Raw genomic sequence first — 121,896 nt, forward strand, 5'->3', positions numbered from 1 at the left:
TTTTTCTGTTGGAAAATTAGAGGGATTCAGTGGCTTCTAAGGTTTCCTTCCCCAGCTCTATATCTCAATCTCTCTGAGACAATTGAGGTGAGAGGCAGACTTAAAACTTTTTGGCAGTGATCTAGTATATACTGTGCTCAGTCAGATGCAGCAGAAACAGATAATATCCAGGGTCATGTGCTTCCAGTTGTTCCCTCTCTGTGTCCTTGGGAAGAGAAAGTGCCATAAAACACTAGATCAAATTTTCTTTTAATCCTGTAAGTAATGAAGTGGGTAAAAGTTTCTGATAGTGGAAAACTCTGATTATTCAATAAATTGAAATAAATCTGTCTCTAGACTTGGAAATTCAAGCTTTGCTTGCTCAGATTGCTACAAAAGTAAAAAGGTTTCCATGCTATGCACCATTTTTCTAACTTCCCCCACTTGATTGTGATTTAGAGTAATTTTACCCACTCACACCTTCTGTTACCCAACTGTTAATATTCATGGACTGAATGATAAAACAGATCGTAAGAGGAACCCTAGTTAATCCCAGTAAATAGCTCATTTCTACTAATTTTGAATGGGTCCATTATATCTGGGTAGTAACTGCAATTCAGGATATCAGAATATACCCGCATTTAGGCCAATATATATTTTATTCCTTAGAAACTGAGGATACAAAAGACTTTGTCATCTTGTCCTTGATTCATTTCCATGAGAGGGTTTTAACCCACTTATCTGAGTGGGGGGAATAATTTTAGGACAATAGAAGCTTTTCCATCACTTATTTAGTTGTAGATACTCACTACAAGGGAGTATATTAATAAGAATATACATAAAAGTACATAAGATAGCTTAGTGTTGATTCTGCACTGACATTAACTACCTCCACATATTAGGATTAAGTTTACTAAAAACAAAACTTTAGAACAAGACAAAACAATCTGGTGGTTTTCCTCCCATTATAGATTTGCTGCTTACAAAAGCTTTGCAAATTATACAAAAGCAGAAGGAAGAAAAGGATGACCACTATTACTATTTTGGTGTAGTTGCTTCCCATTTTTAGAAGAAATTATTTTACATTTTGAGAAGTTTTAAAAATACAGGAAACTACAAAGAATGACAACAGAAAACCCACACCCACATTCTCAGCATTAACTGAGAAATAATCATTAACATTTTGTAATATTTACTAACATTCTTTGTTTTGTTTGTTTCTTTATTTTAAAAAAGAAATATTGATGATAAAGCTAAACATTGATTTAACTACTGTCCCCTATCATGAGGTTGGGATTTTCCCTTCTAGTTCATATGTATGTGGAGAGATATATACATTTCATACACACACACACACACACGAACACACACACGAACACACACACACACAGATTTTATATATAACAAAACACATCAGTGGGGTTTAAACTTTTTTATTATAATAGTATTTTTTTTATGTTTGCTAACACTGATACTATATCAACTGTTTTTCATTTTAAAATTCCTCTTGAGAAATGGGAATCTTGGACAGAAAAGGACAATAAAACCTCAGTTCCTTCATCTGTAAAATGGGAACAGTAATAGTACCTACCTCATAGAATGGATATGATGATTAAATGAGATTGAATGATAAAATGAATGTTGAGAACTCTATGCCTGACACATGTGCTTCCTCCCATTTCCCTCCAGCACAGGCTGCTTGCTTTGCTTCTGATTCCAATTACTTTTTTAAAAAAAATTTATTTATTTTTAGGGAGAGGGGAAGGGCGAAAGAGAGGGGGAGAAACATCAATGTATAGGTGCCTCTCACACATCCCCAACTGGGGACCTGGCCAGCAACCCAGGCATGTGCTCTGACTGGGAATTGAATAAGTTACCCTTTGGTTCGCAGGCCAGTGCTCAATCAACTGAGCCACACCAGCCAGGGCCCCAAACTAGTTCTTATGTGATCTTGGGCCACATACCTGACCCTTTTGAACCTCACTTTTCTCATATTTATGATGCACATAATAATAGCAATAATACATATCTCTAGGTTGTAACACATATAACCAAAAAATGGATTTGTATCCAGAATATATTAAAGATGCTAAGAAAAGACAAACAACTCAAGTGAAAAAGTGGGCAAAGGAAACTAACAGAAGAAGTTAAATGGTCAATAAATACCTGAAAGGATGTTCAAACTCACTAGTAGTAGGAAACTGTGAATTCAAACAATGAGTACATGTTGTAAAAGTACAAAAACAAGCATGGGATGACACACTTCATCAATTACAATTACTGGTAATGTTTGTGTTACACTATTATACTTTACAAAGTACTTTCTCACAATTTAGCTCATTTTCTCCATATAACTCTATGAATGACATTTTGCTGAGGAGACTGAGGTTTCAGAGTGATTAAGAGATTTATACATTTAATAAGTGGCAGAGCAGACTCTCAGAATGAAATATTCTGCTTTTACACCTGCCCTAGAAGCTTGTCAGCTCCAACAAACTAGATAATGCCAACCTTTTTCCAGTTTAGAGTAGAAAAATAATTAACAGGCCAAACTTTCTCAATTATAATTTTTCTCTGCTGTGTTTTTCTTAAATGGATCCCTCCTGCCAGTCAGTACTAGATGCTGGAATAGGATAGTATCTGATGTAGCATGAAGTTATATGTTCTGTGACTTTAAGTTTCTGTATCAGCATTTCTACAGTGTTCTGCAGAGAGCTTGGATTTCCAGGTGTTGTGCCATGGGACTATGTTTTTAAATTGTTGCATTATGTTATGCTGAGTAAGTCCTGGAACCTGCAAGCCAAACACATTTTAGGTCCTAAAATAATGGCAAAAAGCTACTATGCACTTGCTTCACTCTCTGCTGTTAAAAACATTGTTTCTCCTTAATGCTCAGCAACTGTAAAACTTACTGAAGGCTGTATCCAAAGGAAATAATTAAGAAAAGGCTATAAGCACAGACTAGCTACAAGGATGTTCCTCTCAGTGGTATATACAAAGGTTTTCAAAAAAGAAAATAAATGCCAAAAGCAGGGGATTGGCTAATAAAATATATTATGTAATGAAATACTCCTCTGCTTTTACACATTATAAAAAATATTTATTGATGTGTGCTGACGTTCACAGTTGCATCAAGAATGCAGGATAATAATATACATAGCATACCCAATTTTTACATAGGTAATGCAAATATACATAGACAAATTCCAGAATGATATATATAGTAAACGGTCTTTTCTATGTGGTGGTTTATGAATTAAAAAAAATAATTCTTATTTATTAACTTCATATTTATATTTTCAGCTATTTTTAGTTTTTACAATGAACATAATGCTTTGTAGTATAAAATCCCCACATAATTTATTTTTTATTTCAAAAATCCTCTACTCAGGCCTTCATAAAACATTAGTAAACATGTTACCTGCTGTGTTCTTTCAAAGTAGAGAGCAAAGGAAGAGGAAATGGCATGTACAGAATTTAATTTAAACATAAGAATTTCCTGAAGGTAAAACCTTTAATCTGTTAAAATGGGAGGGGGCTTAGGTGAAACAATTAGATGAAGGGAGGTGGTCAGGGTGCTGAGCTGAATGTACAACAGTGGAGAGGATTTAAAGGTAGAAAATAAAAGGCTTTCCAAAGCTGGCTTCCTGGGATATAAATTGCCTTGGTAATGATTCTGAGATGCAGTCAGTTAACAAGCATACATTGAGGACAGAGTTCTGAGGAGATGAAAAAAATAGAAATTCAGATTTTAATTATTTATTCATTCCTTCATTCTTTGATCAATCATTATTGATTGCTCATTCCAAATCCAGCATTTTGCCAAGTGTTGGGCTCTGCTCTTTACAAGTTTACAATTTAGTTGGCAAGATAAAAGAAGAGGATATGAAATAATTTGAGAAGGACTGGAAACTAGAAGAAAAAGCTAGGTAAATTAGTTCGATTAAGAGTTCTTAATAATCAGAATAGTTGTGATTAGTAAGAATAGGCTTCTAGAAGATTGGAATTAAAAAGTGTAAGAAAGTTTCAGGGAAGAGATAATAAATACAAAGATCTTTTGATTAATAATATGATATCTCACATGTACCAGTTGCCATTTCATTTATGAGATACACCTCTGCTTCTCAAAATTTAGGATATTAAAAATGTGTTCCTGCCCTGGCTTGTGTGGCTCAGTGGACTGAACGATGGCCTGTGAACCAAGAGGTCACTGGTTTGATTCCCGGTCTGGGCACATGCCTGGGTTGCGGGTGGGGTTCCCAGTTGGGGGCGTGCAAGAGGCAACCAGTCGATGTATCTCATACATATTGACGTTTCTCTTCTCCCTTTCCACAAAATATTTAGCTCTTTTCCATTAAGAAAGGATTAGGTAACTCACTGTCTGGGGCAGCTCAGTTCAAGTGTCATCCTGATAAGGTTGCTGGTTCGATCCCTGGTCAGGGCAAATACTAGAATCAATCAATGAATGTATCAAGTAGAACAACAAACTAATGTTCTCTCTCTCCCCCCCCACCCCCTTCCTTCCTCTCCTTCCTCTCTCGCTCTCAAATTAATAAATTTTTTAAAAGTAAAAAAAGAAAGAAAGAAAGAATTAGGTAAAAAAGGTTAGAATTTGAAAAAAGTTTAGAATTATAGAACTTCAGCGAGGGAGGTCACCTTTGCTATTTTTGAGTTAGTGGTAGATACTGGAATTGTCTACCCAACATCTGTTCTCCTCCTCTTCCTTGCCAAGTGACCCCCAATTGTGTTCAGAGCATCAATGTACTCTTAAAAAAACACCCACACATTTCCCAACCTTCCTTTCAGATGGAGTGACCATGTGACACAATCCTGGCCAATGAGATTTAAGTAGAAAGCACCATGTGGGTCTTCCAGGGACCAGAGTTGTCCCTTAGACCATTTAGCCTTCCTTCCTCCTTGTGCCTAGAATGCAGACAGGATGCCTAGAGGTGACAGCCGTCTTCTAAGCATGAGACCAAAAGCCACTTGGAAAGCTGGCAGAGGGAAAAGCAGTGTGCCTGTTGGCATCATGGGACTGCAGACTTGTCCTGGATTGCCTAATCTAAACTTCTCGCATGGGAAAAACAAAACCTCTAAGCCACTGGTGTTTGTTACTAGCAGCCAAACACAATGCCTGTCTGATAAATAATCTAACCCACTTATTTCACAGAAGGGAGGCAGAGGCCCAAGAAAGTTCCACAAACCTGGGCAGATTGTATCAAATTAAATCTTTCTCACTTTGCAGTAACAGAAAATCCAAACCCAAACATCTTAAGCAAAAAAAAAAAAAAAAAACATGGGGACACTTATCAATTCAGATAATTTAAGTAGTCAGGTGTGGCTTTCTTCAGAGACTCCAATGATTTTTTTTTTCAGGTTCTGATTTTTCTCTCTCCCCATCTCTAGGCAATGCTTCCTTTGCTCCCTCCACATCAGATAGGCTCTTTTCCCTTTGTGGCAAGGTGGTACCAGCCTCACCCCACCCAGGATTAAGTCCAGAGGGAAAGCAGAAACCCCTTCCTGGAGGGAAGTCCCACTGCTCAGGAAAAAGTATGACTTCCTGCTGGGCATTCCAAAAATGGACATCCTTGAACTAGAACTGGTTCCAAATCAGTTCAGGTTCTACTTCATCAAATAGCTTCTGTTAGACTTAATATGAGTATACGTGACATTCATGAAAAATACCTGTCAGATATTTCCTTGGATCATGTGAATGATTACATGCCCCTTTGGAAGCTTTTGACCCCTGGGGTATGTGAATACTGTAGAGAAAATACAAGGTCTATCTAGAAGAAAGTAGAATGCATTGGGCACATATCTAAAGATGGTCCCCAACACTGAAGACCAAGTCACATTTGGGTCTTGGAGTTGACTGCTCATGAGCAGTGATGCAGATTACATTTTTCTCTCTCCCTCTGAGGGAAACCTACTGGAGCAACTCTTCATGGGCTTGCACCCAAGAAAGGTATTTATTTAATAAGTACAAAAGGCAACTACAAAGGGCAGATGATCTCCTTGTTTCTTACGACTCCAGTTCAGGTTATCAAGGCTGAGCTCAGAGTTCCTTCAGCCTGTTTTGTACCTTTAAAAAAAAAAAAAAGATTTTATTTATTTATTTTTAGAGAGAGAGGACAGGAGGGAGAAAGACAGAGAGAGAAACATCCACTTGCGAGAGAAACATCAATTGGTTTCCTCTCACATGCCCCCAACTGGGGACCGGGCCTGCAACTTAGGCATGTGCCCTGACCAGGAACTGAAGTGGCGCCTTTTGATTCGCAGGCTGGCACTCAATCCACTGAGCCACATTGGGGCTGTACCTGGTTTTTAAATGCTCTGGTCTTTGGTTCAAGCCTGAGAGAGTAAACCTTAGGGCCATTACTACCTAAGTCTTTCATGAGTGGAAGGTTTAAAGAATTGATCCTCTTTAAAGACATTATGGCTGCTCTTTCTTTCTTGCAGCCCTTTTGCTTTTTGTGAAGAATTGTTGTCCTTTAACATTCTTGAAATTCTTCCATGTTTAGTTACTAGGAAAGTGAACTTTTATAGGCTTACAGGTTAATGCTCAAGTTTGGAGTAAAAACTGGAAATGTGTGTTCATGTAGATTCATTTCTTATCAATTTACTCTCTACTGAGTTTCATCAAGTTCTGTTTTCTTGGATTTCCTATTGGTAAAAAGTAAATCTAGGCTAACATCTTTTTGGTCAGAGATTTTGCTCTTCCAGGTAACAAAGTATAGTCTCTTGGGTGATTCATGTTTAGTGGTGTTTGTTTCTCTATTAGATATTTTTGGTAGGTTAAGCTATTGGATTCCAAGGATAAAGACCCAATTGGTGGATGTTTCAAATATTTGTCCCACTATCTCCTTTTCTTGAATATTCCCAGACTTTTCTCTCTCCCTCACTCAACATTTAAGCAGTTTTTGAGTTCTTTTGATTCTACTTCCACAATGTCTTATGTATATAATTCCTTCCTTACATTTTTTCCAAGCTCCACTCTTCAGGGCCCCTTTCTAGGCTCTTAGCTGCCCATGTACTCTCCACATTATTGCCTCGGTTACCATCTTTAAAACACATCTCTGGGCAGGTCATTTCCCTCCTCAAAATAACAACAACAACAATGACAAAACCTTCAATGGCTCTCCAGTGTCGATAGGATAAAGAACAAATCCTTAGCACAATGTTTGAGTCCTTTCACCTCTGCCCTTTACTTACCTTTCCAGTTTCTTCTTGCATTCTATTAATTTCTTACCTAATGTTGAATTCCTATTAAGATAGCAACAAATGGCTTTAAAGAGTTTATTTCTTGCTGCCTAGGTGAATTTATGTGCTCACAATTAATTATAAGCTATTTAAGGCAAGGATGTGTACAGAGACTATACAACCAAGTGTTTACAATATATTAGAGAGAGACCATGAACAGTAATTCACTGTGATGATTGCTGTACCAATAGTTTGGACAAAATGCTACAGAATCCCAGAGGAGAGGACAATTAATATTGCTTGGAAAGGTTTGGGATGAATTCACAGATGAAGTATTATCTGAACTACACTTTGAAGGATATAAATAGAATTTTTGCAGGTAGAGGAACTGAATGAGTAAATAAATGAATGTTCTCTCTAAGCCTCACGTTTTATAATTAGATTCTAACACCTGTGGGCAGATCCCTTGCATGCCTCTTCCCTGTTTGGAGCAGTCCACATTTCCTTATTCAGCTGAAACAAATGCTTCTCAGGTGGAATACTTTATTTCTAAAGTCAGTCTAGTTTATCCAATAACTTCAATTTAGCCTTTCAGTTCTAGCGCTTAGTTGTGGATAACCAATTCAACTATTTTTTTTTTTTTTATCATTGCATACTTAGCCTAAGTATTCAGCCATAATCCTCAGCAAAGCTGTAAAAAGGACACTCAGTGTTTCTTTGACCACCCACTGACAAAGTCCAGTGAAGCTCAGGTATTTCTTGGGATATTTGTATCAACACATAATAGCTGTGATGCATCACAATGTAAACATTTGTATGTCAGGACTTTGCCCTGCAACTGTCCAGTCCCTTTTAATCACTGTAGGAGATTGGAGTCGCAGTGAAGAGATATTAGCTATGGGGACAGTGGGTGGAGAAGAAAGAGTGATGTGTGTTCACAGCTCATTGAGAAAGCAAAAGGATGATTTACTTCTAGATACCTGTACAGAACTCTAGCATAGCACCTGTCACAATCTATGTGTTTGCTTACAAGTTATTTCCTCTGTCAGGCTGAGAGTTGACATCTTATATTCATTTTTGTAATATCTTCGTATTTCCTGCATCTACTGCAGTTTCTAGAGCCCATTTGTGGAAAGAGGGAAGAATTGATTTGATTCATATAGAATTGGTTTATGGATCTTTTTCCCCCCAAAATCTTATGAAAGTTAAAGACATTCATTCCAAGGAAAAAGATGTATGTACAGCAGTCCCTCTCTATATCGCGGTTCACTTATTGTGGCCTCACTGTATTGCGGGATTTTTAAAAATATTTTATTTAATTATTTATTGCAGATTTTTTGCCATATTGTGGGATTCTGTGGTACTGTATATGTATGTTGTTAAAGTTACGTAGGTTTAAGAGTGTAGAATATGTTTAAGAACATAAATAGTGTTTATAAAAGTGTGGAAAAGGTTAAGGGAATGGGAAAGGTTAATAAGGGACTGGGAACGGTTTATAAATGTGTGGGAAGGATATATAAGGTGTTAAAATATATATAAATACTAAAATAAATGTAAGGTTCCTACTTCGCGGATTTTCACCTATCGCAGGGGCGTCTAGAATGTAATACCTTCGATAAGTGAGGGAATACTGTAGGTGGAAGCTTGCAAAAGTTGTATACGTGTTTACAAATCCATGGACCTCAGGTTAAAATTCCCTGAATTAAGAGAGTAATAAAAAATTGTAAAATAATTTCTCATTCATATTTTTCATCAAACTAAGATCACAGCTGAGGTGAGGCTACTAGACTCAGTAAGTATTATGATTAGATGTGGAAAGAACATCTTATAAACCTAAGGCGTTGGCACCAAGGCCAGTGTGAATAGGGACTTGCATGCAGTTTACATAAGTCTAAACTGCCTACTGTTGGGATGACCCAGAGATATCCTTCTTCCTTTCTTGATTTAATGGGTTTAGTGGTTTCTATTGTCCCATTAAATTTTCTCCTCCCTAATCCACCCTTTCAGTTTTTCAGGCATTTACCTCCTTTCTCACTCCTTAATTAGTTCTCCAGATTCAAGCTGATTACACCCTATTGCAGGACTTGCAATTACTCTAGATCTTGAGAGACAGAACTGGTCTCTGGAAGACTTCAGATGAGAACTCTGACTCAGACCAAGTTATAAAGTACAGGAGTACTTCATCAAAATGAGTGAGGTGACTGACAATCAGATTAAGACACTTGGAAAGACATAAAGAGTGAGAATGTTCTAAATGCGATGGCAAAATGATCGAAACTAATTTCTCATTCAGAAATATTTGCTAGAACATGTTCTAAGGGTAAAAATTGACACACAGTCAAATAAGACTTCGGTTATAATTTCAGCACAAATTCAGTCACTGTGATTTCCCACCACTATCAATTCTCCATTATTATTGAGTACTCCCAAGGTGGGGCAAAGATAATTTGCAGTCTAAACATTTTTTTTTTTTTTTTTTGGGTCCATGACTTGAATCTCTCTGGAAATTTTCCTTTCAGATTTTGTGTTTGTTTAGCAGGTTCTTTACAATATATGTGTGACTAAAATTATTTTAATAGCCTTAACTGTATTACAATGACAAAGATTGTGTAGATCTTGTGACAGCACATTCCTCTGTTCTGTATGAGTTTATTTAATTCCTTTACAATGGTTGATATTTGAAACTCTTTCATTTGGAGTAGATCGAGCAACACTATTCACTAAGTGCCTAAACAGGTCCAGGAGAGGTTAAAGAACACACCGCCAATATAAAATCTGCCAATCTGTTGTGTAATCTACACAACCTTGTGGTTGAATCTGGGTTCTTGTGAAATTATAATCAAGTAACTTTAGGAATGTAATATGACGATTGGTAAGTAATATGAAGAAATTCTAAAAACTACTAAATTTGCTTTACATTTTGTTTCATAATCCTATTGTAGTTCCCAAGAGAGGAAATTTCCAAATTTTATGGCTAAGTGTTACTTTTTATTTTGCACAGAGAAAGTTTTATGAAGGTATATGTCTGGGTGATGGGGTGATTTTTAAAATAGGTGAGACTATTCCAAATATCAAATAAAAGGGGAAGTGACCTGAGACATTAATGACTATAGAGGGAAATAATGTTGGAACTTGGGGTAGAATGTAATTACCTGAAGATACAATGGTCAGATAGTTATTTTTGATAACCCTAAATATCATGTAGGTCACATCATATTTTGTGATCAGAGCTGAGCAAACATTGTTTATTAATTAATGTGTGTTTTTAGTCACTGAAGTATTAAGGACAAAATGAAAATCTAGGTCTTTATGCTATTGCAGAACATGGCCATGAAAACTATCCATCTAAGTGGTTTCTGAAAAATGTGTCTCTGTAAAAGGGCATGGGGGATGAGAGTCACTGAATTTTCAAATATCTACTTAGATATAATCACTGCTTGTTGTAGGACCGATGGGGTGGGGCCTGAACCCAAAGAATCGGTATAGGAGAACTCACAGTCCAGGTTAAGTCACACTTTGGGATACCCCTCTTCATGTTCCTCTTAGCTAAGTAGGGGAAATCTGATTAACATATACAATAAAGTACTTGTACTAGGAAACAAAGAGGAAGAAGCCTTGCCAATTTGTGACTTAATTAGGGTCAGGACAGTTTCTGGGGATTTCCTATACCCTAAGTTTGTTGAATGATTACATAGACGTGGGGAAAAGGAATATGCTCAGAATAGTTCACCTAGTGTTGACTAACGGAAGGGGTAGGTCTCCAACAGGTGTTGCCTCCTACTTGGCTTCAAAAGCCTTGGCCAGTTGGGCAATGTGGGATTTAAGTCTTCCTCTCCCAAGTAGGTCTCTGACCAGTTATGAAGGGACTTCTCTTGGGTTTTATTACAACAACATACCATGGGGACAGGTATTTGAAGGTAGCTTTCCATTCTGTTTTGCTTATCTTGGGGTGGCTCTAAAAAGCTTTTTTACCTCTGACAGTAAGAAAATGTTGACAGGGTTGGTTAATTACTATACAGAATGCAGTGAAGATAATTGGGCAACCTGAATCAGATGTTCAAATAGAAAGACAGGTAGACTGTGATGACCCAAGTTTAAATTCTAGGTCTGTAGGTAAAGCTTTGCGAAGGGCCTCAGCCCAGAGACACCTGCACTGGGGCCATCTTTGTTAAGTTTCTTTCCCAATCCCAGCACTCCGAGATCAGATGAATTGCCTGAATTTCTGGGGAAAAGGCTCTCTCTCTCTCAATCAGAGTGTGTGTGTGTATTACAACAGGCTTTCTTTGTGATTTGTAACTATCTTTTGCAGATAATATAATAAAATAAAAAACAACTCAAATATCTTAAAAAACTTTGCCCAGGTGGCTGCTGGCATCAATATTCTACACAAGGTTAAAATTATTTGCCAACATGCATACCCTGCACTCCAATGGGTACCTTAATAGCTTGATTAAAAATTTCTCAGAAATCTATTACTCAGGAAACAGTCTGCGGTGTAGGTGAGGATTTTCAGTTTTTGCAATGGAAACTTTTGGCCCCATGAACGGAATGGAATAGCAAAAACTCAATTAAATGTGCTCTTCCTCCATCCTTGCCTAGTCCAAAGGTGAAAAATGAATAACTGCATGGAAGAGTGATGTTTAGGGTTTTTTTCCCCCCCTTTCCCCCCTCTAGAACAGCCAGGTGGATTCATATGATCCCATTTTTGTCTTGTATCTCCTACTCTGAATAAACTGGGCCACCGTGAAGAATCAATTAAAAAAATTTTTCAGCCTCTAAAGGACGTCGGACAGGGTGGAGTGGGGGAAGGGTAAGGAAAGGAGAAAGGAGAGAAGGTCCTTTAATTAAAAAGCAACCAATAACTCGAGGTCTTTAGAATATGGTATTCCATTTCCTAATTAAGAAATGAGCTTGACAGTCCTTTGGCCAACTCAATTTAGACATTGCTATGAAAACCCCAAAGGGCTGGTGGCTGTCCAAACAACGAAACTCTTCTCCTACGAGATTCCAAGCCACCCGCCCCAGCCGCGCTGGCTCTGGGGTCCTTTCTGTCTTTGCGCAGACACCTCGGCTCCTCAGGTCTGTCTGTAGCGCTCAGCTCCGCGTAGCGCTGGCCGCCTCAGGCTCGCCGCCATCAGGTCGGTGCAAATACCTTTTCCTTCCCCCGGACCCCAGGCGAGGTCACCTCCCGTCCTCCCCCCTCCCCCGTGCCTCCTCCCTCCCAGCCGGCCCGACCGATTCCCGGCTGAGGAACAGCATCCCGGGTAGCCAGCGACGCGATGGCAGGAAGCGAAGCCCCTGTTGATGCTGTTCCACGGCGCGCCTTCCCGCCCTCCGGTGGCCGCCGCGGCTCTTCCCCTCTTTGGGACGCCCCCTCCGCGCCTGCGCAGTGCCTGGGCAGGAGGCGGAGCTCAGATTCCTGTCAGCAGCGGCGGTGGCGGCGACCGTCAGTTTTCTCTCAGGAGAAGCTCGAAACGGACCCGTTGGCTCTTCACCCGCTCTTTCCCCGCCCTGAACCCCGCTCCTGGCTCGCCAGGATTCAGTCCCTGTGGAGTTTACCCTCCACCTCGTCGCCTCGGTCCTCGACCGGTGGGAGTCACTGCCCTCGAGGAGGAGGCAGCGGCAGCCACCCTCACCCTCGCCTCGACGCCCCCGGTTCGGTGCCCGTGGTCTCGGAGAGGAGGTGCCGCCACCGCCGCCCCCCTCCCGCTGCCCTCGGGCCGGGCTGGGTCGAGCTGCGATGCCCTCGGACTTCATCTCATTGCTCAGCGCGGACCTAGACCTGGAATCGCCCAAGTCCCTGTACTCGCGAGGTGCGTCAGGCTGGGGGCAGCGGCGTGGGGGCGGGGAGGCAGGGCCCGGAGAAACGGAGGGGTCCCCGTGCGGAGGGACAGCCGCGCTTGGGCCGGGATGGCCTGTCCTGGGGGATGGGGAGAGTCCGATGGGGGCTGGAGACCTTGGAAGCGGCCCCTCCCCTGCGGAGGCGCCTGCGCTGGGGGCCCAAGTGCCGTCGGCCCCGTCTCGGAGGCACCCGTCGCTTGGAGCGCCCCTCGGCCTGGCCGGCCCGCCCCGCTCCTCGGGCAGTCAGCGCTGGCCTCCCCTGCTCGGGGATCGCCCCAGACTGGGCCCCGCGCCGGGGCCGCCGCGATGCGTGGGGCCGCAGCTCCGCTTACCGGGGCCATCCTCCCCATTAAAGTTGCCCCCGCACAGGCGGCGGGGCCTGGAGCTGGTTCTGGGTGCGGGGTCACCATGATCCCCACCCCCAGGTCGTTTGTGCGTCGTCGTTTTACCCCACTCTCCCTCCGGCCTAGTCCGCTCCCGCCCCTGGTTGGGACGGCCCCCCTTGACCAGGCGCTCTGCCTTTCCTCGTCATCTTATTGCTGGAAGGGCCCGAATTTTCTGTCTTCTCCCTCGGCACCTCTGTGGCATTCTTCCTTCTCCCTCTTTTACAAAGACAGGGGTGCTCTGTGTGTGTTAGTTTTATTCCTCTCCCGTCCCAGGGGTGCCAGCTCAGGCACAGACGATGTCCTTTGAGAATTTTCTGTTTCATTGCTGTTCAAGGGCTCGGGGCGGGGAGGGGGCATTGCCAGAGATCCCCATTTAAAACCTGCTTTGGCTAAAGCCCGAACGGGGTTCCCAGGATCTGAAATGCTAATACTTGAGCTGATCTCTCTACAGGGGTTAAATTCCTATACTGGACACCACAAGAATGTTTTAGAACAGGTTCCCTCTGCAAGGGGCACCCCACCAAAATGCGCTCACTGCACTCTTCACCACTTTTTAGACTCCTGGGAGGGGGCATAACTGGGTTATTAATGATTGGTTTCATCATATTAAAAAAATTGTGTGCCATTATGAACCTCGTTCCTGAGAAATTCAGCGTTTCTTCAGTTTTTGGCTTGATGTATCCCTCTGCTGATTTCACCCCCTTCAAAGAGGGGGACTTGAGCTTCACATTCGTATATTTAAATGGTTTAAGTGGATCCGAGTGAGATGGTTTACCTTGGAAGGTACTGGACCTGATAGACTGACGACTGAGTTTGTACACAGAGTTCTACTTAGTAACTGTAGCCATTGTCTGTTGCTCTGATGACTTTAGTTGGCAGCCACCATCCTGTAAGATGATTTTTGGGCAATGTTACCTGAAGTAGTTTGGAAATAACTGTAGCTTTGAGTGTCAGAAGAAGCTATCAAGAGATGATTCTTAGAGGAGGCAAATGTGGTACAATTGGGTACTAAAAATAGTCAACACATTAACACCATTTGTGCAGCAATCATCAGATAATTTTCCATGAAACAAATGCTTTATGAAAATCCAAGTTTAGCATAGAGACCATTGTAGAGGCAATTCAGCCTTCTTTTGCAGAGAATATATCCACAAATAAGAGCTTAACTCGTAAGACTACATGACAGTTATATAAGAGATGTAAGCTGTCCTTGGCTTTTTAAAAATTTAAAAAAAATCATTCAGCATAAAAAGTACTTAATGCTTTTTGTGTTTTTCAGATTCTCTGAAGTTACACCCATCACAGAATTTTCATAGAGCTGGACTATTGGAAGGTCAGCAGAGTGCCATTTTAAAGCATATTGTGTGAGTATGCAAAGGCTTTCTCTGAAATGGAGTTTAAAGGAGAAAGTGTGAAACTTTGCAAACTCATACAATGTAGTTTTCTCCTAAAAAGCCTGATCCTTCTTTTAGAGCAGCTGAATGTTTCAGTGGATTTTGTTGCTGTGTTTGTGGTACTTGTTAGTTATTGTGTATGCTTTGAGTAGCCTTGAACCCCCCCACTTTACCCCCCCCCCAAATCATTGAAAAACTATGTGTTGGGTGTTCTACCTTAGAATTCCAGATTTTAATAAATAGCTTTTTACAAACAAACCGAATATTTAAAGGCTCAAACAAGATCATAACTATAACTAAATGACACCAAACACATATGTAGTTTGAAAATTCACAACTTTTATATGCTAAGCATTTCAAAATGATATATTAATAATTTATTACAAAAGCATTGATGTCATTACTTTTGCATTGTTTTTAAAGATGAGGAAAGCCAAGTAATAGAGATGATGATTGAGCTATGCTTAGAAAAAAGGGTTTTAGAAAGTTCTGGAAATGTTAAGAGTGTGTAGAATAATTCAAAGAACTTAATTATTTCAGAAAACTTTATTTCGTATTGTTTTTAGCATTTTAAGACAAAAAGTCTATGTTGGCTTTATAATTTGAAAGTGATTTCACATAGATTATTTTTGAATCTTAGAATCCAAGGATATTCATTTCCCTATTGTAAAGATGAGTAACCTGAGGTTAAAATTAAGAGACTTGGGGGAGGGGAAGTCACACATTAGCAGAAACAATGATTTTTGTGTTTTCGTTAGTGCTCTTTACCCAAAGCCAAGCTGCCACTGTAAAACATATAGGTAGCCAGTGCCCTGTGATGGGCGGGGCTCAGATTCTTAAACATTTTGTTGTCCACCTAAAAAAAAATCCTAAATATTTGTTTGATTTGAATGTAGGTGTTTGCTTTCTATAAGGTACTCTGGTATAGTGGAGAAAAATGTGGGTTTTGTAATTGAGCTTAAATTTGAATATCAGTTTAGCTACTTTTTAGCTCTGTGACCTTGGCAAGTAATTTTACCTCTTTAAACTTTAATAGTCTTACTATAAAAATGTATATAATCTCTTAAATTTAGTGAGCTAATGTGTATGAAAATGTCTGGCTTAATAAATGGTTTTTTCTTTTAGTATCAGCTGAATTGTTTTAACTATAATTTAGAGCATATAAAAGCTTCTCAAATTATTGATTATATTTATACTTACAAGATGGTCATAGATATATATTAGTATGAAAAGAAACTACAATCTTAGATTGAGGAATTATTAGGAGTGTTTCTTAGTGAAACAGATTTCTGATTTTTATTCATGTTGTTCAATTTGTGACCATGTCGTGGAGTCATATTTGTGTGTATAAACCCATCCATTCTCTGGCCCAAAAACCAGAGAGTGTCATCATAATCATAGAGGTTATTAGGCAGGAGAAAGATGAAAAAAAGTGTTGATTATTTAAGCGAATATTCTTAATATGCAGGTGGAAATGCAGGCAACCATTTATTATGTATATTTACATGTTTGTTCCTAAATACTTTCATTAATTTTTCATTTTGGTTGAGAGGATACTCAAATATTTAAAGTAAGACCACCCTTTTACAGATGATATATAAAATATATAAGTGATTTATAAAATGTGTAAGTATCAAATATGTCCTTTTATATATTTGATACAGGGTATTGTAAGAAAGGTGTTTGCTTCTGTACTGAAAATATTCAATCTATGCAACCAATTTCTATTTTTAACTTTTTATTATGGGCATTTCAAAGAATATATAAAAATAGAGATTATTAAATAATGAACCCCCATATATCCATCACCAAGCTTCAACAGTTATCAATGGATCTCTAATCTTGTTCCTATTATCCTCTCCCCTTTCCCAAGCTATAGTATTTTACTACAAATATCAGACATCATTTCATACATAAATACTTCTGTATTATAGTGACATTTCTTTTTATTAAAAAAATAATTTGTTTATTTATTTTAGAGAGAGGGAAAAGGAGAAAGAGAGGGAGAGAAACATCACTGTGCGGTTGCCTCTCACTCACGCCCCCAACTGGGGACCTGACATGCAACCTAGTCATGTGCCCTGACTGGGAATCGAACCAGCGACACTTGGCTCACAGGCTGACGCTCAATCCACTGAGCCACAGCAGCCAGGGGCTATAGTGACGTTTCTTATATTAATTTTTATAATATTCTTTTATTCCAGGAAATACTTCTATTCTAATTTATTTTAACACAGTCTCTTAATGTCTCCTCTGCCCCCTTTTCAAGATACAGTACAACAGAAGGCTACTGCTTGTGGTGAATAGTATAATTTCTAATCTATGTTGAAAGTGTAGGCCATGCAGTCAGATTTGGGTTAAAATCCCTGTTCCAACATTTGTGTGAGTCCTCAGCTTAGTCATTTTATTTATCTTTTTGTGTTTTAGTCTTCTTATCTTTAAATGGGGGCATAAATAGTATCTTCATCATAGGTTGTTGTTGAGGCAAATTCATGTAAAGCATTTAACCCAGCGCATAGTAAGTGCTCAATAAATGTTAGCTGAATTAAAACATTTTTAACAACAAACATCCATATCCATAATGCATACTTTTTCCAAATTTAAGTTCTTTCTTTAGGAAATGAAGTAGGAAAATCTGCAGTTGGGTGTTATTAAGCTTTAAAAAATAGATTTAAAGTCTCTTTACCATTTAATTAAGTATCCCACATATTAGCGCCAGTTCTTCCTGCTACTACCTCCTTTCTTATTTTTTTTTTAAGGTGGAAATTAGTTTTTATTAATTGAGGTATAGTTTACATATAACATTGTATTTAAGGTATTCAATGTAATGATTAGATATTTGTATATATTGGGAACTGATCACCACAATAAGTCTAGTTAACTATATCACCATACATAGTTCTGCTACTGCTTTTTAAATTTAATGTGATAATTGCCTAACAATGGGAAAAGGAAGGATCTAGCTATTTAATGACAATCAAAATAGCCATTAAAATAGTGTTTCTAAAGACCCTATAATTATACATGAAACTTAATAAAGTAATAAATAAAAGAGATACTGTTGAAATTATTTTAAAAATAACTTGCAAAAAAATCTTGGACAAAAGTATACGCTACAAATGTTTACTTTTTTAATTCTATTTTTACATTTTCCCTACTTTTAAAGAAGATAGTTTATATATTTTTTTAAAAAGTAAGATGGTTTACAGTTAGATTTTAAGGCTAGTATTCTTCGGAGTACCTAGAGAAAAAGTTCAACTACAGAGAAAAAGATACCATTTCTTAAACTTTCTGTATTGAAAAATACTGATTATGACATATATTGTTTGCCATATGAAAAACTGAGATAAAAATTAAACCATGTAAAAGTATACAAATAAGATTAACAGGTCATTCTAGAAATATAGAGATGTAAGATAAGATGGTAGAAAATCAGATAAAACAGGAAAAATAAGCAAATTGGAAAAATTGAGTAATAAAAAATGGATTAAATTTTTAAAATGCTTTTAATAGTATGAGTTAGGTTATATGATGGATCAAATTTAAGAACTGGTTAAATAAGAACTAAACACCTACATGAGTTAAATATTTAAGATTGGAAATTTTAAAAAGAAAATAAATATTACAGTGAGTTAAGGGAAATAACTTTTTTTTATTGCCATCAGTCTGTTAGATATGGTATCATGCATAATTATATTTTATAGTTCACAAATGGAAATCCTAAAAATAGTAGCAATGTCTTACTTGACTTGATGGAATATTTCTGAATTGTCATTAGGCCTGAGTTAATTCTCTTCCTAGGGTCTATGTTAGTAAGGTAGTTAGACTATTAACTCTTACATAATGAAATGCGTAAAGATGTCTTATTGAAAAGATTTAACGTTAAAAATAATCTGTTAGATTCTTGTTTAGTATCAATTTCTATTGATCCATACCTAATGAACTGAAAATATCATTATGGAAATAATTATGAAAGTGAAGTTTAAATATGTGACAAAAGTCATAGCTAGTTCACCTCAACTTCTTGCTTCTAGGATCCAGCTCTCTTTAATTCCTACCATTTGTTTTTGTGTCTCTTCCTAAAGTCTGCTTTCATGACTTTTCTTTAATCCTAGAATTCCATTGTTTATTACAGTAAGGGGATAGAAATTCATATTTAATCAGATGGTTCTTGGCATGCTTTTAATTGACTCTTGACTATACTGTAATTATTCCAGGAGTCTCCCAGAACGTGAAAGTGCTAGTACAGAAAAACATTTCTTATTGTAATCAATATAATATACAGGGTGGGACAAAGTAGGTTTACAGTTGTTTATATGGAAAATAATACAATAATTAATAGTTTACTTGCCCCACCCTGTATAAAAAGCTACTTTTATTAGAAAAATTAACTCCTCAGATTGTTTTCTATTAAGAATTAACAGGTAATTAGAAAAAAGAAAAGATCAAATAAATCTAAGACATCAGCTGGGCCTGATTATGTAATGACGGAGGGTAGTCCTGTTAGCTTTAGAGCGGTAAAAGGCATCTTTCAATAGAGATGTTGCTTATTAAACTTACTGTCTTTTCTTGTCGCTAAGATTTTATTTCAGGGTATGTAAAAAGATTTATGTCTATTTTATTTGCTCTTTTAATAAAAATCAAGGTCATAAAAGGTGTAAAAGGTATATATCAATTATAAACATGTACTTGAATAAAAAGGTAGATATTTTCTTTATGGATTAACTATTGATAATAATTTCAGCTTTCATCTATTAATAAAACCTGATGTTGTGATAAAGGGTCTATATTTTTTGTGATTTGAACTGAAGATGTGATTTTTCAGTTACTTTTATTTGTAATAACTTGAAAAATAGATTTTTTATCTTGCTTTTAATACCGTAGTCTTCCCTTATCCGCGGTTTCGCTTTCTGTGGTTTAGATACCTATAGTCAGCTGTGGTCTGAAAATATTAAATGGAAAATTCCAAAAATAAACAACTCAAACTATATTTTGAGAGAGACCACATCCACACAACTTATTACAATATATTGTTATAATTGTTCTATTTTATTTTTAGTTATTGTTGATCTCTTACTTTGCCTAATTTATAAATTAAACTTTATCATATGTATGAATATATAGGAAAAAACCTAGTATATATATATAGTGTTTAGGACTCTCTGAGGTGTCAGGCATCCACTGGAGGCCTTGAAATGCATCCCCCTTGGATAAGAGGGGAATACTGTATTTACTTGGTAAATAAGTGATGGTTATTACTGCTGACCAGCCATGAACGTTTATAGTGTCTTCCCTATTCAGAAGCGTTGTGGTTAGTCTTTTAGTATGTGTGGTACTTAGTTTTGAAGGTGAGACAAGAACAGAAAAGCTTCTAATAGTGAGCTAATAAATTGTTGATTTTTCTTATCTTTATAAATTTAGCTTTAGTTTAAGAAATCTACTTAAACCAATCTTTGTAGGACATTTTGAAAGAAATAATGTTGGTAGTTAAAGAGAAGAAAGAATAATAAATTTAGTGTTAGTATAATTGAAAACATTTTTGAACAAATGTATGTATCAGCATTTTATAGATATTTTTTGCATTTAATTTTCAGAAAACTCCTATGAGATAGCATCAGTATCCCTACTTCATAAGTGACCATACTCAGGTACAGGGGATTCATTAATTTTCCCAAGGTCATATAGCTAGTGGAGGAGGCTGGAATTTGAAACCTGACGATTTTACTGCAAAATTTTGAGCTTAGCCTGACTTTCTTAAAGGGTAAACATTATTATTATTATTATTATTATTATTATTATTTAAATGTATTGCCCTGGTTGGCGCAGCTCAGTGAATTGAGTGCTGGCCTGCGAACCAAAAGGTTGCCAGTTCAATTCCCAGTCAGGACCCATGTCTGGGTTACGGGCCAGGTCCCCAGTTGGGGACATGCAAGAGGCAGCCAATTTATGTGTCTGTTGCACATAGATGTTTCTCTCCCTCTCTTTCTCCCTCCCCTTTCCTCTCTCTAAAAATAAAATAAATAAAATATTTTAAAAAAATGATTGATTGGTTGATTGATATTATAAACAGAAATGAATGGTTTTACTTATTGAATGATTGATTTTAGAGCCAGAAAGGGAAGGAGAGAGAGAAACATCAGTTTGTGTTCCACTTATTTACACATTCATTGGTTGATTCTTGTATGTGCCCTGACTGGGATTTTTTGGCGTATTGGGACAATGATCTAACCAACTGAGCTACCTAGCCAGGGCACAGTACAAACATTTTTTAATTGGCATTTACACTTTGGGCCCTACTAAATTTCTACCACTGTCCAGATGGTATAAAAGGAGTGCTTTGTATAGGATTCTTTAGCTAAACAGCTTCTGTAAAATAATGGGAAATTCTATAAGCCACACATAAAAATCAGTAAAGAATATGACGATAACCCTTTTGGGAAATATTTTAACACTCAATATTAGCAAATCATTGCCTGACTTTGATGGATGTCTTTAAGATTTAGCTGCAGCACATCTCTGGTTGAACCATCTGTCTTAACACGTTGCATACGGGTGGCGAGAATTCTCGTCATTTCTAAAAGGCATGTAAATACCCCAGTATGCAACGTGTTAACTGATGATGGTACTCGTAAGTGAAAAGTAAGGCAAGGGTAAGCAAGCCACTGTCTAAGGAGAATTACTTTAGAAATGGAGGATGCCACGGGACTCTTGATTTCTTTGGCAGTAGTTTTATGGAAGCATAGTAATCATTTCACCCTATTCTGCTGGTATGTTTCAGAGCCTAAGTTTGAGAAGAAATGAGCAACAGAAACAAAACTACTAATAGAACCTCAGGAGTTGGTTTTATTTCTTGATATGGTTGGTCTTTGCTTCTGAACTTCCTGAAATTATTGTGTTAGGTATTAAAAAAAAGAATTTTAATTCTAGTTTGGCCTTGAGACCTTGTGGAAACTCATGGAAGCATTCCTTTTCTTGTTACTGACTGAAAAAAAAAAAAAGAATCTAGAATGGTTAAATTAATAGATAATAGGGCCACCATGGATAATTGAGAAAGCCAGAGATGTGACCTTAGTCACATAAAAAAAATGTCTTGTGCCTTTATCAGAAAATATAATTTTTCCCAACAGGATTTTTTTTCTCTATGTTTGGGAGGATTTTCGGGGGAGAGGTAGATCTTAATTTTTAAGAAGGGTTTTCAAAAGTCTGTGCCCCACAGAACAGAATAACCAATTAGTATGAGGTGAATGTGAAACTGAAAATAGACCTATTTGCTCAATATCATCTCAAGTCTTTGACTAGATATACTTTCCCTGGGACTTTAGTACAGCGAAGTGGGGTATGTGTGTGGGTACATGTAAGGATCACTCCTGTCAAACCCCAGCCCACAACAACTATTAAATTAATCTTGTAATTTTTAACTGTCATATTCCAGGAACAAACTTCACTTTAAACACATAAGTCAATGGGGAGTAGGACTTATTTATAGATAGATTTTTAAATACCTGTATCTATCTGTTTCATGTGCAGAAACACTGCATGGAAATTTTTTAGCTTTCAATTTCTTCAGGGTCGTTGGAGCAGTATAGCATCTAAAACACTACCAAGCTTGTATTATTTTACTACTTTTGGAATAATTGTGTTAAGAGTTAAGAATACTTTTTAAACATTTTTTTTTCTGTTAGAGATTAGTCTTCGAATTATGAGATTTTTAAGTCCAGAAGAATTGGGGTTTTTGTTTGTGATTTTAAAAAATCATTTACTCCTATGATTAATATTCTTTTTAAAATTAAAACATTTTTGAGATATAATTGACATATTAACATTGTATTAGTCTTAGATATATAATATAATGATTAGATATATCTACATATTGGGCATGATTACCACAATAGCTTTAGTTAACATCCATCACCACACATAGTAACAATATTTTTTCTTGTGATAAGAACTTTAAACATATACTCTTTTAGCAGTTTTCAGATATACAATACAGTATTGATAAGTATAGTCACCATGCTGTACATTACATTCCCAGAATTTATTTATCTTATAACTGGAAGTTTGTACCATTGACCACCTTCATTTATTTGGTCACCCTCTTCTGCCTGTGCCTCCTACCCCCTGCTTCTGGCAACTACCAATCTGTTCTCTATCTGTGAGTTTAGTTCTTTGTCTTTTGGTTTTTTAGATTACACATATAAGTGAGATCATACAGTATTTGTCTGACTTAGCTCCTTATGTGGTATATCCATTTAATAGAAGAATATTCAGCCATAAAGTGGAACAAATTACTACTGATACATGCTACCACGTGGATGAACCTTGAAAACATGCTAAGTGAAAGAAGCCAATCACAAAAGACTACATATTATATAATTCTATTCATATGAAATGTACAGGGTAGGCAAATCTAGAGGTAGAAAGTAGATTGGTGGTTCTTGGAGGTGCATTGAGGGTTGGGGAATTAGAGGGATGATAGTTAAGGGTTTGAGGTTTTTTGGGGGGGAGAGGGGTCATAAAAATATTCTAAAATTTATTGTTGTTATTGCACAACTCTGAATGTATTAAAGCCAAGTGTCTAAATACTTAGTGAAATATTGTTCCCCCTTAAAAAGGAATGAAATTCTGATACATCTTACAACATGAATGAACTTTGAAAACATACAGTAAATGAAATAAGCCAGAACGCAGAAGGGAAAATATTATATGATTCCATAACTCCATGAGGTAGGAATCTGGAACCGAGACAGAAAGTAGAATATTGGTGACCAAGGGAAATGGGGAAAGGGCAATAGAGAGTTATTTTTTAGTGGGTCCAGAGTTTATGTTTTAGATGATGAAGTAGTTCTGGAAATGGATAGTGGTAATCGTTGTACAACGTTGTAAATGAAGTTAATGCCATTGAATTGTATAATTTAAAAAATGGACACTGCCTTGGCTGGTGTGGCTCAATGGATTGAGTACTGACCTATATGAGCCAAAAGGTCTCTGGTTTGATTGCCAGTCAAGGTACATGCCTGGGTTGTGGGCCAGGTCTCCAGCTGGGGGTGTGCGAGAGGCAACTGATTGTTTTTCTCACACATTGATGTTTCTCTCCCTCTCTTTCTCCCTCCCTTCCCCTCTTCCTAAAAATAAATGAAATCTTTAAAAAAATGGATATAATGGTAAATGTTATGTTCTGTATATTTTTATCACAAAAATATATGTTAAAAATTTATAAAGTTAATTTTAAGAGTCTGACATATACAAAGTGTATTGTAAAGTTAGTGAAACAGATAATTGTGTGGTGGCACATGGAAAGGAGACTATTTTCATTTTTCCCATTTCAGAATATATTTTAGTTGTTTTATGTTTAGTCATTCATTTTGTGATTTTCTTATATTTTTGTGAAGTGTGAATTTCTCTTGCTTTCTACATGGGATCCAAAATCTTTAGCTTTAAATGTAACTTAAACAGCACTAAGTGTGCAACATCTTGGATAATCAAAACAAATTTTTGATGAGCCAGACTAGACTACAGATGACTTTGTGAAAACGTATGAAGTAGACACATTAGCCTCATTTAGATTGGAAATTTTTTGACTATTAATATACATGGTTGATTCATTTTGTTGATTTCTGGAAAGCAAATGTTTATAGTATTTAATAGTAGCAAGAGGATTGCAGTTTTCCAATAAATGTCACAGAATTGTGGCAGTGAGCCAGGAAGAAGAAAAGCTGTGTTAGTGAAGTGAGACAGACTTCTGTAGCTATGGAAACTATAAAACCTACTAAGTCTCAAAAAGATATTTTCTTTGTATTTATATTATTAATTAGACGTTAGTAGAGGTTAATGAGTACCCTAGATAACTGCTAGATTAAATATATGTATAATTGTACTCATCACAAGACCTGGGTAAGAAGCATTGTTGGGCAGTTTAGCATTTGTTTGTGTGAACATCAAAGTATTTAATTTACTTCTCTTTAATTTGATTTATTATGGTCCTCAGCTACTAGAATACTTTCTATATAAAGGGATGTTTTTCTAGATTATTGCCACAGCTCAAGTTTTAAGTTTATTTTAGAATAAATGAGAGGATATGAACATAATTCAATTTAGTAAAATTAAATTAATCTCAACTGGTACTTGTATGTTTATTGGTAAACATACAATAAATGCATATTAATCTGTGCACAAGTAAGTTTAATGAATAAATACTGTTTTAGGTATAATTGGCATGCTGGTAATTTACAATAATTTTTGTATTGTAGAACAACTAGTGCTTTTACCAAGTAATACTTTCCTGATTGATACCCTGGCTGGCCTGTAAGCTTAGTATTCCCCCTAATTATGGAAACCAACTTACTCCTAAGCATATTTAAGATTAGGTGTGTAATCAGGGTGGCCTGTACTCATTTGGTGGAATTATAATGGGCTGCTTGAGGTGGCAAGCTTCAAAAGGGAGATGGTGGCTAATTCTAAAAATAGAAAGGTAACCTAGAGCTGAAACATAGCTGTAGAGTAATTATGTTCTCAGCATCCTTGTTTGCTTATTTGTGTGTAAATCCAGAAGTGGATTTTCTCTTAAATTTAATTGTGTTTTGTTCTCTTATATGCCTATACTAGGAAGTATTCCTTCAGTTCGCTAGTCCGCTTCATAAACAGTAAGTGTCAACCAAACATAGAAGCAAATTATGTTTTGTAATCTCTCAAGTCAAATAGATTTAGAAGTAAAATTTAGCAGTCCTTTCTTGTATGAGGAAAATAAAACAGAAAAGCTCTTCTGGAAAAATCATTTAAGGTTGGAACCTATCATACTGCCCAGAAAAGACAACCCCATCCATTTGGAAATGCCAAATTAGTGGAGAAAAGTTTCTAGGATTTCTTCCATTAAGAACTATCTTAATTTTCATCACTCTACTTCTGGAACAAAGATTGACCTGAGCATTGGAGAGTCCTTTGTGTGTTGGACCTCTCCTTTTCTTACTTCCTTTTTGGTAGGACTTTGTTCATCTGCTTGTCCATTAATTGCATATTGAAGAAATCATGGGTTATAGTAAATATAGCTCTTCATAAAGGGACCGGATGGTGAGAAGAGGACCATTTTAGTAACCAAATGTGGATGTGCTGTACTAGGACAGATGAGCACTCCTCATTTGGATTGCTAAAAATTTTAGAGGTAGATAAAACTTAAACTCAGAAATTGAAAGGATAAAATTTGATAAAAATGAGAGTAAAAAAAGTTTCATCAGTTAAAACAGTCAGGAATAGACAAAGCAAAAGCAATATCCCTAATTTTGGTTAGAAATTTTAGGTCTTGAGTCTGTACCTCAGCATGATTCAAATCACCCCTTTGAGTCTTCAGAGTAAGGCTTTTGCAGGAAGTTGTTTTTCATGGTATTTTGTTCCTTTGTTTTTCATTATTCCTTCATTGTATATTTTGTCTTTCATTATAGATGGCTTTGTCACCCCAGGTTATCTAAAAAGCTCCTTACTTTGGCATTTGTAGGACTTCTCTGTACCATTTTTAATGAATGCTCAGTATCAGGTGCCTAAACACAAGTATTCTGAATGAACCAGTAAATTGCCAAATTTTGTTTCGGGCAGTTGGGCTATGGTATACAATAAAGTGGTTTCCTAATAATTTTAGATTTGAGCACTTATTTAAAAAAACTATTAGTCAAAGTTCAGTATTTCTCAGGGAAATGTTTGTTATGGGACAGAACAGTACTATTTCTTCTTTGTATTGTTAAAACTTAGTTGAATTTCAATTTGTAAATATGGGAAAATTATCATTGACAGCTAACTTTGTCTCTGGTTAGAACATTGTACAGAGAAAATAAATTCTAAATTGGTTTAGATAAAAATATGTTTTAAGTTTAATGTCCTATAAATTTCAGGTTGTGTTCTATATCTTTTTCTGGCTTGTTTGTCCCTTGGCCTGACAGGATACAAAAATTTGTCTCACATAATTATTTTTCAGTTTTGTTAAACATTTTTTAATTGGCTAACTTTGGGCCAAGGGTAAAAAGACATTGAGTCTCTCTACCCTCAAAGGTGAATTGTTTTCTAAAATTGCTCTCTATTGCCTCAGTCAATTACGCTTATTGAATAGGGTCGCTAAGAATTTATGTTGTGGGACCCTATTCTCTGTTTTATAGCAGATTCAATTTCAAGGTTTAAGGTCCAACTATATAGGAACATTTACTATGCCACTTTGTGGAGCCTTGGAGCAAGACTGCCTGGGTTCAGGTTCTGGTTATATTTTTCACTAGTTGTGTGACAGCTTGGAAAAGTTAATTGACTTCTCCATGCCTCAGTTTCCTCATCTGTAAAATGCTGTTGATAATAAAATTTACATGCTGGGGTTGTGAGAATTAAATGAGTTAATAGAAGTTAAATGCTTAGAATGGTGCCTAGCATAAGCTACATAAGTTGCTGCTGTTATTATAATATCGTTTCTACATTTTTTTAAGGTTGAAAAAACATACTTTTCTTCTAGATCATTAGCTCCAAATTAAAAGTAGAAAACATCACATTTTGAATAAACATTAGTATTAGTCTTTTTGGCATTCTGTGTTTGTGGCCATTTTCCTTTGGGTGGGTTTTCTTTCTTATTTTTTTTTTAAGATTTTATTTATTGTTAGAGAGGGGAAGGGAGAGAGAAAGGGAGAGAAATGTCAATATGTGAGAGAAACATTGATCAGTTGCATCTTGCATGCACCCTAATGGGGGACCTGGCTCACCACCCCGGCATGTGCCCTGACCAGGACTCAAACCGTCTACCTTTTCCTTTGCGGGATGACTCCCAACCCAATAAACCACATCAGTCAGGGCCTTTGAGTGGTTTCTTGATTGTAGGAATAATAACAGTGCCGAAGTTTCTCTGGGTTTAAAAACAACAATTTGTGCCAGTGTGAGAGCAACTAATGCAGTCAGCCATCTCTTTTGTACTGACAAGGACGTCTGGTTATTAAGACTGTTTTCTTACTCTGGGGGAATAAGATGAAGTAAAAAAGCTTTAGATAGTTGATTCCAGGCTGACCACCATGGAAAAATTACTTTCTATTATACCTTACTTGAAATTCAGTTAATCTAGAGGAACTTGTGTAGTAGGGGAAAAAAGTACAGAATTTGTAGTCAGAAAACATATATTTAAATATCAGTTTCACATTTTGCTAGTTGTATTTGTTTTCATCCTTTTTCTCTCATTTTCTCTCTAACAGGGTTATTATGAAGTTTATATGAAATAATGTTTTTCATTATTTTAAACAATATCTGAATGTAAATTTCTAATTTGCTTTGGATAGTTTAGAAAAAGTAGAATATGTATTTCAAGGAAAGGAAGTTAATTTTCCCAGACAAGTCATTCTTTTTGGGTGTTTAAAATATTTTTAATAATTTTTTTTCAAAAGTTGAAAGTTAATTTTTCAGATATAATAAAATTATACTTTATTACAAAAAAGTTGGGCCATTATGAAAAGTATAAAGTATATAAACTAGAAGAGGAAAATAATATATAATCCTGCCACTAAGAGACAGCTACTGTTCACATTTTGACATACACTATGGCATTCTGTAACTTCTATCTTTTCTGTGTATATATGAACATTTCATATTTATTTATTTTTTCTAAAATAGAATCATATTGTGAATTTTATAACCTGCTTTTTTTCTTAGTATAATTTAAACAACACTCTAGGTTTATAAATAGAGCATAACTTAGGTTTATTTTTATTATAAAAACTTTAAGTAATATCAAGAATATAAGCATAAAGTAAAAATCACAAGATCCCATCTCAGATAATAATTATTATATTTCCATGCATATGTGTTTTACATAAATGGAATTATATTTATATGATTTTAAACTGTGTATGGACTTCTTCCTTCAACAATATGTTCTATTTTCTATAATTCAAGTACATCTATGTCTTTATTTTTCATATTTATATTGTATTTCCTAATATGGATATGCCATCATTACCATCATTTATTTAATATCTTCTATTAATGACACTTAAGATGTTTGTAGTTTTGCTTTTATAAACATGCTGTATACAGCATTCTTACATATGCATGTCTGTTTACTTAACTTTTTTTTAACTTTAACTTACAGAAGTATGATTACTGGGAAAAAGAAAATGCACATTTCAAAGAATTTTGATACCTAATGCCTCCAAAAAGTTTTTACCAGTTTATATTCAGTAGTAATATCAATTTTTCTGAATTTTTGTCAGTACCAAGTATTATCTTTAAAAAATTATTACAGTTTCATATTCTATGCTACCTATTCTTTTAATTAGCCATTACAATGGAATATTTTTGTTTATATATTGGCCATTTGTATATCTTTTTGAATTGTCTGTTCTTATCCTTTACCAGTCATTTTCTGCTCAATTGATTTAAAAGTTCCCTAAAAAGGGAAGTGATAACTATGTTCTTATGAGTAATATGTGTTACTCTCTTGTCATTGATGTTTTCTATCAAAAATTATTATAGTATCTATAAGCTTTTAATCATTTTAAACTCCAGTGGTCCATAGTTCTTGAGTAGTTTCATGTACTTTACAAGATTAAGATTAACTTGAAGTTGTTTTAGTTCCTTATAACGTTACTTAGCTTAAAGTGTTAAGGGGCGTTAATACTTACAAAGTTGACAATTTTATATCTTTTAATCACTTTCCTCAATTCATCCTTCTTAAAAAATGCATTCTAGTTAAAAAGATAAAATTGTTCCTTTTTAATAACAATATATTGATGCTTTGTTTATTGTGTAACTAAGGGCTATAGATACTCTATCCCTTTAAGCAAATAATATATTTGATTAACATATTATAAAATGGAAGTCTTCAGCTATTGTGATATTAAAGATTAATTACTTGGAATTAAAAAAAAAGATTTTATTTATTTTTAGAGAGAGCGGAGGGGAGGGAGAGAAACATTGATTAATTACTTGCCTCTTGCAAGCCCTCAGCTGGGTACCTGGCCCACAACCCAGGCTTGTGCCCTGACTGGGAATCTAATCCATGACCTTTTAGTTTGTAGGACAATGCCCAAAGCACTTGGCCACACCAGTTAGGGCGATTATTTGGAATTTTTGAAAATCTGTGCTTCTCTCTTTTTTAAGGTATACATCACGGGTAGAGTGAATTTTCTTTAGTTGTCAGTGATTTTGTGATTACGATAGATTACATCTTTGTTAGCCTCAGAGTTAGATGCTTGCTATTTCAGAGATAGACTGAAGTACTTGTGGTAAAATATTAATAATTTCAACAATACCGTATGTCATAATTTTAGTGTATTAAATGATTAATTAATTTAAACCCCAAAGCTTAAATACCTGTGCTGATATAAGTCTACTATTAAGTTGTTGCTTTCTTTATAATGTTTATTTAGATTGATCTCTGAAATTTTTAAGTAGAATAATTTACTTTTGTAGTATAGTTAGTGTTTATACTTGGGAGTTTGAAACTTGGTACATAGGCATGTATATAAGAAATTCACATCCATTTCCTGCTTGGGTAATTTAGGACTGTAATCCTTTTTAAAATTCAAAACTAATGATAATTTCATTTTATTTTTTGAAGAATCATGAAAAAGCCAGGTTTAATAAGATATTTTTTCCTGGTGCCAAAAATGAATAAACTAGTTTTAGGTTTCCAGTGTGTTTTTAGTATTATAAATATGCATGTGATTACTAAATATGAATAAATAAATTAAACAACAAAATCTTAGGCAGAGTTTTATTTTAACTGGTTAAATTTTAAAGTGTGACTTTTACTGAGTTTCTGTATCTATCTTTCTAGAAGATGTTATTGTGAAATATCTAAGAAGGACATTGGAATGGCATTTGCCTTTGGAATAACTTTAATTCACTGCTAGTATTGCAGTACAGTTACATTTTTAACAAAGGAATTTTAAGAATACCAGTAAAAAAGGTTATAATTCTAAAACAGGTGGGTGTATAGAATAGGGTAAAGAAAAGGAAGTAAATTAAAGGAGGAAAATGGTAGACTGAATTTTCGAGTTTATTATTTTAAGAAAGTATGCTATTTTTGTACAGTATAAAGATATATCAGAAGTGTTTAAATATAAAAATTTGTATTTTAACCTGCTTTCATGTTAGAATATTTTTCCAGGTGCTATTTTCAGCTGTCGCTGTTAATGGGCTGGATTTATCCCAGTCTTCATAGTTGTTCATTAACCTGTTAGCACTTGACTACTTTCATAGGTTAGGGGAAATCTACTACATGTTAGTTGGAACTGCCAAGAGCTGGAATTAGAACTATTCTACTTCTAGTATATATTCCAACTTGATTTTATTGGGAGGAAATTAACTTTAATAACTTTTTAATAGACTGACATTACATGTTATGATAAACAAGTAGGCTTATTTATATTATAGGACAGGGGGCAAGTAGATAGCTTATACTAGTGTTATATTATTCTTTGCATACTACCTTGTAGAGCACTTTGATATATATTATTTCACTTTATCTTTTTGACACCTGGGAGGTACAGTTATCATCCCCATCTCATAGATAATAAAACCAAAACCCCAAATAATTAAGAGACTTGCCCAAGTTGACACTGTTAATCAGTAGAAGAGTTGGTATTTTTAAAGTATATATTCTAACTTCTGAGTATTCCTTTTTTTAAAAAAACCTTAACCAAGATCAAAAATGTGATTCCTTACCCTAAGTTTACCCTCTACTTGTGGAAACAGACTAATAGATAATCAGTTGAAAATAACATGCTAAGAGCTCCGAAAAGGGAAGTACAGATTAATGAGATGTGGAAGATGCTGATGTGCCAGGGAATCAGAAGACTTTTGATCGAAGGTGATATCCAAACTCAGTCCTGAAATCATAAAAATTAGTCAAGTAAAAGGTGAAGGGGCTGCATTGGAGGAAGAATGTCCCAGGCAGAGGGGAAGATACATTGGAAGATTTGGAGGTGAACTAGAACTTAGTATGCTGGAGAATTGAAAGAAATTTAGTACCAGACATCCAGTCAAGATGGCGGTGTAAACAGACATGGCCCGCTTCTTCGCACTACCTCATCAAAATTACAACTAAAATACAGAACAACCATCACTCAGAACTGTCAGAAATCTAGTTGAATAGAAGTCTGACAACTACAGAATTAAGGAAACCACATCCATCCTGACTGAGCCAACAAGCCACAGAGCCGAAAGCTGGTGCCATATCTGAGATTGCATCAACCTGGCTAACACTGTTTGACCCGCCTTGGAGATCCCCAGAGATTCTGCCCCACCCAATTTAGGGATTCCCCAAGCTGCTTTTCCATATGAATAGCTGGTCTTGGCTATGCTGCACAATTTCCTAAATCCTGTCAAACAAGCAACAGTTGGCCTCAGTGAGCTCCAGGCCTGGCACCAGCAGCAGCCAGCCTAGATTCACAACTTGGCTTCACCTGGGAATCCCTAAGCCCAGCACAAGTAGCAGCCATCTCAGATTGCTTTAGAGCTCAGGCAAGGTGGCCCCTGGCATAACACGGGTGGGGGCTGACCTTGACCTGCACCACCCAGGAACCCCAGGGCCAGCGCACCCAGTGGAGAGAGCCTACAGACCACGTGAGAGCACCACTGCCCTGCCCTGGCACAGCTGATTCTCCACGAAGGGCGTATGTATGTTAGTGGTAAGTGGTCACAGCCAATCCTTGCACCTGACTGGCCTGGGTAAATCCCTCACATTGATCTACCAACAGCAACCAAGACTCAACTACAAGAGGAGGGTGTACTCAGCCCATATGAAGGGTGTACTTTGAGTACCAAACTTGGGTGATAGGGGAATCTGTGCCACTGATCGATCCCTACAGGACACCTGCTACATTGGGCCACACTACCAAGACATGGAGTCAAAGCAGGTCTCCCTAATACATAGGAACAAACATAGGGAGGCTGCCAAGGTGAAGAGACAAATGAAAAAACAGATCAAAACTCAAGAAAAAGAGCTAAACAAAAGGGAGATAAGCAATCTATGAGATCCAGAGTTCAAAACGCTGGTTATAAGGATGCTCAAGAAACTTAGTGAGGACTTCAACAACATAAAGAAGATCCAATCAGAAATGAAGGATACACTACTTGAAATAAAGAAAAATTTACAGGAAAACATAGTAGAATGGATGAAGCTGAGAATCAAATCAATGATGTGAAACATAAGAAAGCAAAAACAACCAATCCCAACAACAAGAAGAAAAAAGAATCCAAAAAAAGGAGGATAGCATAAGCAGCCTCTGGGACAACTTCAAAAGGTTCAATATTCCCATCATGAGAGTGCCAGAAGGAGAATAAAAACAGCAAGAAATTCGAAACCTATTTGAAAAAATAATGAGAGAAAACTTTCCTAATTTGGTGAAGGAAATAGACATGCAAGTCCAGGAAACACAGAGTCCCCAACAAGATGGATGCAAAGAGACCCATGCCAACACACATCATAATTAAAATGCCAAAGGTTAAAGATAAAGAGAGAATCTTACAGCAGCAAGAGAAAAGCAGAGAGTTACCTACAGGGGAGTTCCCATAAAACTGTGAGCTGATTTCTCAAAAGAAACTTTACAGGCTAGAAGGGATTGATTCAAAGTCATGAAAAGCAGGGACCTACAGCCAAGATTACCCAGCAAAGCTATCATTTAGAACTGAACGTCAGATAAAGAGCTCCCCAGACAAGAAAAAGCTAGGGAGTTCATCATCACCAAACCATTTTTAAATGAAATGTTAAAGGGACTTACTTAAGAAAAGAAAATCAAAACTATGAACAACAAAACGGCAAAAATACATATCTATCAACAATTGAATCTAAAAACTAAACTAAACAAATAAGAAGAACAGAGACAGAATCATGGATACGGAGAGCATTTTGATGGTTGTCAGATGGGAGGGGTTTTAGGGGAATGAGTGAAGAAGTGAGGGGATTAGAGAATACAGATAGGAGTTACAGAATAGCCACAGTGATGTAAAGTACAATATAGGAAGTGAAGTAGTCAAAGAACGCATACACGTGGCATGGGGACTGTGGGGTGTTAGGTGGTCAGAACGGGAAAAATCAGTACAACTGTAATAGCATTATCAATGAAATATAATTAATAAATAAATATGAAAAAATCAGTATGGCCAGATCATAAAGCTAGAAATTGAGGAAGGAAGGGGAAGGTAAGAGAGGGAAAAGGTATAACCATGAAAGATATGGTAAACCATACCAGGGCTGGATATGATAGGAGCCTGAATTAGTAACTCAGGGATATAAGAACCTGAATTAGCAGTAGTAGAGAAGAGAACCTCAGGTATCACAGAAAGCTGAATTGATGTGATAGAAATATTATATATAGTCAACAAATGATACTTTATACAGTTATTTCATGTCTTATGTTTTCTTTATACAATAAAGGGCATATGATGTTAATAGTTAAAAAGATGACTCTGCTATTCACTATGGTAAATCTTGGAGACTGGCTTTAGCTATTAGATTTTTTTTTTGCTACAGTTTCTAGCCTGGGAGCAGAGGGAATACCCTGGTATGTCTAGGTTAATCTTCCTCCAAGGTATTCTAAAGTGGGTCTTGGACATAAAGTTAACAGAGAATAGATAAGTGAGGCTTACCTTTGCTAGAGTTTTACCTCTGTTGTCTAGTAAAGAAGGTTTTAGGAAAAAGCCAGGGAGAAAGTAGGGATGGAGGGATAGAAGTTATGATTTGTTGCTATAATGGTATTTAGTTATTAACTTAATATCTAAGCATAAATTTAAGTCACTAATACACAGAATATTAAGATATTTGGGAAGGTGGCCACTTATCATTTGTTCAATATATTTTGTTCCCAGTGCTTAAAGTATAAAGAGGCTCAGCATTGTTAATAGGGCAGACAGTCACACAGTCTGTAAGTGCTACTTTAAAATAATTGTTTCATGCTAAAAATAAGGCAGCAGAAGATAATGAGTTCAGTTTTGTATATGTTGAAATGAAGATGTTTGTGGAATAGTGATCATCTGCTATGCACCAAGCACTAATCTAGATTCTGGGGATACAGAAGTAAAGAAAATAAAGCCCCTGCCCTCACCAGTTTATGTTCTGGTGGTTGGAAACAGGCAGACAAATAATTATCAAATGTAAGAGGTTGATAATAGTAATCCATAGAGACAGAAAGTAAATTAGTGGTTGCCAGGGACTCAAGGGATAAGGGAGTTGGGAATGGCTGCTAATGGGTATGGGTTTTTTGGGAGGGTAGTTATAAAAATTTCTAGAATTAGGTAGTGGTGATGACTGCAAACTTCTGTAAATGTTCTCAGACCACCTAATTGTACAATTTAAAAGAGTGACCTTTATGTTATATGAAGTATATCTCAGTAAAAAAATATAATTTTGAGAGTCAAAAAAACAAAGCAGGGTTAGGAGAAGGTAGGAAAGTGATAGGGGATGCTATTTTATGTAGGATAGTCAGAGTCCCTCAAAGAAGTCACACTTCATTTATACAGTAATCTGAAGGAACTGAAGGAGTACATTATGGGATTATCTAGGGGAAGAATTTTCTAGATGGAGGAATGGCAAGTACAGAGGATTTGGGATTGGAAAGGTGCTTGGCACGTTCAAGAAACAATAAGGCCAGGGTGGCTAGAGCAGAGTGGATAGGAGGAGAGTTCTAGCAGATAAAGCGAAAGAGGTGTTAGGGTTCTTAAATCATGTAAGGACTTTGGGTTTTACTCTGAGATGGAAACTCAGGAGTGATGTCTTTTGAATTAGGTTTTAAATGGATTATATTCAGGTTACTATAGGAATGAGATAGTAAATCAGTCGAGGTAGTTGGCATTAGTCCAGGTGAGACAGAATAGGATGGTAGTAGTGGAGGTAGCAAGAAGTGGTAGAATTCTGGATGTATTTTGTAGGAAGAAGAGTAGACAGGATTTGCTTGTGGATTGGATGTAAAATGTGAGAGAAAATGTTGAGTGAAAAATGATACCAAATATTTTGAATTGAGTGGCTGGAAGAATGGGGTTCTCATTTAATGAGATGGCAAAGACTGATGGGTGGGTAGGTGAGTAAACCAAGAGATTGGTTTTAGACATATTAAGGATGAAATGTCTATGTAAGTATTTGTATCTAGAAATCTGGAACTAGAGGCAAACATTCATTGTCATCAATTTATGGATAACATTGAAGTTATGGTTGAAGTTGAAATTAACAGTCAGAAGAGAAGAATGAGAAAGAAGGTTGAGGATTCATCTCCCTGAGGGGAAAAAACAAAATATTTAAGGGGCATGCAAAAAAGAGTAGACTAAAGAGGAGTCAGTGAGGGAAGAAAAAAAAAAAAACCCAGAAGATAGTGGAGAGAAGAGTTTTCCAGAAAGCAGTAGTCACTAGTGTCAAAAGTGCAAGTAAGTCAATTAGGAGTTTATTGGTAACAGAAATTTTAATGGAGTAGTGGAACAGAAGCCAAGTAGCAGTTGGCTGGGTAATAAATGTGAATAGAGGAAGTGGTGGTAACTAACAAGAACAACTTCTGTTGTGTTAAGTGTGGTTGTGAAGTGAACAGAAGGTGAAAATTAGGAAGATACAATAGGAATAGGAATCTTGTAGAGTGAGGGAGTTGGAGATAAAGGACAGTAAAGAAAGTTTTGAAGGAGCACAGAAGGAAAGGGTATCAAGTACTCAGGGTTACTTCTTTACTTGAGTCTAAAGAGAGGGGTGAGGATAATTTGTATCTGGGAAATTTATGCCTGTGTTCTCACTGGAGAAATAAATAGTCGTTTGCCAAGCATGATGGATATAGGTTGTAAGAAGTGCGTATGAGGAGAGGGGAGGCGGGGGGTGCTGAGGAAGAATACTTATAAGAAAAAAAAAGGTTCCCTGAACTACTTTGAGGAAGATCATGAATTTATAGTGATACTCATTTGTGTGTTTTTCTCCATAAAAACTTGGAAGTGATGCTATTTATGATGCCAGGATGGTACTAGAAATAACGACGGGGTGGGGGGGAACACTTTGTAAAGTATGTTTGTCTAACCACTATGCTGTACACCAGAAACTAATACCAAATAATATTGAATGTAAACTGTAGTTGAAAAAGTAAAAACAAAAAACAAAAAAACCTTAGAAGCTATGGTTCAGGAATGTCAAAGATTGAGGACTGGGCATGATTAACATGGTAAATGAATATGATAGAAAAATGGGGTGAGGTAAATGAATTATTGAAGAAACAGCCTCATTTTTCCATTGAAGTTATCCTTCATTGGTCTTTTTCTTTTTCATTTTGTCCTTTTCTTTGCTAATGCTGCCTTATGTTTGATTTATTAGAAATATAAATTTGTACCTTGAATTTTTAAAATATGGAAAAGGCCTTGGCTGGTGTGGCTCAGTGGATTGAGTACCAGCCTGCACACCAAAAGGTTGCTGGTTCAATTCCCAGTTAGGGCACCTGCCTGGGTTGCTGGCCAGGTCCCCGGTTATGGGCGTGCGAAAGGCAACCAATTGATGTTACTCTTACACATCAATGTTTCTCTCCTTCTCTTTCTCCCTCCCTTCTGCTCTCAAAATAAATAAATAAAATCTTTAAAAAATAAAAAATAAAAATAATGGAAGAGTACAAAACAAGGACATATCACATGAAAAAGCCTGTTATATCTATAATATGACCATTGTTAATATGTTGGTGGTTGTACTTCCACACATTTCTATATATGTATACACATCTACATACATTTTTGAATTTTCCTTTTTATTTTTTAAATTACATTTACATTTAATATCATTTTGTGTTAGTTTCAGATGTGTACAGCATAGTAATTTAGACAGTCATACAAGTATACTTTACAGAGTGTTCCCCCTGATATTTCCAGTACCCACCGGGCACCATACATAGTTGTTACAGTATTATTTACTATATTTCCTATGCTGTACTTTACATCTTTATGACTATGTTGTATCTACCAATCTTCTGAATTCCTTTATCTTTTTCACCCAGTCCCCAACCCCAGCTCCCTACCCTACTCCCCTCTGGCAATCATCAATTTGTTCTCTTTATAAGTCTGTTTTTGTTTTGTTTGTTCATTTATATTGTTCTTTACATTACATATATAAGTGAAATCATATGGTATTTGTCTTTTTCTGACTGACTTCCTTCACTTGGCGTAATACCTTCTAGGTCCAGTCATACTGTCACAAATGATAAGATTTTAAATTTTGTTCTTTTTTAAAAAAATCCTCATTTGAGGATATGTTTATTAATTTTTAGAGAGAGAGACAGAGAGACAGAGACATTGATGTGAAAGAGAAACATTAATTGGTTACCTTTAGTACGAGCCCTGATTGGAGATCAAACCCACAACCTAGGTATGTGCCCTGACCAGGAACTGAACCCACAACTTCTTGGTGTATGGAATGGTGCTCCAACTAGTCAAGCCACCTGGAAAGGGCAAGATTTTGTTCTTTTTTTTATGGGCAAGTAACATTCCATTGTATATATGTACCACAACTTTTTTTATCCATCTTTTGATGGGCGCTTGGGTTGCTTCCATAATTTGGCTATTGTAAATAATACTGCAATGAACATAGGAGTGCATATATTCTTTCAAATTAGTGTTTTGAGTTTCTTCGTATATATACCCTGAAGTGAGTCATAAGGTAGTTCCATTTTAAATTTTTTTAGTAATCTTCATACTGTTTTCCATAGTGGCTACACCAGCCTGTATCCTCACCAACAGTGCACAAAGGTTCCCTTTTCTTCATTTGTTGATTTATTGATAATAGCCATTCTGACAGGTGTCACGTGTTACCTCATAGTGGTTTTAATTTGCATTTCCCTGATAATTAGTCATACAATTTTGTATGTACAAATGTATTTGTACATTTATGCATAAATGAGATTATATCGTGTTTTCTTATCTGCTTACTGATAGTAAATACAGGATGGGATAAAAGTAGGTTTACAGTTATGAGTATTCAAAACAGTTTATTCTTGTATTATTATTTATTAATTATTATAGTATTTTCATAAAATAACTGTAAACCTATCTTTGCCCTACCCTGTATAGACCTGTTATAATTATTTGTAATGGCTGTCAGATATTCTATAGTTTAAATAACAAAATAAACTTAAATCAGTTAATTCTTTGATGATGGAATATTATTTTATTTTTTAATTCTTAATAAATATCATTGTAACAAACACAGTTTTTTTACTGTTGTGAATATTTCTAATGAGTAATAATAGCTAATATTTATGTAGCATTTTCTCTACAGTAAGCACTGTTCTAAGCACTTAAATTTATGTTTTTTATTTCTAAATTTCAACTTGAATCCTTCAGACTTGCATCTTTCAGCTTTATCTTGAGAATGGAGTAACTAAATAAGACTACTTGATGTAATTAGATAAGACCACAACTAAACCATTCTGTAATATATAGTATCATGGTTAAGTGCTTAGGCTTTGTAGTTGGAAGGGATCTGGATTCAAATTCTTGTTCTGCTACTTATTTTAGTTGTAGGACTCTAAACTTCAGTTTTCTCATTTGTTAAATGAAAGGCATTTAAAATATAAGACCTTTTTTCATTGAGAAAATTTTATAACTAAGATGAAATAATTGCTAAAATATTTTAAACTAATTAAAATCCTTTTAATGTTATTTTCCTCTTCTAGGTTAAGGGAAACTAGAGAAATCTTGGTTATCATTTTTGTTTAATAAATGTTCATACGTGAAATCTATGCTATTATTATAAATCATGTATCAAAGAATATTTAATGATGGAAGGAAATGTTCATTATGATTGTTAACTTTTTAAAAAGGAAGATATAAAATTGTGGTCCTGGTTTTATTTTTTAAAAAGACTAGTAAGAAATAAATTAAAATATTAGAATTATGACCTTTGAGAATTGGGATATGAAGTGACTTTATTTTCTTCTTTGCCTATCACTTTTATAACATAATAAAGCATAAAGTTATTAAAATAGGGATCTTCATATTTTAGAACATTCTTTTAAAATTATTTTTAAAAATTTAATGGGGTAACATTGGTTAATAAAATTATATAGGTTTCAGGTGTACAATTCTGTAATACATTATGTGTATATTGTATTGTGTGTTCACCACCCCAAGTCAAGTCTCTTTCCAGCACCATTTATCCCCGCTTTATCGTCTTCTACCTCACCCCAGCCCCTCTCCATCTGGAAATCACCATAGTGTTGTCTGTGTCTATGAGTTGGTTTTCTTTTTGTTGTTGTTTTTTTGCTTAATCCCTTCACCTTTTTTCATCCAGCCCCCCGAAACCCTACCCTCTGACAATTGTCAGTCTGTTCTCTATATCTATGAGTGAGTCTGCTTCTGTTTATTTTTGTTCATTAGATTCCACATATGAGTGGCATCATATGATACTTGTCTTTCTTGATTGACTTCTTTCACTTAGCATAATGTTCTCCAGGTCCATCCATATTGTTGTAAGAGGTAAGATTTCGTTCTTTTCTATGGCTGAGTAGTATTCCATTGTCTAAATGTACCACAGTTTTTTGTTTTTGTTTTTTGAAGATTTTATTTATTTATTTTTAGAGAGAGGGGAAGGGAAAGAGAAAGAGAGGGAGAAACATTGATGTGCAAGAGAAACAATCGGTTGCCTCTCGCACACCCGCAACTGGGGACCTGGCTTGCAACCCAAACCAGGCATGCACCCTGACCAGGAATTGAACAGGTGACCTTTTGGTTTGCAGGCTGACATCAATCCACTGAGCCACAACAGCCAGGGCTTATCACAGCTTTTTTATACACTCACCTACTGATGGTCACTTGGGTTGCTTCATAATCTTGGCTATTTTAAATTATACAGCAATAAACATAAGGTTGCATATATTCTTTTGAATTAGTGTTTTGGGTTTCTTCAGTTATATTTCTAGAAGTGGAATTGCTGGGTTATGAGACAATTTCATTTCTAATTTTAAAAATAACTCCATACTGCTTTCTACAGTGGCTGCCCCAATCTGCGTTCCCGTCAACAACAGTGTATGAGGGTTCCCTTTTCCCCACATCCTTGTCAACACTTGTTTGTTGCTTTATTGATGATAGCCATTTTGACAGATGTGAGGTGATATCTAATTGGGTTTTAATTTTCATTTCTCTGATGATTAGTGATGTTGAACATCTTTTTATATGGATAGTGGCCATCAGTATGTCCTCTTTGAAGACAGGTCTGTTCAGGTCTTTTGCCCATTTTTTAACTGGGTTTTTTTTTTTTGGTGTTGAGTTTTATAAATTCTTTCTAAATTTTGTATACTAACTTCTTAACATGTATAATTGATGAATATGTTCTCCTATTCAGTGTGTTGTCTTTTCATTTTGTTGATGGTTTCTTTTTAGTTTGGTGTAGTCCTATTTGTCTGAGGAGATATATCAGAAAAAAATACTGCTATGAGAAATGTCAGAGGCTTTATTGCCTATGTTTTCTTCTAAGAGTTTTAGGGTTTGAATCTAAGATTTTAAGTCTTTAATCCAGTTAGAGTTTATTTTTGTGTGTGGTATAAGAAGGTTGTCCAGTTTCATTTTTTTGCATGTATCTGTCCAATTTTTTCAGTGTCATTTATTGAATTGACTGTCTTTATCCAATTGTATGTTCTTGCCTCCTTTATCAATATTAATTGACTATAAAGCATGGGCTTATTTCTAGGTTCTTTATTCTGTTCCATTGATCTATATGTCTGTTTTCATCCAAGTACCATGCTGTTTTGGCTACTGTGGCCTTGTATAGTTTGATATCAGGTAGCTTGATTTTTCCAACTTTATTCTTGTTTCTCAAGATTAGCTATTGAGGTCTTTTGTGGTTCCAAATAAAAATTTTGGGATATTCTAGTTCTGCGAATTGCACCATTGGTATCTTGATAGGAATTGCATTGATTCTGTAGATTGCTTTGGGTACTATAGACATTTTAATGATATTCTTCCTATCCATGAACATGGTATATGCTTTCATTTATTTGTCTCTTCTTCAGTTTCTTTCTTTGGTGTGTTATAATTTTCTGAGTATAAGTCTTTTACATCCTTGGTTAAATTTATCCCAATGTATTTTACTTTTTATAATGGGGTTGTTTTTTAGTTTCCCTTTCTGATAGTTGATTATTGGTATATTAAAATGCAACTGATTTTTGGATATTTATTTTGTATCCTGCTACTTTACTGAATTCATATCAGTTCTAGTAGCTTTTTGGTGGATCTTCACGATTCTCTATTTACAGTACCATGTCATTTGCAGATAATGACACTTCTACTTTTTTTTTTTTTTCAATTTGGATGCCTTTTATTTCTTCTTCTTGTCTGTTTGCTATGGCTAAGACTTCCAGTACTATGTTGAATAAGAGTGGTAAAAGTGGATATCCCTGTCTTTAAGGAAACATTTTTAGTTTTGACTATTGAGTATAATGTTGGCTGTAGGTTTATCATATATGGCCTTTATTACATTAAGGTATGTTCTCTATATTCCCACTTGGCTGAGAGTTTTTATCATAAATGGATACTGGATTTTATAAAATTATTTTTCTGCATGTATTGATATGATCATGTGGTTTTGGGCCTTCATTTTATGTGGTGAATCACATTTATTGATTTGCAAATGTTGTACCAACCTTGCATTCCTGGAGTAAATCCAGGAATGATGAAGTGGGCTTCATCATGGTGTATTATCTTTTTAATGCATTGCTGAACCCAGTTTCGTAATATTTTGTTGAGGATTTTAGCATCTATGTTCATCAGGGATATTGGCCTATAATTTTCTTCTTTTAGTGTCTTTATCTGGATAATGCTAGACTTGTAAAATGAAGTTGGGAATCTTCTTCCTCCTGAATGTTTTGGAACATTTTGAGAAGGATGTGGTAGTTCTTTTTTGAGTGTAAAACTCACCTGTGAATCCATTCGGTCCAAGACTTTTGTTTGTTGGGAGTTTTTGATTATTGCTTCAATTTCATTAGTTGTAGTTGGACTATTCAGATTTTCTGATGTTTTCTTATTCAGTTTTGGGAGATTGTATGTTTCTAGGAATTTAACCATTTCATCCAGATTGTTCAATTTGTTGGAATACAGTTGTGTGTAATATTTTCTTACAATCCTTTGTATTTCTTGGTGTCAGTTGTTACTTCTCTTTCATTTCTGATTTTGCTTATTTGGGTTCTCTCTTTTTCTTGATGAGTCTATTAAAGGTTTGTCAATCTTGTGTATAGTTTCAGAGAACCAGTTCTTGGTTTCATTGATCTTTTGTATTTTTTAGACTTTCATTTATTTCTGCTCTGATCTTTATTATTTCCTTTGTGCTACTCAGTCTGGACTTCGTTGTTCTTCTTCTAGTCCCTTTAAGTGTAAAATTAGATGGTTTATTTGAGATTTTTCTTCTTTCTTTAGCTAGACCTTAAAAGCTATGAGTTTCCCTCTCAGGACTGCTTTCACTGTTCCCCATAGATTTTGGGTGATTGTGTTCTCATTTTCATTTGTTTCAAAGTATCTTGATTTCTTTCTTGATCTCATAATTAACCCTTTCATTGTTTACTAACATGTATTTAGCCTCCATATCTGTGTGTTTTTCAGATTTTTTCCTGTGATTTATTTCCAGTTTTATACTGTTAAGGTCAGAGAAGATGCTTGATATGATTTCAGTCTTCTTAAATTTATTGAGATTTGTTTTGTGTCCTTACATGTAGTCTATACTAGAAAATGTTCTGTGTGCACTTGTAAAGAATATATATTCTGCAGAACATTCCAGCTCTGAAACTTTCATGATACCATCTTTTAATTTTTCCTCACAGATTTTCAGTATTTATATTTATTGCAGCCCTCTAAGTCCTCTTTAGGTTTTTCAGTTTATGTCATGCATTGCAGAACTTAGAACACATTTCTCTCTAAAGGTCTGATTTTGTCATATGTATGATTCTTGGATTATCATTTCTTCTATATATTCTAAATAAAAGGGAATAGAGGACTTCCAGTCAAGTGGTCACATAGGTAAACATAGCTCGCCTCCTTGCACAACCACGTCAAAATCACAACTAAATTATAGAACAACCATCACACAGAACCATCAGAAATTGAGTTGAATGGAAGTCTGACAACACAAAATTAAAGAAATCACATCCATCTAGACTGGTAGGAGGGGCAGAGATGCAGATGGGCTGGTCACCACATCCACATGTGGTGGGTAAAAACTTGGCAGGGATATCTCAGGAATGAGAGAAGTCCCAGCCCCACACCAGGCCTCCAGCCCAGGATCCCAGTGCCAGGAAGATAAGTTGCCATAACTTCTGCCAGCAAAACCAGCAGGAATTGAGTTGGTAGAAGAAACTGCTGGAGTCCCAAGCAGTTTCTCTTAAAGAACCCACGCACGGACTCACCTACTCAGACTTACTCCCTCTGAGCTCTAGCACCGGGGTAGCAGCTTGAAAGGCACCAATGGCATAGAGAGAGAATCTAAATCTGGCATCAAGGTGAGAGTTGGGAGACAGCTTTCTTCCAGACAGAAAGATAGACAGAGCCACAGAGCTGGCAGGCGGGTACCATATCTGGGCCTCTATCAACCTGGCTAACACTGTTTGCCCCTTTGCTCTGGAGATTCCCTGAGGCTCCATCCTGCACAACTTATAGCTTTTCCAGAGGAATGGCTGGTCTTGGCTCAGACTTCACAACTTCCTAAATCCTTTCTAAATAAAAGAACTTATTAAGGTTTGAACAATGTCCTTGTCAGTACTATCATATACATACAGCTTTTGGTAATGGGGAGACCTACAAGTTACACATTTCCAATGGCATTACTGTTAATTAATGATATTGGCAATATTATATTAATGACAGTTATATCATTAATATTAATAGCTAAATTTTGTTTAATTCTTTCTAAAGGCCTAGGCCATTGGATTCTTGGATTATCACACTTAATCCTCAGAACAACCCTATGAAGTATATAGATAGCATCATCACTCCTTTTTTACAGAGGAAAACAGACTAAATGCACTTGTCCAGGAGTACATAGTAGCAAACAGTGAAACTGGGATTCAAATAATAATTAATTTATGCCCTGGCTGGTGTGGGTCAGTGGGTTGAGTGCCAGTCTGCAAACCAAAAGGTCGCAGCTTTGATTCCCGGTCATTGCACGTTGCCTGGGTTGAGGACAGGTCCCCAGGTGGGGGTGTGTGAGAGGCAACACATTGATGTTTCTCTCTCCCTCTCCTCTCTTAAAAAAAAAAAAGAACTACTCAATTTGATACCAGACCATCTTGCTTCCCCCAACCCTGTGATAAATTTCTGTTTCCCAATTGTTGTGTGTTTTCCTGAGATAATTTATATATAAATATCTATTATTGCAGTTTAAATGGTTTTTCTTTTCCTAATAGGAAGAGCAATTGTTTTGTATTAGGTGATGTCATCCACCTGTTGGTCAAATAAGGAATTGTTCTCAACATTTTCTTAATTGAGGTGAAATTCACATAAATTAACCTTTAAAATGAACAATTCACAGTATTATGTAACCACCACCTCTATCTATCTGGTTCAAAAAAATCACCCCAAAAGGAAACCTTGTACCCAAAAAACAGTTGTTCCTCATCTCCCTCTCTCCCCAGCCCCTTCAAACCACTGATCTGTGTTCTACTCTATAGATTTACCTATTCTGGATATTTTATATAAGTGGAATCGTAAGAATATGTGACCTTTTGTGTCTGGCTTCTTTCACTTAGCATAATGTTTTCAAGATTTATCCAGTTGTAGCATCTGTGAATACTTCATTCCTTCTAAAGAGTGAATTCTGTTCCATTGTATGGACACCACAATTTGCTTATCCATTCATTTTCTGATGGACATTTGGGTTCTTTCCACCTTTTGACTATTCTAAATAATGCTGCTAGTCACATGCTATGAACATGCATGTACATGTATTTAAGTACCACCTTTCAATTCTTTTGGGTATTGTGAGTTTTTGTTTTTTTAAAGTGGACTTTATTGAATTCTTTAAGATTCTATAAAAATATTAATAAAATAAAATGGAAAAGCACTATATTGTAAAAGGTAAATATTTGTATCCATATCATCTTGTGTGGAGCCTTACACATATTAGATGCTTAGCAAATATTAAATTGAACTGTTGTTTTTTGAGAAACTACTTTCCAATTCTGATTTTGTTGTTAAGTAACTGATTTTGGGCAAATTCTTCATCGCTGGTCCTATATAGCTATAGTTTCTATATCTGTGAACTGTATATATATAGTTTCTATATATATTATGTAAGGAAATAGACTAAATAGACTAGGTAAACTCTTTAAAAGTCAGATTTTAAGTTCTGTGAAAGTGCCTAACCTTTTTTTTAATAGGGAGTGTTTTGGTACTACATATTTATTTCACCCTCTGGAAGATCAGGTACTTACCAGCCCTAAACTATTTTATACAGATTCTTTTTCATTTAATTTACTTTTGGAGAGGGATCAAGAAAGTTATGATCTTTATGATCAAGAAAGTTGAGGGCACTGTTCTAGTCTTTAAGCTCTTGCAAAGTTTCTATAGTGTAGAAATTGGAAACTCAGATGCCTACAAGGACTCAGTGTAATATAAGTCAGTAAATTGGCTGAATCGCACTTGCAGTAACTGAAAAGGACACTAAAAGAGGCAGCTTCAGTTTTCCTGGTGGCAATATATACTTAATGTTGCCAGATCCTGTGATTCATCAAGAGAAGCCAGAATCTGGATTTTTATCTAAAATCCCATTATTAAATGTTGACATTCAATTCAAAATATTTTAGAACACTATTCAGACCAAACAGAGCACTACTTTTTTTCCTGTTTATTTGAATATCTTTATTATACAAATTTTTGATCTTGCTGAAATGAACAAATCTTGGGTCTACAGTTTAAAACACAATACTCATTCTTTTATTATACTGATTAGAGCTAAATAAAAAGGATATTATTTGCTTTCTTAAATTTATCTTAAACATATATTCATTCCTAGGACAATAAGCTGTTGGTTTGATTGCTGCCTGAAAATAGCTATTAGGATTAAACAAGTGTTTGTATTTTTTAATTGAATTTATTGGGGTGAAATTGGTTAATAAACTTATATAGGTTTCAGGTATACAGTTCTGTACACATCATCTGTATATTGTATTCTGTGTTCGCCACCCCAAGTCAAGTCTCCTTCCATCACCCTTTATCCCCCGCATACCCTCTTCTACCTGCCTCTCTGGTAGTCACCCAGCCCTGCAATTCCCCCGCCTCTCCTGATGGCTGTCAGTGTATTCTCTATCTGTGAGTCTGTTTCTTTTTCAAACAGAACACCTCTGCAGTCCAGATATGTATTGTAGAAAGTTTAAGACCTACGGAAAGGAAAATGTATTTTGAAGTGAAATTAGAGTCATCTTGAAATGAGCATGAGATATTCACTTGATTGCCTTTTGAATAAAAGAAATAACGCTCATGGAATATCGCAATACCTCCTCATTGCTTGCACTTTTGAGGGCAGGAATTATGACTTTTATTTTAATTAGTAGCTCCAATAAATATATTTATAACTCAGTGATTCCTAGTAACCCCTACCTGAATGATATAATTTAAGCAGATGTGGCTCCATCCCTAACATAGCTAATAGGTTTATGATAGAGACAGTCATAGGTTATAATCATTTTACATATAAACTTATGGAATGTTTTAGGTTGGGGAAACAGCTGCACTACTGTGTTGTTATGTTTTGTGTTTATGTTATTTTATGTTATGTGTTTATGTTATGTTATGTGTTATGTGTTTAGCTCTTGATTACCCTCCCATCTATATTTTCAGTCTTCCCAAGACTAATAACTATGGTATTTTTTTACTTTGTTTCCTTTCTCTAAAACGTGAACGAATTTGAATAATTAGAACTTAATTGTTTTTGGTTCTTAACACATTAGAAATTCCTCTTCACATCATAAGAAAGTCCTCTTCTGAGTCCTTTTGTATGAATTGTTTCATGCATCCATTCATCTGTCCATCCATTCAATAAATGTTTTTTTAGCCTTATCAAAGGTGCCAAGACCCTGAATGATCTGCTTTCTCCCCACTAGCCTTATCTTATGATAGCAAAAGGAATCTCTTGATTACTATATTTTATTTATTTATTTACTTATTATTTTTTAAAAAATATTTATTTTAAAAGAAGGGGGAAGGGAGAGAGAAACATCAATGTGAGAGAGAAACATCAATTGGCTGCCTCTTGCATACTCCCAACAGGGATCTGGCCCGCAACCCCGGCATGTGCCCTGACTGGGGATCAAACCAGTGACCTTTCAGTTCACAGGCCAGTGCTCAATCCACTGAGCCACACCTTCCAGGGCTGATTACTGTATTTTAGCTACACTAAATATGCTGTATGTTTTTTCTGCATAAGGACTTTTGCACATGCTCTTGACTCCGACTGTCTTGCTTCTTTCTCCTCTTGAATTGCTGTTCTTTCTTATCCTTAGGAACCTCTCAGAGAGCCTTCCCTGACTTTTTTCTCTTAAAGTAGTTTTTATATTACAGTATTCTTTATTACAAATTCCTGTTTGTTTTCTTCACAGCATTCATCCCACTTCAAATTTTTAAAAATTATTTCCTTGTTTTTCTGTTTCTGTCATTACAGGAAAACTCCTTAAGGACAAAGACCATTTTGTCTTACTTAATTTTGTATTTTTGCTCACGGTAAATTACTTTTGAATGAATTAATCATCAACATAATAATCATAGTGTATTGCCTACACTATGCTGGACAGTGCATTTGTGGTGTATTGTATATTTTATTGCTAGCACTTCCAACTCGACAACGTAGATAGATATTACTGCCATTTATATCTGAGACAACTAAAACAGGCTTAGTGTGGTAACTTGCCCAAAGTCAGACAGAAAATAAATGATGGAAGTATAATGAAAGCCCAGGTCTCACTACCTTTGCTCTTCTATTATGATATGCTATCTACCTCTTATTTATTGTAAACAATGTAGGTATTCTGACAGATCTGTTGAAATAGGTCTGTACAGTGACTATAGACATTTCTAAGGAAACTTGTGGCTTTCTCCCTTATCCCCCTTCATGCAAAAAAGATTACAGTAATAATTGAGATGCTTATGAATCATCTGTTATATATATATAGTACATCATAATTTTGACTGTCTGATCAAGCCAAATGAGAAATCATGCACCTTCTATCTAGTATTAGAACTCTTATCCTAGTCTTAATTCCTTCATTCTTCTGTTGATATAACTGGCCCTTTAAATATGAGTAGGTATAGAGGAGTTTCTTACCTGCCTCTTAATTATCTGCTTCAGAGCACAATCACAGACAAATGGAAATAATTGAATTCTCTTCTAGAGTACTTTGAAGCAATCTCACTGAAGTCCCTCAATATTTTACCTCTTCACCTCAAAAATTTGTTTGTGTCTTCTCACTTTCTATTTTTATATGTCTTTCATGTCAGAGGAAGAAATACCCAATCTTTTTCTAAGGCACCCTCAGTCTCTTAGACTTGATTCCATGACATACTTTACTTTGCCTAAATATTTTCTAACTCCTTTCTTATTATTTTCTTTCATGGTATAGTTTCCTCATGGCAGTAGTTTTCAAACTGTATTTAGGTATGTTTTTTATGGAGATACCTTTGCATGTGGTATCATTGCAAAAGAAATTATACTTAAAAAGAAAGTTAGAAACTGAGTTCCGTATAGTATAATATAGTATAACAATGCCCTAGAAAACTATCGTATTATATTTATCGGTATACTAATCTCAACCTCTTCACCATTCAGTTGTCCCTTAATCCTTTGTTAGCATGTAAGCATTCTCTAGGAAGTTCAGTTGTGATTTCATATTGCCATATTTAACTGTGTTTTAAATTTAAATCTATTCTGTATGTCCTCTCTCAGATCTTCAAGCTTTTTCATTACTGAATATTTTCATTATTCTGTCAAACATACACAATTTTTTCTTCCACACAGTAAAGTAAAATTTGTACTTGGCCTTATCTTCTCAAGTATTTGTTTCTTTCACTTTGAAAGGACTTTGTGAAGTAGTAGTCTTTATTTGTTCTTTCACTGCATTTACTTTCTCATTTCTTTTTGGTCTTCAACTTTGTGTCTCTGGCTCTGTCCCCATCACTCCCTTGATACTTCTTTGGCAAAAGTGTCAAGAAGTACCTCTTGACACATCAAATATATGCACTCCTTCAAGTTTTTCCTTAGTTGAACTAAATGAGGCATTTTCATTTTTGTCAGTCCACTCCCAAGACTTCTTTTTTTGACATGCTACTCACCAGGCTCTTCTTCTCTGACTCTTCTCTAGCTTCTTTCCTCATTCTGATTCTTCTGCCTCTTCATTCTTTATACGATGTGTCAGCAATCTTATGTATTCCCACAGCTTCTTTTCTTGCTCATTCACACATACATTGAACAAATGCCTTTTTGTGTTAGGCACTGTGTAATTGCTGAGGAGACACAGCAAATGAGACTGTCAATGTTTTTATGATGGGTGTAGTCTAACGGGAAATACGGATTGATAAACTGGCAATTATGGAACAGTGCGTGACAAGTATTCTGGTAGAGGAAATACATAGGAGGGTTACCTAACTGAGACTGGAGTGGTCAGAAAATGTTTCTTGGGAATAATAACAATTGAAAGGGGCTTTGGGAAGGTCAATATTTCAGACAGAAGTCATAGCATTTTCAAAGAACTAAAGGTGAGAGAGTAAATATATGGCTAAAGAATTGAAAGGCATCAAATCTTGAGAGTATGTAGGGAAAGAGGAGCGTGGGGAGGGATAAGGCTGCAGGGTCATAAAATAGACACATAAATATTCATTCAGCAGATACTTAATTAGTGCTTTGTTGTTATTTTTTATTGCCACATAATTATGCAGTTTAATAGTTCAGTTTGCACTCTTGCTGCAATGATCAGTCAAAAGTAGGTTTTATGAGATATCTAAATCTGTGATGATTGCTTATTGTTATGGACTAGTGTTTGATAGGTTTGTACTGGTTGTATAACTATATCTGATTCAATAGATTCAAAGACTTTTACTGATTAATCAAGACCGTAGCATCTTGTCTCTGGTCTTGAATTATAATCATTGTCAATAATTTATTGTATAACCTATTCATGTTCTCTAAATGTTTAATATGTATTGCCCAATTCCAACTAGATTTTCAGTTCTTTGAGGGCATAGACTATTGTGTCTTTAGTTTACATCCTCTTTTGTGCCTAGAGTACAAAGGGTACACTTGTATGTGTCTTTGTGTAGAGATTATTTTTGTACTTTTACAAGATTAAGACTCATTTTTTAAACCTTGAGATACTTAACCCAGTGTCTTTTACATAGGACACATACAATATTTATCAAATATTTAATTAAGTAAACTGAAAAGTCTTTAAATCTATTGAAGATTGTGAAATATAGAACATAGTGATATTAGTTCTTCCTCTTCTCTGAGCAAAAACATATAAATATGGGTTAAAATTATTATAGAATAACTTACTTTTAGCCAAGATAGAGTAACAGGGGTAGATATACTATTCTTGTTAAAACATCTAAAAAGCCAGATGAAATATATGAAACAATGGTTCTCTTTACATTTAATATCAGGCAATGAAGGATAGAGATCATGGAGGAAAAAGGAGACCAATGAGATAAGCCCTTCCAGTGTTCTGTCCCAGTCCTTGGAGAAAATGTCTAGTCTGTGATGCAGAAATGTGGAGTCCAAGTAGAGCCCAGTGGTCTCCCTTGAATTATGGAGGTACAGCAAGGTGTCCAGGAAAGTCAAGATAGCTAGAGTTCTTAGGAAAGAATATTGGAAAGGAGGGAAATATACACAGAGAACTGTAAAGATCTGCAGAGGATCTCCTCTGAGTATTCAGTCGAATGGTGATCATTACATGCATGCAAGAAAACTACCCAAGACCCAGGAAAAAATACCTACCTGAAAGGATTAGAAGGAACAGTACTGAGACCTCACAGAAGACTAGGTATGATGCCTCTTTGCACCAGCCAGGTAGAAACCTTGTAATTGAGGGGACATTCAGTAGTATTAAGAAAGGTCTTGCCTTAGTAGTAAGGAAAAATTAACCCTGGACCAAACATGCTCTGGATTATGCCTAACAAAACTTTGGATAGCAAGAACCAAAAGGATCCAACAATTTCCAAGTGACTTAACCATATGCCAGAACAAAGCCCAAGATTATTTATAGGAATATAAAATATTCAGCATACAACAAGGTAAAGTCCTTAGATGGATATTTGCTTGTTTGTTTTGTTTCCCTCACTAAGATTATGGGTATAGAAACAAGAATATTTTGGAATTGTTTGGGTAGAATCAATTACAGTAAATAATTTGCTCATTCATTCACATTTTATTCATTAAGCACATCGTTGAAGTGCTGTTTATGTGCCAGACACAATAATATAGCAAATAAAATAGAGGGAGTTCCTAACTTCAGTGTTCCAATGGCACAGTCAGGAAAGCTGGGGAAATAATTTATCTTTCAGACAGCTGTTCTGCTCAGGACCCAGCTTTACCAGTCTTAGATATGCTAAGCAAGTCATAACCTAATCCGACCGTAATTTCTTCTCTGTAAAAACTGAGATTCATGCTGAATACTTCACCACTTCTATCTCTAAAATCTTATGCTCTTTAAAAATCCTCATCTGAGGACAAGCCTATTGGTTTTAGAGGGAGGGGAAGGGACAGAGAGATGGGGAAAGAAACATTGATCAGTTGCCTCCCACACACGCCTCATCCAGGGAACAAACCTACTACCTAGTACAACACACAACCCTTAGGTCTACAGGATGTCACTACAGCTAACTGAGCAACCCAGCCAGGGCTAAAATTCTATGCTTTTTATGTGAATTTTAGATTAATCTCATAAACTACATTCATTCCATTCATACAATTCTTGCCTTGCCCATTTTTATATTTATTCTCTTCTTTTTTTGCACATAACCTCTGTATCTTGCTACTGATTCCATTGGTTTTTATATGCTTGCAGTCTACCTCATTAGACTGTAAGCTAATTGAAAACAGATACTCAGGACTTCCGGTCAAGATGACAACATAGGTAAACACAGCTCACCACTACGCACAACCATGTCAAAATTACAACTAAATTATAGAATAACCATCACATAGAACTGTCAAAAATTGAGTTTAATGGAAGTTTGGCAACTAAGGAGTTGAAGAAACCACATTCATCCAGACTGGGAAACTGCAGAGCCTGCATACCCAGTGAACACCTACAGACCACATGGGACACCACCACCTTGCCCCTGTACAGCTGATCCTCCACAGAGGGCAGAGGTTGGTGGTCAGTGGTCACAGCCAGTCGTTGGCAGCAGACAGGCCTGGGTAAAACCCTCCTATTGACTTGCCAATAGCCTCCAAGGCTCAACTGCAAGACGAGGCTGTATTCGGCCCACATGAAGTATGTACCTCAAGTACCCAGCTTGGGTGATAGGGGAGGCTGTGCCACTGGACTCTACACGGCACCTGCTACATCAGGCCACTCTACCAACACAGGGAATCATAGCAGCTCTACCTAATACATAGAAACAAGCACAGGGAGGCTGCCAAAATGAGGAGACAAAGAACCATGGCCCAAATGAAAGAATAGATCATAACTCCAGAAAAAAAACTAAGCAAAACAGAGATGAGCAATCTTATCAGATCCAGAGTTCAAAACACTGGTTGTAAGGATGCTCAAGTAACTTAGTGAGGACCTCAACAGCATAAAAAAGATCCAGTCAGAAACGAAGGGTTCACCAATTTTGAAATTAAGAACAATTTACAGGGAAACAACAATAGAGTGAATAAAGCCAACAATCAAATCAAGACTTGGAACATACAGAAGCAAAAAACAACCAGTCACAACAACAAGAAGAAAAAAGAATTAAAAAAACAAGGTAGTGCAAGCAGCCTCTGGGACAACTTCAAGCGTTCCAACATCCGCATCATACGGGTGCCAGAAGGGGAAGAGAAAGAGCAAGAAATTGGAAGTCTACTTGAAAGACTACTGAAAGAAAACCTCCCTAATTTGGTGAACAAACTAGACGTGCAAGTCCAGGAAGTACAGAGAGTCCCAAACAAGATGGATGCAAAGCGGCCCACTCCACGACACATCATAATCAAAATGCCAAAGGTTAAAGAAAGAGAGAATCTTAAAAGCAGCAAGAGAAAAAGAAAAGCAGTTAGTTACCCACAGGGGAGTTCCCATAAGACTGTCAGCTGATTTTTCAAAAAAAACTTTGTAAACTAGAAGGGATTGGCAAGAAGTATTCAAAGTCATGAAAAGCAAGGGCCTGCAACCTAGATTACTCTACCCAGCAAAGATGTCATTTAGAATCAAAGAGCAGACAAAGAGCTTCCCAGACAAGAAAAAGCTAAGGAAGTTCGCCACCACCAAACCATTATTATATGAAATGTTAAAGGGACTTATTTAAGTAAAGAATATCAAAACTATGAACAATAAAATGGCGATAAATACACACTTGTCAACAATTAAATCTAAGAAAACTAAGCGAACACAACAAGCAGAGACAGAATCATGGATACGGAGGAGGTTTTGATGGTTGCTAGGTGGAGGGCGGTGTGAGGGAAAGGGTGAAGAGGTGACGGGTTAAAAAGTACAAATAGGTAGTTTCAGAATTGCCACGGGGATGTAAAGTACAGTATAGGAAGTGGAGTAGACCAAAGAACTTAGACGCATGACCCATGGAAATAAACAAAGGTGTGGGGATTGCCTGAGGGAGAGGGGTTCGTGGCAGCAAAGCGGGAGAAACTAGGACAACTGCAGTAGCATAATCAATAAAATATAATAAAAATTAAAAATAAATGAGTTGACTGGCTGGCTTGGTCATCAGTAAGCTCGGTTTAAGTCACTATTTCTGGGTCAATTTGGTCCTTTATTCTTCAACACTGGCTAGGAGGGGGTGAGAGTCTCACTATAGTGCATCACATTCAAAGTCAACAGAAATCCTCCCCTAAGTGTGGGCACCAGGCAGTGAAAGAGAAGGGAAAAATTGGTAACTTAATTGTGCAGATTTTTCCCCTTTCTCATGTGGGAACTCTGTTCCCTAACTGCTGGTTACCCACATCCCATTTTCTACTGTTTCATACTTCTTGTTACTCTATTCCACGAAAAGATGAAAAGACCTCAAATACCCATATTCCTTCACTTTCCCCCAGAAGAATTCAGATAGAGAAAACAGATAAGAAAAGTGTGCTTTTCTTGTTCTTTCTCAGCAAAGTTACATTAACAATACAATTATAGCTACCATTTATTGAGCATCTGGGTTGGAGACAAGTACCATGTAAAACTCATAATATACATAGTCTGACTTAATTTCAAAACAATACTATGAGGTATGTTTTATCAGTAAAGAATTTCAGGTTCAAGTAAGAGTAAAATAGGAGAAATTCATGTGACAAAACAAAAGAAGAGCATGATAAATATAAAGTTTGGACACTGGTTTCCTTTGATGGGGAGATAAGAAGATAAGATAGAGAGGCAGCAGAAATAAGCTGGGCTAACAGTGGGTTCACAGTTAATCTTTTTACTAAAATACCTAATCTAATCAATCAATACAATAAAAGTTAAAGTTATACGTGGACAGTAGATAGCCTCAAGAGTTGCTTGCTATAATGCTTAAATAAAAACAATCTGTTAAAAAGAACTCTGTAAATTATTTTTTCTTTCTGTTACTTCTCAGACTATTTACTTTCAGATAACAAAATAAATAAAAGTTGTACACAACTAACACTACAGATTTAACTCTGTAAATAAAATGTTTCTGTTCAATTATCAAGAAAGCAGCTAAATGAAAATATTTGTGATAAAAAAATGATACTTTATGTCAGGAATGTTGTAAGTTAACAAAAAGTTAGTATCAGCACAGATATTAGTTATTAAAATAATGAATGCTCCCTGATATAAAATGCAAACAGTATAATACTGAAAAGTCCATTTATAAATGTTTGTATCTTGTTTTTAAAAAGGGATTTCACATCTTTTTTTTTACTTTAAATACAAAGCTACTTTTAGCACCCAAAAAGTTCTTAAAACTTTCAAAAAGTCCTTGCCAACGGTTTGAGAACTAATTGCCTTACTCTTGTATCTATTAATTCTCTCAATAAGTTCGGGAATCCGAAGGCTGTGATTTCACATTAGACATTCTAAAACAAAATATCTGGCACATCCACAGTGCCAACATAATTCTGCATTGAAGAGAGACAGCATTCATTCTGTTAAAAACACTTCAGGCTTCACAGTCATCATACTTGGCATCTCCACTGGAAAAATGGACTGGCTGCAGGTCTACTGGATATTTGGTTTCTAAAAGGTTATGAAGTCCAAGAATAACTGGTAGGTGATGCTCTGCTTTAACAAATTTTTCTAAGTTTAAGTCAATTTAGTACTTTGCTGTCACATATTTACTTAATCATATCTCTTCCTCCTGAATTTCTTTTATTATTTTCTAAAACAATCTAGTGTTCTAAAGTAATTATGAATAATATACAGCAGCATAAATTATATCAATCTGGGGAGTAAGAAAAATAACTTGAGCTCCACGATCATTTTAATATAGCAAACCATATATTTTTAATGGTATTACTTTTCACTTAAACACTTCACATTTCTTTTCTAAGTAACTTCTTAGCACTTATGAAATACAGAATTGAGTATACTATTGAATTAACCATTCTGATTATCTACATTCTTAACTTATATTATTTTCTGAAGAAACTAATTAAGGGTGTTCTAGAAGGAAGAAGACTTTCTAGTCATTTCTATGACATAAACTACTGAGTAAAACATTTATGGCTTATTTATAATTTTCAAAGATCTTACAACAATACTTCTTGCAATAGAGCTGTGAGAACTGTAGAGTTTTGACAGAGTCCAAGAGGGGTAAGGAGGATCCAGGACTGAGTATCAGAAACCTAGTGGCATTAGGAAGGTATGAAGTGTGATGAGGAATGAGATAGTTATCTGATTTCAAAGTATAACTCCACGAAATACTTACTAATTATGAAGGAGAAATAATGAGAAGTCTGACAGATGCCATCTTAATCAAGTAATCAAAGTTAGTATTATCAGTGATGACACAAATCAAAATTGTATGCCAACTGAGAGGATGCAATAAGAATACATCATTATTTCTGTGATATTCTTGTCAAAGGTGCATAATTTGAAGGTAACCATAAGGAAGCATACCATCCCAAACATAGAAAAAGCATTTCATAAAATAACTAAATTCTAATCTAATAAAGTATCAAAACCAAAATCGGGGACTTTTGGCTAAGATGAAGGCCTAGACAGACATGCTGCGTCTCCCTCCACAACTAAGAAGGAATACAGCTACCTCAAAACTAGAGACAACCAGAAGTTCCAGAAAATCGAGCTGCATGAAAGTCCAACAAACAAAGATATAAAGAAGAAATATTCATCCAGACAGGTAGGAGGGACAGAGCCGTGGTGGAGAGGACACGGTGTGGTGGTGGCAGTGGCAGGCTGGCAGAGAGCACAGTCACCCATTTTAAAAAGTAGGGAGGGGACACCTGGGGAGCACTCCCATCACCAGACCAGACTGCACAGCTCACAGTTCCAGTGCCTAGGAAAATAAAGTCTCATTGCTTCTGACTGTGAAAACCAGAGGGGGTTGGGGCAGAGGAAGAAACTACTGGTCTCTCAGTAGAGTCCGCTTGTTTAAAGGGCCACCACGGTCCTAGAACGTCCACAGACCCACCCACTCTGGGAATGCCAGCCAGGGCAACATCTAGAGAGGAGCCAGTCACATACAGAAGTGGGAGAAGTGCCTGGAAAAGGGGTGAGCGTCGAGCAAAAGGCATTGTTCCCTCTCAGACCCCTCCCCCACATACAGCACCAAAATGTGGTGAAATGGGCTGCCCACACTGATGAATACCTAAGGCTCCGCTCCTTACAATGTAACAAGTGCGACAGCTCTACCTAAGACACAGAGGCAAACAAACACAGGAGCCTGTCAAGATGAGGAGACAGAGAAGTACGGCCCAAAACAGGGAATGGACCAAAGTTCCAGTGGGAAAACTAAACGACAAGGAGATAGCCAACCTAACAAACAATGAGCTAACCAACCTAACAGATGAAGAGTTCAAAACACTGGTGAAAAAGATGCTCACAGGCTTGACAGATATGCTTAGTATGGCAAACGCATAAGGGAAGAAGTGAAGGCTAGCTAAATGAAACGAAGAAAAATCCACACAAAACCAATGGTGAAGGGAAGGAAATGGGGGTTCAAATCAATGATTTGGAACATAAGGAAGAAAAAAAGTCAACCAGTACAGAATGAGGAAACCAGAATTGAAAAAAATGGGAAGAGGCTTAGGAACCTCTGGGACAACTTTAAACATACCAACATCCAAATCATAAGGGTGCTAGAAGGAAAAAAGGAAGTAAAAGAAATTGAAAGCTTATGTGAAAAAATAATGCTGGTTCGATTCCCAGTCAGGGCACATTACTAGGTTGCATGTAGGGTCCCCAGTTGGGGGCGCGAGTGAGAGGCAACCACACAATGATGTTTCTCTCCCTCTCTTTCTCCATCCCCCTCTCTCTAAAAATAAAACAAATAAATTATTTAAAAATAATAATAATAATAATGAAGAAAAACTTCCCAAATTTGGCAAAGGAAATAGACATACAAGTCCAGGAAGCACAGAGAGGAAGCACAGTCTCCGAAATAAGCTAGACCCAAAGAGGACCACACCAAGACACATCATAATTAAAATGCCAAAGCTTCAGGATAAAGAGAGAATCTTAAGAGCAGCAAGAGAAAAGAAGAGAGTTACCTACAAAAGGGTGCCTGTAAGACTATCATGTGATTTCTCAAAAGAAACTTTGCAGGCAAGAAGGGACTGGCAACAAGTATTCAACGTGATGAAAAGCAAGGACCTACAACCAAGACTACTCTATCCAGCAAAGCTATTATTTAGAATGGAAGGGCAGATAAAGTGCTTCCCAGACAAGGTAAAGCTGAAGGAGGAGTTCATCATCCCCAAGCCATTATTATATGAAATATTAAAGAGACTTATTTAAGTAAAAGATCAAAACTATGAACATTAAAATGACAACAAACTCATAACTATCAACAACTGAATCTAAAAAAATATCAACAAAATCCAACTAAGCAAACCAGAATAGGAACAGAATCATAGGCATGGGGATCATTTGGAGGGTTAGCAGCTGGGAGCGGGAAGGGGGAGAAATGGGGAAATGGTGTAGGGATTAAGAAGCATAATTGGTTGGTACAAAATAGACAGGGGAAAGGTAAGAATTATACAGAAAAGGGTGAAACCAAAGAACTTATATGCACGACCCACGGACATGAACTAAGGGGGGTGGGATTGCTGGAGGGAAGGGTGGTACTGGGTAGAAGGGAGGAAAGGGGAAAAAATTGGGACTACTGTAACAACATAATCAATAAAATATACTTTAAAAGAAAATGAAAAAGGAAGTATCAAAACCATGAACATCCAGGAAAGGCCAAGGACCTATTTTAGACCAAAGGAATAATAGAACATGACAATGAAATGGACATGTAATTCTAAACCAGATCCTTGTACTATACAGGAAATTACTGGGACAACTGAAGAAACTTAAATGGGGGCTGAGGATTAGATGAAGGAAAAATCTACTGATGTTATTTTTCTGAAGATTATTTATTTACTTTTAGAGAGAGGGAAAGGGAAGGAGAAAGAGAGGGAGAGAAACATGGACCAGGTGCCTCTCATACACCTCCAACCGGGGACCCAGCCCACAACCCATGCATGTGCCCTAAGTGGGAATCGAATTTGTGACCTTTTGGTTCACAGGTTGGCACTCAATCCACTGAGCCACACCAGCCAGGGCTACTGATGCTATTTTTAAAAGTTGTGATTATGTTGGCGAATATCCTTGTTTGTTAGAATACTAAATTACTCAGAGGCAATGGTACATCATGTCAGCAACTTCCTCTAAAATAATTTAGAAAATCTTTGCACTGCACTTACAACTCTTTTATAAGCTTGAGACTGTTCCAAAAGAGGCATACGTGCACATTTCACTAAAATGTATTGTTTAATTATTACATAATGAAAAATTCAGCTCTATAACTAGTATTTTTTTAATTACAATTTCCGAAGAAATGAACATATCAAAGAAAACAAGCTTATTTAGTGTCTTCATATATGAATATCTGGCCATCAAAAAATGATCTACATTGTCCTTCCTCTCATTTTTGCTACTATTTCTTATTAAAATCAATGAAACAAACAAAACAAAACACTTTGGTAGCATAGTGAGGATGGCAAATATAATAGGAATTTAAACATGTTTAGGAAACTGATGGAAAGCGCTCTAGCAACTGATGCTGCTGGGCACACAGACTGCTTTATTTTTGTTTTGTATATAAAATCTGTCCCAGAACTGAAATAAAAAATTATTAATTTACTTAAAATATTACTTGCTTTTAAAATAAGAGATATGAAAGAAATAAAAATTAAATTTCCCTATGACTTCACCATCCAAAGATAAATATTAAAACACTATATATTTATATTTCCTTTTCATATTCTTCTATGCATGTTTTTAAAAGATGAATAATAATATGCATAAAGTTAACATCATACTGAATGTAATATTAATTTTTCGTATGTACTGTATCTTTGACATCCTCATATTGCTCTGTGTCATCTTCATGTCTATTTTTTATCTCTCCAGTTGAAAATTCTTCAAAGGCAGAAACTATGGCATGTCTTCTTTGAATGACTAAAATTTAGCAGTACCTTACTTAAATAGGCACTCAATATTGGCTGATGAGGTTATCAAATACTAAGGGAAGTTACAGGGTAATAATTCTAATTGTGAATTAAGCTTCAGGAAATGTTCATATTATTTTAGAAACACTGCTAATTAATATAAGAAGTAATAAATAACATATCAGTGGTAAGATAAAAACATTATACCTGCTACATAATGAAGCACAGTAAAAATAACATCCTCATTCAAGTATTCATGTACTTATTCACTTAACAAATACATACTTACTGCCTAATGGATACCAAGCATGTCCTAGGTCTTGGAAATATAAGAGTGACAAAACAGACAAAATTCTGAGTCACAGACATTCCATTTAATTGACTTAAATTATGGTGACTGCTTGCTTGCTAAGGAGAGAAGGAGGCTCTAGTGTCCTACAATTTTGTACCCTTACTAAACTCACATTTAATTGTAGTATCACTAAAATAAGTTCATTTCTGGAACACAAGCAGTAGAAAATTCTCCACGTGTATTTATTTTAAACTTCTACAGTACACACTTAATATAATGAACACACACCTATAATTTAGTTGAATGTTTACAAAACCAATACTGAATAGAGTTCTGTTCCACTGCTCAACAGTTAACTATATTATATAACTATATATTTAATAGTCATTTATTTTTAAACTAAAATAACTATGTACTTATAAGTGTATGAATATTCTATCAATGAAAATAAGTATAATTAATATTATTTTATGCATACTAATTTGGTTTTCATCTTGAAAAGATAGTTAATAAGTAATGATTTGCTCATTTATTAAGCACATTATTGAAGTGTCCATTATGTGCCAGGCACAATAATACAGTAAAAAAAGATGGAATTCTTATTTTCAGTGTTATTTTATTTCATATACCATGCATTACAAGATAGCTCAGGAATTTATTTTCTAAAAGAAGAAAAATCTAACTTTGTCACCACTAATTCATTCTGTATGCATATGTGCAGAAAATAAAGTAACCTGTATCAGTTGTTTTTTAATTATATTTTATTGATTATGCTACTGCAGTTGTCCTAGTTTCTCCCGCTTTGCTGCCACGAACCCCTCTCCCTCAGGCAATCCCCACACCTTTGTTTATTTCCATGGGTCATGCGTCTAAGTTCTTTGGTCTACTCCACTTCCTATACTGTACTTTACATCCCCGTGGCAATTCTGAAACTACCTATTTGTACTTTTTAACCCGTCACCTCTTCACCCTTTCCCTCACACCGCCCTCCACCTAGCAACCATCAAAACCTCCTCCGTATCCATGATTCTGTCTCTGCTTGTTGTGTTCGCTTAGTTTTCTTAGATTTAATTGTTGACAAGTGTGTATTTATCGCCATTTTATTGTTCATAGTTTTGATATTCTTTACTTAAATAAGTCCCTTTAACATTTCATATAATAATGGTTTGGTGGTGGCGAACTTCCTTAGCTTTTTCTTGTCTGGGAAGCTCTTTGTCTGCTCTTTGATTCTAAATGACATCTTTGCTGGGTAGAGTAATCTAGGTTGCAGGCCCTTGCTTTTCATGACTTTGAATACTTCTTGCCAATCCCTTCTAGTTTACAAAGTTTTTTTTGAAAAATCAGCTGACAGTCTTATGGGAACTCCCCTGTGGGTAACTAACTGCTTTTCTTTTTCTCTTGCTGCTTTTAAGATTCTCTCTTTCTTTAACCTTTGGCATTTTGATTATGATGTGTCGTGGAGTGGGCCGCTTTGCATCCATCTTGTTTGGGACTCTCTGTACTTCCTGGACTTGCACGTCTAGTTTGTTCACCAAATTAGGGAGGTTTTCTTTCAGTAGTCTTTCAAGTAGACTTCCAATTTCTTGCTCTTTCTCTTCCCCTTCTGGCACCCGTATGATGCGGATGTTGGAACGCTTGAAGTTGTCCCAGAGGCTGCTTGCACTACCTTGTTTTTTTAATTCTTTTTTCTTCTTGTTGTTGTGACTGGTTGTTTTTTGCTTCTGTATGTTCCAAGTCTTGATTTGATTGTTGGCTTTATTCACTCTATTGTTGTTTCCCTGTAAATTGTTCTTAATTTCAAAATTGGTGAACCCTTCGTTTCTGACTGGATCTTTTTTATGCTGTTGAGGTCCTCACTAAGTTACTTGAGCATCCTTACAACCAGTGTTTTGAACTCTGGATCTGATAAGATTGCTCATCTCTGTTTTGCTTAGTTTTTTTTCTGGAGTTATGATCTATTCTTTCATTTGGGCCATGGTTCTTTGTCTCCTCATTTTGGCAGCCTCCCTGTGCTTGTTTCTATGTATTAGGTAGAGCTGCTATGATTCCCTGTGTTGGTAGAGTGGCCTGATGTAGCAGGTGCCGTGTAGAGTCCAGTGGCACAGCCTCCCCTATCACCCAAGCTGGGTACTTGAGGTACATACTTCATGTGGGCCGAATACAGCCTCGTCTTGCAGTTGAGCCTTGGAGGCTATTGGCAAGTCAATAGGAGGGTTTTACCCAGGCCTGTCTGCTGCCAACGACTGGCTGTGACCACTGACCACCAACCTCTGCCCTCTGTCAGTCAGCCCATTTTTACATTGCTTCTCCTTCCCACTGAACCATCAGAAGCATTAGTTCACTTTCAATATCTGAAAAATGATTTCATTCCTTCATTTCTTTTTTTCTCCTAATTGCCCTGGGCTCTGTGTCATTGCACCAATATTAGACAAATTCTTGCTCTTCTGAGCTTGTTCTCTTTTTTCCTCTAATTTCTTTTATCATTCACTTATGTTAATAATTTACGTTAACAGAGTTATTTATTATAGCATACATGCCCCAATTCTACTATATGGATACTTAAGCAGTTGTATTGGGATTTTGGTTAACTAATACTCATATTGAGCCATTAAATAAGTTGATTAAACATTATTATTGCATAAATTATTAGCAACATTAATAGAAAAAATATATCTCTAAAACAATAGTTACTTAATCTTGGCAGACCAATGACAGAATTTCTTAGAAAATGAAAGTAAAATCGTTTCTAAATTAAAAGAAAAGTGAGTGCATTTAACAGCTACCTTGCAGAAGATTATTTTTACCAGCTGTTACATTAATCCTTATTAGATTAATAATAATAATCCTTATTGAGCAAATATTCTAACTTTTCATGATCTGTGATGGTTATGACATACAATATATCCTTAAGCCTATGTCATGCGCAAATTCCATACTTTTGTTCAAAGTTATCAATAGTGTATAGTAATTACCTCCCTCCAAGTTGAACCCCTGTATTTTGGGTGCTGAGTCATCTATTTTATTGTTTACATTTCTTCGTCTTGTTCCTAAGAACTTTAAAAGCTTTTCATCAGACAGTTTACTAATTTAGGATAAGTATGTCTGTAGAATTTTCCTGATCCTCTAGTAGAAGAGCTTTAAAAAACGAGTTAGCGTTGGCCTGAGAACCAAGTGTCGCTGGTTCGATTCTCAGTCAGGGCACATGACTAGGTTGCACGCCAGGTCCTCATTTGGGGGTGTGTGAGAGGCAACCACACATTGATGTTTCTCTCTTTCTCCTTTCCTCTCTCTCTAAAAAACAGATAAATAAAATTATATTAATAAATTAAAAAAACGAGTTAGATTCATTTGTAGCTTGGCCATCTTCATAATTTCACTTTTCACAAATAGAAGCTATGTCCAGCCCTGGCTGGTGTGGCGCAGTGGAATGAGCACCTGCCTGTGAACCGGAAGGTTCGATTCCCAGCCAGGGCACATGCCTGTGTTGCGGGCCAGGTCCTCTGTTGGGGGCGTGGGAGCTGCAACCAATCTATGTTTCTCTCACACATTGATGTTTCTCTCACTCTCTTTCTCCTGTCCTTCCCCTCTCTCTAAAAATAAATAAAATTTAAAAAATTAAAAATATTTATTAAAAACAGAAGCCATGTCCATGTCTATTTATGACTACTTGTTCAGGATATTTTTGTTGTTGTTGGCTAGTGGAGACTGTGAAACTGTTTAATTTGGATTTGAGACTAAATGATAATTGCATTAACAGCATAATATATATTCCTTAAATCTTGCATTTTATGAGAAGCAGATTGAAGAATAAGGCCAGTGGATGTGGTTGAGTTTTACAGTTACAACTTAGAAGGAATATCTTTAAGATAATGGAGTGAAAGAAGAATTTAAATGAGGATTTAAAGTCTTAGATTGTTTAAAGTAACAGACCCAACCCAGTTCTGTCTGAAGTCAGAGCCTGTGATAGAAATGACTATATTAACTGCTGCTGTCTTTGGATAGATAAAATTTTTGACATCTTTAATTTCCAAACAGTGAGTCGGTTAGTAAGAAAATACCTTTGATGATTAAATGAATCCAGTGTTTCCATACTGTCCACTTGACCTTTCAAGTTACTTCATTTATTTTAGAGGGGAGGCTATGGGAGGAGCTGAGATATAAGTTCTGTGTTTAGTTACTTTCCAATATATTGTTATTAACATTGCGTTTATACTTCTAATGTAGACTCAATTTATACCCTTCGTTAGAAAAGGTAGAGTGTTTTAGTCTACAAGACTTTGTTTTGATTTTATTTCTTTGTTTTAATAATTAGAGGAGTGGAGAAATAGTTCCAACCAGTGACGCGCTGTTAGCGTTGGGGCTATTACTAGGATAAGTTTTTTCCCCTTAATAAATGTATTCTCTTTTCTTCTATGCTAATTTTTCTTTTTAATTTTCTGTTTGTTTGGAAAGGAAATGACTTGACTGTGTTTTTCTTTTATGTATAAGAACTCTTGTTTTCAACATGGATTGAGAATAATAACTGTATTAAAATCAATATTTGATGATATGGCATAGGTTTTCCCTATATTTTTTGAAAGATGGAAGTAATTTACTTAAGGCTTCAGCAACATTTTAAACAAGCTGAAAACTTTCTGCCAGGGCATATTATAATCAGACAGATGTCAAATTTGCCAAATGCTTTGAAGATACAAATTTTAAATGTTTAGGTAATAGGGTTTTTCAAAAGAAACTTTTAAGTTGATTCTTTACTGAGAATAAAGACTATTTAATAGTATGACTTCTAATTCTAGCTTTACTTCACAACCTTTCTTATCCCTATCCACATCAAAGTTAATATACATACTTTATTGGGTAACTGGGAGGATCAAAGTATTTATGAATTTAGTAATTAGTTAACAAACAGTATTGTTTGTTACCAAGACTAAAATGTCTTACATGGCTACCTGTGGTATTTTAATCACTGATACAGATAATTAATAATCTTCTTTAATTGTTGGAATGTTGGGTTTCTTGGAATATTAAGCAAGTCCCTTAAATTCTGTGTTGTCGTTATTTGGAAACTGGGCATATGATTCAAATTGGTTTTTTGAAGTTCTTCCAACATTGATTCTACTATCTTTAGAGGATATGTTGAGAATTATGTCTGTCTAAACCCATTTAATAAAAACTATAAAATAATTTTTAAACAGTAGATATAAATTTAATTTTTTGTATAATTAGAGTATTATAAAATACATTTAAAATAAATAGTGTTCTTTAATCCGGGATACAAGAGTAATAATTATCTAATATAGGCAATAATGCTCTCTGAGTTAGGAGTATTCTATTCTTGTACCTTTTTTTAAAGTATATTTTATTGATTATGCTGTTAACAGTTGTCCCAATTTTTTCCCTTTGCTTCCCTCCACCCAGTATCCCCCTTCCCTCCAGCAGTCCCACCCCCCCTTAGTTCCTATCCATGGGTCATGCCTGTATGTTCTTTGGCTTCTCCCTTTCCTGTACTATTCTTAACATCCCCCTGTCTATTTTGTTTCTTAATCCCTGCACCTTTTCCCTATTTCTCCCCCTTCCTCCTCCCATCTGATAAGGCTCTAAATGATCCCCATACCTATGATTCTGTTCCTATTATGTTTGTTTGCTTATTAGTTTGTTTTTGTTTTTATTCTTTAGATTCTGTTGTTGGTAGTTCTGAGTTTGTTGTCATTTTAATGTTCATAGTTTTGGTCTTCCTCTTTTTCTTAAATTAGTCCCTTCAACATTTCAGATAATGCTTGATGATGATGAACTCTTTTAATTTTACCTTGTCTGGGAAGCACTTGATCTGCACTTGTATTCTAAATGATAGCTTTGCTGAATAGAGTAATCTTGGTTGTAGGTCCTTGCTTTTCATCACTTTGAATATTTCCTGCCAGTCCCTTCTTGCCTGCCAAGTTTCTTTTGAGAAATCAGCTGATAGTCTCATAGGCACTTCTTTGTAGGTAATTCTTTTCTCTTGCTGCTTTTAAGATTCTGTATCTTAAACTTTTGGCATTGTAATGATGATGTGTCTTGGTGTAGTCATCTTTGGGTCTAGCTTGTTTAGGACTCTCTGTGCTTCTTGGACTTGTATGTCTATTTCCTTCACCAAATTTGGGAAGTTTTCCTTCATTATTTTTTCACATAAGCTTTCAACTTCTTGCTCTTCCTCTTCTCCTTCTGGCACCCCTATGAGTCAGATGTTTGTATGTTGCAAGTTGTCCCAGAGGTTCCTAAGCCTCACCTCATTATTTTTTCAATTCTTGTTTCTTTATTCTGTACTGGTTGATTGTTTATATCTTCCTTATGTTCCAAGTCATGGATTTGAACCTCGGCTTCCTCTCCTTCACCACTGGTTTTGTGTGGATTTTCCTTCGTTTCACTTAGCCTAGCCTTCACTTCTTCCCATACTCAATCATATCTGTCAAGTCTGTGAGCATCATTATCACCAGTGTTTTGAACTCTGCATATGTCAGGTTGGCTATCTTCTTATCACTTACTTCTTCCACTGGAACTTTGATCTGCTCCCTCTCTTGGGCCATACTTCTCTGCCTCATTAAGTTTGACCACCTCCTGTATTTGCCTGTGTTGTAGGTAGAGCTGTCGCTCCTGTTACGTTGTAAGGGTGGAGCCTTAGGTATTAGTCAGTGTGGGGCGACCTGTGTCACCACAGTGTGGCACTGTATGTGGGGAAGTGGTCTGAGAGGGAACAATGCTTCTTGCTCAGCACTCACCCCTTTTCCAGGCACTTCTCTCTTTTCCGGTATGGGACTGACACCCTCTAGCTGTTGCCCTGGTTGTGAGTGAGTGAGTTTGCAGATGTTCTAGTACCACGCGGGCCCTATAAACAAACAGACTCTGTTTTCACAGTCAGAAGCAATGAGGCTTTATTTTCCCCAGCGCTGGAGCCGTGAACTGCATGGCCTGGAGTGGGGTTGGGATCCCTCCCCAGGTGTCCCTTCTGACTTTTATAATATGTCACTGCTCTTTCTGCTGGCCGGCAACAGTCACTGCCTTGCTGCTGTTGCCACCACCACACCGTGTCCTCTCCACCCCTTCTCTGCCCCTCCTACCTGTTAGGATGAGTATTGCTTCTTTATTTCTTTGTTTGGTGGACTTCCATGTAGTTCAACTTTCTGGTAGTTCTGGTTGTCTTTAGTTTTGAAGTAGTTGTATTTCTTATTGTTGTGGAGGGTGGCAAAGTGTGTCTACCTATGCCCCTATCTTGGCCAGAAGTCCTATTCTTGTACCTTTCTAGAATTGGGGATTTCTCAGAGTAAGAACTATTTCCTTAAGCCATGACATTCAATTTTTAGCTTCATTAGAAGGGAAAAATGCATTATTATAGCAAATTAAAATATTAACTAAAAGATACTCTGTAAAATGACAGGACTAACTAATGGTCTAATTGGAGAAGGCAGTTTGAAGCTGATATATTATCTAATATAGTTATCCCAGTATGTGAAGGATGGTAAGTTACACTCATTATTATACAGGGAAATATTGGAACATCTTGGGTTATTTTAACATTCTTGTATTCTGTCTAGTTTTATCCAGTTTTAAAATTCAATAACTTTTTCTGGAGACCATCTTAAGCATATGGGATAAAACCCAGAAGAAAGCAGGGGGAAGAACTTTTGGAAAATTTAGTCTTTGGTTCAATAGTATTATATAATAAAAGAAAAAATATTTGCTAGTAATTTTTATAGCAGTAATTTTGTAGAGTTTGTGTGTGTGAGTGTGAGTGAATAATATAGTTCTCCTTATGAGTGAAAAAGACATACTTGTGCTTATATATTAGGGTATTCACTTATACTCTTCACATTTTTTCCTCTCTCCCTCACCCACAGAATCTGTATATGATCTTCTCCCAAAGGAGTTACAGTTACCTCCATCTAGAGAAACATCTGTAGCATCAATGAGTCAAACAAGTGGTGGTGAGGCAGGCTCGCCTCCTCCAGCTGTAGTTGCTGCTGGTATGCATTTCATTTTACTTTATTAAAGAAAACTAGGGTATTATCTGGCCAACATGAACAGTGCTGGTAAAGTTTATGTCAAAAAGAGTGTGATTTGAGGCTTTGTTTTAGGAGGTTTTATTTTATTTTTTTAAGATTTTATTTATTTATTTATTTTTAGAGAGAGTTGAGATCAGTTGCCTCTCATACACCGCCAACTGGGGACCTGGGCCACAACCCAGGCATGTACCCTGATTGGGAATCGAACTGGCAACCTTTTGGTTCGCAGTCTGGTGCTCAATCCACTGAGCCACACCAGCCAGGGTGGATGTTTTAAACTATATATACTTTTAAAACTAAAGTTTTTTAATATAATTTTATTGATATAATTATTTTTTCTTAAAATTTCACATTGGCACATCTACAAATGCCATCTCCTAAAATGGACTTTATCTTCAACTATGAAAATGAGTTTAAAGCTCTTTTGTTGGCTGCACATGAGAAGGTTAAATACCAAGCCATGGACAGATGCTGTATTTGTTAAATTATATTTAACAGTTATTTTAAAAAATTTGCTTAAAGATGGAAAAAAATTTTACTTTGTATAATCTGAAAAAGGACTCAAGTCTCTTTTTTATTTGTTTGTAGCATGTTTTTATAACCTTTTCCCTACATTTAAAAATATATGTGACTTTATGCTTTTTTGTAAACTCAGATGAAAGTAATGGAAGATTTGAACGTAATATTTATATAAAGATATTTTTATATTAATTAAAAACATGGAAATTAATGTTAGAAATTTATTAAGCTTATTTTTACTCAGCTCTCAAATCATACACTTTGTATAATTATAATTACATAAAACTGGTTCAAATTTTGATTGAATTAGAATAAAAGATTGACAAACTAACAGAAAAAATCTTGATTAGTGATAAATTAATAAGAATGCTTTCAAAAATATTACATTGCCCAACTGCGTTCCTATTTTGGTTGGGTTTATAGACTGCTAAGTGTGTTTGGTTTAAAAAAAAGGAAAGAAAATTATATACTTTCAAGTTTTATCTATCCTAGTAATTAGAGGTTTCTTGTCAAATATGATACCTCTAACCTTTTCAAATGGTCCTAAAGTCCATTAGAACATTGTCTTCAGTACATTCTTTTTGTTCCAAAAGAACAGTGAAGTGGAAGGTTCTGACTTAAATGAGGATATTGGTACTATAGTAGGACTTCAGATATTTTTCTTGTATGTGTTAACCTATGTACCATTAACCTTGTGTACCAATCTTCCCCCTGAACTGTCTAGTGCAGTTTGCCGCCTTCCTAGTTGAAGGCAGGAAAACTTTAAACATGGCAAAGAAACTTATCAGCCCTGCTCACTGTTCATGTGTTGCCAGACATTTTCTAACAGATTCTGTGGATTTAATTGTGAACTTTTTAGTAATGAAATTGGTAAGATGACCTAGTTTCACTTTGTATCCACTGGGTTCCAAAATGTCCCTAAATATTTTTCTGGAATTTAAAGTTTTAATCTAGTTGAAAAATTTTATCTGATAATAAAATATGAAAAAAGATTTTTAATGAAATATTTCACTTTAAATCCACAGGTAGAAATTGACTAACTGATTTCTTTTATAGCTTTTGAGATTGTTTTTTAAAGACATGTTGAATTTGTATAGAACTAAAAGTCTGTTTCTTCTGTGCTTTTTAACATCTGTTGACAGTAGATCCAGGTTTTTGTTTTGTTTTTGTTTTTTTTTAAGCTGAAAAAATGTTAGCTAGGTTTGGGAAAAGAACACTTTCTTTTAAATAACACCAAACTGAATTCCAGAAGTTTTTATATATAAATATTGAAAATTCCTGAATTCGGATCCCTAATGGAATGTTGATCCTCTCTTCCTCCCTCTGTCCCTCTCTCCATGTATTTGAGAATGCCCTCTACAGATAAATTAGATTGAAAACTATTAGTTGAAAAATCCGGAAAATAAGAGAATTAACCCAGAAAGTATTCTGAAGTAATATATTTGTACTATATTGAGAAGTTATTGACTTTGTAATGATGATGAAGAGAGTAAGAAAGCAATCTTGACAGTTTTCTTATATTCACACACAGAAAGTTGCTGTGATCTAAAACCAAGTCATTTGAGATTTTTAAAATATAAATTTAGTTTTAGTAACCAACATAGTCTTATTCCAAGATTCTAATGTCTTATTGGTAGAGTAGTCTTTGTCATATAACATTATAGGTAAGAGAATTTAAATTACAAAATTACTATAGAGAGATTAATTATTATATATCATTAGAGTTGCTTTTCTTATTTGACCTATTAATATCCTTAGAGGCATAACTGTCAAGGAGAGATTTAGAGTAAATTACCAGTTACTCAGTGTTTCATAGCCAAAAACCTAGATTTCTTGAGAAAAGCGCATTAATTTAGACTTTTGTGAGGTTTTTTAAAATCTATAGCTTTTGCTGTTTAAGTATTAAATGCATAAAAATGATGACTCTTGATGTAGTTAATTCTTCAGAGTTTTGAAGGAGCCGGATTGGCTGCTATCAGTTATGAGGGCCTGGTGGGAACAGACTTCTAGTTCTGCCATAAAGGTTTGTGTTTCACAAGTTCTAAATCAATTTAAATTTTAAAATTTAAAGGTGGGCATGTAGGTGTTTATGTACATTCTTTATTATTTAATTATTAAAAATGTATTTCTCAGATTCACCAAACTAGATATTATCCCTTTACATATTACTAAGGGAATGAGTAAACATGGTGCTGCTAATCCACAATCCAGAATATTGGATAAAAGAATCTCCCTCAAATCTTTTCCTACCAACACACTATTTTCACTTTTACATACTCCCAGCCATAACATCTTTCTATCTGGTAAGTCCCAGGTTTGAGGGTGGGGGAAAGAGGACTTACTTCTCCTATACAACTTCTCCCCTTTCCATCGGGTCAGGTGTCAAAATTTTTACAACTCCCCATTTTTTAAAGACCTCTGTTTTTGTCCCACTGGAAAGGTAATTAAGAGTTCGAAGCTCAATATGTGAATGAATAAAAATTTTAGAAATGTAGACTTTCTGAACAGTATTATTATAAGTTCTGAGTAGTTAGGAGAGAGGCCATTTCCTAACACCAAAAAGTTATCCAAATGAATTGTTGCTATTTTTTGGCAAAATAAGTAGTTGATCGAAAAGAAATATAAATTGTGAAATGATTTTTTGTGTGTGTGATTCTTCTAGTATATGTTATAAAGAAATAAAATGTAAGTATTTAGGAGAAATAAAACAATTACTCCAGAATTTGTGGTTTTTGAAAAGAAACATGGCAGATATTTTTCTTAAATAACAGCTTTATTGAGGTATAGTGCACATACCATTTAAATTATTTTAAATCTACTTCTATGTTTACAGTTTTTATCCTTAGATGTACATAATTTATGTAAAATAGGAAGCGTTTGACATAAATAGACAATAAAGTTTGATCATTTTAAGAAATCAAATTATTTTCTTGTTCTATCCTAGACTTTGCCTTCATTTTGGAATATGGCATTATGTTTCTATCAAAATATGATTTTGCTAAGGTGACTGTTTCTTTAAATATTTTATTTTAATTTTTGAGTAGACAATGAATTAATGAAACGACACCTTGAAAAATTCAGCCAGAGAATCTTAAGAATAACTGGTTGGTAATTCTTTTGTTATTTTCATAAAGTTGTTATTTTACTTTTAGTAATTAAATATTAGTACTCTTTTTAGAAGTAATATATTTTCACTGCACTCATACTTTGTAGCACTTTTTAAAATGTGTAAGTATAGTCATAAAACATGTACAATACAAATCTCTGTTGAATATTTCCACTAGTTGGATTACTGGGGATTTTTAATAGTTTAATTTAAACTAATAACTTGACATGAAGTGATCCATATAATAAACTTTTCTGTTAGAAGAGACATTAAGTAATACTTTAAATTCTGTAACACAGCAATTAATAAATCTCAAATACATAACAGGTATTTTCTGTTCTGAAAGAACTTCCTTGAGCACACTAAAGAACTAAATTAATGTTCTGTACTCAAAGAACAGCTATGCTTTAATTCATTGCAGACATCTTAATCACCTAAATTAAAATTTTAGAAATTTCTAAACCATCCGTAACAACAAAACTGTACAAAAATTGAGTTGAAGAAAATGTAAGTTGTCATTTTTGAGTTCTTACTGTGTGATAGGAATTGTACCAGGCAGTTTGCATATCATCATATCTCAGTCCTTCCAAGCACAATCTTTCTTACTGGGTCTTAAGTTCTTTTCTCCTTGCCATCGTTATTTAGGGAATTTAGCATTGTGTGTTCTCACTTCAGTTAAGGAAACACAAACTCCTGGAAGGTACTATGTAGGATATTGAGCTGAAAAAGCTATACCCCTTCTCCTCAGCAAGTTTAAGGATCTACAAATGGGAATATGATTTCTAGAAGAATATTAATTTTTAATAGAAGGGATTTACAGCAACAAAATTATATAGCCCATTGAATTTCTTATAACTTATTAATAGTGTTCAAAAGTATTTACAGTTATATAATTTGATTTTCTTGAATTGACTTTGAGGAGTAAATTTACCTTTGATTCCTCTCCTGGGTTAATGAGGTTAACATATTTCAGAATTTTGGCCATTTATATGGTGTACTATTTTTAAGATTATATCCAAAATCTGTTGAGGGGAAACATCATTTCCCTTTGTAACCTATGTATTGATGTTGTGAGCTAAAATGTAAGTTGATCTTGATTACTCCATATGGCCATTTTTACTTTTCCTAGAAACCTGGACCATTTCCAGAAGAAAGTCAGATCCTAGTTATAAACATGTTACAATTAGGTTTAAAAATTCTATTCTTAATTCTGTGTTTTTACTGAAATTACAAAGTAAATCTAAATATACACATTTATACATATAGAAAAGCATGTATATAGATTTATGTTATATCTACCTTATTAGAGTGAAAAGTATAAGCAAACTTGGGCCATAACAGTTAATTCAGAAAGAACTACCAATTCAGGAGGCTATCTATATTATCAATTTTAACTTACAAAAAGTACACATGGCCTATTATTGATTTATTTCTTAAATTATCCCTTTTATTGCTCTAGTTTTTAGCAATAACTTTGTAAATATTGACTTACTCGGTTTCTGAAAGAATAAGCACGTCTTTATATTACTTGAGTCTGTAGAATAGCATTTTAAAACTGTTCACAGATTCTCAACCATTCATAGTCCAAATAAATATATAAAATTGACACAATTTCTATTTTTATGTTTTGTATATTTTGCATTATTAATGCACAAAAATGGACTTTTTAATATCACCAATAAGATTGATATTGTCACAAGAAAAAATATTACCATATAACTCAGGATTTTGAACCTTTTTCATCTCATGGTACACATGCATGTAAACTAATTACTAAAATTCTGTGGCACACAAAAAATATATTTTTACTTATCTAACAAAAAATAGGTATAACTTTGATTGATTTACCAAAAAATAATAATCACCTACCCTTTTGGCTCCAAAACAACTTTTGAAAAAATTGAGTGCCTGTATTTGTATATAGGGGATTTCTGGTACCAAGAATTAACCAATCAGATGCAACTTTATTATGTGATTTGACCAATAAGATGCAACTCTATTATATGACCTATATATTTATGATTCAAGACGGGGAAGGGAGGGAGAAAATGTGGGAGAGAAATATCAATTGCCCTTCGTAGCACCCTGACCAGGTATTGAACTCACATCGTGCCCTTCAGTTTGCAGGATGATGCCCAACCAACTGAGCCACACCAGCCAGGGCTGTTGTTATTTTTTTATTTGACAATGTAAGGGAAAAGAGGTCAGTGCCCCTGACTAAATAGTCAGGTATTGCATGTTTTAAAAATTCTGCGGCATACTGGTTGAAAATCACTTATAAAGTTGTATAAATAACACTCGAGCTGGGACAGAAGTGAGGGGAATACGAGGTCTGTTCAGAGGGTATCCAACCATGTAATATGAAAAATAGAGACATTTATTGAAGAAGATACAAGATACAAGAAACATTGTACATAGGACAATGACGACTCAGTCCCTACAAAGTAGGCACCTTGGGACATTACAGAGCTCTCCCAATCGCCGTCAGCTGCCCCGCCATATTTTCCTGAATCTCATCGATGGTCTGAAATCTCTTCCCTTTCAAAGGTGACCTTAGTTTTGGGAAAAGCCAGAAGTCGCAGGGCACCAAATCTGGGCTATAGGGGGGCTGAGTCATCTGAGTGATTGGATGTTTCACCAAAAAACTCTGCACAGGATTTGATGCATGAGCGGGAGTGTTGTTGTGATGAAGTGCCAATCACCAGTTACCCATAGCTGCAGCCTTCTGAGTCATTCAAATAGTTTCCACGGAGGACGGTTCAATCTTAATGCAAAATCTGATGCAGGTTTGTTGCTGTACTCAGGCATTTTGAATGCGATAGCCACACAGTACACATGCTCACTCAATGGCATCTACCACCCCACTGACTAGTACAGTGAAGGCATCATTGTTCACACATGCGCATTCCAGTCCACACTCCTGGGCTGCCAGATTACATCGATGTCACGCAAACCATTCTTGTTATATTAATAATGGCTGAACATTTTCCAGACAGACCTCTCATACATTAGGGTAGGATACAAAAAAAGACTTCACTTGTTTGTGACGTTTTTTCTCTTAAAAATAAAATCATGCATAGTAAAACGTTAGCATTTGTTAAATATGAGCAGAAGGTACATTGGTGTTTAGTTTTAAATGCTTCATAATTTAAAAAACACCAGGTGGAAATTGATTAAAATAATAAAAATGCCTAATGCACTATGTTTTTTAAAAGTAGCAATGGTGTGGCATATAATAGGTACAGGATGATTTTTTTTTTTTTGTATAAGTAAGGGTACCTTACCTTTTCATCTAAAAATACAAATATTTTATTTTTATTCATTAGCAGTGTTTACTTAGTACACTGATGTGAAATTCTTCCCATGTCACTCCTTTATAACAAGGTATTGTCAATTAAATTAAATCAGAAAACGAATGAGAAAGCACCTCAACATGCCAGGCCCATATGGCCATGATCTCGATTAAGTGCATACACATGCACACATGCACATACATAATATAGTTTTATTTCTATTTCTTTTTCAAACATATGAAATAAAATTAGCGTGGGCTTTAGAATTATAAAGACCTAATTTGAGTTTAATTACTATTATTATTTCTGTCAGTAGGAGGGGATATAAAAACAAATTCTAGCCCTGGCCAGCTGGCTCAGTTGGTTAGAACATCATCCCAATACACCAAGGTTGTGGGTTTGATTCCTGGTCAGGGCACATACAAGAAACAACTGCATAAGTAAGTAGAACAGTAAAGTGATGTTGTTCCTTCTCTCCCCCTGCCCCATTTCAAGTCTCTCTCTCTCCCTAAAAAATCAGTTAAAAATTTTTTTCAATTCTATAATGTGTGCCTAGTACATATTTTACATTGTGCTTAGATACTTTGGCTTGAATAGGACAAAAGATATATTTAAAACATTGCTCTAAGTGTTAGGACAGTTAAAAATTTTGTACGCATTTTTCAGAAAGCATTTTTTAATATGTGAATATATTAATGGCACACTGACAAAGGAAAGTAATTATTTTAGGAGAATTCACATGAAAAATGGGAGAGTAATTATTGGGTAATATTAGAACCGTGACTGGCAGTTTGATGGACTGGGGAAGAAAAAGACAGTCTCCAATAGATCAGTAAACAACTTTTCACCTTCAGTAATAGTGCTAATTATTTTTAAGAACAGAGCCTCTGGGATCAGACATGTTATACATAGTAGCAAATCTAATTTAAAAGTGTAAACTGGTAACTTTTTTGAGGGATGAGGAAGTATGTGGAAGTTGGCCTGAGAAATCAAAAGATTCTTTTGCTGTTAAAATGTAAATATTTCTTACTGTTTGAGTGTATCCTCTTCCTCTCTTTAAGGGTACTGTATTTGGGTAAGACCACAGGCTAAAACCACCTGTATGAGAGAATATTCTGGTTTATGGATTAGATTGCATTAGTAAATTGGAGAGCAATTTGGTGAATGTGAGTTAACAAAAATTTTGGGTAAGAGATCTCCCCATTTGCATATATTTGGATGTGAATAATTTAAATTTTTTTAAGTTTGTTTTAAAACACTGCTTATTGTAGCATGTAAACTTATGTTGGGTGGGAAAAGTACAAAATGGGAAATTGAAACTGTTTTAAACATAAATTAAATGATTGACCCTACAATTTTTGGGTTTTTTGTTTTTTGGGGGGTTTTTTGTAAAGTAATCTGGATTGCTTATTTTATATGCTGGGATGCTAGTTGTTTTTTCTATTAATACACTTAACTTGCATTCTAGCTTCGCCATTCAGAGACAGGCATCGTGTGGTGGGTTGTGTGACAGTGTCTGTCAATAGTGAAGACAAATAGTGCCAGAGACACTTAACCCATCCAATCTCACCCAGGGTATAGGTCGGTTTTCAGACTTCTTCATAAGTCTTGTTTTCTTTCTTTCTTCCTTCCTTCCTCTCTTTTTTTTGTTTTCTTTTTTTTCTCTTTTTTTTGTTTCTAAATAGTGGATTGATACTGATTGAAACTAAAACGTTTGGTAAAGTTTTAAACTTTACATTAATACTGTAAGAAGAAGAAAAGTAGAAAACGAAGGTTGGCATGTAAGGTGTTGACAAAGCAGGTTTGCAGCCACTTTGTGTATCCTAGATTTTTCAATCCCTTGGCAACATGAATGTTGGCCTTATAATTGTTTTCTCTCAATATCTTTCTTCTTTGGTGTGAAAATATATCCTTGTGTCTGGTGACTTTTATCAGACAAGATATTTAGATCTGAAGCTACTGTTACCAGAAAGAAAAATGAAATACTTAAAAACATTAACTTTGGTTGAACAGTGTTTTGGACCAGAAATTTTTTCTAAACATCCTGTGTTGTTTTTTATGATTATTTTTTGAGCACTCAATAGTTTACTCCTTCTCTGTTCCACTATTGGTTCACTTTTTTACACTGATGTTGAAAAGCTAGGGAACACATTTTTATCTTGGAAGTTAAATGTAATTTCTGTCATATATTTTAAATCAGTAAAAGGTAATTGTTTCTTCCAAGAACTTTAAAGAATGTTTCTAATTTCAAAGCTTTCTATGAAAAGTGTGGTTAGTTCCATATAAAATATCATCTCTTTTTTATGGTATTTTAAGCCCTAAAATGATACAGTAATTAAAATAATCTCTAGTTCACAGATCTAGAACTCATAATTTCTAATTCTAAAATGTAGTTTAAACAAAAAGTATGTAAGATCTACATGGGTTTCTATATGTAGTACCATTTAAAAATCCATTTTCTTTCTCCTAATCAAATTAATAGTACTTACAAATCCTGGGTTATGCATGTACGTATTATCTCTCACACTTTTTGTTCCAACTACTTTGACTATTCATAGTAAACCTTAATGATTCCATTTTCTTAAAAGAAGCCATATATTCAACTTGAGTTCACCATCATTACTAGCACTTTATCTGGTAATTGGCTACTCTTAATAATAGAATTATTAGAACAATATAGATATGATACTTTCCTTCAATTATAAATTTTAGAATTAATCTATTGTTTTGAGATTATAAATTTATATTAGTAAATTGTAGAAATGGTCTACTGGTTTTCCCTTTGGTTTGCTGTGCTGTCTGTTCACAGAATATACTGTAGAAAAATAAAAATTTTCTAGGTTCAAAGATAACTTTTCCATTAAAAAAACCCCAAATTTATTCACACATTACTTCGATAAAAGAATAAGTTTAAGAAAGAAGTTTTAAGAAAAACTTCAATCTTTAGGATTGGTAAGGGATTTTAAGAACAAATAAAATGATAAAGTTGTAAAATAGATACATTATAATTGCTTAGTGAGATGATACAAGCAGTTACTAAAACATTTTTGTTGAAGTTTTTATATTTTAATATGCAGCACAATTAAACTTAATCTCTACATTCCTTATAGATGAAAATGGAGACTCAAAGCCAAAAAAAGTGAGGGAGGGAGGTAGCATATTTTGTTTATAAGAACTTATAAATAGAAAAGAATATATACATGAAGCGGAATTGCATTAGCGTTTTTATTCTGTAGAATGTCAATTAAGTTTTTTTCTTGCTATTTAATGATATAGTAACCTTAAGTACATTTATAATATTTCCAGGAATGTACTTTAGTGCTTTTCTGGGAATGCTTAGAAATGATAAACAAGTGTTTAAAAATCTAAAATGTTCTTGATATTGTTGGTATGCATTTATTGTTAAGAGATAATAAGTATTTTTTATCTTAGAAACCTTATAGGTTAGTACACAAGTAGGTAATTTAGCTTATATATAGTTTCAAGAAAGTTATTAGAGTGCTTTTTGTAGAAATGATGAATAAGTACCTCTAAACTCTTAAGTTACTTTTAAACCTTTCCCAACTATTTGATAATGCTATTATAGTAGTATATTGTCTGAAGTATTTTGAGTATTAAATCTTTTTAATAAACCTGATGTGTCCATTATGGACACATTGGTACATTTATTTGCCAGTTTAATATAACTCGGCACCCATATCAAATATTGGATTCTCATAAATTAACTTAATAACAAATAAAATGCAAGACACTTGTAGGTGTTGGGAAGGTCCCAGATGAAAAGGTTATTGTCCATGCTTTCAAGGGGCTCATAGTCTTATCCTCTACCACCTCATCTGTCATTATTAATGCACTTAGGTGATGTCTTGCTAACCAGAATATAATATCTTTATGTGAAAGATTTTCAACACCATTGTAATCATCATCAGAGCAGCAATGATACTGTGGTAAAGAGTTTTATAGTTTTAAAAAATTGTCTCATTTTTATAGTCTCAACATGAGTAGAATCTTTGTAATTTAAGGTCAAACTGAGGTTGGCTTTAAAAAGTAATCCTAGTTTTTTACTAAAGGATGCTTACTACTACTGTCTTTTGGCAGAATTTATGTTTTCAGTTTCATAGTTTTGTGCTAACTTTTTTATTTAATAACTATATCCAGGAAACTACAGGTAAAATATAAAAATTGTGTATTAGGTGTCCAAGGAAAATGTGTAGAATATTTTCATTTATGTAGGATATGAGATCATAGTTTGGAATACCTGTCCCGGAACAGAAAGAATTTTATAAATGTGATTGTTTTGATAAGATTTGCAAGATAAACTCATATAGTAGGCCTCAAAGAGCAATACTAGGTTATATCTTGCAGATTAAATTTATAAACACCACATAACTTGCTTTTGAGTGTGTAATTGCTTTTTACCTGTACTTTCCATCTGTCAAGGACAGGGATCCCTGCGATGTTCATATTCTGCATTCTCATGTGCATGGTACTTAGATTCAAAAAGCATGGGTAGAGGAAAGCTCTTTATAGAAATACAAGTTCACAGTATTCATGCTGCATGCTTTGTGTGTTCCACTACAAATACTGCATGCTGCATATTTGTATTTCTTTGAAAATAAAGAACATGGGCTCAGACACACATAAGAATTTAGTTTCATTTTTGCCAATAGTTGGAACAGATGGAGGAATGTTAGATATAATACCTTTTCTATTTTTTTCTAAAATGAATTCTGTTGTATTTTTTAAAAAACAAGGAAAAAACTTGTTATTTAAACCCAAAGTGGCTACAAATCAGCTCCTAAAAACTGTCACTGACATTAGTATCTAGATTTTGTAGTTTTTATAAATCTTTTAAAATATTTATTTATTAAGAAAACATTGCATTAATGCATGATACAAAATTGATAAATTTTTCTTTAAATTGGAATGCAGTTTAAAGTGACTGAATTTTCCAATTTCAGCTACTGAATTTGACAAGGATACAAACTGGAAAATGGAACTGGTATCTTCTAATTTGCTCTAGGTTCTTTGACTTGTGGTAGTTGAGAATAATCTCTCCATGTGGCATTATGTAGATCACATTATTGACGATAATACTAATTACTACACTCTTTAGCCTTAAAAGTAATGAAAAATTATGAGTGAATTTAGTTCTTTCGAATGATTTAAATATTTTGGTACATGTTTTCACTTAAGTAAATCTTTGGCACTTGGCATTCGGTTATTTAAACGTAGGCATTCTTATGTTTCCCTCTTTGTATTATAATTGATGTGAATGTTACAATTCAGATAATTGCATATCACAGTTTTAAGTTTCATCATACCAGTTTAAAACAGTGGCATACTTGGCTATAGATAAAAATTAATTTCAGATTTAAACATATCTTTTAGTTGTCTGTTATGTTACCTGTTCTGCCAGTTGCCACACATCTAAAAGGATCTACTTAAATCTTTTTCACTAAGCATAATAGATAAATGGTTTTATAAAAAGACCTTTTTATAGGAACTGATTCTGGTGCTCTCCAGAGACCTTTCCTGCTGAATTCTTTGTTGTTAGATTCCAGCCAATAAAATTTACTATTACTCATATTAGGAAATTCCTTTAATAGTTTAAATCAAGCAGGCCCTTTAAAGAGAGGAAATGGAGAGTACGTACTAACCAGTTGTTGAGCATAATCAAGTACATTGTACAAGAAATCCATCCAATAATCAGTCCTTATTCTGCTTTTCATTTTGCCATTTAGGATGGATTTATTTATTTTAGAGATCATGGTTTTGAACTGCCACTTCAACTTCTAGAGACCCTTAGTGGTTAACTGCTTGTCTTCTACAGCCCCGCATGTTCCAGATCAGACCTTTTTCACTTTTATTCTTCTAGATCATACTGACAAGAATCATAGTGATGGTACCAGTTCCATTTTGCCTCCAATTCAGTTGATTATATATATTTTTCTCTTTATTTCTCATTTTATAATTGATATCTGGAATAATCAGCAGCTCTTTTCTCATTTATTTTCTCATATTTTTATTCCAGGATTTGCCTCTGAAGCAGGGAGTGTCTGCATTAAAAATGACCTGTAGTTCTCTGCTTCATAGGTTAGAAACTTATTTTAATATTTTGTGGCTAAGCACAGTCCCACTTTTCAAATTCTATAATAAATTATTTAATTGGCATTGAATGTGGACACAAGCATATATTTTATAATGGGGTTTTCTTTATTTTAAGTGATTAAAATTCAACAGAACATTCAGCTGAGGCAATAAAGCTTTATTCTTGCTATACAGCTTAAAACATCAAATTAGATTTTTTAAAAAAAATCTATCAATTATAATACAAGTAACGTAATGCTATTTGGGCATTTTTAAAATAATGAATTTCTTAGGCCTTGTATTGCTTGAAGCATTTACATCTAAAACTTAACCAAATTCCAACTATTCATTTTGGGGAAAAACAATCAGTTCACAAATTACATTTTCAATGGGACTGCTAGCCATCATAGGTGAAAACATGTACAGTGTATTTACTTTTAAATTGTACACTGCAGATGCTTCTTCAGCTCCCTCCTCTTCCTCCATGGGCGGTGCTTGCAGCTCCTTTACCACCTCTTCCAGCCCTACCATTTATTCTACCTCAGTCACCGACAGCAAGGCTATGCAAGTGGAGAGCTGCTCCTCAGCCTTGGGGGTAAGTAACAGAGGGGTAAGTGAAAAGCAGTTAACCAGTAACACAGTTCAGCAGCATCCATCAACACCGAAGAGGCACACAGTCTTGTACATCTCACCACCACCTGAGGACTTGCTGGATAACAGTCGGATGTCCTGCCAGGATGAGGGGTGTGGATTGGAATCTGAGCAGAGCTGCAGTATGTGGATGGAGGATTCCCCCTCCAACTTCAGTAACATGAGCACCAGTTCCTACAATGATAACACTGAGGTACCTCGTAAATCACGAAAACGAAATCCAAAGCAGAGGCCGGGGGTCAAACGACGAGATTGTGAAGAATCTAACATGGATATATTTGATGCCGACAGTGCCAAAGCACCTCACTATGTGCTTTCTCAGCTTACCACGGACAACAAAGGCAACTCAAAAGCAGGAAATGGGTTGGTATTCACCTTTTTTTAAGTTCTATCACCATTATGCAAAACAAACAAAAAAATCATTCCCCACTTTTCTTAATTGCTCAGCTCAAGTTTGCATATAAAGCCAATTTTATCATTGAAATACCTGAAATTTTTAACTTAAAATTACCAAGTTTCACTAGAGAAAAAGTAAAATATCAATAGATTTTAGCAATAGGTATTTTATTATGGGTATGATTAAGTAGTATAAAATAAAACGATGTTTTGAAATAACTTAATTTCAAATAGATTTATTTAAAAAATAACCAGCATGTAATGACTAGCTAAAACAACTCAAAACGTTCACAAAGGATTAGTTTGTATTCACTTTCTTATCGTCTCCATACGGTTCAATCTATATCCATTTTTTGTGAGGACTTTAGACTTTTCTTTCATTTCATCAAAATAAGGAAAATCTAAATTGATGGCTTGATTTTCATCATTCAGATTTATGTATTTTAAGTTTTTTTTTGATACATTGCACTGATTAGGGATTTTAAAAAATACATCATTAATTTTTTTTTTCCCTGTGATTCTGGATTATATACTTGAAGGGTGATAGAATAGGATCATGGTACATGTTTGAGTTCTCATTCATTTCTGCCGGTGCACAACACTCACTAAATATATTTCTGTACCTATGTTACAGAATATTCACTGCTATGTAGTACAGAATACTGCGACGTATTTTTAACTTTTAATTCCTTTAGTATTTTTATTGTAATATTTAATTGCTAGACTTTTAATTAAAATTTCCTATAGTATATTAAACATAGTTTGATAAAATATAACACACTGAATTTTGAGACATATTTTTGGGGGAGGCAGGATATGGTCCTTTAGTTGACCCAAGTTCTACAATTCAGGTTGTCACAAAAAGTGGTGGAGAAGCTTTTCATTTGTTTATTACTTAATGATATCATTGATATCTTTTGAGTAGTATAGTATTTTTAATGTATATTAAACTTATCCTTAAATATTCTTTCAGTACATTTTTAAAGTAATACCTACCATTTAAGCAATAATTAATTACTCTATGCTACTTGCTTCTCTACTCTTATTTAAAACTTCTTTAGGGTAATGCAGTTAAGTAGAAATGCACATTTAACTTTTTTTTTTTTAGAAAACCCACATTAGGAAATTATCTAAAAGAAAACAAGGTATATACCCTTTCTTAAAATGTTTCCAGTAGCGGATTCAAAACTTCTAGAATATATTTGTAAAACTGTTACCTATACAAAAATGCTCTGAAACATAGTAGCACAGATCTAAAAGACTCATGTATATCTACCATTAAATACAAGTGTGTGTTTATTTGACCTTCAATGGAAAAAGGTGTGGTTTTTGTTTTTAATTCCAGAAGATAAGTTGTTGTTTTTATATTGAAATAAGTGTTAAAGTTTCAAATGAAAAACAAATAAAAACAAAATTTTTACTTAGAATTAGTCAATGCACATGGTTTTCAGTTGCTATTAAAGAGATATCTTGACCTACATTTTTTCTGCTTCTTTTATGTGATAGATATCTTTTGTATGATAGATCTTAGAAATGATTTGAGGTTACCCAGGGAGAGTATAATAACATTTGTCAAGACAAAATCTCTCATGAAATAATTCATGGAACAGAAACTCATCAAGCAGGAGAAGAAATGTCCAGCTTCTTAGGTAATGAAAATATTTGATTTTAGCATATGGAAATGATGGAAGAAGTTTAAATTTTGAACTATTAAGAACTATACCAAAGAAAGGATAAAAGCATACGTGACTATATAGAAAATAGGCCTCTGAAGACAGTTATTAAGAGGTTCTCAAGCCAAAATCCCAAATTCTTCAACAAGAGAAATGTTAGAAACATGAAAGATATTTAAAAATATTTTGAGAGATAAGGTATGAAGCCTTAAATCTAATGTGCCAAAAACTTACAATTTATATAATGCTAACTTACAGAAAATAGACTCTCAAAGACTCTCAAATATGTTCTAATACAACAGTTTATTGGTCTTCAAGATGGAAATAGCATTTTTGTATAATTAAAATGTTTGTAAAAGTTATTTATTAAGAAAACAAAACCTTTTTTAAAAAAAAACCTACTCAGCACTTAAACATTCCTAGCCAATCATTCTTATATTCTTCAACTAAATGTTCTGAGAATCAGTGACTCTGTATCTCTTTTGGTAGTCCTAGAAATTAAGATACTGTGTTATCTGGATATGAAACGTGTTTTAGGCATTTTGTAGTGAAAATTATTCTTGTACCATAAACAACCAGAAGTATATGTAGTGCAAAGGAATTAGAATGTAATTTTGAGACTTCTGAATAGAATATGCCAAGAGAGTGGATTTTTTTAGATGTCATTTAGAAGTAAAATCTGTACAATTAAACTGCTTCTTTCTTGTTTTTTTCTTAAACCATCATACCTTAAAAATTAGTAATTTGAATGACTAAGAATTAGTTGATGTTTTCAGTAGTTTTACATGTCTAGAGATCTAAATATGTATGCTATTTTTACATTTACACCTAGAGAATAAATATAATTTTAAGGGCTTTTTAAAGTAGCATTTCATAAAACGTTTAACTACCTGTGCTATTCTTCTTTAAGCCCTAATGTGTATGCTTTATCAATTCATTGAACAGTCTTCATCCAAAAGGAAATCTTTATTTTTACTTAAATAGTAAAATTCATTATCAGCCATTCTCATAAATATTAACTTAGCATAAGTGAATATAAAAACCATTATTTTGCCAAATTAGTTGATATGCTAAATTTTCCTTACATTTCAAACTAAAGCGTTCCTTTTTCTATCATAAAATTAATAGATATTAATTAAAAACATTTGGAAAATACAGAAATAGAAGAAAATAAATAACCCATAATCTAGTCACTCAGTACATTTGTCCCTTTTAGTGCATATTTGGTAGGTGGTTTTATATGAGTTCAGTAGGTGAATATTTTTGCTTTCATTTAAAAATGAGTACAAAACAATATCATTATAGAATTTCGTAAGAATGCACATTGCATTCAGAGCATATGTTTGCATTTCTACCCAAAATAATGAAAAGAAAAACAGATTTTATTGCCCATTGTTCCAGCTTCAACTCTGTACTTTTCTTCATAGTATTCTTCCAGGGCCTTTTAAATGACTTACTCAAGTAATCTGACTAAATTATGGAATGCCTTAGCCCGTTAAGATCCAGTGCTTTCTGATCTTACTATTACAGAAACTCCTTTTTTCCTCCACTTTCCTTTTTTTCTTTTCTTTTTTTGGTCTCTTTCTTCTTCCTATTTGCCTTTATCAAACGTTTTTTTCAGTGCCTACTTTTTAAGGATTGTGCAAGGTTCAGGAAATATAAAGGTGACTGAATCCTACTTTTTCTCAAAACTCTTCCTCTTACCCAGTCAGTCTTACTCCATTCCTTTGTATCCCTTCCTTCCTCCACTCTTCTGTCCCTTTCTTAGCCATGGGTTGTACTCTCAATGGAACCAGGACTGGTTTTGTTATTGGTAATTTGAGGTAGCAACTTGGTTAGAGATGAAGGGGAAAATATTAGAGCTAGTTTTAAGGCTGCTTAGCCACCATTGCTCTACTATGTTTGAAGTCATAATATTTCTCCTGGGGCCTGTTTGTTTTTGGAGGAAATTTTGTCCACAGTCACCTCTTGGCTCTGTACTGTCAACATGAATGTCAGTTTAGGACTGGGAGGGTCATATAGAAAGCATTATAGGCCCTGGCTCTATGGATAATTTTAAACTATTTGAAAACTAACAGTATTGTTTTCTATTTATTTTTATTATATACCTGCATTGCATCAGATTAAATGAGTTTACCTGAAGTCCTAACCACCATTTGAAATATTTTTCTTTGCATCTATATTTCACATAGAAAATGAATGATAAACAAAAGAAATGTTAGAAACACAACTTAAAAAAAAAAGTTAATTGTCTGTTTGTAAAACCCAGATTATAAATTTTTTATGTGTTCAGAGCTTTAATTATTTAACCACAAATAAAAATGCTGTAAAAAATTACACTTCTTGGAGAAATTGTTTAGAGTAAAGCTAATTACCAACAAAAACTAAATTACCAATTTTTTTAAATTACTGTTTTCTCAGTTTGATGTCTTGAGAGAGACATCCAAAAGAATATGCTACATGTACCTTTGGTTGTTTTTTTAAGGCCTTTTGTTTGTTTTTTTGCTACTCCTACTGTTTTTTGTTTTTTTGTTTGCTTTGCAAGTCTGATTAAAAAGTAATGGTAGTTAATCTTGTAGCTTTATATAACACTCACATGTACACTCACACATATATGTAATTAAAAAATTCATTTTGACCGAAGTACAATGTGAAAGGTTTTAAGTGACATTGACTATATTCTTTCTTGTTATGTACATTTATTGCATTCACTCTTCCTTCCTCCTACCACACATATGCATTCTTTGTCTTCCCTGTCTAACTTTCTTTTACTTTTGCATCATTAGTTAAATTTTATTACAAAATTTAAAAGTATACTTTGTTATGGAATGTATCTTCCCTTAGGCTGTATTTTATTTTGTCAGTAAGATAATCAGTTTTCTGTTTTTTTTAGTGTTACTGCCTGTGCTGTTTCTTCCTTTATCTTAGATGACTTTTGTAAAAAAATAACACTTTTTGATGCTTTTTCCATGATGTGCTTTGACTTCTCAGAACATTAGAAAACCAAAAAGGAACTGGAGTAAAGAAAAGCCCTATGTTGTGTGGACAGTATCCTGTTAAAAGTGAGGGAAAGGAGCTGAAGATAATTATACAACCTGAGACCCAGCATAGAGCTCGGTACCTGACTGAGGGTAGCCGTGGCTCAGTAAAGGACCGAACACAGCAAGGCTTTCCTACAGTAAAGGTACTTTTTTATTTAGTAATACATAGAAGAATTTTCTCCAGTTTTACATATTTGTTATTTTGTTTTTAACCAGCAAGAGCTGATAGACTTGCTAGCTCTATATAATAGAAATTAAGTAAAAGTCTGACTGAACCATAAGCCAAATATTGTTACTTGGATATCATTTGAATTTTAGATTAAATGAAAGGAGAGATGAGAATGTGTTCTGATAAGAAAAATATCTTGAAATTATGAATTATCTTCCCCTTATATTTGACATCAGTAGCAACCGTATTAGATTCTTCCCAAATTTTATATTTGAGAAAAATTTTATAGTGCATTCAAAGGAATATTTCAGAAATTATTATGGACTTAGAAAATAAGGTTTTTGAAATGACTAATATAATTAGGACTGTTCAGCTCAGAAAAGGATTGGTTGATAGGTAACATAAGTCTTCAGTTTAAGAACTGGGATATCAACTGAGTCTTTATCTTTTCAGAATTTTAGACTAAATAAAAAGGGGGCTTAAGTTTAGCACCTGGAATACCTTATTACAAAGAATTTTTCTCTTTGAAAACAGACCAAAAAAAGTGGAGGATGTTTAACAAGTGTTCCAACCCCTTGCAACATACCAAATAGAGAGGAATTTGCTAGGCATATGGTAGATTCTTGATAGTTTGTGTAAGTGTGTTAGTTGAAGAATATTTAATTGGATTGCCTTTCGTTTTATACTTGTATGAAATAATGGTAGAAACTTGGGATCAGGAAACTTACTCATGACCATTTACAGGGTTGGTTAATAGTCATATGTACTGCATCATTTCTGCCCCTCTACTATTCACCATATCAACTCATCCTCAGTTTCTTAAACTCAAAACAAGTAAGAGGCAAGTGAGAAATTTAAGTTATGCTTTTTGTAAATATTTGTCTAACCAGACATGTTGATAGTTTGGTCAGTATTTTTGACCTAATTGCCCTGACTTTAAGTTTTACTTTATCTAAGTTACTTGTCTGGTCAGAAGTATTGTTAGATAATCACCTGTGATAGGGAGTGAATTGATTGACCTTAAAAGTTTATTCATTCAGCCCTGATTGGTGTGACTCAGTGGGTTGGGTGTCCTCCCAACAGTTGCCTGTTCCATTCCCAGTCAGGACACCTGCCTGGTTTGTGGGCCAGATGCCTGTCTGGGGGCATGCGAGAGGCAACCAATCAGTATTTCTCTCACACATTTATGTTTCTCTCCCTCTTTTTCTCCCGCCCTTCTCCTCTCTCTAAAATTAAATAAATAATAAAATATTTTTAAAAAATGTATTCATTTAACAAATATTGCACCCCTCTATGTGCCACACACTGTTCTCGGTACTGCTGATTGACAGTTTGAGTAGATGCTTATTTGCCTCATTATGATACCACATCACAGAGATATAGCTATTCTGGGATAGGTATATGAGTTTTTCCCAAATATTTTGGTGTACATTGAATTGCATAAGTTATTTTGTGATTTTCTGCATTCTGTATTAACAGCTGCAATGTTTAACTATAAACTTTATCAAGAATCAAAATTAGAAACACTTGTTCCCAAATACTATTTTAAATATTTATTCTTCAGTATACAAGTTATAATTTAATTTATAAAGACTTGCTAGAGACCTGTAATGATCCATATAAGCCCTGGTTCAATTTAGCAATTTTTAAGATCATAATGTTTTGATCAAGGACTTAGTGATACTGTATAAATGCATCAAGCTCCATTTTAAAAATTATTTATATAGGTATACTCCAAACAGTTCCTATTCAAGTAGTTTTAAAAGAGTAAAACTTTAGTATATGTACTCTCTTTTAATGATGATGATAATGACACCAGTAACACAGTTTAGAGAATTTTCCGTGAGTGGTGGTAGTAAATCCTGAGTAACCCACATGCTCTTTTGGCAGTCCATAAATTTATAAATACCTAAAGCACTGTGTATTCATTCTCATCTGCTTGTACATATTAATTATAAATGATAATTTATAATTAAACACTAAAATTGAAATTAAATGTGATTATTACAGAATTTAAACTTAAATTTTCTTTAGAAATTTAGCTAACTCTCCTTTAAGAAAATATTTTACTTCTGTTTTTCTTGAGAATTTAAATTATTTTATTGTAACCCAGTTATAAATAAAAGACTTTGTATTAAATGTTTGATTTTACAATTAGATTATTTGAATGGCTAATTAGTGTTTATGCTTCATGTTATCTCACTCCAGCTGGAAGGCCATAATGAGCCAGTAGTGTTGCAAGTGTTTGTGGGTAATGATTCCGGTCGAGTAAAACCACATGGATTTTATCAGGCCTGCAGGGTAACTGGGCGAAATACAACTCCCTGCAAGGAAGTGGACATTGAAGGCACTACTGTTATAGAAGTTGGCCTTGATCCGAGCAACAACATGACACTAGCGTAAGTACTTAGTAAAAATTTTATTTATTTACATATATGGCAAGAAAATACTCAAATTCCCAATGTATAAAAGAAGATTTTGAGTATTTTATTAAAATGTTTTAAATGTTACAAATTTAAAAATAAGTTATTGCAGAATGATAATGGGTTAAAAATTAACTCTTTTTGCCTTTTGCTAGAGAATCTCTGTGGAAAAAGGCAGGGAAATAAAAGCCAGGTGAAATGCTGGCTTTTCAGGAAATGATAGAGACTTGTTTGTGTTAATAATATTAATATTAAAAATAAAAATTACAAACAATTTGATTTGCTTTCCTAAATTGTTTTCTTACTATAGTAGAAACTGTTTAACAGGGACCATTCATGGTGCCTTGATCCGTCTTGATCTGAAAAGCATATTGCTAGTCTAAATTTACCTTCTGTTCATATTTTCTTACATTACAAAAAAAATTATGTCCTGGCATGGTAAGTTTTTCATTTTAAGCTCTTTTAATTGTCTGAAAAGTATTAGAAGTGTTAATGATTTAAATTGAAATTCTTTTTCCTTAAGCCTTTTGTTAAGGGCCTTTAATTCTAAAGTTGAACCGCACAGCACCAAATATATTGATATGGAATAGACCTGTGTTGTAATTATTTGTATTGGATAACTAAAGACTTTTTTCTAGTTGATTTTCAGTTTCCTTCTGAAAGCTCTTTTGTATAGGTCAATAAGAGGTTAATTGGAAAATAAAATTTTGAAAATGTGCAGTAAAGATATATTTTTAAATTTTTGAAAATTATAAAAATAAATGTACATAGTAGAAAAAAGGAAATAATTGGTTATAAAAATAGTACCTAATCACTGTAAGTTGAAAATACACAATAACTAAAAAATAGTAATCACAAAAGGCTAAAGTCATACTGCACAAAAGCCAGCTTCCCAGAGGTAATCACTATTTTGATATTTATCTTTCCATCCTTTTTTCTGATAAAATTGAGATAATATTGTTTCACTGTTTCAAAACCTGCTTTACACTTCTCATGATCATTTTTCCATAACATTGAATATTATCCTATCTCATATACTTTTTTTAAAGGTTTTTAAAAGAAATTCATTATTGTTTCATGTACTTTTTAATGGCTACATAGTGTTCCATTATTTAGGGGACAGTTACTAATATTTTAAAAAGTAAAACCCATTTTCTCTATTTTAATATCTGAATTAACTGCCCAAAGAAAGAGGCTAAATTTATTTATTTATTCAAAACAGCAAAAGTATCTTTTGTTAATCATTACTTATATTTAATGATTTTACTTTTTTACTGTTTTTTCCATTATAAATGAAAAGTTGACAAGAATAGGAATTAGGAATACTCAGAACTTACTCTTTACCTTTTGAAATCAGAACCTTACGTTATTATTCAAAAATTAATAAGGAAGCAACTTTAAAAAATATAAACTTGTTTTATTAAAAATACTGTATTCTATGTACAACAGAATCTATTAGCTTATGTATGTATTTTTTTCTGTGTTTAGGGTGGACTGTGTAGGGATATTGAAATTGAGAAATGCTGATGTTGAAGCCAGAATAGGAATTGCTGGTTCCAAGAAAAAAAGCACTCGTGCCAGATTGGTTTTTCGAGTTAATATCACAAGGAAAGATGGCTCCACTTTGACACTGCAAACACCCTCTTCTCCAATTTTATGTAGTAAGTAAGAAAATATGGAGATATTAAACATATGGAGGTTTGGTTTTTTTTTTCCATTTTCTCTTACTCTTTTGGAGATCTCTAAATTTCAGATGTTTTACATACTCCAGCTTTTGGATCATTCAAAATTTGAATTATTAAAAGCTATAGTCAGATTTTCTAGACTGAAGGTGGTTTATTTGGAATAAAATCAGAAGACATATAGTATTTTGTAGTTTTCTAGTATCATCCTATACTGATTTAAGAAGTAATTTGAATAGTTTACCAGAAGTAAATTGCAAGGTTAAAGGATTTTTTGAACATCTTTGTTGTGGGATAAATTGCTGTGATCCAAACTGTATTTTGTGTTGTTAATATAAGAAACAGTAGGTAAAAGATATATGCACCTCCTCTGTTCATTGCAAGCATTATTTACAATAGCCAAGATATCTAAGCAGCCTGGATGTCCACCAACAGATGAATGGATAAAGATGTATATATACAAAATAGAGTATTACTCAGCTATAACAAAACTTTGCTATTTGCAACAATATGAATGGGCCTAGATGGTATTACGTTAAGTAAAGTCAGTCAGTTAAAGACAAATACCATATGATTTCACTTATATGTGAAATCTAAAGAACAAAATAAATGAACAAACAAAATTGAAACAGACTCATAGATACAGAGAACAAACCAATGGTTGCCAGAGGGGAGGGAAGTGGGGTGGGTGAAAAGGTGAAGGAATAAGAGGTACAAGTTTTCAGTTATAAAATAAATAAGTCAAGGAATATAATGTACAGCACAGGGAATGTAGTTGATAATACCATCATAACTTTGTTCAGTGACAGATGGTTACTAGACTCATTGTGGTGATCACATCATAAGGTATATGAATGTCAAATCACTGTTATATACTTGAAAAGGAAACATATAAATAATACATAGTGAAACAAAGGACCCCCAAGATCTTATTTAAAAAATTAAAAATAAGAATGTTCCATTACAGATTTCTGATTTGTGTTTATTTCCATAAATATAACCTTTTTGGCTGGTTTGAGCAGTTAGAGTAGAATGAGAGGTGAAAAGGAAATAGGTTAGTAAGAAGGGTTAGAATTGGAATGGGTGGTAGAAGGAAACAGGAAGATGAGAGTGAGGTAAAAAAGGAAGAGGGGCCAGAAGGTGACAGAGGTGGAAGGGAGGAGAGGAAACAGATATTTGATATTCTATCTAGAGATACTCAGTGGAAAAGGCCTCATGCCAGAATTCATGTTGTGGCTTGTGACCTGCTATTTGTTGGTCTAACAGTGGCCATTGAATACATTGTCTTTGTTTGCTTGTTTTTAAGGGGGAATCATCCCCTTTTACATTCTTAAAACATTTTTAAAAGTTTATTGATTTGAGAGAGAGATAAACAGCAGTTTGGTGTTTCACTTATTTGTGCATTCATTGTTTAATTCTTATATGCGCCCTGACCCCAAGGATCTAACCCACAACCCTGACATATGGGGTCAGTGTTCTAACCAACTGAGCTACACAGCTAGGGCCCCTTTTACATTCTTGACATCTTTAGATTTTCCCAGAAAATAAAGGTATATATCTTTTCTGTTTTGATATATTGTTAATATTATTTAGTTATACTGTGTCAAATTAGGAATATAAATCTTCACACTTTTTTGCTCTTCACCCTCTTGTAATAATTTTTATTACAGTTTACATTCAGCATTATTTTGTATTAGGTATATAGCACAGTGTTGAGACAATCATACACTTCACAAAGTGCTCCTCTCAATATTTCCAGTATCCACCTGGCACCGTGTATAGTTATTATGATATCATTGACTACATTCTCATCCCCATGACTGTTCTGTAACTACCAATTCGTACTTCTTAATCCCTTCACCTTTTTCACCCAGTCCCCTAACCCCTGTCAGTCTATTCTCTGTTATCTATGAGTCTGTTTCAGTTTTGTTTGTTCATTTATTTTGTTCTTTGGATTTCACATGTAAGTGAAATCGTATGGTATTTATCGTTCTTTGTCTGACTTACTTCACTTAGCATAATACCCTCTAGGTCCATCTATGCTGTCGAAATGGTTAGATTTTGTTCTTTTCTATGGACGAGTAATATTCCTTTGTATATGTACTACCACTTTTTTATCTACTCGTCTATAGATGGGCACTTGGGTTGCTACTTGGCTATTGTAAATAACACTGTAGTGAACATAGGGGTGCATATACTTTTTTTAATTAGTGTTTTTGGTTTCTTCAGTTGTATACCCAGAAGTGGAATCATTAGGTCATAAGGCAGTTCCATTTTTAATTTTTGAGGAACCTCCTTACTGTTTTCCATAGTGGTTGCACCAGTCTGCATTCCCACCAACAGTCCTCAATGGTTCCCTTTCTCCACATCCTTGCCAACATTTGTTATTTGTTGATATATTGATGATAGCTATTCTGATAGGTACGAGGTAGTATCTCATTGTGGTTTTAATTAGCATTTCTCTGAAATTAGTGATGTTGAGCATCTTTTCATATGTGTATTGACCATATCTATGTTGTCTTTGGGGAGAAGTGTCTATTCAGGTCTTCTGTCCACTTTTTAATTGGATTATTTATGTTTTTGATGTTGAGTTGTATGAATGATTTATAAATTTTGGATATTAACCTCTTATCATATGTATCATTGACAAATATCTTATTCCATTCAGTAGGTAGTCTTTTTGGGTTTTTTGATGATTTTCTTTGCTGTTCAAAAACTTTTTAGTTTGATATAGCCCTATTTATTTATTTATTTATTTATTTTGTTCCCCTTGCCCAGAGACTGTTAATTTTTTAATACAGAAATATTAACCATAGCTTTCTTCAATAAGGTATATTAGATTTTTATCTTATGCTTATTTTATTAAATATGACTGAATTGAAAAAGTTTGTACTTCCCTTATATCTATCTTTCTCACAACTTTAAGGAAAAAATACATTGAGTAAACTTTTTTATTTTTACAGACATTATTAAGGAGCTTTACTAATTCTTTTGATAGGTTTAAATATTTGCTTTGTTGGTTTTCAGTGTTCAGATATTCATTAATATTTTTTTCAGCTTTGTTTTTAAAAAAAGAAAAATTCTCAACGAATCCATGCTTATTGACTTTAGAGAGAGGGGATGGGAAGGGGAAAGAGACATTAGTCGGTTGCCTCTCGTACATGCCCCGACTGGGACCGAACCCACAACCTAGGCATGAACCCTGAACAGGCATGAAACCCACAAACTTTTGGTTTACGTTTTACAGGATGGTGCTCCAACTGAATGAGCCACACCAGCCAGGGCTCAGCTTTGTTTTTGAGACCACAATTTGAAAGCATCTAAAAACACTGTTTTTATAGTACCAGAAAGGTAGCTACTTCTTTTTTTTGTCATGATATTTTAAGTAGTGCAGTCGCTTTCAAGAGTCAGCTTACTAATTACTTAAAGATAAAACTAAAGCAGTTAATGCTTAAATAATCCTGATTTTAGTTCTGTTTAGTGCAAAGTCTGTCCTGTTAGGTAACCATTAAACTTTTTTAGTAGAAACAACCATTCAAGGTCAAAAGTTTAAAGTTAAATTTTCTTGAATGGTAACAGACTAGTTCTTTGTGTAATGTAAATATAAATATAAAGGAAATAAATATACATTAAACCTTCAGAGGGGCCTTATTTTGCCATCTCAGGCCTTTTTAATACATAAAAGGGAAAAATGAGCTAGGAAAAAAATTTTTTGATAATCATCAGTGAAGTGGAATTTCCACATAATATTTGAAAATGGAGGGAAAGGTTAGCCTTCCCATTCATTTTGTTAATACAAATAGTCATATAATTTTGTACCTCTTATTGTTTGTTAATAAAAAATATTTACCATATTTTGAATGCCCCTTAAAAACAAATATTTAGTTTCAGTTTTACTCAAAAAAGTTATAAATTACTTCAGTTAATTTTTCATTTAAAAAGGGTATGTAATTGCCAGTGTCTGACCAATAACTGTTTCCATTCTGTCCATTCATTAACCCTGTGGGTTCTAGACAGTGTATATGTACATATATTCACAATTTCTTCAAACTCTCAGACATTGCTGAAAATGTCATTTGCCATTTAAATATTTAATAAGGATAGGATACTTATTTGTGTCAGTAAGTGAGGCTGAATCATTCTACAAGAATGAAAAAAAATCTCAGTGGCTTAAAACAATTTTACTTCTCCCTCGCTGTGTTCTGAAAGCAGGTCATTCTCTTCACTCTAGGATCCAGGCCGAAGAAGCTTCTATTATCTAGTATATTGCCATTTTTGTAGTGGAGGAAAAAGGAAATGGTCGAACCATGTGAGGCTCTTAAAACTTTTGTTTGGAACTGGCACATTACTTCAGTTCACATTTCATTAAAACAACTCACGTGGCTAATCCTGATGTGAGTGGAGCAAGAATTACAGCCTTTCCACTAGGGAAGGAGGGGCAGTGAATATTTTCACATTAACAGTTCCCTACATTACATTCTTGTAAAGGTAAATTAACTACTAAACATGTAAGTATCTAGATTGAAATCTTAAAATATCTCATTAATTTAGAAGTTGATACAAGCCATGTATAAGTTTACCTTTGCAGTATATATGTTGTAAGGGTTTACTAAAACAACAAATAGTGTGATTTCATTAACCAATGTTACCCCCATAAATTTAATTTTTTTAAAAAACAGCCCTGGTCGTGTGGTTCAGTTGGTTGAACTGTCCTGCACATCAAAAAGTTGCAGGTTCAATTCCCAGTAAGAGCACATACCTAGGTTACAGAGGACACATATAGCAGGGCATATAATAGCAGGCAACTATCTCTTTCTCTCATACTGTATTTTTCTCCTCCACCCCTTTCTCTCTCTAACATCAATAAACATATCCTCGGATAAGGATTAAATAAATAAATAGGTAGATAGATAAATTTTCAAAGCCATAGTGTTAAAATAGAACCAGAGGCATGGAAACAAGGGTCAGACTGACAGTAACCAGAGGGGAGGGGGGAGGAGATGAAGAGGGTAAAGAAGGGAAAGGGGCTAGTCAAGGAACTAGTATATGTAAATGACCCATGGACATGAACAACAGGGTGGGGATTGACTGGGAGAAGGGGGCTGTGGGTGGGACGGGAGAGCAACGAGGAGAAATGGGACAACTGTAATAGAATAACAATTTTTAAAAAATTAATTTATTTTTTAAAAAACCATAGTGTTATGTCAAAGTGTTTAACCTTAAGGGGAACAGTTGTTTGAGTGCTTAAAAGATATTTACTGCCCTGGCTTGTGTGGCTCCGTGAATTGAACATCGTCCTGCAAACCAAAAGGTTGCTGGTTCAGTTCCTGGTCAGGACACATGCCTGGGTTGCAGGCCAGATCTCCTGTTGGGGGGCATATGAGAGGCAACTGTTCGATGTTTATCTACCTCTCTTTCTCCCTCCCTTCCCCTATCCCTGAAAATAAATAAATAAAATCTTTTTTTAAAAAAGGTATTTACTTACATACATTAGTGTCCCAGAAAGTATTCTGATAGAAAAAGAATACCTAGGTGTCAATAAGGAAGAATGTGTTTGGGAGACTATATACTATACCTACTTCACAGATATTTAGTGTACATCAGAATATGAAATGGTTGGAGAAGTGCATTTGTTCATTTAGCTTTGCTTAACCTGGTATTTCCCTGATTTACTTGAGTTTGGAACCTCATTTACTAAGCAATACCTATTAAATATTCTTGGCATGAGAAGTTGGTAAAGCTGATTACAATTTATTTATTAGATATGGCTCTTCAGTGCTTGTCAACCTCTTTGTTAATTTTAGTAGTGGTTTGTAGTCTTTGTAATTGAAAATCAAGTGCATTTTCTTTTTAACCTCAGGATATCCCATGGGAAATTTCCATGGTAGAATTATTCTGAATTGGATGCAATCTGTGTTTGGGTACTCTTGGTGTGGATCCTTGGTGACTCCTGGGTCTAGATCCTTAAAGGAGCCCCAGTATCACCCAGAGACACTCATTGCCTTGGAAACCTTAAAATGGCATAGCATAGCTGATACTTTTTAAGCTTAGGATTGTGGGACAAGCATGTTTTTAAATGGAAGTTTTAAAAAATATTATTAAGACAAAACAAGACCAACTTTGTATTTTAAACCTTTTTTATTTCTGTAATAAGAAAACAAAAATGAAATATAATAAATTAAGACCTCATCTCAGACATTAATCCATTCTCATAAAACCTTACAAGAAATTATTAAAAATTAATAGGGACTTTTCTATTTTTTCTGTTCTCTGTTAGGGTAAAAAGTTGTAGAACAAAGCAAATCAAATTTAAATGTGAACAAAGACAACAATTGAGGGTTGATTTTAGATAAGAAATAAGTGTTGGTGGTTCTTTTTATGGAATGCTTATGTATACCCACAGCTCAGCCAGCAGGAGTGCCAGAAATTTTAAAGAAAAGCTTGCATAGCTGTTCAGTGAAAGGAGAGGAAGAAGTATTTTTAATTGGCAAGAACTTTCTGAAAGGAACTAAAGTGATTTTCCAAGAAAATGTTTCTGGTAAGTAGGCATAATACTAGTATAAGAACTGTTGCATATTTCACTTTGTTATAAAGATATAGTCATAGCTGCCAAGTAAAAAATTTTCAAAATTTTAGTAAGTTGCTGTTTTTATTTTATTCAGATGAAAACTCTTGGAAGTCAGAAGCTGAAATCGACATGGAATTATTTCATCAGGTACAATTTAAGTCTTTTTATAGTTTGATTGTTTACTCTCTGAGAAATTCAATTTTGTTGTGAAATTTTCCTGAATCAACAGATTAAATTTTTTCTTTATATGGGATTGATGTAAATCATTTAAAGTTTCTTTCTTGAATTTCTTTAACTGAAATAGAACTATTTCACTAATGCTAGAAGTGACAGTTCTCTATTTTAAAAAGCTTAAGAGCATTAGCAAATTGCTATTGCTAATAAATGAAACATTTCTTTTATAATATTTATTTGCTCTGGATTATATTAACCTACTATTGGTTAAATCAATGGAAACTTATTTATTGAGTACCTGCTATGTTCCAACTGTTTTATGTTTGTTAGTTACCGTTTTTGCACTCAGAAGCACAATTTGTTACACTTGTATTAAAGAGTGTGTATTTGTAAGCCCTCTTTTCAGATAACAAGGAAAAGGAGCTTGAAAACAAGAATAAAGAACTGACTTAGGAATTAATATGTAGAGTAAATAGAACCAAACTCAGATATTGAAACTAGCAAAAGAGAAGGACAAATTTATATGCAAATCAGATAGAAAATATGTAGAATCGTAGTATGTTTAGGTGTGGATCATAGAGAATAGAGGAGCAGGGACTTAATAATGTGTAAAATACTCAAAGCCTAAAATTTAGCATAAATTATATGCTGATAGGAATCAAAAAGAGCACATGAAAGCAAGCAGAGAGATAGTAGTAGCAAAAAAATTGAGAATCTCTATCCAATTTTTCAGAAAATTTTGAATCCCTTTGTGTTTTATTTATTTTTATTCCTTTTGTATTTTAAGAAAAATCTAACAAAATTTTAAAATATCATATATGTAATATGTTTTATCCAATATATTGCCAAACTCAAAGCTAAGGACATAGTACTTCCTAAGACATCAGCCCACAAGTTCAGAGGCCACTCTCACTTTTGAGCAGTTGGCTTCAAATTCAAGGGTCCCCACTTCGTCCTCAGATTTGCTAGAACAATTTACAGAATTCAGGAAAGTACTGTACTTAACTATTTTAGTTTTATTATAGCAAAAGGATACAAATCAGAACCAGTCGGAGAGAAATTTATAGAACAAGATCTAAGAGAGTCCCAGAGGTGAAGCCCTTCTCTTCTTTCTCTTTTTCCTTCCTTCTTTCTTCCTTTACTTATGAGGCATGGGGTAGTTTTGTTTTATTTTAAATAATTTTTTTCATGGCATTATGCCAGCTACAATAATCATAAAAATCAAATATATGGTGGAATGGAAAGGAATTATGTCCTTATTTGGTGGCTACACCTAGAGGTCCAGGGTTTTTACAAGCAAGTATGAAAACAAATTAAATTATAATGCAAGCTTTCATTAATTCTGTGGTTCTACTGTTTATTTTAAAATTTTTATCTTGCCCTGGCTGGTGTGGTCAATGGATTGAGCTCCGGCCTGTGAACTGAAAGGTCACAGGTTCGATTCCCAGTCAGGACACATACCTGGGTTGCTGGCCAGGTCCCCAGTTGAGGGTGTGTGAGAGGTAACTAATCAATGTATCTTCCACACATGGATGTTTCTTTCCCTCTCTTTCTCCCTCCCTTCCACTCTCTCTAAAAATAAATAAAATCTTTTTAAAAATTAAAAAAAAATTTAAATCTTTTTCAGAGAGAACTTTCTGAATTTTTTTCCACTAAGGGGCTTCTGAGAAGTGTTTTAGAGTAGAATTAGAGCTGAGATATAAAGAATTGATCCTAGAGATTATATTAAAGAAAAAACACAAAAATTAAACATTTAGAGGGATGGGTGATCAGAAAACCTGTAAAAAGAAATGAGACTTGGTGGTCATAAAGAAATATCAGGCCTATACAGAAAAGTTGAAAAGGCCTCTACAATATTAAAAAAGTTCAGAAAATGATATAGTAGAAAAGACCATTTAAAGATAACTTTGTAAATTGTAATTATGAATAATTATGGTAGCTATTCATTTGGAAGCCCCAAATCAACTCATCAAGTATTAAACTTTTTCTATTATACAAAAATTGAGATTAATTAAGTCTGGGAAAACTTCTTAGTTTACCATTTGGCCCTTTTAGTCAAGACCATAATATATTATGGGTCATTATATCTACTCCCATTTTAACAATTTTAGATAGGTTCTATAGACCCTTTATTGCCCATTATACATATATATATTTTTATATATACATATACATATATACATACAGGACACACAGGGGTGGGTGAAAAAGTTTACAGTTGTGAGTAAATGAAATAGTTTATTATTGTATTATATACTTGTATTACAACTGTTAGCCTCATTTTGCCAACCCCTGTGTGTATGTGTTTGTGTGTACATTTGTTTTGAAGAAAACAAGAGAAAAGAGGCCCACACCAAGATACATCATAATTAAAATGCCAGAACTTAAAGATAAATAGAGAATTTTAAAAGCAGCAAGAGAAAAGCAGTTAGTTACCTACAGGGGAGTTCCCATAAGACTGTCAGCTGATTTCTCAAAAGAAACTTTGCAGGCAAGAAGGGATTGGCAAGAAATATTCAAAGTCTTGAAAAGGAAGGACCTACAACCTAGGTTACCCAGGAAAGATATCATTTAGAATCGAAGAACAGATAAAGAGCTTCCCAGATAAGAAAGAGTTAAGGGAGTTCATCATCACTAAACCATTATTATATGAAATGTTAAAGGGATTTATTTAAGGAAAAAAAACGATCAAACCTATGAACAATAAAATGGCAGTAGCCCTGGTTTGTGTGGTTCAGTGGATTGAGAACTGGCCTACGAACTGGGGGGGTCACTGGTTTGATTCCCAGTCAGAGCATATGCCTGGGTTGTGGGCTGGGTCCCCGGTGTGAGGGCATGTGGGAAGCATCTGTTTGGTGTGTCTCTTGCACATTGACGTTTCTCTCCTCTTTTCCCCTCCTTTCCCCTCTCTCTAAAAATGGAATAAATAAAACCATCTAAAATAGCAATGAATACTTATCTATCAGTGACTGAATCTATAAAACAATCTAAGCAAACAAGCAGAACAGAAACAGAAGCGTAGATATGGAGAATGTTTTGATGGTTGCCAGAGGAGTGGGGGGTCTGGGAGAATGGGTGGAAAAGTGAAGGGATTAAGAAGTGCAAATTGGTAGTTACAGAATAGTCATAGGAATGTAAAGTACAGGATAGGAAAGGGAGTAGCCAAAGAACTTATATACATGACCCATGGATGTGAACAGTGATGTGGGGATTGCCTGAGGAAATGGGGGGCAAAGGGAGAAAAATTGGGGCAACTGCAATAGCACAATTAATAAAATAGGATTGTTTTTGAAAAAGGAAAGACGAATTAATAGCTTGAAATGTGGAGGTGATTTTAAAAGAGAACTAGAAGCTAAAAAAGGTATATTAAAAAATCCAGGCAGGGGTATATTTAAGAATAACTTGTTTTGCAAAATGTGAAACAAGCATTAGTCTATCAAAAATAGAAAATTGTATAGATTATTGTTTCTTAGCCTTTAGTTTTCTGGGTTCTTTCTATTGCATTTTTTAGGGTATAAGAATTAAAACATATGGAGAAGCTTTTGGAATTTTTAGTATAAATATAGAAAACAGATTCTTGATAGAAATGCCAAAAAGACTCTCAGAATTTGTGTGAATAACTAGATTAAACAAAGGCTTGATAGTTTAGAAGTTACGTGTTTTTAAATTGGTTTTATTTAGGAATGATAAATTATCTCTTAAAAGAGTGAAGAATATCTAGCACCATTGCTTGTAAGTTCTCAAAAAGTTTATTCCTTGGGAAAAAGAAGATGGTTATTTTTGAATCCAAGAAGATTTTTCTAAGAAATTATGATTCAAATGTCTTCTCCTTTTAGCCCAGGGAATATTGTACCTGCTCCAAAAGCCTCTAATCCTTTGCTTGTTTTGTCTTTATTGTACTCCTAGTTCAGTGATAGTTAACTGCTCTTAATCTGTGAGAATTAAAACAGCTTCCTATCATTATTCACAACTTACTTAGTTTTTAATTCAAACCACTTGTAAAATATCTAGATTCAGACTGAGGAAATATGAAGAATTAGTATCAAAATAAGTTCATTTGGTTTTTTTAAGGGTTTCAAATTAGATTTGCTTAAGTAACTGACTTTTTGATACTAATTCTGTTACTCATTACCAGAAACAAGTTTTCATTCAGAAGAATAATTTCTGTTTATAGAGGTTGCCAAATAATTTTAAATTGGGAGGGTACTTCCCATATCCATCTGTTCAGCCATCTTTTAAACTGCTTTGTGGTGTAGTTGCAGTGTTTAATCCAAAGAGTAAAAATGAAGGTAGACAAGATTTAAAAACACTTTCTTAGAAATTGGATTAGTACAATTACATGTTTTGATGAGATGACCTCATGTGATATTGAGTATGTGCTGTCAGAGTTGTTGTTTTTGTTTTTGTTTTTTTTTTTTAATAATGTGACTGTTTCAGAGAGTTTTAAGATGGCTTAGACACAAATTGTGTTCAGATATTGAAACCTTGATCTTGGCCTTATTTGTGACGTGTTCTGTTCAACTGAGTCAACCAACTATAGTCTTAAGTAAAAAATGTCATCAAACTCACTTCACCCTCAGTGGTCGTCATTGGCCTCCTGCATATTATGTCCTGAGTACAAAAGCATAATCACCATCCCTTGATGTTCCTTCCTGTTACTATATTGTACCAGGGAAGAAGAGAAGAAGTCTAATGAGGTTCACGGTATCTTACAAGAAGATGTGGTACCTTTGAGTAAGTGATGGCGAAGCATTTATGAACTCTTTCCTTTCCTTATAAGGATGCTTCTGCCACTATTCTGACAAAAAATAACTGATTTACCAGGGTTGGGGTAAACTGAACCCTATTTGGCTAAATGAGAACTAAAGTGATTAGGAAGCAGTGAACTGCCTTGTAAAATACATCTCACTTAAGACTGGTAACTGATATATGCTTGGTGGGCATATTTTTTTCCTCAAAATGTAGTCATTGTTTTATTCAACAAATATATTTGTATGTATTTTGAGTAAGGTGCTTAACAGGATAGATAGAATGAAGAACAAAACATCTAGGTTCTCATGGAACTTACTTTCTTGAGGTTGGAGAGAGACAAAGAAAAGCAAATACTTAGAGTAATTTCAGGTGGTAAGAGCTATTTTAGAAATCAACAAGATTATGTGATCAGGACTAGGAGGGGTGCTGTGTTCAAAAGGATAATCAGAGAAGGCTTCTCAGAGGAAGTAATATTTGAATAGGACCTGAAAAGGGTTAAGAAAGTAGACATTTGAACAAGTGAAGGAAAAATGTTCCACTAGGAGACAACAGTGAATTGGAAAGGCTCTGAGGTAAAAATTAATTTAATATGTTAAAAGAATGGACTGAGAAGGCCAGTGTGGCTAGAGTATGAATAATCTGAGGAGAATGGGAATGAGATAAAGTTGTCAGGGTAAGAGCCTTATAAGCCATTGTAAAACATTTTGATTTTATCGTAGAAGTAATTTTAAGGTTAATAACCGAATGCCTGTGAACCTGAGCTTTAAAATACAGTCCCTCTCTTTATTGCATTTCACTTATCATGGCCTCACTGTATTGTGGGATTTAAAAAAATAATTATATTTCATTATTTATCGCGGATTTTTCGCTATATTGCAGGATTTTGTGGTACCGTTTACGTATGTTGTTAAAGTTACATAGGTTTAAGAGTGTAGAATATGTTTAAGAACTTAAGTGTGGAAAAGGTTAATAAGGGAGTGGGAAAGGTTAATAAGTGTGTGGGAAGGGTTTATAAAGCCTTAAAATATATATAAATACTAAAATAAATGTAAGGTTCCTACTTCGCAGATTTTCACCTATTGCAGGGCGGGGGCGTCTAGAACATAATACCCGCAATAAATGAGGGAATACTGTACTTTTTTTTTTTTCTAGTAGGACTTTTAAACTTTATAGCTAACAGAAAATGTACTTAAATTATAACTTTTTATTTCAAAATTTTGATTTAAATATTGCTTCTTTTCTGACTCCTGTAATTTTCTTTCAATTAGAACCATCTTATTGTGAAGGTTCCCCCATATCATGACCAACATATAACTTTGCCAGTATCAGTGGGAATATATGTAGTGACCAATGCTGGCAGATCTCATGATGTTCAGCCATTCACTTACACTCCAGACCCAGGTATGTCAAAATAAAAAATTCTGAAGTAAAATGAATGATTAATTTCTAGTATTTTGGAATGATATGAAGAAGACCAGCCAACCAAAAAGAAATAGTTGTATACTAAGATTAACTGATACTGCTTTTACGCTTATGTTTAAGTGTCATATTTCTGCCTTATGCTCTAATTAATAAAAGAAAAGCTAGGAATGCTCTGATGTCACACTCTCCAGAGTTGTCATACAGCAGATTACTCTTTAGTAAAAATTGCCATTCATTGAGTACCTCTAATGTACAGAAAGGTAAAAGTGAGCACTTGGGGAAACTGCTAATAGTTTATTTAGTGTGGCTGGCTTTAGTAGGATGCATTTTGGGAGAGGTGAGAGATAAGCTTGGAGAGATAAGTGACGAAATTACAAACAGAGTTCTATACCTATAACATTTTTTAATCTGTATAATCAAAATATCAAAGACTGCTGGTGAATAAATATTTTAAATATAATTTTGAGCATTTAGGTAAAACCGATGCTTTAGAAACCAGAGTGATAAGAGCATTTGAAATGTTAAAAGCTAGAAGATCTTCTGGGTAAGAAGTATATTATGAGTTGTTTGCCTGCATTCATTTAGTTGCCCGAAGAAGAGAAGCCTTTTCCTGGCAGAAGTAGGGGGAACATTTTGGAAATGGAAACTCTTCACATGTTCCATTGACCTAGGGTTGATTTCTGCCATGCTCATTCGAGGCTCAGGTATTTTCAGAATTAGCAGTTCTTCTGTATCTGTGAGTTTATTGATTCTGTATCTGTAAGTTATTCCCAAATAGTTCCTGAATGGTGACAGGAAAAGAAAGCTTTGGCAACAAAAAGTGATGGAAACAGTAGCTAAGATGGTCTTGATAAATTACTTACTATCACTTCATGTACCAGTTTCCTTTTTAAAAAAATCATGCCTGAATTTCACACCATTGATTATTTTCCACCAGTATGCTACAAAAGTATGGTGCTGTGTAGCACGAATTAAATCTTCTTAGTATTCGTGTCAGAATGAAAGATGGCAAGTAGAAATTTCAGACCGAAAAAGGACACATTTAGAAATAATATACTGGCTTCAAAAATAGGAAAGAGAAAATTGGCTTAAACTCAAAGACCAAATATTTGATTATTTTCATTCTAGGAAAGCCTCAAAAATCCAAGAAATTTTGATTTAAAACTAATGGTGGTTAAAGCATTTTAGTAACTGCTCGTTACTAAATATTTGTGTGGGAAGGGAAGAGAGAAGTAAGTGTACGTGTATGTCAGGAAATAGCCCTAAAGTTTTTGCTGTCCTGGAAATCTGAGGTTTTGTTGTTATTTGTCTGTTATTATTGATTAATAATAAAGAACTTCAGGACTTTGATGTGCTTAGCATCAGCAGTAAGAGTCCTCATTTCTTAATGATAAGTGCTGATTATTAAAAATTTCCTCCTGATAAATTGCTAAATAAAACAGATTTTAAGTCTTCTGCTTTAAATCCTATACTAATTGGCTAGATTTGGCCACATTTATGTACTTACTAATGTAGCTTTTTTTCTTTTAAGTGTTCCTCATATCTTATATATCATAGATAGCAGTTGCTCTCAGAAACCTTAATTGAATAAATGCATAGCTTGCAAACTTTGTAATGAGAAATAATGTTCCGCTTCTGCCTTTATGATATAGCTAATTAAAGAACCTATCTCACTATGATAAGTTAGTTGCTATCCACCTGGAGGGTCTTGAAGCACCAGCCAGTGTTTCCAAGCTCTGTCCATGCTATAGGCCTAGAAGTGCACACATAGACTATTAGTATAGAAAATTTGGGGATATTGGGTACATGGTCTAAAAGTAGAATTGGGGCAAGGACTCAAGTGAACATAAATTGGGTCTGCATCCTCTGCCAGTCACAAGCCCTTCTAAAGCTCTCTGGGCCTATATTGCCAAAAACACATCACATGTACATGCTCTCAGGCATTTGGATATTTTGCAGAGTCATAAAACCTTTGTTTCATTGCTACTTAGTCACTGAAGCTTTGCTTAATCATCAAAGCACCATTATTTTATTTTATTTACTTCAGCCTATTAAGACACAGAAATCACATTAGATGTATTTTCTTTTCTTTTTTTTTTGCAGCGACTATTCAGTGGTGATTCCTTTTAAGAAATGGGAGTTATACTCATTTTTTGTTGCTCAAAAATAAAATTACTAAAATTTGATTTTAAAGTAGAAATCTAAATGTTCAAAGATTAGTTTCTATTTTTAAATCTATAATTGTTAGAGTTAATATTATACTTAAAAATTATCTTTGGATTTCTTTTTCATTGTTAGCAGATGTATGTATTTTGTCTCTTTATTCACAAGTAACTATCTTTTTGTAGTCTATAACTGTCATTTTACACTGTCATGTCAAGAATAAGAAACTGAAAATAAGCTGACGTAATACCCATTTTGAATAAGATAAGGAATATAAAATAAAATCATTAAAAAAATTAAAATTAAAGTCTGCTTAAATAAGTTTATCATATAGCCATTTTAGGCAAGAACCTGTTTATTTAGAATTTATTTAACTTTATTAATAAGAGCTGATCTCAGCCCTACCCAGCATGACTCACTTGGTTGAGTGTCATCCTGCAAAGTGAAAGGTTGCTGGGTTGCAGGCCTGGTCCCTGTTTGGGGCTCATGCAAAAGGCAACCGATCAGTGTGTCTCTCTCACACATCAGTGTTTCTCTCACTCTCTTTCTCCCTCCCTTACCCTATATCTAGAAGTAAAGAAATAGAATCTTAAAAAAAAAAAAAAAAAAAAAAAAAAAAGAACTGATCTCCGCTCTTAGACCCATTAAATTTAAAGTTGTTATAGTAGATTTAGTTGGTATGACTAGATAGAATAGCCCAGCAATTCTCCATCATTAATAATAGCAAAGATTTTTTTCAACGCTTTACAAAAAAGTCATCATAATGCTGTATAGATACTATATGTTTATCAGTTTTTTAAGATTTAGCTACATTAATGTTTCTGAATTCATGTTTTTATTACATTTATATAGGTGAGTTGTAAATTTTATTCATGCTGATGTTACACAGCATGTTTGATAAGTTTAAAAATTATCATATTACTCTTCTACTCATCAGATATCATCAGTATGTGTACTGTTACAAGAAGAATTTTTTAAAGCTGCTCTTGGTTTTGTTTTGTTTTATTTTGATAAATGAGCATATGCTTCTGCCCAGTTGGAGATGTAAATTTTAGAGCATAAACTGGTAATTAGAAAAACTCATCTCAATGTAGAATTCCTACTAAACCAAAAATAACCCAGTTAAATAATTTAAAATATACATTTTGTTAAGGTGAATAAGTTTAATAAATACATTAACCTTTTTTTTTCTTTTTTAATAGCAGGAGCTGGTACTTTGAATGTAAACGTGAAGAAGGAAATATCTAGTCCGGCAAGACCTTGCTCTTTCGAAGAGGCCATGAAAGGTACCAAGTTGATTCTTCTCAAAAATTGTAAAATAGGTGATCCCACATATTTTCTTTAGCAGACTTTACTATTTTGTTTTCTCTTACATACTTGGAACACTTAGCAATGTATCTTCGATACTGTAAAATAAATATTTGTTTAACTACTGAATGCAAACACTTGTTTCCCAACTTCGTATTTCACATCATTCACCATATAAACAACTTATTTTCAGCAGATTAGAGTGGAAGAGTTTTTTGTTTTGTTTTGTTTTCCATTCTCCCAAATTAAAAGTTTTATAAGTATATATAAAGTACAATAATGTATGTCAAAAATAGTCTATGAAGATTTTTGCTACTAATAAAACTAGTACTTAACATCGAGACTGAAGAGACCAAAATATGAATTATCAACATTTGAAAAACTTGCTTTAGGTTCTTTCTCTGACATCTTTATATACTCCCCTGACAATCCCAAGAGATAATGAAGACATCTTCATGGTGTTGTAATGTGGTAGATTCTTTTCTTAGCAGATTTGTAATATAACTATGATACTCGTGTTACTATGTGTCTATAATGGCACATTATAAATGAAGATGTCAATTACATAATGGGCATTGGTTTATTCCTATAACTGGCTTTTACTTATACTATACTGACATGAAATTCAGGAGTTAAATTAAATTATAAAATTAAAAATACCTAAGTTTTTAAGGATCACAATATGCTTAATGAATTTTATCTACTATGGTGGATTTTTTTCTATTGTCAGTAGTAAAATTTAACATTCACATATATAATGTATTCTATATAGCTTGCTGTTATAATTTCTGACCATGAATAATTTCCAGAGTAGATTAGTGAGAAATTATGCACTGGTAAGTAAACTGCCAAGATTATGTGAATCAACTGTAAGAAAATTTACAAATCTGTGCTATGGATAACCATAGCTAAAGTATATTGGACATATATTAAGTGCTAGGCAGTATGTCACACTCTTTACCAGCATTATCTCATTTAATCTTCCAAATTCTATGAGGTAGGTAGGTAATTTATCATTCTCATAAGTGAGGAAACCAAGGTTTCAGAGAGGTTAAATAATTTGCCCAAGGTCACTTGCTAGTATTAAAAATGGTAAGTTAAGCTTCAAAGCATAAATTAACACCTCTAAGCAAATATAATTCAAACTATCTTCATTAGATAAATAATACCATAATTTATTAATCATTAAAGAAAGTCCAGAACATCTGTGGTCTATCATTTGACAACTTTGTGCTTTTCTACAAAAATGCCTTGATTTTCTTTTCATAGGGTATCAGGCTGAGAGAACACTAATCCAATGTGAAAATTTTCGCACAATATTACAAATTGAAGGTTGAAAGGTTTTAAATACTATGTTTAATTTTTAATTAAAAAATTATTAAGTCAATTGATCAGAATCTTACAAGCCTAAAAAATGAATAAGAAACACCGCACATATTATCCTTTTTCAAAATTCAGACCTCCTTAGTTTGATAATTTTATCAACTGAAATTGTGATAAAAATAATTCTATGAAGATATAAAATTGCCCTGGCCTGAGGCTCAGTTAGTTGGAGCATTGTCTTGTACACCAAAAAGGTTGTGGGTTCAATTCCCAATCAGGGCACGTACCTGGGTTTTGGGTTCGATCGATCCCTGGTCAGGGTGAATACAAGAGGCAACTGATCAGTGTTTCTGTCTCTCTCTTTCTCTCTCTCTCTCTGTCTCTCCCCCCTCCCTCCCTCCCTCTCTCTCTCTCTCTTCTGCCTCCCTCTCCTTTTCTCTCTAAAACCAATAAAAACATATCCTCAGGTGAGGATTTTTTTTAAAGGATATAAAATTAAATCGAATATTCAGGTATCTTATCAGTTTAAATTTTTCATTTGTTTTCATAAATACAATATCATTAATTAGAAATGATTGATCAATTTAGAAAACAATAGCTTTTAGAACCAGGAATTTTCCTTGACAAATGGCTTATTTTTATGATTCCTTGAAATCATAGCTTTAATATAATGCCAAGGTACCATCTGGAAGATTTAATAAGCTATACTTTAATGATGAAGACTGAGAAATGTAAATGACTTTTAAATTTCTCTTATGGCATTAATCCTCCAAGTAACATTCTTATAAATAGCCATCAATTACAATAAGATTTATAATTTGATATTAAAATAATGGTATTATCATATATTGGAAGCTTTTACTCTGAAGTAAGTTTCTAATTCCTCGGAGAGGGTTGGAGGAGTGGGGAGTAAGGAGGATAACTGTACAACTGCTCAGTGAGACAATAAGTCTGGTGCCAAGCATCATGATTCATTGTCAGTTTTATCCAACTGTGTATATATACCTAACACAAAGGGAATACAAATAAAATGACAAGATAAAGTATACAGTGTAAATATTATTAACAGGGTCTTGGGAATATTTCCAGAAAGTTTTCTATATCTATATAAGTGTAGGTAGATGGCAGTGTAAACTCTATAGATAGGTCACTCAAAGACTCTGTGGTACAGGTTTAGGACCCAGGGATAAAGTATCGATGTGCATTCTCTCAGTTTCAGCTTTGTAAGGAATGGTTAATTGGGTTAGTGTGAAAAAATAGTTGAGAGCATATACTTTTCTCCAACTGGCTGGAGCTATGGGGAAAGGTTTAGGAGCTTGGAAGAACCATAGAGATAATCTAGTTCAATCCATTTTACAGGTAAATAAGCCAAGGCCTAAAGAAGTTAAAGTGAGTTGCTCAAGGTCATACAGCTAGTAACTGACAGAGGATGCAAGTTAGATTTCCCTCAAAACTCTGTATTTTTTAACTCTATTAAGATATAAATCTTAATTCATATTTTTACTGTGCATATTTGTACTTGACCTAATGCTGCTTACTGATAACAAACTTTTACTAAAGGTTGTTCTAAGTTTCAAAAGTTACTACTTGACACACAGAGGGAAGAGAACACTGTTTAAAAGTTGTTTGGCATAATGTATCAATACCAATATTTTTTTTCTTAAAGCTTTTATTTGTTTATTTTTAGAGAAGGAGTGAGAAAGAGAGGAAGAGAAACATTGATCAGTTGCCTCTCACACGCCCCCAACCTGGGACCTGGCCCAAACTCAGGCATGTGCCCTGACTGGGCATCAAACCTGCAACCTCTTGGTTTGCAGGATGATGCCCAGTCCACTGAGCCACACCAGTCAGGGCAATACCAATATTCTTTACAAATTCAGTTTGTTATTGGAATGGTTCAATACATCTGTCTTATTTATTTTCTAGATTTTCTGAATTGGCTTAAAAGTTTTCCCCCAACCCCTAGGTTGTTTATATTTTACTTGTTCGTATTTTTTTCCTCTTTCACTAAAATGTCCATAAAATAGGGATTTATTCATCTTATTCATAATCATTGGATCCCCAGAACCTAGAATAATAACTGGAACTTTGTAAGGCCTCAATAAATACCTAGTAAAAATGTAAAGAAAAGATAGGGTGACATTTCTCAAGCTATTAAATATTATAAGATACAGTTATAATAATAAGATACAGTTGTGGGTTCTGGGACAAGAAGATATAGACTCACTTTTCCCTATTTCTTCCTTGTAAATCTACTAAATACCTTGAAAATAATTGAGCAATCATAAAAGGACTTTGAAATATAGAGAGAAGAAAATAGACTGACTAGGGACCTCACATCTTGAAGAATGACACCAAGTTTCCTGGGTTTTCTTTTATTTCCCATTTATCTGAATTGGGCACCAGAGAGGTCTTCAACTCAGAACTGACAAGAGGCATAGGCAAAAAATAAGTCAATGAATAAGCATGGAAATCCTGTTGTCTTTGGCCAGAAGGCCAGGAAAGGGAAAGCCCAGCAGAGACTTGTTTAAATGACTCATACTTAGTGATAGCAGCGCACCCAACAGCCCCCACCCATACCTGCAGTAGCAATAACAGAACTTGGGAGGGTCAGCCCACCCCATGCACCATACCTGCCAAGTAACAGTTGGCCCAATCTGCCAACAGTGGAACCCAGGAGGACCACACATATGCCAGCAGCAGTGGAACCCAGGAAGGCCGCACATATGCCAGGTCAGTCTAACTGCAGTAATGGCAATGGCAGAAACCAAGAGGGTGTCATTTCCCTAAGAGCAGACAGAGACCCAGAACTAGCAGCTCCTAGCCTCCACCCAAGAGCAGAGGAGATCCAGGCCAAGTGTATCCCAATCCTCCACCAAGTGACAAATGGCAGGTCAGTGACAGGAGGTGAACCAGACCCAGACCTTCACCTAGTGACATGGAGCTACCCAGACCCTGCAGTCTTGACCTTCCACCCAGTGGTAGAAGGCATACCACACAGGTGCTTCCTCATCCCCAGCAGCACCAGCAGAGATAGAACGAGAAGCACATTAGTACCAGGAGACTAGAGAATATACCACAAGAAATGTTTTTCCTCCTGCAGGTCTAGCATTCTTCATCCCCACCTAGTAGCACCAGGCAAAACCAAGGAAGCACCTTCCACTGTTGCAGGCAGCAGCAGCAGGATTCTAGCTGGAGCTCATGCAGAGCTAGAACAAAAAGCAGACCAGTCTAGAGCTCAGAAAACTAAATTGTCAATGCCATAGGAAGTCTTGTATCTTTGTGTGAGCATTAGACAAAATGTCCTTTTCTTACTTATTTATACCAGTAGACATACCTGTTTATCAGTGTTCTTCTTAGGAGGAATAGAAGACTCTTGCTCAACTTATTCCACCTTTTCTCAGTTTCCAGAAGGGAAAAAAGCTATGACAATAAGGATTTTTCTCTAAATAAATTTTGGGAAAAAGTATAGATAGACCTGTTAAGCAGTAACTGTAGGTGATACATTTAGTTGTCATTGGATATTTATATGCAGTTTCTAATTGAACTGTAATATAAACTTGTCCTGAAATATTAGAAATACTGTTAATGAAAATATGCAACACTACATTGTAAAATTAATCAAAGAATCCACAGCAAATTAAATTGACTACATTAAAAGTAAAGAAAGATTAATTCATTCATTTTGTCATTTATTTAACAAATATTTATTGATTACCTACTATACATCAGGCAACAACAAAATCTCTGCCTTTGTGGATCTCATATTCTAATAGAATTCAAAACTCAGAAGAGCAGCTGAATATCACAGGATCAACTTAAGACAACACTAATCATCTTTCAAATTGTCCTGTAAGGCAAACCATAAATACTAAAAAATGCCTGCCCTGTGTATGATCTCAATAAAAATTATATTATGAGTTGAAATATATTGGTATTGGTAGAATCTAGGTGAAAATAAGTCCAGAGAACTCATGAATAAATTATATATTTCTCAGAGTAATAAAGCATAGACTATCCAAAGTTAAATTTATGAGCACTTTCCCCTCCCTCAGTATAATCAGTTTCCACAGAAATTGTTTCTAACCAATTGGTTATGAGACAAGTTGAAATAAGACCAGAAAGTTTCAAATATTTTTAAATCAGAATATTTACAAAGATAACAATCCTACTTATAGACCATATACCATTTAAAATTATTCTTTGTAGTCAAGATTTCTTCTCAGTATCAAATTAAGAAATTTTTACAGCTATGCCTTCTGGGGAATCTATATTTCTCTCCACAGGGTCTCAAAGTAGTGGTAAACTTCTAGATTAGAATTTGTGTATGTGTTCAGTTCAGAAGACTGTCATTAGTGGTATCATTAGGCTTCACTAAGTCCACCAATGGCAGACTCAAGTAGACAAAAAAGAAGAAAGAAAAAGAATCAAGGCAAGCCCCGGCAGGTATGGTTCAGAGGACTGAGAACCGGCCTGTGAATTGAAAGGTTGCTGGTTTGATTCCCAGTCAGGGTACATCCCTGTTTTGCAGGCCATGCCCCCTGTTGGGAGCATGCGATGATGTATCTCGCACATCAGTGTTTCTCTCCCTCTTTCTTTCTTTCCTCCCCTCTCTCTAAAAATAAATAAATAAAATACTTTTTAAAAGAATCAAGGGAGAAAAGTAGATATAATAAGTAATAGAATGTACCTCATCTGCTATATATTGCTTCTTGTTGTAAATCTGTAATTACTGAAAATAGGAATAGAAGGAAGTGGAAAATACTTGCTGGTTTTGTTTTGGAAATTTAATTGATAAACTAAAATAGTCCTTATGATTTCATTCATATGTGGAATCTAATGAACAAACTGAACTCACAAGAATAATAGAGGCAGACTCATAGACAGCAGACTGACAGCTTTGGGGAGGCTACCCAGTGGAGGGATTGAGCAAAAAAGAAAGAATTCATGGACACAGACAACAGTGTGGTGATTGCGGGGGGAGGGGTGGGTACAGATGGAACAGGGTATGGGGGAATAAATGGTGATGGAAAAAATAAAATAGTCCTTAAATTTCTGAAAAAAAATTTAAAAAAGAAATGTGTTCATGTGTCAACTCGCTAAATTCAAGTTTTCTAAGACATTAGAAAAGCAAATTTAATTTGGTTACATGGTGGCATTTTCTAATGAGAAGCTTGAGTTTTGTTCAGGAGAGAAATTTTCAGTCAATCCTGTGGCCTTTAAAAAGTTTTAACTTTATACCACCAAGCAGCCATATGCTAAAAGGAGAGTATAACTGTTGTAATTGAATAGCTTTAACTTAATGGAGATTTCCAAGTTGTATCCTATAATATATCCTAGTTGTACTGAGAAGTGTAATTCAAGGCCCCGTAGAAAGGTCCTAGGAGGTATAGCTTGATAATAGAAATGCTTAAGCTCATTGATATTTAACCCACAGTCTCAGGCTCATACCAGGAATCTTCAAACCAATGCTACTTCAAAAAAGGGAGGGCACATTTTGATACATCAGTTTTGTATCTCATGCTACGTAACATCAAAAAAGTGTACCCTGGCCCTGGCTGGTGTGGCTCAGTGGATTGAGTGCCAGCCTGTGAACCAAGGGGTCACTGGTTCAATTCCCAGTCAGGGCACATACCTGGGTTGTGGGCCAGGTCCCCAGTTAGGGGCGTGTGAGAGGCAACCACACATTGATGTTTCTCTCCCCCTAAGAAGGAAAAAAAAAAGTGTGCCTTGGCCAGTGTGGCTCAGTTGGATTGTTGTGCTATAACGGAAAGGTGGTGCGTTCGATTCCCAGTCAGGGCATATGTGTGGGTTGCGGGTTGGTTCCCTGGTCCAGGCATGTATAATCCCTGGTCTGGGCACATAAGAGAGGCAACCAATCAATGCATCTGTCTCCCATCGATGTTTCTTTCTCTCTCTCTCCCTTCCTTTCTCCCTCTCTCTCAAAGCAATGAAAAATTTTCTTGGATGAAAATAAGAGAAAAAAAAATTTAATTATGGCTAATAGTCATCACACTGTAGAATGACATAATTGATGACTTTTAGTGATTTTAAATTTTCTTTCTTTTTTGTGTATTTGTGTGTGCAGCAATGAAAACTACTGGATGTAACTTGGATAAGGTAAATATTCTTCCTAATGCTCTGATCACTCCACTCATATCAAGCAGTATGATTAAGAGTGAGGATGTTACTCCAATGGAAGTAACAGCAGAAAAAAGATCTTCCCCTATTTTTAAGGTAAGCCGCATTGACTAGTGCCCAAATCCTAGCCTCAGATATAAAAATTGCTATATTTTAAGTGGTTTGATTTCTTTTCCCAGATTTATACTTTTTCTGTTTCTTTCACATTTGTTTTTCTTTGAAGGCCCTTATAAATTTTACTTTTTAGGGAAAATATATTTAACTCCAGTAAAATAGCCTGCAAAGTGACTTCCAGTATCCATTTTTGACAAGGGAGGAATTAATACATTAGCTAGACTTGGGGGATGGAGGGTATTAATGAAAATACTGTTTTAGCATTTTTGAAATTAGAGACATTTTTATTTTATTTTCTTTCACACTTCTTTCCTATAACTCCCTTTCCCTTTTTCACTTGCTTTCCCCCTATAATGTTACCAGTAAACCACAAAATGCAGTTTTTTAACTTGCTATTAATTCATGAACCATAGAATTAATGTTTTTACCGTCCTATACATATCAATTGCTGATTATTCTTTTACTTCCTTGTTTGACTATCTTTGCTTATAATACATATTTTTAAAATATTCTTTCGACAATCATACATGTTATCACCGAGACTCATAGTCTTATATTTGTTTTCCAAATAATAATATAGAGTAGGAAATTGGTTCTGCATATGCATATGTCTTTAGAATAATGTTAATTTTTGAAGTATCATATGAGTTCATTTAATGTTTATATGTACATATTATTTGAGTTTTTTTTATTTTTTAGACTACAAAGACAGTTGGATCAACTCAACAAACATTAGAAAATATCTCTAACATAGGAAATGGGTCATTTTCTTCATCATCTTCTTCCCACTTACCCTCTGAAAATGAAAAGCAGCAGCAGATTCAGCCCAAGGCATACAACCCAGAAACTCTGACAACTATCCAAACACAGGACATTTCACAGCCTGGTACCTTTCCAGCAGTTTCTGCTTCTAGTCAGCTGCCTAACAGTGATGCACTATTGCAACAGGCTACGCAGTTTCAGACAAGAGAAACTCAATCTAGAGAGGTATTACAGTCAGATGGTACGGTGGTTAATTTGTCACACCTGACTGAGGCATCGCAGCAACAGCAGCAGTCACCACTACAAGAACAAGCACAGACTTTACAGCAGCAGATTTCATCAAATATTTTCCCGTCACCCAGTAGTGTGAGCCAGCTACAGAACACGATTCAGCAGTTGCAAGCAGGGAGTTTTACTGGCAGTACTGCTAGTGGCAGCAGTGGGAATGTTGACTTGGTCCAACAAGTTTTAGAGGCACAACAACAGTTATCTTCAGTTTTATTTTCTGCTCCAGATAGTGAGAATGTTCAAGAACAGCTTAGTGCAGACATTTTTCAACAAGTCAGTCAAATTCAAAATAGTGTAAGCCCTGGAATGTTTTCCTCAACAGAGCCCGCAGTCCATACCAGACCAGATAATTTAATAGCCGGCAGAGCCGAAAGTGTTCACCCACAGACTGAAAACACATTATCTAATCAACAGCAGCAGCAACAGCAACAGCAAGTAATGGAATCATCAGCTGCAATGGTGATGGAGATGCAGCAGAGTATCTGCCAGGCAGCTGCCCAGATTCAGTCAGAGCTGTTTCCTTCACCTGCTTCAGCAAATGGGAACCTTCAGCAATCTCCAGTCTACCAGCAGACTCCTCATATGATGAGTGCATTATCCACCAATGAGGACATGCAAATGCAGTGTGAATTGTTCTCCTCTCCTCCTGCAGTTTCTGGAAATGAAACTACTACAACAACCACACAGCAGGTTGCAACCCCTGGTACTACCATGTTTCAGGCATCAAGTTCTGGAGACGGAGAAGAAACTGGTGCACAAGCAAAACAGATTCAGAACAGTGTCTTTCAGACTATGGTCCAAATGCAACATAGTGGGGACAGTCAACCTCAAGTTAACCTTTTTTCATCTACAAAAAGTATGATGAGTGTTCAAAATAGTGGTACCCAGCAACAAGGTAATGGTTTATTCCAGCAAGGTAATGAGATGATGTCACTCCAGTCTGGGAATTTTTTGCAGCAGTCTTCTCATTCACAGGCTCAACTTTTTCATCCTCAAAATCCGATTGCCGATGCTCAGAACCTTTCCCAGGAAACTCAAGGTTCTATTTTTCACAGTCCAAGTCCTATTGTCCACAGTCAAACTTCTACAGCCTCTACTGAACAGATGCAGCCTCCAATGTTTCACTCTCAGAGTACCATGGCTGTCCTACAGGGCTCTCCTGTTCCTCAAGACCAGCAGTCAGCCAACATATTTCTGTCCCAGAGTCCAATGAATAATCTCCAAACTAATGCAGTAGCCCAAGAAGAACAGATTTCATTTTTTGCAGCTCAGAACTCAATTTCTCCACTTCAGTCAACATCAAACACTGAGCAGCAAGCTGCTTTCCAACAGCAGCCTCCAATATCACACATTCAGACCCCCATGCTTGCCCAAGAGCAGGCACAGCCATCCCAGCAAGGTCTGTTTCAGCCTCAGGTATCCCTGGGTTCCCTTTCTCCTAATCCAATGCCTCAAAACCAACAAGGGACAATCTTCCAGTCCCAGCACTCAATCGTTGCCATCCAGAGTAACTCTCCATCTCAGGAGCAGCAACAGCAGCAGCAACAGCAGCAGCAGCAGCAGCAGCAGCAGCAACAACAACAGCAGAGCATTTTATTCGGCAATCAGAATACCATGGCTACAATGGCATCTCAGAAGCAACCACCAAACATGATATTCAACCCAAGTCAAAATCCAATGGCTAATCAGGAGCAACAGAACCAGTCAATTTTTCACCAACAAAATAACATGGCCCCAATGAATCAAGAGCAGCAGCCCATGCAATTTCAGAACCAGCCACCAGTTTCCTCACTTCAGAACCCAGGTCCTTCCCAGTCTGAATCATCACAGACCTCCTTGTTCCATAGTTCTCAGATTCAGTTGGTCCAGGGGTCACCCAGTTCTCAAGAGCAGCAAGTAACTCTCTTCCTCTCTCCAGCATCCATGTCTGCATTGCAGACCAGTATAAACCAACAAGACATGCAACAGTCTCCTCTTTATTCCCCTCAGAACAACATGGCTGGAATCCAAGGAGCCACATCTCCACCTCAGCCACAGGCTACTCTATTTCACAACACTACAGGGGGCACAATGAACCAACTACAAAATTCTCCTGGTTCATCTCAGCAAACTTCTGGAATGTTCTTATTTGGCATTCAAAATAGTAAGAAAGTCTTTATAATTTTTCCTTTCTTAGATGTTACTGGTTGAAATGGTCAGATGATTATTATTATTGGAAGGAAGCAAAACACAGTGGTTGTAAGAACATAGATTGTAGTTAGAACAGAGTTCCAGTCCCAGTTATACCACGCACAGACTGAGATGTTAGACAAGTAATTTGACAGTCATGAATCTCAATTTTCACATCTAAAATGGTGGTAATATTACATATTTGACAAAGATACCAGGGGGATTAAATGCGATAGTGTATATAAAGGTATGTTTGCCACTTTAAGTTATGAATTTGAAAGGAAAATGAAGAACATCAGAAAATTTCAGCCAATTAAATAAAGTAGTTTCCAAGGAGGTAGAAACCCATCTTTAATGTTTATATACCAAATAAATTATATAGGGCTTACGATGATAACTAGACACGGTTGTATTTGTATACTGCTTAGAGGGAACCGAAGATGAATATCAGTACTTTTTGGTGAAAACCTTTTGGGGAGGCTGTCAGGTGCCTCGCTTTTAATTCTTTGCCAAATGAACACAATAATGACTTACCCTCAGCAACTAATAAATATCTTATTATGACTATTAACAGAAAGTAATCAGGTAGCTTCTCTATTTTAAATGTCTCTGCAGACTGTAATCAGCTTTTAACTTCTGGAGCAGCTGCTTTGCCAGATCAGTTGATGGCCATAAGTCAGCCAGGCCAACCACAAAATGAGGGCCAGCCACCTGTGACAACACTTCTTTCTCAGCAGATGCCAGAGAATTCTCCACTGGCATCCTCTATAAACAACAACCAGAACATTGAAAAGATTGATTTGCTTGTTTCATTACAAAACCAAGGGAACAACTTGACTGGCTCCTTTTAATTAGATATGTAAGTATTGCATTTGGGCTTCTTTCTTATTGAAAAACATCGATGAATTTTATTCTTAACAGATTCGGGTTAAGTAATAGCACTGCTTAGACTCTAATCTTTCAAAAATACAGTGTTCTCACAAGATGGTAGGCTACTCGATGAGTGGTAGCTTATGGTCATATTGTTAATGCTGGGTATGCCTTCTGGCTCTAAACTTCTTTGCCTTGGAATGACAGCAAATCTCATGTATTAAATATTAGATATAATTAAGTCTAATTTCTCCCTTCCTCAAGAAATAAATATTGAGTCAGGAAGCTCTGTGGAAGTATAAATATGATAAAGTATCATTTATAGTACTGTAATATACTTTGGGATCATTCAGGGTAATAGGATCTTTATAAAATGCTTTCCCTCCCTAGTTATATTAAATGTATTCTTTTTTTTAGAAATTCCATGAAGAAAATCCTGATTCCAAGATGTCCTGAGATCTTGTGATTCCATGAGGATTATTGAACTGTTACTTTAAAAACAAAATGAAATATGAAAAACTGTGATGGAGTAAATGGATAGATTTTACTCTGGCTGCAAAAGAGCACACCTATGCTGCCTGTTGCAGTGATTAGCCACCATTGTTAACATCTTTATATTTTATATTCCTAATAGCAATGATGACTGAGAATCTGTTTGAGTTTCCACTTGGCAGAATTAATTGTTGCTCTTTACCTAGGCTGGACTGCTCAGTTATTATTGCTATTAGAAAGTAATTCATATTGTCATATTTACTTTTGTCCATTATTTTCTTCCCTGCATTGTTTTAGTCAAGTAACAGCTTTTGAAAAAGTAAAATTAAATAGTAACTAAGGCTGTGGTTTTTCAATATAAAAAGCACAGCTATTGGCCAAAGGGAAAGAATCCTTTTTCAGTTTTATAGAAAAACTGAAGAGGTAACATTCTGACAAGTAAGCTGTATTAAGAGCTCTCCACAGTTAAGAGGCTTCTTTATCATAAAGGCAGACAACACAAACTGGGAACAGCTGGAATGCTATTCATTTTATTTTTCAGATTGTGTTAATTCTGTGTTTCTGGTGAGTGGTTCAGCCATAACTGCATAGAAAAACAATCTTGCTCTGAAAAAATGAAGGGGATAATATATGGTAAATTATGTTCTGATATCCTTCTGCAGTAGTTTAAACTGACAGCAGTTTGAGTCTGTTTTCTTCTTAACCTAGTCTTGGGCTGGTTGTTCCCTTTTTATATTCATCTATATTATTCCCTTCTTTTTCACTTTATTTTAGACAATTGGTATATATTCATAGTTTTGTGACTCTGTAACAGCGTAGAAGAAAAGGCCACTTTGATCCGGGGTAACCCAGCAACTCCTGCAGCACAGGTGGGGGCTACCTTGTCAGGAATAAGAAGATCTGATTCCTGAGAAACAAGAAACAATGCATTTTCCCCCATGAACGGTGCTGTTCTGAAGTCTTCAAAATTTTCTCTCTAATAGGAAACAGTGTAAATTTTAATTTAAAAAAAAGGCAAAGTAAAATATTTTGAAACATCACTTCTCCCTGAGCTGCAGTGAGTGTAATTCACTTGTCACCTCAGTGCTTTAGAGTTTGAAGTGGTCACTTATCTGATGGTTCCCACAAGCCGTAGGCTTTACAGGGTCATGTCATTGACTTAAAATGAAGAAAACTTCTGTGACATCTATAGAGAGCAAAATAACTCACTCCAGAACTTGCAGTTGTAGCATTAGTCATACAGTTTTGGGTGTTCTCACCACCCATGGGATGCCTGCTTCTCACTACAACCTGTTGTCTGGACACATGCTTATGTCATATTTTTCTTTTGGCATGTAGAAAGCTGTTAATACAGTTTAAGGCCAAATTGTGTGTGGCTTCTATATGTAGATAAGATGTTTTGGTATCCTTGTCCACTTC

The 121,896-nt window shown here is 34.9% G+C and overlaps 1 protein-coding gene across 1 annotated transcript; it reads left to right on the top strand.

Moving 5' to 3' along the window:
* Positions 1-12,704: 12,704 nt before the first annotated feature.
* Positions 12,705-121,104, top strand: NFAT5 (nuclear factor of activated T cells 5). Its single transcript, XM_090260367.1, has 15 exons — positions 12,705-12,992; positions 14,686-14,739; positions 68,724-68,849; positions 82,352-82,910; positions 87,608-87,800; positions 90,035-90,225; positions 91,738-91,910; positions 98,335-98,469; positions 98,594-98,646; positions 104,694-104,826; positions 108,213-108,296; positions 115,730-115,878; positions 116,596-119,089; positions 119,731-119,974; positions 120,403-121,104. Exons 1-14 carry the CDS (start codon positions 12,920-12,922, stop codon positions 119,964-119,966), a joined length of 4,653 nt encoding a protein of 1,550 aa, XP_090116493.1. The 5' UTR covers positions 12,705-12,919; the 3' UTR covers positions 119,967-119,974; positions 120,403-121,104.
* The last annotated feature ends 792 nt before the right edge of the window (positions 121,105-121,896 follow it).

Source organism: Furipterus horrens, unplaced genomic scaffold (genome assembly GCF_987537825.1).
Source record: "Furipterus horrens unplaced genomic scaffold, mFurHor1.1.pri manual_scaffold_13, whole genome shotgun sequence".
In the NCBI taxonomy this organism is placed as follows: Eukaryota; Metazoa; Chordata; class Mammalia; order Chiroptera; family Furipteridae; genus Furipterus; species Furipterus horrens.

Coding starts and splice junctions, on each gene's coding strand:
- NFAT5 (XM_090260367.1), top strand. CDS start 12,920: ATGCCCTCGGACTTCATCTCATTGCTCAGCGCGGACCTAGACCTGGAA. Junction 68,850..82,351: donor TCCAGCTGTAGTTGCTGCTG/GTATGCATTTCA, acceptor TGTACACTGCAG/ATGCTTCTTCAGCTCCCTCC. Junction 91,911..98,334: donor CTCTTCTCCAATTTTATGTA/GTAAGTAAGAAA, acceptor GTATACCCACAG/CTCAGCCAGCAGGAGTGCCA.